Consider the following 139,992-nt stretch of genomic DNA (forward strand, 5'->3'; position numbering starts at 1 on the left):
ACTACCAGCCTTTACTCCCCTCTGGCACTGTCACAAGCCTGGATATGACAAACCAAGCTGCCAACACTACCAAAGAAAAGCAGAGCTGCAGAGCTGCTTGTTTTATCTAAAGCAGCTTTTTTTCAAAAAGGCCAATAAAATAGAGTTCTTGAAAGTCTATTCCAGACCAAAAACAAACTAACAAAAACTAGGCATAAAAAAGTTGAAAAAGCTATTCCTGAGGAGAATATTAAAGTAGAAAAAGATACTCTGCACTAACATACATGAAAAAGGCGATTTTCGGGCTGGAGATGTGGCTCAAGCGGTAGCGCGCTCGCCTGGCATGCGCGCAGGGTTCGATCCTCAGCTCCACATAAAAAGATGTTGTGTCCGCCGAGAACTAAAAAAAATAAATATCAAAAAATTTAAAAAAAGAAAAAAGGCGATTTTCTTGGAAAACAAAACTTGAGAAATTGACTTGTGATGAAATAGAAATACTGAGTAGCCCAAGACCCCTGGAACTACTTTCAGAGAGCCACTGAACCTCCACAGTGTTGACCACTGTTCCCGGACACTGCAGGGTGTGGACTGCAGGGAAGGCTGGGGACCTGCCACAAAGAGACAGAGATAGCTGCTGCCTCCCCCGCTCAAGCAGGGTATCCACATCACACAATTCAGCCTCACACAGACCTAGCTGCTATTCTTCTCCCCACCTCCTCACTGAGGAAACCTTCAAGAATAAGAAATTCAGATGGGCCCAGCTACTCAGGAGGCTGAGGCAGGAAGAAGGCTTCAGCCCAGGAGTCAGGGGACAGCTTGGGCAAAGTTAGCAAGACTTCATCCCTTAAAACAAAAGGATTTAGCCCAAGTCCTGTGCTACTAAATGGCAAAGAAACCTAGTTGCTTGGCCAAAACCTGAGTTTGAGGATGCTGCTCTTAGGACTATCTCTCTGGATGTCCTGATCCCAAAGCCTGCTCAACAGCAGCCTGAAGTCCAAGGGGACCTTGTAATTCATTATAAACCTCCAGTTTAAACAGTGCTAAGTCCAGGAGTGGCTTGGATCGAAAGTCATAGGAGGGCTTATTATTCCATTAGTATTAATGAAATCATTAATAGTTCATTAGTTGAATTAAAATCATTGGGGGATGAAAGAAAAACCCTTTATCTCAAAAGATTCAGGGAAGGCTTTTGAATAAATTCAATATTTCTTATGATTTAAAAACAAATAAAAAACTCCAAAGCAATCTAGAAAACAAATGGATACCTTGTCCCGTAATCCAGCAAGAGTGCAGGTGACATCGGTGACATCAGAGACGAAGAACACACCTTAGCAGTACTTCTCTTCCATCCTGTTTAAGGATCACCACAGAATGGGACAAAGTATTTGCAAGTCATGTATCTGATGAGGGTCTAGAATCCAGAGTTTATAAAGAGCTCTTATAATTCAATGATAAAATGACAAACACCTAATTAGAAGGTGGGCCAAGGCTCAGCACAGACACTTCTCCAGAGAACATATGCACATGCTAACAGCACATGAAGGGCGCTTGGTATTGTCTGTTATCAGAAAAATGCAAATCAAAATTACAAAATACCATGTCATGCCCATTACGATGGTTATATTTAAAGAGTCAATAACCCGTGTTGATGGGAATGTGGGGAATGGAACTCTCACACGACTGCTGCCAACGCAAAGCAGTGCAGTGGCCCTGGAAAGCAGCTTGGCAGTGCCTCAAAATTACACACAGGGTTACTCTGACCCAGCAATCCCACTCCTACCTGTGTACCAAGGAGAGTTGAAATCACATGTTTACATAGAAACTTTACACAAACGTTCGCAGTAGCACTGTTCATAATGGTCAAAAGAAGAAACCGCCCAAAGTCCAATGGAAAAACACAATGCAGTTATCAATAATGGAGTATCCTTCAGCTATGAAGAGGAAATTAGTCCTGTTACATGCTACAGGCGTGACCAACCTTGAAAATATCATGCTACGTGAAATAATCAGACACAGAAAGATAAACAATGCATGATTCCACTTACATGAGGTTCCTAGAACAGGCAAATTCATAGAGACAAGGTAGCACAAAGACGACCAGGGCCTGGGGCAGCAGGGTGCGGAGCTTCCGCCTGGGCTAACGAGATCTATGGCTGCACAACCTAGGGAGTGAGCAGACCAAGACCCACCAACAGGGCACTTGAGGGGCATGAGCTCTATGGTAATGTAGATTTACCCTGATTTTTAGAAGGAAAATAACATTTATTTGAAAAGGAAACTTTATATTAACATCATAAACAAAAAGCTATATTAACATAAATGTATAAACATTAACATGTGAACTATCAGCAGATGGCAACTCATTTGTGGACCAACAAGACAATCACCCTCTGGGCAACACGAAACAGGCCAAAGGGGCTCATATGCAGCCCCCTGGGCCCTAGCAGGACCCTCGTCCTCCATCTGCTGTCAGATCCCCCTCGTGGGTCAAGTGGGAATGAGACCATGATGCTTACGGCTCATTAGTAATTACGGCCAATTCCAATAAGACAAGAAGAGACGCAAGAAAAATGGAATAGTTCCCGTGGGTGACACAATCCCCAGAGAACAGTGCTAAGTCCATGTCAAGAGGCCAAGTACAACACCTGCATTATTTCATTAATCCCTATCCCACTCTGAGGTAGGTCATGACCACCCCTTCTTACATATGGGGAAACTGAGACCAGGCGATGTTCAGGTAGAAGTGGGGAAGGAGTGGTCTCATGGTGGGAGCCGATTGTCTTGAGAGCCTTTCAGTTTTAGCTAAGATGCTGTTTGTGCTCCACTACTGAGCTATGTCCCCACCCCAGAAACTTTAACACATGTAACCACAATACAAAAAATTCAGTTTAAGGAACAAACTTCATAAACCTGCATAACCCAAATAAAAATCTAAGACTCCAAAGGAACATTAAAAAAATCATCCTATTCTGAATGAACAGGCAACTTCTTCATTCTTAAATGGAAAATCTTAATATCAAAATATGTTTATAGGGGGTTGAGGTTGTGGCTCAGTGGTAGAGCGCTTGCCTAGCATGTGTAAGGCACTGGGTTCGATTCTTAGCACCACATATAAGCAAATAAATAAATAAAAGCCCATCAATAACTAAATCAAGTGAAGAAAATTAGTGAAACACTGGTCTGCTACAGGGAAAGGCAGCTGTAGTGGAACAGACTTGAAAGTTCAGAAACAGACTTAATTGTATTAATTTGCTAATGATTACCAAGCGGCATTTCAAATCAGCAGACAAAGTAGAATTATCAGTAAACAGTGCTGGGGAAATCAGTCATTTTGAAACAACCAAAGTAGGTTCCTACCTCATCCTGTGCTCCAAGCAACTTCCAGATGGATTAGGTTAGTGTCCAAGGGAACCAGAAGAAATATGGCAGAACACAACGTAGGAGACCATTCTCATGAAAACTGAAGAATGTGATTACAAAATTTAACAAATTAGCCAGATCCAACACACAAAATTAAAAGGCAAACCACAAACTCGAGAAACATTTTGTAGTATACAAGGCTAACAGGGTCCCCAACACAGTTCTCGCCCAGCAGTGAAAGCACAGGCCCACACACCAGGTACTCACCGCTTCTCAGAATCAAAAAGTGCAAATTAAAACACAGACATGCGCAGAAGGCCTGGGTTCCACCCCCAGCACCACAACAAAACAGAAAGACAAAATGCTAATGTTATTTCTGCCTTAAAACCAGAGAAGATAAACACAGGACAGGGTAGGCAGGGGGATATGGCTGAACCCCTCTGCGGGGCGCTTGGCAACCGAGTCGAAAACTTCCCAACTGTTCAGACCATCTGGACCTGGGACTGTGCTGCTAAGCAAGAGGCCATCTTCCCTATTTCATCCCTAAGTCAGAAGAAATCCTATCAGAAAAAAAAGGAATCCTATCAGAAATAGAACAGGCTCGACCTTGAAAGGAGGAGAAGCGCTGGCCACGCCAGCCACACGGGGCAGAGGTTCAGAAGGCAAACCCTCCCTGAATGTGACCTTGGGTACAATTTCTGGCTTTGCATAAACGTACAGGCATTTTTAGCAGGACAGCGTGAATAGGAGCATTTCAACTGCAAAGACCACTCAAGATATTGACAGTGTTAACAGCACTAGTAACCATTACCCAAAATAAACACATAAGTGGTCTGTGTGAATTATCAGTAAAGGGTCCCGGAGGCAGACAGACCAAGGCCAATATCACTCACCACAGCTTTCCACATAATAGGAAGGTAGACTAAAGCACTGCGAGTACAGGGAAAGATATACCTTATTCTTGCACAGAAGGAATATCATGAAGACATCATAGGGAAGGTTCAAGTAATCATGCAAGTCTAGCCAGGAATATTCGGGAAAGTGTAGTCAAGAGACAGGGCCACCCCCACCATGTATTAAAGCATAGAGTACAATATTTAAACTTATGTGGAACTGCACATGAATAGATCAATGGCCATCAGCTGTGTTAATCACTAAATGATATGGAGACTAAAGGCTAAGCACTTGGAGTCACTTATTGCCAAAATTAAGTCCAGATAGGTCTGATAAAAATAAAAGAAAAATCTTGTTCAGAAGCCATTAGATGTCTATAAATGAGCGTATACATATTTACAACTTTGGACAGCAAAATACCATAAAACTCAAATATCAGTGAGAATAGGAAAGTATTTGCAGCACAAATGATAAAGGGTTTAATTTCCTTAATATATAGAGAGCTCTTATAAACCAATAAGTATATAATCCAGTAGAAACACAAATAGGAATTACAATTAAATACCAATTTTTAGCACCACAAACCAAATTTGAGAGCAGAGAGTTGGTAAAGGGTGGGGAAGTATCAGCTGGAACCACCTCCCTAGCAGCATTCATCATATCTGGAAAGGCACACGGACCAGGCCCCAGAATTCCTCCTAGAGAAAACTTTGCCCCAATGATATACTTGCCCATGTATATGAAGGCGCAGGCAGGTAGGCAGATTTTGTAAAGCCTGAGAAACACTCAAAATGCTGGAAACAACCTAGTTGCACCCTAGAAGGGGTGGCCACAGTTCACACGGGTGTTGAAGGACCAAGAGAGAGCCGGTAGACACCAAATTCCAAGTCAGTTTGTGTGCTATGCCTGTCCCTCCACAGCTTTATGCGAACACAGAATTCTCTGGAAGCTTCAGCGATAGGTCACAACAGCTGCCTCTGTGGGGAAGGCGGCCAGACATTAGAAAAGGACATCCCTGTCACCTACAGGGCTTGAAGTTTTAACATGAGCAAGGATTACTTTGAACATCTTCTACACATAGAAGTGAAATAAACTGGAGGAAACCAGCCGAGTGTTTGCCTGTGGGGTCAACACAGGAGCAGAGGCGGAGGAAGGGCCTTGTTTTGACACACAGCTGTCACATCACAGAAGAGCCAGCTGCTAGAGGCTGAGGAGCCCGAGAAACTCCAGCACCTACTTCTGGAGAGGGTAAAGCCGCCAGGCCCAGGCTGCCCGAGAGTGCCCTGCTGTCCGGAGTCCAGTCCCGGTGACCTGTGAGGCGAGGAGGGCCAGAGCACCTGTGCCCTCTCAGAGGAGAGTGCCCTTAACTCAGAAAGCCGCTGCAGTTGCTGAGCAGAGGCAGGAGTGCCCCGGAAAAGACAAACCACACAATTTGATCCTGCTTTTGGAAAGGTCACAGCCGCTTTCTTAGAATGTCTGTTTTTTGTTTTTAACCTACTTTGAGGCAAGAGCTCCAGGCAGCAGACTCTGGACTTGGTCTTCAAGTTCCGACCCATCTCACAAAACTGAGGGTCCCAGACCCAGAAGGAGCTGGAGTGGGTGTGAATGCTGGGGCTGCCCGGCCCAGACCCCACGGCCTCCTGCACGCACTGTCCTGGGGAGGCCCAAGCCGGTGCACCCCAAGGAATTCAGAGTGCATCACGGAGCACTGCTTGCAATGGCCAGAAGGCCCTAGAAATAACCCTCCGCGCATCTGTGGGAAAGTGGAGAAAGTGTGAGTGTACCAATTAGTTTCCAAAGGTCACCTTTCATCCATGACAGATTAAAGAGGGCAACTGGCAGGGTCTTAAAAAAAACAAAAAGGTTTTGTATGCTGAGTGCCAAAGAGGATATGAAAAACAGATACTCTCGTATTCAGGTATGCAAATTTGTATATCTGTTCTGGAGAGGGACAGACCCAGACAGTGACCCAGAAATTCCATGTCTTATACCTGCCCTGAGAAATATTCAGGCATGATGCAAAGGGGTTGTGAAGGTGAGCACGCAGCACTGCTTCCAATACCAAAAGATGGCCAAACAGCTAAATAACTCATAGTATGACCAGGACAAGGAATGTTATGCCATAGCTCAAAAGAATGAGGACAATTCTTTTTGTGCTCGAATGACTCTATTATTAAGTGAAAAAAAGCAGGTCAACAGTGATATGCAGTATGCAGGACCAGCCCAACACTTTGATTGTAAAGGAACAGAAAGGTCTGGAAACCCAGCAAACAAATGGGAACTGCTAGAGGGGGCAGGGCACTGGGAGTGCCAACCTCACGAATCATGTCATGTTTTAATTCTGTAAAACAAGAAGGCATCGCGTATCATTCCTCTAATGACACTTAACAGAAAAGGAGTAACTATCACCATCAATAGGAGAACAGAGGAACTAACTGTAGAGTCACAAGATGGGCTCTGTCCAGCAAGGAAACCACACGAAACGTCATAACACCAAGTGGAACAAGCAAGTGGAAGATGAACTCAGGGTTCAGGATGCTGATTGCTCACTGGGGCTGTGAGGAGGACACACGAGGGCAGGAGGAAGCTGCTTTCTCTACCATCCTAGCTCTTGTGATGGCAGAAGGTTCAGAAATATTGCATTATTAGAAATAATCAAGGAAGCAAATAAGAGAGCCATATCATGTCATGAACCAGACACTCCGAATAACCCAGTAGTGTGTTCTCAGCTCCCACAAGGGAGACAACGTCCCTGTCTTAAAGAGGGATGCTTACTAGAGTTTAAAACATAACCAACAGTAATAGTCGCTGGGATTTGTTCTATTTTATTGGACATAACAACAAAAAATAGAGCCTAAAATTTCCAAATATGATTCAGACTCAGCCATAAGAGGCTCATACTGGTCAACCCGGAGCAGAAGGGCAGAGAGAGCTGGAGCTACTCAGTACAAGCTCGCTGTCGATTTTAGCATCATAAATAACTGACGAGATGGAGCGGAGGGCTCAAGGTGCTGTGTTTGTGCTCAGCTACTGAAACGGAAGTAATGAGAAGCAAATCTGGACTCGGTTACTACTACACTTATCAGACCGTTTTCAGGTTTTTGTATAATACATACTTTTAGGGCTGGGGTTGTACTCAGTGGTAGAGCGCCTGCCTGGCACAAGGGAGGCACTGGGTTGGATCCTCAGCACCACACAAAAAATAAAATAAAGGTATATTGCCCGTCTGCAACTAAAGAAACATTTTAAAAAAGTATACTTATGCATCAACAAAAAGGAAAAATGGAGAGTAAGTCTGACAATCATGACTGGCAATGCTTATCTTCCTAACTGTAAGAATTCACCACCTTTATGAAAATCTCACGGTAAGTAGTCAACAAATGGAGACAGTGTATCAAGTGGTAAAAAACTCAAGACTAGCCAGGAATTACAGAAATACAGATGAAGACAATTAAAATACTTTTTAAAGTAGCATCAAATACATTGTAATGTTGAATTTCGCAATGATTTCTTGGATGTGACACCAAAAGTACAGGCCACAAAAGTAAAACTCAAGTAAGGTAAATCTGATCACTTCAAAACTAAAAAGTTCTGTGTGGGGTGTGGCTCAGCAGCAGAGTGATGTGTTTAGATGAGGAGGTCCTGGGTTTTGTCCCCAGCACCACAAAACAAACAAACTGAAAACAGCTGTGCATCAGAGGGCTCATGAAAAGGCAATATTATGGAATGAAAGAAAATATCTGCAGATCACACAGCTGATAAGGGGTTAATACCTGGAATACACAGAGAACTCTGGCAAGTCATCAATTATAATATCTCAAATTTTTTAAATGGACAGGGCTTGAATAGACATTTCTTCAAATAAGATAAACAAATGGCCAATTAGCAAATGAATTGAAGCTCACATTACTAACCATTAGGGAAATGCAAATCAAAAGCACAATAAAGTACGACCTCACACGCATTTACTGAAATAACCGAAAGCAGGATCTTGAAGAAAAAATTGCACCCCATGTCCACAGCAGCCTTATTCTCAATAGCCAAAGAAAGACACAGCCAGCCAAGTGAACAAACAGAACAGGAGATGCGCACAGACATCACCCAGCTTCTTAAATAGGACGTTCTCACACAGGTTGCAACCTGGACGAATCCTGAGCCCACTGTGCCAAGTGAGATAAACCAACCACAAAAGACAAACACCGAGTTCCTGCAGGAGGAATCTACAGTGGTCAAGCTCAGAAAGAATGGCTGTTGCCAGTACTGTGGGGAAGAGGGAGTGGCGAGTTTCGTGTTGCTTTCTGAGTACAGAATTTCCGTTTTTTGCAGGATGAGAAAGTTCTGGACATTGTAATTGCCCAACTCTATTACACTTAATATATCAACTGTACACTTAAAAATCGTTAAGGCAATATATTTTATGTTATGTGCATTTTACAGCAAAAAATTTTTAAGGTAGCAATCAATACATAAAATTCAAAAAACCTGATGTTGGCAACTATGTAAGGAAACAGACATGCTCACAAGAGAAAGGGTGACGAGTGTTGTAAAGCCACATCACCAAGGACCAGGCTGCACCACTCTGGAGAAGACGACACATGTATAACAAATTTGTGGAAATGCCAATGGCAGCCCAGTTTAAATCAGTCAAAACACTGTTTACCAGCCTGGGAGACTGGTAAATATCATACAGGATAAGAACAGGAGAAAAGAATTCATTTGCTCTTTTATGATGCTGAGGTCATGGAATTCTTTGACAAGCTGACAGGGCTCTCTGCTATTCCATTATCCCTCTGATCCCAGAGAGAAGGAAGCTCTGAGGGCCAGCCACCACATAAAAGATTCCACAAAAGCTCTACTTAGAGGTTTAAATGTAAAAATGAAACCACTCAATTGTCACAGGAAAATCAGATTAATATTTATATACTCACGGTAGAACAGATCTAAGCATAACAAGTGCAGAAATCACAGTGATTTGATTAACCTCAGAAAATTTTTTTATATCTGAAATAAAAGTCAATCTAGTAACCAGAATTTTTTTGGTACCAAACAAAAGATCATTGATATCCTTAATATGTAAACAGTATTTACAAAACAACTAACAGGAAAACAAGTGTTTGAAGAATGGTCACTCTTCAAGTGGTCACTCACACACTGCCAAAGGCCAGTCAACATGTGAGAAAGGTTCAGTTTCACTAACAGGCAGAACAACACTCATGTCCAAAGGTAACATAATCTGGATCCACCCAAGCAGCAAAGGTTTTTAGTACCATAAATGCACTCTGTGGAGGAGTTGGTTTCCTGCTGTGAGAACACTGATTTAGAAAATGCCTCCCTGGAGGGCAACTCAGCAACATGAATCTAAAGTTTTAAGTAGTAACAGTCATTCCCTTCTAGATATGTATTCATCTTGGATAAGTAACAACAGATGTGATAAAGTTTGATTTACATGGAACATCATCAAAACTTTTATTTCCTGAGTGGAATAAAACAAAACCCCGGGACATAATCTGTAAGGTCATCTAAATGAGATTGTTTAAGTTAATACAGCCTTGCAAGAACCAGAACATTGTCAACAATGAAAATGATGCTTCACGACTCCAGGTCCACTACATATAAAGGAAAGAGTCAAACAGAATTCAAATATAATCCCATTTTTTAATAAAACAGATATCTGATGCATAAAGACAAAATAAAAAGATAAACAAAAACCCAGATGCAAATACACCAGTAACACCTGTTAACTGAAGATTTTCAATTTGTTTTTTGCCAACTTTATGGTAAACCCTTTTGATGTGAGAATAGTGAGCAGTCAGGAACGGAGAAGGTACAGGCCAAGGTCAGAGGCCCCAGTAGGCAGGGCGGAGGAGGACACCCTTTGCTTCCCCTTGCCATTCTGTACCCGGTATGTACTGTATTTAAAACACTCCACAGATGTCTGTGCACCTGTTTTAGCGTCTCCTCCTTCGACACAACCCCACACCACAGTGAGCACCAGGCAGGCCAGAGGCTAGCCTTCCTCCTCACCTGGCATCAGAGGTCCTTGCAGTCCCTCAGGATCAGTAAGACCAACAGAGGGTGGCCAACAGGGTGGTGTTGGGGGCAGTGACTGTCTCACCCCTTTTTGTAACAGGCCACATCTCGGGGGGCTCCAGCCTGGGGGCCCAGGACTCAGTCCATACCTGCCCTCAGGCTACTTTCATTTATAAAAGAACTTCAACTTTGCTATTTGTAGACACCACTGTTGCTCACAGCAGCGGCCCCCACTGGCAGTGCCAAGAGACCAGATGGAAGGCCTTCTAGTGGCACATGGCCTTTCTCTCCTGGGGGGGGTCTCAGTAGTGCTCAAGGGAGGGGTCACCAAGAGACCCTCAGGAACTAGGTAGACAGTGGCTGACCTGTAGCTCTCAACTCCCTGTGATCTGGTCCCAGTCCATCGGTCCTCTCCCTCCCAAGCAAGCACGCCCAGCTTTCCTCTCCCTCCCTTGGACACTTCCCTCAGGGAAGGCCAGTGGTGTTCCATTCCAACTATTCTAAGCTGGTACACAGGACAGCGCGTAAAAATACAAGTGTCAGGATGAGTCACTGCTGCCACTTCCCCACCCAGGATGCAGATCAGTTTACATGACACACACTCAAGATTCCTCCCCACCCATCAGAAAGCCGTGCTGGCTCAATAGTGCACTTACATAAGCCCAAACTTTTTAGTCATGTACCAAAAGAGAACATGAGAATTATGTGCATCAACAGATACATGAGAGCCTCCCAAAGAATGCAAACTAAATAACACTTATTACACGTCCATTTTATTCTTTTTACAATGTTTTCCCCAAACAAAATAGATGCCATTTGAAAATATGACCAGAGAATGTTCTAGATTATAGTACTTTAGTACTATAAAGTACGTACTCTCCCACCTACACACTCATCTTCCTGTGGTTCAGGATCACATTTGCACAAACATTACCAGCTCTCAACAGTGCACAACCCTCCTCCTGAGGCACCAGTTTGTACTCAGGACGTACCAGTTCCCTTTCAATGAAGATTACATTTGGAGCTAACCAGTGAACATGAATCTAGGCCTCAGTCTACAATCTGAGGACAGGGACACATCCACCTTCAGAGGTGACAGGACAATCGGGCAACATAACAGCAATAAAACCATTCTAAGGAGTTTGGAACTCAAACCTTTATTTGTGCTGTAAAGGGGAAGAAAAATGGTTAGAAACCACACACAGAACAGAATAGCATGTGCCTTACAAACAAGTACTTTAACCACCTGTTTTTACAGCTTTCATTACACAACAGCATACCCAGAAATATTTCCCCATAAGCATGACTAATACACTTTAAGTTCCAATGACAGTAATTGTATCACACCCAAGTCACCAGCTAAGAATTGAATTACCACACCAATGTATTTTTAAGCATAAAAAAAAAAAGGAACCCAGAACACAGGAAAAGTCCTAAGGATAAAAGGTATTGGGTATTTAAAGTGTTCAAATTTAGAGGAAAAACAGGATAAAGCCCATTGGAGTAACTCTATCAATTCAACAAAATCAGCTCAGAAGCAAATCCAAGTTTCACAGGAGCTCTTCCTGTTAAGCTGACCCCTTCTGCCCAGTTTGCTTTTATTTCCTAAACTGGTTTTGATTGACATCCCCCCCCCCCAGTCCTGGATCATTTAAACTAAAAATACAATAGATAATTCACTAATAATTCTGATTGCTTCACTGTAACCACAAAAGGTTTTCCTTGTTACAATTGACTGATTTCAAGAGTAAGTAAGCAAAACTTTTGCTATTATGGTTTTGACCAAACACAGAAAAACCTATAAGGCACTTCTTACGAAATTCCCTTAAAAATCATTTAATCTCCACCCTCTCCAAAAGCATTTCCATTTGTCTCACTACAGTAACAATTCGAGGGCTGGGGATGTGGCTCAGCGGTAGCACGCTCGCCTGGCATGCGTGCGGCCCGGGTTCGATCCTCAGCACCACATACCAACAAAGATGTTGTGTCCGCCGAGAACTAAAAAATAAATATTAAAAATTCTCTCTCCTCTCTCACTCTCTCTTTAAAAAAAAAAAAAAAAAAGTAACAATTCGAGACCATGAGGCATTTGGGTGACTTCTTCTGGAACCATTGCTGCAGCCCCACCCAGGAGAGCACATTCAATCCCCACCCTCTCCAAAAGCATTTCCATTTTGTTCAGAATTTTGAATCACTGAGATCTCCATGACAAATTATGAATTACAAACCCAGAAAAGTCCATATTAATCTCATCGTAAGTGTACACTTAAAATGTTTAAAAACTCATAGTTTTGACACCAAGTTCCATGTCATTTTTCAAGTAACTAAATATTGTTTTCAGTTATACCTTCTCAGTCTTTCCCACTTTAGAGCAAAGCAAAACAATTTTGCTTTTTTTCTTGAACTTTCCTTGAAGTTCTAAGCACTTTTATAAAAATTTCCAAGCAGCTTTCACTGCTTATATGCAACCATTTAACCAATAATTTACCATTAACTAGTGTTTTCTCCACTCACAAATTCTATGAAATTTCTCAGATCTCTGCCCATACTTTTCTCTCCAGAGACTTCCTCTCAACCCACATCCCACACCCTCATGCTCCCAGCACTGCATCCCCACCAGCCCTTGCCCCCCTGTCCCACCCCCAGAGGGAATGATAAGAATACTCTGAGATGTTAAAAAAAAGGGGGGGGAATCAAATAACTGGGCTGGGGTTGTAGCTCAATGGCTGAGCATTTGCCTAAAATGCCCAAGACCCTGTTCAATCTGCAGCACCAGAAAACAAAACACCCACGACCCACCCACTACTAGTGGGCCCAACATTCCCTTCTTATAAGCTTCTATGCCATTAGAATGCCCAGACAAGACCCCCTACCAACACACAGCTCCTGGGCATGACCGGCTTGTCCCCCTCCCACTTTAGCTCAACACATGAGCCCCCACAGTTTGACAATCTACCTAGCTAACAAATTCCCTCTGCCTAAAGCATTTAAAATTGAACAGCTCCTGCCCCCCAACAATCAAAAGCTTTATCATCACACTAAGAATTCCTCCGGCCAATGTGCAGACAGGAAGGCAGGTAAGCAGGTGGGTAGGTGAGAGGTCCCTGGGCTCCATCTCCAAGTGCCATCTAAAAGGCATTCAGGCTGGTTGTTGGATCAACTTTAAAATGTTCTATAACTTAAGAATCTTCTGGAAGCAAAGTTCACAGCACAGAACTAGAAGGACCAGAGGCTCAATTTAGAAGATGCAGCATCTGAAAACCACCCCCAGGACAAGAGGGGTGCCTGCTGGCATTCCTGTGCCTGGAGGATGGTGCTGCTGGAACATTCAAAGATGATGGCCCCTCAAGCCGATGCATCTGCTTTGGACTTGTGAACTGCCCCCACAAGCTCATCTGAAAACCTTAACGGTTGGCCTCCTGAATACAGGGCTCCTGAGCAAGGCCTGGACACAGGCACTGGAGAACTGCTCCTCCTCCTAAGCCTCTGGAATTCAATCTGCAGGCATCAACTTAAGCGGGCTGTCTCCTTCAGGGTCTCCCCTCCTGCACTGCTACGACTCACACTGGCTGGGGCTCCATTTGTCCTGGTGCCATCTGCTCGCCATGATGAACACTACAGTAACAAACCAGGTCCATGAGGCATTGGGTGACTTCTGCTGGAACCACTGCTGCAGCCCCACCCAGGGGAGCACATTCAATCCCCACCCTCTCCAAAAGCAACACCAACCCACCCCCCAGAGGCTCCGCCGGGAAGGCCTTTTCTTCTGCACCATTACCAACAATACCGAGTCCAAGAACACTCCTGCGACTTCACCAGGCTTACCAGACGACCAGAGGCAAGGTTTTAAGTGAAGGGATAACCTCAAGAGAGTTAGAGGGAGGAGGAGGGGTAGAGTGAGCTCACAGAAGAGTTTAGCATCGAACCTAGGGAAATCCAGAGGGGAGGGTACTGCCACCTGGAAAATAAAGGGTTGGTCAATATTGTCCCCAGACACAAGCAGCCTGCCTCAGCAGCCCCCAGTCACAGTTGGCAATGGCACATTGGATCGTGATCACTCCACAGGCCACCCTTCACCTCCTGGGCTCCACCAGGTGAGCCCTGTTTACATACCACCCTGGCCCAGAGCTGTCAGGCCCGCGAAGCCAAGTCCAGTTTCCTTAAGACCAGGCCTCATCCCCAGGCAGGTTCACAACCCTTTGTCTGGAAAAAAACGGGGGCTGCTGGTATCGACAAGTTTCAAGTCGGCCCTCCCCGCCCAGCTGCGGGCCTGCGACCCTGCCTGCCAACGACCGACCACTGCCTAGGCCGGTCTCCACCTCTTCCCGCCTCAGCCTGCCTTCCTCCTCCACGTTAACCAGGCCACTGGGGCCAGCTAGGCCCACGGAAGGACCTCGGCCTCCTGGAAGTCAAATCCCCCCTCCAGCAGCCGTAGCAGAAGGGACAGCGAGGCCCGGGAGCTGCTGCGGCCCCTCGGGGTGCTGTGGGCCTTCGCGCTGCAGAGCCCCCCACATCTAAGCTCCTTTTCAGCCCTCCTTCCCCACGCACCCGCACCCCCTCTAGCTCCGCCATCTCCTGCCTGTGTCCCCTGAGGCCCTGAACTGGTCACTTCCGCCCCACCACTACACCCAGGCGCCAGCCCTGCCTGTCGCTAACTCCTGCGGGATGGGCCACAACTTTTGCTTTTATAGTCCCGGGTCGCGTCACGGGACACTACTCAACGGGACGATTCCTCCACTGACACCGGAAAAAAAGTCCCTCCCCACCCCGCCCGAGAAGCCAACCAGGGGCGGTTCACTTTGGTCTCCCTTTGGTGGCCACTCCCTAATTATCCCTCCTTCTCTAGTAACAGGCCTTCTTGGGACAGAGCCCAACGTCACATTTGGGAGGCAGTGGCCGCGGGGAGAAGTCCCTTCCTCAGGTGGGGCGTGGGGGAGGGGCGTGCAGGGGCCGCGCTTCGGAGCCCACCGAGGGAGTTGCGGGGTCGCCTCGGGTCACCCCGCCCAGCAGAGGCCCGAAAGAAGGGCCGGCAGAGCGTCTGGAAAATTCCAGGGGCGGCGGAGGGATCTCTGCGGCGGCGCAGCACTGTCCCGGCGGCAGCGCGTGACTCCCGGGCGGCGCCGCCGCGTGCTCGGCCGGTGACGTCAGCGCCCCGAGCTCGCGGTGGGGGCGGGGACGCCCCGGAGGACGCGACCCCCTCGAGGGAAACGCGGTGTCCTGCACAGCAGACGGTACCCGCTGCGCGCGTGGCCGAGACGCCCCGCTTTGTTGCTTAAATGGCAGGGGCGAGTGGGTGCAGCCGTGTCCCTGGTCCTGGCCCTGCGGGTCACCAGGGACCCGGGGAGTTGAAGCATTTCCTAACAGCAGTTAATTAGGCCGCTGGATAGAATATTTAGCGAGATAAGTGAGTGACGTATTAATGGCAAAAGTTTATGCAGAAAACAATAAGGGCAGTTGTAGGGCCCGAGACCAGGTGGGTGTAGGTTTAAAACTCACTTTGCTTTTGGGGTGAAGAGTGGGGGCAGAAAAGTGATTCAAACAAACAAACCAAAAACCTCAGCACTGGTCCGGGACAGCTTGTGGCTTGTGATGGGCCCCAAGGAGTGGGTCTAGTGGCTTCTGGAGGCACCGGGCTGGCTGCCTACCAGGCATGGATGCCAGCCTGCCAAAAGCAACCTGGTCAAAAGGCTGGCAGGGCTAAGGATTTTGTGAGGGTTATGAGAAGAATAATTGGCCTTCCAGTACCTTAGGGGGCCGGGGTGAGGAGGAGGCCGAGAAGACCCCCATGGGGCACCTATTGGTTCAAGGCCCGCCCCTGAAGTAGGTGGTAGAAAGAGTCTCCTCGGGCAGAATTACTGCCAGGAAGTCTCCTCCCAGGCCAACCGCCCACACCCCAAACAAACCACCCTGTGACAACAGGCTCCCTTGACAACGAAGGGAGGAATCCAGATAGAAATTTTCCCCTGCCTCTGCAAAATGGCATTTGCAGGCAGGGCGGGGCTCGGCCGCACCCCTCCCCTGCTTCTGGGAAAACTGGTGACTCATTCTCTTGTGACTGTCAACTCAGAAGGCTGAGTATGTGGCAAGCCCAGGCTTGTTGGCTGGTGGCTTGTCCATGGAGAGTCCCCAGGCTCTGCTTGCCTTTCTCCAGGTTATGCCCATCAATCTTGCCCTGGCATCCTTTCCAGGGGTGGGTGACTTGGCCTGAAAGAACAGTGGAGAAGGGACTGTTCCTGTCAGAATGTTCTAGAAAGCTGAGAGGTGTGTGTGAAACCAAGAAAGTGACATCACCCTGCTGCTTCCCAGTACCAGGCTGTGGCATCAGCTCTTACCTGCTAGCATCTGAGAGATGCATAGTCACTACTGTTGGCTGCTTCCAGGGCCCAAGTTGATGTCTTGTTTTTCTCTATTTCTCTTCTCAAAACTCTCCCTGGTTCATACACATTGTTCCCAAATCCCAGACACTAGCTTTCTTAGACTTTTCCAAAGAGTAGGAGGAGGGGTAACTGGCAATGCTCAATGCACAGGGTTCTATAAAGCCCAGGCCCCTCCATGCAGTATCAGGCTCCTTTGTGCCCTCTCCTCTGGAGCTGCCCCAGCCACCCTCTTCCAAGGACAAAGTGACACAGTTTCAGAGTTGGTGTTTGGAAACTGTCCAAGCCAACTAGTTCTACGCAGCTCATTTTCCTCAGAAAAGGAATGTGTCTGAGGAGAGGTGAGTGGAAGCTTCAAAACCACACAGAGGTGCCCTGTCCTGCCTTGGGGTCACTGGGCTGTGCCCACAGTATGGTGGGCCTGTGTTCTTCTTTATTCCTCTACTATGAGGCTAAAAATACCTCCACCCTGATGCAGGAGGGAGGAGGGGTAGCCAGTGAGTCAGCAGATCTCTGTAGATCAAAACAAGCTGTTTCAGAAAACTGCCATAAACAGAACCTCAGGCCCCTGGGTGGGGCTGAGTGGTGAGGGCCCGCTCTGCCTGGGGGGGTGGTGGCCACAGTTTATCCACCCAGGCAGCTGGTTTAGGGGCTCTGGGTTGGAGGGGAAAGGATAGGGGTGGGGGACTTTGCAACATCCACATTCCAGGGTCAGAGTCCCCTCTCCAAGACCTTGGCCACAGAGGGTAAAGATCAGAGGCCTCCCTCGTGTGACAACCTACCACTCTTGTTCTGAAGACAGCTCAGCCTTGTTTCTGAACATATCCACACCAACCCAGGGAGAGACCCTGGTATTTTCCACAAGAACCCCTGGAAAAGACAAGAGGGTTCAGAAAGGATGGTGGTTCAGAAAGGATGGTGCTTCCGATTTACTCCAAGGGTAGGACCATGACAGTGTTGCTGCTGCTACTTGAGAATGTGCCAGAACTTCAGCCTCCATCCTCCAAGGATCCAGTTTGGGAGCTGTGGCCTTCTGGGTCACCTTGGGCTCCTCATGGTGCCAGAGCCCCTCACCCTTTCCTGCTGAGCCCCGAGATACCTTGACTCAGTCTGCATCAGGAAACTGCACAGTCACCTTGTGCTGGCCAGGAGCCTTCCTGTCACTGCCTTGCCTCACCCTGCCTTGAAATAGCCCCAGTGGAAAACAACCCCACACCCCAGGCCTTTTCTGGGCTGCCCCCGCCTCTCAGGTGATCAAGGGCAGGCTCTGGATCCTCACAGCTGGCTTACCCCATTTCATTATTCTGGGTCACAGGCCTGGGCCCTGAGGTTACCTCTCAACTCTGACCAACACCCCTCCTCCAGAACTTGATCTCCTGAGGGGAGGGGTTTGCGTGGGATGTGTTGACATCTCTGTGTCCACAGGGTCCTGCCCTGTAGCAGGTCTTTACAGTTGACATTCTGTAAAGGTCACTCTGACCACTGCAAGGCTCCAGATAAATATTTGTAGAGTGACTGAAGGCAGGAGGCTGTTTCCAGGTCACCTGTGCTCCATAAATGCAAAGGCACAGAAGAGGGAACAGGGCAGCAGGGGAACTGAGAACACATGGGTGGCCAGGGGGACTCAGGGCAGCCTCTCTTCACTGGTGGCAGAAGGTATTGAGGGAGGGGGCATCAGATAGAAGCTCTTGTCCTTGTTTGCAAAGCAGACTGGATGCACTGGCCTGTCTGCCGCCTCCCCCCCCCCACCACCACCAGGTACTGGGGATTGAACCAGTCCCACTGCACTCTGCCACTGAGCTAATCTCCAACCTTTTTAATTTTGAGACAAGGCCTCATTGAATTGCCCAAGATGGCCTCAAGCTTGCAATCCTCCTGCCTTGGCCTTCAGAGTCGCTGGAATTACAGGTGTCACCCCCGAGTTGGCATTTGACTGTCTTACCTGTGGGCACCTGGTTCCCGAGACCCTTTCTTGGCCACTGAGGGGGCAGATCTGAAGGGGGCTTCTTTCGACTTTATGGAGAAGCAACTTTTTTTGTTTTTTTTTTTGGTCCTGGGGATTGAACCCAGGAGTGCTGTAGTTCATTCCCCAGCACCATTTCAAAATTGCATTTTAAGGCAGGATCTCACTAAATTGCCCAGGCTGGCCTTGAACTTATGATCCTCCTCCTCCACTTCCTGAGAAGCTGAGATTATAGGCCAGTACCACCGAGCCCAGCAAGTCCCAACTTTTCTATACCACCCACATTGCACTGTGTCCTCCCTTTCCAGCCTCCTCCCCAAACCACCCACCAGGAATCCCGGGAGGGGGCCCCAGGACATCCTGCCAGCTCTCACCTCTAGTTTTGCAAAGCCCCCAAGAAAACCTCTCCCTTTTCCATGACCCCTGGCAGTCCTCGCTTCCACATAGGTGACTCTTGATAGGAACCTTTAGGCCAGGACCTAACTGCCCTAACAGTGACTCCACTGGAGCAGTAGACTGTCCTTGAACCTTTCTGCAGGATCCTTTCTGCCCCCCCATTGGTCTAACTGGGCACAGCCTGTGAGCAAGTCTTTCCTTGGGGACAGAGTTCTGGGGGTAAAGTGGGAACACTGTGGGGCTGCTGACCTTGACATTGTGTGGGAGGCCTGTGCTCACTGGCTTAGAGTATCAGCAGTTACTGCCAACCCCACCAAATAATTAAGGTTGCATGGCAGGGGACACAGAAGTGTAGAAAAGAGCCGGGACTATTATGTCCCTGTTGTAAGTTATATTTATGTGAAATTGTTTAAAATGCAGGCTGGGAGTGTAGCTCAGTGGTAGAACGCTAGCCTAGCCTTCTCAAGGCCACCAAAGAGAGAGAAAGAAATAGGTGGAAGTTTAAAATAGCTTAGTATGTGTGGGGGACGGAGGGTTTCTAAGAGGACAGCTGTGAGGGAGGACAGGGACTGTTGGGGAGGCCCCTGGGGTGGCAGCTCCTGTGGGCACTGGGAGGAAAAGGAGGGAGATGACTGGCGCCAGGGTGTGCCCACCCCACCTCCCCGGTTTCCCCAAATGGCCCTGACTTTAAATATTTTGACTAGGGGCTGGGGATGTGGCTCAAGCGGTAGCGCGCTCGCCTGGCATGTGTGCAGCGCGGGTTCGATTCTCAGCACCACATACAAACAAAGATGTTGTGTCCGCCGAAAACTAAAAAATAAATATTAAAAAATAATAATAATAAATAAATATTTTGACTAAGTTGCCATTTCACGGAAAACAAACAAAAAAATTCCAGAGTGGAATTTATTTCTAGAACATGGCTCCTGATCTTTGGAAAACTCATGTCCCCTCCTGGTGGACAACCAAGGAAGCCTCTTATCTGGGTTCTTGGAGGGCCAGGACCCCTGCCCCCATCATGGACCCAATGGCAGGAGAAGGGTTCTGGGAGGTCAGAAGTCAGGGACCTGCTGTGGTTAGGGGATTGGTGGGCAGCGCTTTCAGAATCTGTACCAGGTAGGACCCTGACCGAGCAGGGCGGTGCCAGGCTTGTGCCCTCTGCAGACAAGCAGAAGGAAAGGGCGGGCTCAGCCGCCCCCTGCTGGTTGCAGTCAGAGCAGCACAAGCAGCACAAGACCAGGGGTGTGCTTGACCCCACAATGTCAGCCGCTTGAGTTAAAGAGGAACAGGGTCTCTGCGCAGGCCTATAAGCCTAGTTGCTTAGGAAGTTGAGGCAGGAGGATGGCAAGTTCAAAGCCAGTTTCAGCAATTTAGCGAGGCCCTAAGCAACTTAGGGAGAACTTGTCTCAAAAAATAAAAGGGGATGTGGCTCAGTGGTTAAGCACTCTGGGATTCAATCCCTGGTTAAAAAAAAACAAAACAAAAAAACCAAACAACTTAAAACTTGCTGCTTAAGATTACTAAAGTTCTAGGGCTGGGGATGTAGCTCAGTTGGTAAAGTGCTGCCTCACATGCACAAGGTCCTGGGTTCAATACCGAGCCCCACACACACCAACAAAAAAAAAAAAAAAGAGAGAGAGACTAAAGGTCTGGGACCCAGGCGCACCCTGCACGACCTTCTGGGTTAAATTGGGTAAACTGGGGGCTGGGGCTCAGTGGTAAAGTGCACAAGGCACTGGGTTCGATCCTCTCAGCACCACATAAATGTAAAATAAAGATATTGTGTCCACCTAAAACTGAAGAATAAATATTTTTAAAATAAATAAATAAATACATTGGGTAAACTGGCAGCCTTCGCTGAGATACGGGCTGTACTGGAGCAGGGAAGTGCCGGTTGGCTCAGAAGCTTCCCTGCCAAGGAGAAGGACAAGCAGTGAGTCTGTCCTGGGGTCTGCCCCTCCCCTGAGTCAGGCGGTCAGTGTCAGGCTCCAAGGTCACAGCCCAGGCTTTCCTAAAGCCCTCTCGGTTTGTGCCTTTACCTCCACCTTGCTGAGCCTAGAGGGCTCCTCCAGAAAGACTTCTTTCATCCCCAACCCTCTCCTTGTCCATTACCGTTCCTGGTTGTCTTGTGTTGGGTGTGGCCAGCTTCTCTGTCATGTGCTGCCTGTGTGTGTAGATGCAAGTGGGAACACAGGGGAAACGCAGCCAGCAGGGCTTGGGCTTGGGGGCACACTCCTGTAACTCAGGACAGGAGGCTGAGGCAGGAGGATTGCAAGCCCCAGGCCGGCCTGGGCGACTTAGTGAGGCTATCTCAAAATAAAAACTAACAAGGGCTGAAGATGTAGCTTGGTGGTAGTGCTCCTGAGTTCAATCCCCTCCTCGCAACCCCCCGAAATGCCTTATGATCTCAAAAGCAGAGACTACACAAGCCCAGGAAGGGGACCAGGAACTGAAGAGGTCCATGTCCACATCTTTTTGGGGTGGGGGTGCTGGGGATGGGACCCAGAGCCTCACGCGTGCTAGGCAAGTGTTCTAGCACCAACCCACACAGGTCACCTCTACCTAGCATCTTGCTTATGGGATCTGACCTCTGGAAGTGTGACTTAATTTCTGTCCTGTTGAGCCACCCAGTGAGTGGGACTTTATGAGGGCAGCCCTAGGAAACTCGGGAAGCCGGGAATGGAATGGCATTTTGGGGAGGGGAACCATCATTCCTCCTGAGCACTTCCCGTCGCCCTGCACACAGGGCAATGGGGAAGCAGCTGGACAATGCTCCCATCTTAGAGGTGAGAAAAGGAGTCCCAGGAAGGTGATGTGACTCACCCAAGGCCACACAGCAGTGAGGCTGTGAGACAATGAACAGGGTCTTGGCCCTGCAAGCATGGAGGGCGGACAGGGGTCCAGCCTGACAGGTTCAGGTTTTGGGGAGGGTAAGGAGCTGTGGGCTGGGGTGCTCTAGGAAGCCAAGACAGGGGGGGAAGAGGAGGACACCTGGACATTCAAGAGAGAGGAGCCTACTTGAGCAAAGGTCCCCAGGCAGGAGAAGGCAAGTCTGTTCTAGAAACAAATGGATTCAGTGTATTTACCAGGCAGAGGCCAAGCCAGGACTTGTGGGGCCTCACACATACCTTTTTTTTTTTTCACCCCAGCACTGGGGATCAAACCCAGGAATCCAGGATGCTTTACTACTGAACTATATCTCCAGTCCTTTTTGAGATAGAGTCTAAGTTACTGAGGCTGGCCTCCAACCTGTGGTCCTCCTGCCTCAGCCTCCAGAGTAGCTAGGATTATAGGTATGTGCCACTACAGCAGGTATCAGCTGACTTCAACAGGAGGATTATCTTGGATTATTTAAATTGATCCTATGTCATCACAGGGTCCTTACAGGCTGAAGAGGGACCAGAACAGTTGGAGGAAGACATGTGAGGGTGGATGTTTAACATGTGTGACGTGAGGACTCAGCTGTCATTAGCCTTGAGGGCTAATGAGAAAGGGGCCAGCACCCAAGAAATACAGTGGCCTCAGCAGCTGGCCAAGACTGTTTTCTGGAGCCTCGGGAGTCAGTCCAGTCCCTCGTGACCAAGCTGAATTTCTCACCTGCAGAACTGCGCGATCCTGGATGCTCTGGTGTAAGCCATTAGGACTGTGGTGACTGTTCACAGAAGTGACAGGAAACTGACACTGGGGGTGGGACACAGCAGGTCTGGGGTCATACACCATGTTACTGTTACCGCTGTTGACCGGTGACGAGTTCTTGCTCCCCGATGTTGAAGAATAACACCAAAGAAGCACGCCGAGGCAAGGTCAGAGTAGAAATTAGAAATTTATTAAAGGACAGAAGAAAAGACTTCTCCCGGAGGAAGAAGGGGACCCAAAAGGTGGAATCCAGTTAGCGGGCAATGTGTTCCCCTTTTTATAGGTTTGGTGATGTAATGTAGGTGGGAAGGGTTTGGGACAAAGAAGTAATCTGGTCATTTCCGAGTCAAGTTTGCTGTTCATTAACATTTCTTTGGGATGAGCTATCTCCAAATCTGTTGGGGGCTGTATCCTGGGCTTCATTAACATTTCTTTGGGATGGGCTGTCTTTGAATCTGTTGGGGGATGTTCATTAACATTTCTTCCAGGTGGACTTTGGCCTAGGGCCTTTTCGGAACTTTATTAACACTCCATGAGTTGTCCTGTTTTCCCTGAGTCATTCCCAGCATGGCCTCCATTTTAGATTTCACTCGATATTAGACCCGATTTACCTAACTACACTGACTACCTAACTTTAAATCTGGCTTCATTACCTCTGGCCTGGGCTGCTCCTATGGCCCTCTTCTTCCTCCCAGCTTCCCACAGAACAGAAATGTGAAAGAGTTGACTGCTGCTGCCCACCCACCCATGCCAGCACTAAAGTGCCCGACAACCCTTCGAGGTGGGCACTATTATTATTTCCAACTGAAAATTCAAGAAACAGACCCAACTCAGAGCCTCATGCAGTACCTGTGGTCAAGGCATCCTGTGTCTGGATCAGGCAGAGGCCACACAGTGCACAAGGCACCATTCACTGTCAGGGATGTCCAGGAGACAGCCCCGGTCTCAGAACCACACTGCTGTGGGAGCACGTGCCCCTCCATCTCTAGGACCCCTCCCTGTTGGAGAAGCCTGTGTCAAAGCCTGGGTCACTGCTGGGCAGACCCCTCAAGGCCCACTGTGCTCCAGGGTGGGTGTGACACTGTCCCTGCCCTCCAAACTGGGTGCTGCTAACAGGATCTGAGGGGAACAAATGGCCTCTGGCTAGGCCCAGGGTACAAGGAGCCCAAGGCAGGGTATGGGACTCTGCAGAGCCCACCTGAATCACCCTTCCCTGGGGGCGCCAGTGGACCACCAGGGCTGGTGGGGCGGCCCTGAGGGCTTGACACATACTTAGTAAAAACCAAACGGGCAGCGGGCAATCAAGTCCCAGGCTGCAATAACACACCCTCAGTATTTCATAAACCACTCCAAAGTTTGCCAGAAATGGGTTTATTAATAAGTCACATGATACAAAAGAATGAGGACATTAGGAGGACATTTAGTAGAATACTGCTTTGTCCCAAAGGGCAAGCAGAGAAGGTTAAGGCACAATGGATGCTTAGGAAGTGAGAAAGGCTGAAGGGAAACATGCAGTGTTTGTACCCGGATGCACACCGGCCACGCCCCTCGGCCATCAGATAAGAATACAGTGCAGTGACAGTCAGTAGGCCCCAAGTGACCAGAGGGCTGGAGCTGAGGGACAGCTGGCAGCTCCAAGAGGTCACATGACTCCAGGAGGGGCAGCAGGACACAGCAGCTCATGCTGTCCCGCAGCAGGGACACCCCAACAGGCTGAAGAAGCCTCCTGGGCCTCCTCTTTCCACTTATTCACTATGACAATAATGTCCCTGCTGCGGGAGGCAGAACCGCCTTGAAACATCTGGGCCTCACAAGCTACCAAGGGAGGTGAGCGGATCTCATTTTTGTAGCACGAGAGGTGTGCACTTCCCCGCTGTCCCCTGGGAAGGGACTGCAGAGCAAGCCCTGTGCCACCCAGGCCTGCTCTCCTGGCACTGAGAGCCACAGACCACAGACAAGCCCAAGGGCCAGGAAAGCCCTCCCTCTAGAGCCTGGCTCCTCCCAGATAATTCCCATCACAAAGCCACTGCTGCCAGGACAAAACTGGGACAGCAGGCAGCACCTGTATCCAAGTCCCCTTCAGCCCAGCACTGCTGAAGGCACACTCGGCTCTGAGGAGCAGAGGGCGCCTCCTGGTGCCGGCAAGGTTCACAGGCTGCACCAAAGCAGGGGAGGGGGACCCCACCTGCTGCAGACGCCTGGCCCCGGGGTGGGGCAACGGCCTGGGCCTAGGAGAGTGACAGAGGGCTTTCAGGAGATGTCCCCAGTGTGGAGTGTGGGTCTGGTGGGCTTGCTGGACAAGCCAGCCACTTCCCAGCAGTGACATTAAAGACTTAGTATCCTGTGTGCCCACAGGGTCACCTGAGTGCAGGGGGCACCCTGCCAGTCCCATTCAGCCAGGCAGGGGTGCCAGGGGGACCTCACCTTCTTCGTCATGGTCCAGTCCCAGGAGGCCCTCCCACTTCCTCGGAGTGCCAGCCCACCCTGTGGTGTGGGTGGAATGCCGCGGAAGGAGTGCCAGACATGGTCACCCAAGTCCAGGGGAAAACCTGCAGGTCCAGCCCTGATCCTCGGCCCTCAAAGCTGCCAGCAGTACTTTCAGAGCGGAGGACACCATCCACCTTGAGATGGGCATGAAGGTGTGCCTGGGGTATGAGGGGGCAGCTGGGGCCCCATCAGGTGGTCCTGAGACAGCAGCTGAGCCCAGAGTCCAGGCAAGGGAGGGCAGGTTGTCATAGGGACCTGAGGAGGCCGCTGGCCAGCGCTGCAGTCCAGTATGATCCCAGGCACAGAAACCACCTCTCCACGGTCTGGCACATCAGGCCCTGAATGGCCAAGGCGGCTTCCGCCACACGCTCAGCTCTGGAGACGATGCGGCCTGGCCCTGGCCTGGGAGGATGGCTGCCCTCAGCCCTGCTCCGGGCTGTCGGTGGGCTGCACCACGGTGTAGCTGCCCTGGCTTGTGGAGAGCTGCCGGCTGAAGAAGGACGTGGTGCGCCTCGGCTTCACCCGCTTGATGCCCTTGCCTACGGGGAAGCCAGAGGCACGTGCTGAGGCCCCAGGAAGCCGTGTCTGTCTCCAGTGCACAGCTCTCTTGGGGCCTGTCTGGACTGAGCACCCACTTTAGACCCATCCACCCTCCAGCTCTACCACAGGTAACAGGATGCGGGGGGACACGTGGCTCCAAATCCCAGGCAGTGGCCCTGTGCTTTATCATGGGCCAGCAGAGCTGTCCGAGGAACCTGCCCTAAACCTTTTCAACTGACCAAAGAAGCCAAATTCCTGCCACGGACACAAGTGACTAAAGGCAAACCCAGGAAACAAAGAATTCTCTCAAGTTACTGACGTCAAGCTAGGCGATCAAGGTCGACGGCTAGCCGCATGCAGACAGTGGGCACCTTTGACAGCGATACAGACAGCACTGGCCTCTGTGGTCTTCCTCCCCCAGAACTCAGGAGCCCAGGTGACAGACCAACCCCAGCACGGGCTTTCTACCAAAGACTCAACTGGTATGACACAGTCGGGGTCACCAAATAAGGAAAGTCTGAGAAACTGTCACAGCCAAGAGAAGCCTAAGGAGACAACTAATTGTGATGTCTCTTGGCTAGGACCCTGAGACAGAAGGCCATTAGGCAAAAACCAAGGAAATCAGAACGAAGTGTGAGCTTCCGTTAACAATAACATCAAAATCTAGTTGTTATACATCCCCTATTCGTGTAAGATGTTCACTGTGTTGTCTTTGCAGGGCTGGAGTCAGAGCCCAGGGTCCACTGATCTCAAGACGTTAAAAAAAAAAAAAGCAACAGAACAAAAATGGGCAAAAGAAATGAACAGTCATTCATGAAGGAAATATACATGTGTACAGGTGCATGAAAATGCTCCGATTTCACTGGTACTCGGACACCGAGAGTTCTCTCCAAGGCAGACATGGCCAGTGTGGGTGAAGGTGGAGAGGGCTGCTGTCTCTGATGGGAGGGCACGGATGGGCACAGCCCCTCTGGAAGGTGGCAGGTATCCAAAGTCTTACCCTGCACACCCTCGGACCTAGGAGGTCCACTCCCAGGAATTTACTCTTAGGAGACAGTTCAGAATCCAAGGAAGAAATCAGTTATAGGTAAGTTGTCTATGATAACCAGCTGGAAATAAGACCAAAATAACATGCTTGTTGGTTAAAAAAAAAAAAAAATTTTCTGGTGCTAAGGATTAAACCTAGGGGCACTCTGCCACTGAGCTATGTCCCCAGCCCTTTCAATTTTATTTTGGGACAGGGTCTCCCTAAGTTGCTGAAGCTGGCCTCCTGCCTCCTAAAATGCTGGGATTAAGGTGTGCACCACTTTGCCTGGCTTCACATTAAAAAATTTAAATGCACTGGGCATGGTGATGCACACCTGAAATCCCAGCAACTCAGGAGGCTGAGGCAGGATGATCCTAGTTCAAAGCCACCTCAGCAATTTAGCACAGCCCTAAGCAACTTAGAACTTTTCTCAAAAAATAAGAAAAGTCCCTAGCACACGCGAGACCCAGGTTCGATCCTCAGCACCACATAAAAATAAAGGCATTGTGTTGTGTCCATCTACAAAAAGATTCTCTCTAAAAATAAATAAATAAATAAATAAAATAAAACAAGGGCTGGGACTAGTCATGGTGGTGCCCACCTGTAATCCCAGTGGCTGGGGAGGCTGAGTCAGGAGGATCCTGAGTTCAAAGCCAGCCTTAGCAATGGTGGTATGCTAAGCAACTCAGTGAGACCCTATCTCTAAAAGAAAAATACAAAATAGGGCTGGGGATGTGGCTCAGTGGTCGAGTGCCCGAGTTCAATCCCAGTAACCAAAAAAAAAAAAAAAAGAAAGAAAGAAATTTAAATGCTACCAAGATGTACAAAGAACCTAGGCGTGGCAGTGCACGCAGGCTAACCCATGGCTCCAGAGCTTTCCACCCACGGAGTCCCTGGGGCATGCGTGAGTGTGCGTGCGCAGATGTGATGGGTGGCTCACCGTCCTCCACGTAGTCAATGGTGGAGAGATGCTGGATCCGGCTGCACACCACGCTGCCCTGCCTCCGCAGCTTGGGGCGCTGAGTGGGAGGTGGTGAGGGCCCCGCGGCCGAGCGGGGACCAGATGTGCTTTCCTGGGGAGCAGCGGGCTCTGAGGCCAGGTTCAGCTCGATGCAGTACTCAATGAGGCCACTCATCAGCTCGGCCTGGGAGAGGAGCAGGGCCAGCGTGAGGCCTGTGGCCCAGCCTTGCCATGGCCATGGCCATGGCTAAGTGACATCAGATATATAGACCCAAGGCCCTGCCCTCTTGGAGGGTGGGGGCAGTGGCGAGGAGGTGGGAGGACTTAGGAACCACACCATTCCCAAGGCAGGAAGGAGGGCTGCAGTGGGGGCTCTGGGGACCAGGGGGCAGGAGAGGTGTCCCACATGAAGACTCCAGAGGTGAGGCCGGGTACACTGGGCATGGTGACACACATCTGTAATCCCAGTGACTCAGGAGGCTGAGGCAGGGTCCCCTGGTCTGGGAGGTGATGTGGAAAAGAAAGAACATTCCAGTCAGAAGGTGCAGCCTGGGAAGGCTGCCTGTGTGGGCTGGAGCAGGAGGAGAAGCCCGGCTGGGCTTCCAGAAACTCAGCAGCTCCAGAGAGGATGAGGAAGGGAGGGGGCACTCGGCTACAGAAAGCCACTGTGTGCTGGCTGGGAGCACCTGCAGGCCTGGGGAAGTGGGGTGTTGTCACTGGTGGGGGTGGCTCCCTCTGAGCACATTCTTCAAGTGACATCTTCTAATATATTTAAAAACAGAATGCACACTGACATAAAAGGTGAGGACGCCAGATGTCTGCGGCCATAGCTGGGCACAATACAGAGACCTCGGTTTCTCAGGGTGTCACAGACAGAAGGCTGTCCAAGGATGGTACCCCTTTGAGCATCTACTGTGAGCCAGGTGTTGCTGCAGGGACTGGGAAATGGCCGGGGGAGTCAAGCTCTTGTGCTTCCGAGGAGAGGCCCCCAGGACCAAGAACTGATTGTGGAGATGGGCTGGGTACCTGCTGGTAGCCCCTGTACTGGTCCAGCCCAACTCTCCCCAGTGTGGCCTGAGGCCTCAGCAACAGCACAGCGTGCCCTGGGAGGAGTGGGAGAGTGGGCAGTTCCCTGGCCCGAGAGGAAGAGCAGCAGCTGAGGCCTAGTTTCCACACTGCCCTCTGGGCATGTCCACAGGTGGCAGCTGGGGGGGACAGTCCTACATGAACTGCAAACACAATGAGGAGCACCCTAAGCTCCTTGGAACAAGAGCTGAGGCAGAGCTTAATGCTTGGGGGGTCACAATGCAACCCCCATTCACAACACCCCTTCACAGAACTGCACTCTCCAGGCCCTGGGGATGACCGGCATGCCAGGCTCCTCAGTCCCAGGAAGGGGCTAGGAGGAGCCTACAGCTAAGGCCGCTCTCACATTGGGCAAAACCAGGCCTTCCCACAGACCAGGGCAGGCTGGGATGTCCGCTCAGTCTGTGAACACCAGGCAGGATAAACGACAGACAAATCAGAAGGTGACGACTCTGTCCCCATTCACAAACAATATAATGGCCTGCAGGAAAACTACCAGACTAGGTGAGTGAGCTGAACAAGGCTGCAGAATACATGGCTGCCATCCATGTGCCGCAGCGAATGAAATCAAAAAGGCAAGACACAGAGCAGAGGGCAAAAAATGGAAAAGAAAAGGGCATAAAGCTAACAAAATGCTAATGAAAGAAACCAAAGACAATTAAATGGAGGAGACACAGAAATAAGTGGGGGCTGGGGGTGTGGCTCAGTGGTACAGCACTTGCCTAGCACACATGAGGCCCAGGGTTCCATCCTCAGAACCCCCCCCACCCCAAAGTAGAAATGAGTGGACTGAAGCCAGTCAGTTATCTCCAAAGTTGTCAATGCAATCTTAATCAAAATCCAGGTGGTGCCCAGCTACTTGAGAGGCTGGGGCAGGAGGATCCCAAGTTCAAGGCAACTTATTAAGATCCTGTTTAAAAATAAGAATTAAAAGAACTAGAGATGTAGCTCATTGGTAGATTCTTGGGATCAATTCCCAGTATCAAAAAACAAAAACAAATCCCGGGTAGTGTATTCTTGGGGTGGGTGGGGGGGGGACAGGAGAAGGGTAGAAATCAGCGTGCCGATTCTAAAATTCATATGGAGGGCTGGGGCCATGGCTCAGTGGTAGAGCGCTTGCCTAGCATGTGAGAGACCCTGGGTACAATCCTCAACAACACATAACACAAAAATAAAACAAAATAAAGACATTCTGTCTATTTACAACAAATTTGTGTGTGTGTGTATGTGTGTGTGTGTGTGTGTGTGTGTGTGTGTGTGTGTGTGTGTGGTGCTGGGGATTGAACCAAGCACCTTGTGCATGTGAGGCAAGCACTCTACCAACTGAGCTATATCCCAACCCCCAATTTAAAAATAAATAAATAGGCTGGGGTTGTGGCTCAGCGGTAGAGCACTCACCTAGCACATGCGAGGCACTGGGTTTGATCCTCAGCACCACATATAAGTAAATAAATAAAGATCAATCAACAACTAAAAAAATAAAATAAATAAAATAAAATTCATATTGAAATTGCAAAGGAACTAAAATAGCCAAAATAAATTTGTTTTCATACTGGGGATTAAACACAGGAGTGCTTGACAGCTGAACTACATCCTTAGTCCTTTTAATTTATTTTTTTGAGACAGGGTCTTGCTGAGTTGTGATCCTCCTGCCTCAGCGTTCCAAGTTGGTGATTACAGGTGTACACCACCATGGCTGGTCCCAAAACAACTTTGAAAAAGCAAAAATAAACAAATCAAAGTTCTAAAATTTCAAGACTTAACTGTAGGTTGAGCATGATTTTGTGAAAATCTGAAATCCATTAACTTGTTTTCTTGTACCTGGGAACACGGGGGTGCCTAACCACTGAGCCACATCCCCAGCTCTTTTTTTATTTTCAGATAGGGTCTCACTAGGTAATTTAGGGCCTTGTTAAATTGCTAATACTGGCTTTGAACTTGTAATCCTCTTGTCTCAGCCTCCCAAACTGCAGAGATTACAGGCATGTGGCACTGAACCCACTCTAGGAGGTCCTAAAATTAATCATGTTTATCACACAACCCAGAAATCTCACTCCCAGGTTTTTACACAAAAGGAGACCTATGCCCACATAAAAACCTATAAAGTTTGGAGCAGCTTTACCAATAAAAGCAAAAAACTGGGAACCCAAATCTCCCCAGTGGGTGAGAGGGTGAACTGCTGTACGTTGGACAATGGAAACCCACTTGAGAATAAGGGGAATGAACGGGGGCTGGGCAGTGTTAGGGCACTTGCCTGCCCAGCATGGGTTCCATCCCAGCACCAGCCCCTCCCCCAAAGAGAACCAAGCGTATGGAAGAGCCTCAGAATCATGCTCCTCAGTGCAGAGAACCAGCCTCGGAAGGCTGCATCCGTTACACTGAAGGGTGGAGCATAACTGGTTGACCCATCCACCCCGTTGGGACACTGGTTGTTTCCCACCTCTTGGTAAGACCTACGATGCGAGGACATGTGCCTTTAAAGATGGGAGTCCCTGAACTATGTGTCTATGTGCTGAGAGAGGAGAGGAGGAGCAAGAACCACCCTTCAAGGGCTCCGACAACCAGGGTGGGAGGAGGCGCAGGGGAATGGAGGTTGGGGCCAAAGGTTCGCTGGGTACATGGACAGGCCACATACAGAAGCTCACTGAAGGCTGAACCTTAATGTCTGCATTCCTTATCTGAGACCTGGAGTAGCCACAGCGCTGACCTCATGGGGCCTTGAGCACAGGAGGAGATGGTGCAGCTGCTCATGCGGAACTGCAAAAGCCTCAAGGAACAGCTGCTCCAAGGGCAGCTGCCATTGCCACCACCTCGGGCTGGAGAGCTGCAGGGCAGACCTCCCCTGCCAGCCCCGGCCCAGCAGGGTGACACCACCACATGCTCCCCACTTACCTGCTTGGAGTAGATCCTGAGCAGCTTGTTGACAGGCACACCCTCACTGTCCCCATCGAACTCCAGCCACAACACAGGCTCCTCCTCCTCCGGGGAGGTGTGGTCCCAGGACAGCTCCTGGAAGCTGAGGCCCAGCAGGACGTGCTGGGGGGGGGGGCGAGGCTTGCTTACCTGGCAGTGGCCACCCCACCCTGTCCCACTCAGCCTCAGCCGGGAGGGGACTCCTGCTGGGGTGTTTGTCTCTCTGGGTTGTCTAAATTCCTCCATGTGTTTCTCTAAGGAGAGGAGCCGGCTTCCATCATGCTCCTCCTGGGGAGGGTACTTGTGCCCAAGTGCAGGGAAGCCGTCACTGCACAGGGAGAGCTGCTGGCACAGACGCCTACACTGGCAGACAAAGGCAAGCCCTCCACGACCAGGGAACAGCAGGCCTTGGGCCTCCCCTGGGCTCCCAGCCGTAGGGTCTTTTAGGGTCTTTCTGGAACGCCAGCAGCTGGACTCCACCACTGGCCAAGCAGAGCAGCCAGGCACCCTGACTTCCTAAGCTCAAAGGGAAGATCCCCGCTGCAGCTTCCTCCCCGCTCTGGCCACGTGCAGTGCAGCCCAGTACCTGAGGCAGAAAAGCTGACCCAGAGCAGACCTGAGGAAGCAGGGACACAGCGGGAGGCACAGTCCACTGTCATAGGCCCAGGGGAACTAGGAATGCCTGGTCAAGACCCTCACTCCCTTCTGACCCACAGAGGTGGCCTAAGGTCCCACCCCAGGGGACTGGAGGCTGTACCTTCTCCCTGCTGTCGATGACATGCACGCCTTCCAGACTGATGGCCACAGTTACGGACTTGCGTCCGCCCCGGTGTAAGAAGCCCTGGGCTGGCTTGTCAATCTCGCCATGGAAGAAGGCACAGCTGGGGAGGAGACGGGGGTCAGCCGCTCCTTCCAGCACTTGGCACACTGGGGAGGACCGCTCTATGCTCTAAGATGGCTTAATCTGTTTGGGTTAAACAGAGGCCTGCCCTGGAGGAGGAAGAACTGAGCAGGGTGAGGGGAGGTTTCATGGGGGTGGTGGCATATAAGCCAGCAGTGCAGGACATAAGGGACTGGGTGGCACAGGGCAGAAGAGACAGGAGAGAGCACGAACCCAGGAAGGGGGACAAAGCAAGCTGCGCCCAGGAATGGCTGGAGCCTGGGACTTGGCCGGGGGGTCAAGGCTAAGGTCATTAGAAGTAGCCACAGAGCCCTGCTGCCCACTGTCCAGGACAAAGATGCTTGAGCAGCAAGGACCTGCTGGGACAAAAGAGAAGGTGAAGGCTGCCCCGGGAACAACTTTCTAGGCTTAAGACTGAGAAGCAGGTGGGGGTTGTGGCTCAGCCGCAGAGCGCTAGCCTAGCATGTGGGAGGCCATGGGTTCGATGCTCAGCACCACATATAAATAATAATAAAAAAAGGATACTGTATCCAACTAAAAAATAAATATTAAAAAAAAAAGACTTGAGAAGGGGTGTTAGAAAAATAGCCTAACATTTGTGAGGCCCTGGGTTCGATCCCAAGCACCACCCAAAACAAAACAAAAAACTAGACAAAGAAAGAAACAAAAAGGCTGAGAAGGGAGCTGGGCATAGTGGTACACGTCTGTAGTCCCAGCAACTCAGGAGGCTGAGGCAGGAGGACAGGTTTGAGGCCAGCCTCAGTAACTTAGCAAAACCCTAAGCAACTTAGCGAGACCCTGTCTCAAAATACAAAATAAAAAGTGCTAGGGATGTGATTCAGTCATAAAGAGCCTCAGGGTTCAATCCCCAGTACCTAAAAAGTAAAGTGTAGCTCAGTAGTAGAGCCAGTAGAGTGCTTGCCTAGCTAGCATGCACAAGGCCCTGGGTTCCATCCCCAACACACAGTGAGAGGGAAAAAAAAAAAACTGTGGAAGCCAGTGGCACTGGTTGCCAAGCCCTCCTCCTTCTCCCACCTGTCCCACCTGAGCTAGGCTGATGTCCATCACCAGCCTCAACAACGAGAGCGAGCCCAACAGTGCACGCGCACAGGACCCGAAGCTGCAGCCCTGCAGCATGCGGCGCTTGGTCTCTAGGGACCCTCCCGACCTGACTATATCTGTCTCAGGTCTCTGTCATTACCACTGGGCCTGTGCCAAGCCTGTGGGACACTGCCACACCCTCCCCTACTCGCCTGGCTGCCATGCCTGCCTACAGGTGACCCCCTCTCCCCACCACCGCCTCGCACATGAGCTTCACTAGGCAGGGATCACAGGGCCTCTGGCTCATGAGGTCCCTTCAGTGCAGAGTGCCCAGCGTGCAGTAGGTGCGCGGCAGCTATTTGTGATACGTTGACCGGGTGAGCCAGAGAGCTGAGTGCGGGTGCTCGGCCAGGCCAGTGACTAAGTGACCATGGCAGGTGGGAGGAGAGCCATCCAGGTGTCCTGGCCTGGGACAGGAGCGGGGAGCACAGGTACCCGGCTTAGGCCCAGCGCTCATGCCAAGACCGCGCTTCACAGGAAGGACAGAGCAGCTGGAGCTCTGGGGGCTCATGGGCAGCTGCCTGGACAAGCCTGCCGGGCTGTGAGCAGGGGTGCCAGGGCCGAGGCTGCTCACCCGTAGAAGGGCAGCTCGTGGCACTTGAGGAGGTAGGCACGGTAGTGGGAGCCCAGGGCGGCTTCCTGCCCGCTGTTGCTGCTGCCGACTGCTTCCTTCACCTGGCGGTAGGCGTTCAGCAAGCCCTGCTCACCCGTCCCAGACTTGGCGCTGCGGCCCCGGAAGGCAGCAAAGAAGCCGTGGCCCCGTTTGCAGAGATGGGCAGGGAGGAAGGAGTCCAGCTTCTCTCTGTGGAGGAAGGAAGTGGGTGCTGGTGGCCCTACCAGAGGTGCCAAGGACTTTAGGGTGTGGGTGCCACACCCAGGGGAAAGGAAGGGCTTGGTTGGTGCCTGGCTGGGGACCCACAGGGCATATGTGCTCACCAGGGCTCTCCCCTGCCCTAGACATGGACCGCTAGAGGGAACCCCGCTGTTCCATTTCAGCCAGGGCCTGCTGAGCCTGGCTCAATGGCCAACCCATCCTGGCCAGGAGGGACCCCTGTCAAGTGCAGGTGGGGTGCTCTCCCTTGTAAGAAAAACAGGGTGACCAGAGGAAGTGACCTCCAAGCCAGGCACTGGGTAAGAGGCCCAGGTAGGCACAGCCATGGCGGGGGGCAGATCTGCCCCTCCACAGGGAAGGTTCTGGAGTTGGACCTGCCTCTGCCATGACCAGCTGCACAACTGGCAAGAGGTATCTTCCCTGCTTTGTGCTGCTTCATCTGCAGAATGAGGACGGTACTGCCACCAAGGGCACCAGTGATAGTTACCGCCACCCTAAACACGTAAGACTCCAGGCCCAGGCCCAGGATTGGAGTGGGAGCCCCCCGAGGACAGCCCAGGTCTCATCCACTCTGATCCTGCTCTTTCCTACTGCTCTAGGAGCCAGCCCACATAGCCACGAGCAGAAGCCCTGGACACATGCCTGTCCCTTGAGTCCTGTCCCAGTCTGTGGCATCATCCACGCTGTGAAGAGCCTCCACACGGCAGGCCCTGCCTGCCTCCCCCTCAGTACCAGCTCCCCACCCAGGAGACCCAAGGAAACACCACCAAGCTGGCAGAGGGGACAGATTCAGGGTCCACCAGGCCCATTCTCACCCCAGGAGAGGAGATACACTAGTGAGAGCACCGTGGTGTGCTAGGCTCTGTGGAGGGTGTCCCAGTGGGTCCTGCGAGGGGCTCGCTGACACGCAGGGTCAGGTGAGTACAGGAAATTGGGAGGCACCGAGGTGTGCAGGAAGGGACAAAGGAAGGCTGGGACCCAAGAAGAGAGCCAGAGCAGGCCCTAGGGTTTCAGAGCAATGTCTGTGTCACAAGGAAGGACGACTGGCATTTCTGAACTGGGAGCTTTTCTAACCAAAAACTTGTGCAAGAGGCCTGATGCTTTCTTCTGCCAGATAAAGATGCCAAAACACCAGCCTAGAATCAGGTTCATGAACAATAGGGCGCCCCATCACACACGCACACAAAGCAGGAAAGGATCTTGACATAAATGCAGTTACTTCCGCGTCTTAGGCCACCCAAGGATTCTGGGGGCCATGGATTGGCTGTTCCAATAAACTAAGGTCAGGGGCTGGGGATGTGGCTCAAGTGGTAGCGCGCTCGCCTGTCATGCATGTGGCCCGGGTTCAATCCTCAGCACCACATACAAAGATGTTGTGTCCGCCGAAAACTAAAAAATAAATATTAAAAAAAATTCTCTCTCTTTCAAATAAAATAAAATAAGGTCAGAACTCTTGGTCTACGAGGCTCCAGGGCTCCATCTTCCCTATATACAAAAACGGACACAAATCCCAACGAACACAGAAGGCTGGGGCGCTGGCATGGGCCCAGGCTGAGGTCAGTGCTAAAAGATCTCACTGTGCTGCCATCTTCACCAGAGCAGAGGGGTCTTGTTGAGGTTTCTGGAGCCCCAAATACCCCAGGCCATGAGGGCAGGGGCAGATGCTCCAGCAGAAGGGCAGAGGGAAGGAACCTATGTTGGCTCAGGAGGCCCAGGCCCAGCAGGCATGAGGAGGGGACCCCAGAGGGCTGCTATGGACATTTTGTCACCTGTCCCCTTACACCCTTCATTCAGGAAGGGCTCCCACTTGCCATGAGAAAGCCTTTCTTGCTCTCAGCTCACGTGGTTTGTTGGGTTTGTGGTGGGACCCACGGAAGGACCTGGGCTGCTCACGTCACGATGCTTCCTTTGGGTGGACCTGGGACCAATTCACTAGTCACCAGAATGAGTCCAAGGGCTCTGGTCACACAAGGGAAGAGCAAGTTACCACTGGGCCCACGGCATGAGTGTGCCTGAGCTGGCAGGGGCAGGAGGACGAAAGCTAGGCAAGGAGAGTGAGAACGGGGCCGAGGCTCCTTGACCATACTTGAATGGGACCTGAGCAAGGGCTCAGGTGTGCCAACAGTTTGAGCTGGGTTTGTTGTCACAAGAGGAACAGATGTGCCTACTGCAAGGGCCTGGGCCCCACAGCCACCAGCCTTGGACCAGCTCAGCTGACAGCCCTCCAGTTCAACTCAGACTGGGGTGGTCCTTGCTGGGCCCCAGTCATCAGCCCAGCACAGGGTCCCTGTCCTGCACACCTCTCCTGCCTCATCCACTGTAACAGGGTAGTATCTCTAAACCTCAGCGGCACCCTCCGTGGAGGGGAGAGCGTGGCCTGGTGTGCTGCCAGGGCAGACTCAGTCCTTGCCCCCGCCCCCACCCCAAGGCCTGCATATCACATGGCAGAGGCAGCCCCGAGAAGGTTGGGAAGCACACAGCTGGCTGGATGAGTGTCAGGGGAAGGGGGTTCCATTCCCTGGGTTTGGAATTAAGCTGGACTGTTACTGGCCACTGAAGAATCAGTATTGGTTAGTTCCTGGCTGTGACTTCAATGAACAAGGCCAGTTCCCTCCTGACTTCAGCCAGAGGCCAGCCTCCGCCCTCACACTTTCCTAGGGCCTCTTGGGCTATGGAGTCTTCTTAGATAGCACTTCACCCTGGTTTCCTCTGCCCAGATGAGGGAAAGGGGGTTCAGAGAGGTGGAGCGACTCACCCAAGGCCACACAGTGAGCATGTGTGATAGGACTGAGGCCTCCAAACTCCAGGACTGTGCCCCACCTTGCAGGACCGATGACCACTCATAAGTGGGGGCAAATTCCCCTACCAGGTGCCCCTGCCTTGGGTCACCTGCCCTCACCTCAGGGTGCAGGCAGCAGGCTGGCCAGGCTGGTAGGGCCCAAGCTGCACACGGCACACCAGGGCGCCAAGCACCTCGCAGTCCTCCACATCACACGGATATCGAGCGGTTAGCACGTTGCCCTTGGCCTCCTCATACAGCAGCCGCAGGACCTCCGCATCGTGGATCTGTGGGCCAGTGTGGCAGAGGACTGCTCAGCCAGCTGGGGCAAGGCATGAAGGGAGAAGGGGAGCTGGCACGGCCTGGTCTGGGTACTCTGCCAGGGCTCACGCCTCACCTGGAGCTCCCGCCGCTTTGGGAAGAACACGTTCCTTCGGAATTGCAGGGAAGGCTCATCTGGGGAGGGAAGCAGTGTCACTGGCCAGCCACCCTGCTCCGCCCAGCACTGCCCTTCCCTGTGGCTGGCTCAGGCCCAGCTCCCAAACTCACCCACCTTGACTACGAAACCCTCATGCCAAGGGCCCTGAGAGAGCTACACAGTTCACCGCCTCGCCCGATAAGCGTCCCAGCTGCCCTTATTCAGCCTCCCCTAGGCACCTGATCTCCCATCAGGAGTGGCTGCCCAAACCTGGGGGAGATGCAGGGCCTGCCCTCAGCTAGGGCAACTCCACCTGCCCAAAGCAGCACTGACCCATGGCCACATCGTCGTCTGGGGCGTCAGTGAAGCGCAGTAGCAGCTCGGGCCACTGGCGGCCCACCTTGTAGGGCTGGTGCTTGGGCTTCAGCTGCACCTCTGCAAGATGAGAGGAGAGGCATCCATGCAGTCTCAGGAGCAGGCTGATGGTGCCCACCCACCCCGTCATAACTGCCCACTCACGGCAACAACAAGAACAGTCACATCTATCAGTAATTGAGTAGGTACAGAGTGTCCAGAACCAATTCAAGTGGTTCTTATGCATTTACCCTAATAACTCTATTGTCCATTTCATCCTCAGAGAAAACAGGGCTCAGAGAGGTTAAGCAACTTGTCCAGAGTCACAAAGAGTACTGGGCTTCAGAGACAGCCGACCCCTGCTCACTCCAGCCCCAGGCAGGCTGAGGTGGATGGAAGGGGCTGCAGAGAGACCCAGAACTACCAGGAAGCAGACTCTGAGGCTGGAGATGAGGGCCCAAAGTTCGGAGAAGCTGCCTTCCCCTGCCCTTGGCAGGGCCTGGGCCTCCCCACTGCCAGGCTCCACCTTTGCCTCCATGGCACACAAGGCGATGCCGCCCAGCTCCCGCCTGGCTCTCACCTCGCTACTTCCCTCGCCCCCTCCACTCTGCTCCTGCTACACAGGCCTTAAATCACTTGAACACTCCTAGCCTGATTGTCTTGGGGACAATCTGTACTTGCTGCTCTTCTTGCCTTGGATTCCTGTCTCCCAGATCTGTACATGACTGGACAACTCAGATCTTAGTTCAAGGTCATCTGCCCTGGACTCCTAACTCAGACAGCATCTCCTCAAAACCTTCTATCTGTGCCCTCATCTGCCTGCCTTTCCAGCACTTTCCACCACCTGACAAGCTCTCACTGCCTCAGCCTGCTTTAGACTGAGTGACACGTGGATAGGAGTAGATCCTGTGCACACAGGGCCCAACATGGACTGGCACAATGACTGAACACTCACTCACAGCGCCTCAACCTCTGTGCTATCAGCCCAAGATTCAGCCCCTCTGACCAGGGAACAAGCATCTTCAGCTCACAGACCAGAGTGCCACCTGGGGTGCTGCCCTTTGAGAGGTGTGAGGGGTTCCAAGTGCACTCAGAGGTGAACTGAAGTGTCTGCTGAGGATGCAGGAGGGGGAGTAGCAAAACACCTGTCACTCACCTGCCCTCTATCATCTGCCCCACATGGCCTTCTTCTCCCCCTCCCCCTCCCCGCAGCCTAGTGCCAAGAGTCCTCATTTCCATTCTTTGGACCTTTTGAAACTTCCACCTGGACCCAGATCTCTCCTTTTTTCTTTTTTTCAGGTACTAGGGATTAAACCCAAGGGTACTCTACCACTGAGCTACATCCCCAGGTTTTTGCTTTCTTAAAATTTTTAAAAAATATTTCTTAGTTGTAGATGGACACAATTTATTTGTCTTTATGCAGTGCTGAGGATAGAACCCAGTGGCTCACACATGCCTCACACATTGCCTAGCGCATGCTAGGCAAGCGCTCTACCACTGACCCACAACCCTAGCCCAACTTTCCTAAAATTTTGAGTCTTGCTAAGTCGCCCAGGCTGGCCTCAAACTGGCAATCCTCTTGCCTTAGACTCCCCAGTAGCTGGGATTACAGGTCATGCCACCACACCCAGCTCCAACCCTGATCCTGATCTCAAACAGGTGCCACAGCCTCTAAATTGGCCTCCGTCTCCAGGTTCTTCCATCTAACCCTCCATCCAGCTTCTCTAGTCCTTTCTTACCCCATCATTTCGGATCCAGATTCCCAGAGGCTCCACAGTCCTCATTTCCTGCTTAGATCCTTAGTTCCCATATGTCACCCCCCCCACACACTCCAAGCAAGAGAATGCGCCATTTGCCTCAACAGCTGCGTTTTTCTCCCCTCCTGGAAGTGCTCCCTTGTCACCTTCCTGCCTGATCAGTCCCTCCTCCTGCTCTATCTGGAGACTCACAGGATGTCAGGGCTACGAGGGCATCAAGATCATTTTCAGAGGGATGGGGACTGCCAAAGCCAAAAGGAGTTAGTCAGGAGTAGAGTTCTGTTCTTCAAACTTCTCTTCTCTACACTTTCAACTTGAAAGTGCCAACTTCGAGTTCACTGTGGGTAGGGACTCCATCAGTCTGGTTCCCTGCTGTACCCCCAGCATGCAGAACACTCCCCAGGCCAGAGTGCTTTGTGCCCTCTTATGGAATAAACAAAGTAACCCACTAGCTGGGGTCCACTGGTCACACTGCGGGGAAGGGGAGACCTGGGGACAGGGACATCCTCCTGTCTTCACTACAGGTCCTGGAAGCTCAAAGGATCCCATTATCAGAAAAGGACTATGCTAACCCCATGGTTTCAGACTTCCAGATGGGCTTCTTGCCTGGAGGCTGTCACCTAAATAAGACTGACAGTCCCTGGAGCCCTGCCCTCATGCAACAACAGTGGCATCTAGGAGGCCAAATTCTACCAAAATGAGCAAGGGGGCTCCTGCAGACGGTACCCCATCCCTGCCTTGCAGGAACTCTAGCCCTGGGGTCTCTGCTACTGTTTCACCAGTGTGCTGTGGGGGAGCTCAGAGGTTCTGGGGCCTGAGGCAAAGCTGAAGTGTTGCATTCACCCTCCAAAACCAGCCTGGGAACAAGGTGGGTGTTGACTCCGCAGTGGCCTCAGCCATCCTCCCCCTGGATGGGCCAGGCCACACAGGCAGCCCATTCAGTTCTTGCCACTGGGGAAAGGAATGTGATGAGGGAGGGGTGAAGGAAGTGGAGAGGGGAGCAATCTGCCTGGCAGCAGCACTGGGAGCCCCCCAAGGCAGGCCCGGGATACCCACTCAGGCTCACCACCCCCAGCTTTCCAAAGATACAGCCAAGGGGCCCCGGTCCTGACCAGAAGCTCTGAGGGTGAAGGGGGGTAGCTGGGCTGGGTGTGGAATGGCCAGACACGGGTCAGCAGGAAGAGGGTAGGCGGCAGCCCTAGAGCAGCAGCTGCGCAGGAAGCTGGCGGGGGCGGGGGGTGGGGGTGGGAGTGCTGGGAGCTCCCTTTCTTCTACTTAACTCACTGGGATGCTCCCTCTGGGGGACAGGCACAAACCCCAGTGGCCTCAGGAGAGGCGGTAGCCTGGGGCTGGACTCAGGCTATCCTGCTCACCCTCTCAGTGGGACTAGTCACCTCCCTACCCTGTTCCTCTACAACAAAGGGAATGTTCAAGCTCAGGAAACATGCCTGGTCCTGGCACCAATTTACTTTCCCAGATGATGACATGGGGCATTCTGTCCTGTGGCCTTCTTCCTGTCCAAGGTAGCAGGTCCAGGGACCCTATTCACCCAGGGACTCCTGGGTAAGGGTCTGGAGGGCCAATGCCCCCACTTCCACCCCACCCTGGGGTCCGAATATGAAAGGGCAGGATGTGCATAGCCATTGGGTCAGAAACCAGGCAGGGCTGAGACCCCTGTCCAGAGAAATCATGTACTTCCTCTTCCTGTCCTTTCCACCCTCGACAAAGGCCACACCATCACTGCAGCTGCTTCCTGGGTTACACCTCACTTTCCTCCCTAACCCCAAGGAACAGTCCAGGGACCAGCACCTCCCTTCTGTTTTGGGAGACCTCAAATTCCTCACTGCAGAACAGGTCTAGGCCACAGGATGTGAAACTGTGCTCTCAGAGTGAGGCCTAGCTGTGGCACAAAAGGTGTGCTCAGTGAACAGGAAGCCCTTCCCTCCCTCCCCCAGAGTCCTGGTTCAGGCCTTTCCTCTGCCACCAGCCAAATAAAAGTGGGGATAAAGGAGTCAGGAGTCTCCCGAGGGCTCTGGATCCTCAAAGGAGTAGCTAGCTCCAGGACACACTCCTGATGTGTAGTAAGTAGCCACAGGTTCCCAAAGCAGCACTAGTCAGTGCCCTTCCAACCCTCCTGCCCAGGGCTGCTCACCATCAAGCCTTACCCAGCAGCGGGGAGACAAGCCAGAGTGCAAAGGCATCTAGGGCAATGTCTGGGAGCTGCAGGACTTCGCGGACTGCCCGGTGCAGCTCGTGGGCACTGAGTGAGGGCAGGTTCTCCACAGCCAGGGGCACCACTGTGTCATCGGCCAGGTACACCAGTACATCAGCAGCTGTGATAGAAGCCAGGCAGGATCAGCTAAGGCCCACAGCCTGGCTGACCAGGCACCCTTCACAATCCTACACCCCTTGGGGGTGACCCCGGCTACACTCCTGAAACAGAGCCTCAACAATCTTTCCAAAAGACCCTGTTAGGAGTGCTGCCTATCAGGACTTCCATGAGACCCTCAAACCACCCAGAAACCCAGCACTGAGGCCTTGATACCAGCCTTACCTCACCTTAACTTAGAGCTGGCCATGATAAACCCCTGCCTCCAGCTCTCTGGCAACCCCAAGCACTGCTGCATTTCTGCCCTGAAGAACATTCCACAGGTGAGGAACTATGCACATAAGCTGAACCCATCCTGAGGTCACAGCAGTTAGCCTATGAGGCTGGGAATGAGGAGGGATGGTGACCCACAGTTTCCCTTAGCCTGGACTAAAGAGAGAATGAGTCTTGCCTAGGAAGGGAATGAGGATTCCTAAGGCCACCCCAAGACAAAGAAAGTTCTATGTCTCTGCTTCCTCAGGACTCTTCAAGCCTCAGGGCCTTTCAAGAAAGCCTTAAGCAGGCTAGGGAGCCAGGTGCGGTGGTGGTGCACACCTGTAATCCCAGGGACTCAGGAGATTAAGGCAAGAGGATCTCAAGTCTAAAGCTAGCCTTACCCACTTAGTGAGACCCTGTCTCAAAAACTAAAAAGGGCTGAGGATGTGGCTCAGCGGTAGAGTGCCTCTGGGTTCAGCCTTCGGTGCTGCAAAAGGGGAGGAAAAAAAAAAAAAAAGCAGTCTAGGAAAGGACAACCCAAAGAGCTGAGCATTCCCTTGTTACAAGCTATGGAATTTCCATCGGGAGCATAAAGCCAAAGAGAGACCCTTGGCAGGGTAGCAAGATTCAAATTCCCATCCCTAGAACCACAGGCAGCAAAGAACACTGAGCTTGGAGGCCCACACCCCAGGGTTCCAGTGCTTGTCAGCTCTCTAGGGCTAACTGGCTGACTTTGGCTAGTCAGTTTGAGTGTTGGCTGACCTATCTGCAAAAGCAGAGATAATATCCCTCCCTCAAAGACTAGCTGTGAACCAAATGAAGAAAGCCAGTGAAAGGGAAGGGCATACTTCAGAGTCAACTGTGAAGGTACTTTTTGGATCCCCAGTCTCTTCTGTCTCTACAGCTACTTTGAGAGATCAAAAAAAATCATCTCCTGGCACCTCCAACTTACAGGGAGGGAAAAAATTCAGCTCCAACTCACAGGGAAGGAAAACAGAGGCAATGAAGAGAAGCTCAAGATCATGATCACCTGGAGGTTTCCAAAAGCCTGTGCTTTAACCTCTCTAGGGCCTAATTTTCTCCCTATAAAAGGAAGATAATGACCCCTGCCTTTGGAAGGCTGTTTGTGAGAAAGAAAAGGAACAAAGAAAGTGAAGGTGTCACTTTTCATTCATGTGTTCCCACTCGAATTTCACAACCAGGTAAGACTTGCCTGTTCTATAAATGAGGAGAGCAGGAATTCAAGGACAGTACCAACTGGATCACTAAGCTAGTCACAAAGCCCAGGTGCTCTGCCTCTGGCTTGTTTAAGTTTGCCACATCTCATAAACACCTGATATCTTAAAACATAAGATTAGTAAAAAAACAAGGCAGAGCCACGTCTCCTGGAGGGTGCAGAGAGAGGAGCAGAGCAAGGACCCACCTCGGGCTCCCACTGAAGACAGGCTGCTCCGGTGGGACCTCTCAGCTGGGCCAGGCTGACCAGCATTGCCTTCTGGCCCGTCCATCTGCAAAGGGAAAGAGAAGCAGCAGTTACTGGGGGGCCAGAGGTGGGGAATGAGGGTCTCCTTTAGCTCTTCACGAGTAAGAGAAGGGGTCTTAGCCTGGGTCTACAAGGCTGAACAACCTGCCTGGCAGAGACCAACTGTGCAGGCTGGAGGTGGACCGTGCCCTTCGGCTGACTGGAGATCGGGACTGGTGAAAGGGGTCAAGGCAGTGACAGGGGCGGAGGGTCGAAATTCGCTAGCCAGAATGTCCAGGCAGAGCACCGCGAGCCCCAAGCCGGGGCGGGGGCCCAGCCAGGGAGTGGCTGCGCTCTCACCTCGCAGGGTCGCAGAGCCCGCAGCCTCAGGCCAGGATTCAGCACTGACTCTGGCTCCCAGGTCCGGCTCCCAGGTCCGGCTCCAGGGCCCCCTAAGCCTACCACCGTTCGGTATCCGGGCTGCTGCAGGCGTTCCCGCTCTTGGGGCTGCGACTCGGAAGCGGCGGTAGGAGGAAGCGCCGCAGTCAGACTCCGCCTCCCCGGCCGCGGGAGCCAATCGAAGCCTGAGGCCGCCGCGCACGCTCTCTGCCGGCGCCAGAGGGACCACGCCCCACGGGCCGCGCATGCCCAGATTCCCCAGGGGTCCCGCCACGCCCCTGGGTGGGTCACGCCCCTGGCCTGGCCGCGACTTGAACCGGCAGGGTCACCAACCCGAGTGACACAGGTCCAGTTTCTCTACCGGCAGTCTCAGACCATTGATCTGCTGTAAGGTGTGGTAAAGATTCAAGAAAGGGAGGGGGCGCGAGTGTAGGCATTCACTCCATTCGCCTGTGACTTTGGGGTCGCATTCCCTTCTCAGAGATGAAGATGTTGGGTGGACTGGTCAGCCAGCTGAGCGCTGGGCAGAGGTGTCGCAGGCAGCGGCCTATACCGCAGAGCCCTCTGGCCGTAAAGGGTGGTGGTCATGAGACAGTCAAGTCCCTTCCCTTCTGGGCCTCTGTTTGCTCATCTGTAAAATGACTTCGGACTCCATTCTCATTCTCAATTTATTTGTGTATGTCAAAAACTGAGGTCAGGCACAGTTTTTCCAGAGCACAGTCACATGAGCCTTGGCTATCTGAGACACACAGCCTCTGAGACCTTTAGATATTCCCAGACACTGGAGCTCTGAAGAGGCAGGTGTGAAACCACCTATCTGCCAACTCACATCTCCAACATTTCCTGGCAACATGGGTATGTGTGTATGAGATGCAGAACACAGGGAGAAAAACAAGTCCATGGGCATTTGCCCAAGTCAGAGGAACTTGTTCTGAGACAACAATGGGCTTGGGGATCAGCCAAAAGGGACTGTGGGTGTTCTGAGTGAGCTACGTCAATACATAGACCAAACACATTTATGTCTTTCCATTATGTCAAAATTTATTAAATAGTAATACATTCATAAGCTACACCACTTTCATTGGTTACAATTCACAGAGTATTTGCAGTCACCTGATAGTCATAATCTGGGCAATCACCAGTTCTTTTATTCCTATCTTAATAACTAGTATTATACTAGTAATATAAAGAATAATTATAGTCAGGTATAGTGACACATGCCTGTAATCCCAGCTACTTGGAAGTCTGAGGCAGGAGGATCACAAGATCAAGGACAGGCTGGGCAACTTAGCGAGGCTGTCAGCAATTTAGCAAGACCCTGTCTCAAAATAAAAGTAAAAAGGGCTAGGAATGTGGCTCAGTGGTAGAGCACCCCTGAGTTCAATCATCAATGCTGGAAAAAAATTGAAAAATAAATAAAACTATAGATGATGACAGTGTTGCCATAAGAGCTACAAAATACCATAAGTAGGAAGAGGAAGGTCTTCAGTTCCTGCTCAAATACTGTGTGCTGCACACTGTATTTCTTCATGTCCTCATGGATCCTAGGAGTGGAAATATGAGCATTAGCAGCTACTATTTATGTGCCACTTTTCTAAGTGTTTAAAACCTTGTCACGGGGCTGGGGATGTGGCTCAAGCGGTAGCGTGCTTGCCTGGCATGCATGGGTGCTGGGTTAGATCCTCAGCACCACATAAAAAATAAAATAAAGATGTTGTGTCCACTGAAAACTAAAAAATAAATATTAAAAAAATTCTCTCTTTAAAAAAAAAACCTTGTCGCATACTGAGAGGTGAGTATTATATCTCCATTTTATGAATGAGGAAACAGGACTGAAAAGATTAAACAAGGAGACTGACTTCTGGCAGTGCCTGTGGTGGCAGCAGTGGGGAGATTGGAACCTGGCTATAACCAAGCAGGGCCGCTGAAGAATCCAGAGGCTGAGTGATAGGCTGGCTGACAGGGTGAGGAAGGCAAGCAGCTACGTGAGACCATTAGGTTATAGGAAAGCCCTGGGTACGTCAGATAGTGGTGGTTCTTAAACCCCAGGGGGAGGGGCATGACCAGTGAGGAAGGTGTGAGGCATCAAGGATATTGTGGAGGTTGTGAGTTAGAAAGTGACAAGATGAGAGTCCTGCTCTGCTGTGAGGAGGATGAACCTGGTGGAATTTGCAGAAGACTGAGAAAGCAACAGCCAGGGTGGATTTCCCTCTGTGAGGCTCCCAGAAATGGAGAGAAGAAATGGCTCTCATGAATTGGGGTGGGATGGTGGAAATGAAAGAATGGGCCCATTCTGAAGACGGGGAAAGAGTCCGTGGCCCTTGAGGGCTCAGAGGCTTGGACATAGCAATCAGCTGGGCTGATGCCCTACTCTGGCAAGTGTTAAAGGACCCCAAAGCCCACAGAATGGGTGCCGAGGTCACTTGGGAGAACAGGTGGCAGAAGAAGGGCAGCCCCACCCACCCATCCTGAGAGGCCAGTCCTGGAGCCCAGACCGCTCCAGGAGAGGAAGTTGGAGATGAGGCCCCGCCTCCTGGGACTTGCCCACCCTCAGAGAAAGGAGAGAGAAAGGCCGGTTGGAGGGTCCTTGGGCATCCAGTAGGAAACCAAGGGGACCTGGAGTGGAGATTGGAGTATTTTGGGGGTCCTTTGGCAGTGGGAGAGAGATCTGGAGCCCCAGGTCTGGTCACTGATGCTTTTTCCGGACTTTTTCATTGGTTCATTCATTTACTGAGCTAGGATTTATTGAGTTCCTACTCTGTGCCAGGCGCTGTTCTAAGCCTTTGAGATATAATAGACAAAACAGCCGGAGAGCTAGTCTGCCCAGACATTCCAAGTCGGTGACAGGCGCAATTCGAGAAAGAAGAGGAAGAGTGGGAGGGCCGGGCACTAGCCCCTGGGTGGGCGGGCAGATCCACGTTACTGGAGATGATTCGGGGAGGCCTCCTTTGGGAGCCCCAGCCTGAAGGAAGTCAGGGAGAGGGTGTCCAGGAAGAGGGAACGGCCCGTGCAAAGACCTGGAGGCGGGGGCTTGTTTGAAAAAAGAGTAGGGAGGCCAGGGTGGCCAGGTGAGGTCAGAGGAGAATGGGTGGGCCCTGAGGGCTCAGAGAACCCAGAAAGGATTCGATCTCGATCTCTCTCTCTCTCTCTCTCTCTCTCTCTCTCTCTCTCTCTCTCAACTTATAAAGAAATTTATTTCTCCCAGTTTGGAGACTGGCAAGTCCCATATCTAGGCTTGGGCATCTGGCTACGACCTTCATGTTCCATCTTCTTGTGGAGGAGGCAAGAGGGTGAGGGAGGGCGAGAGACACAGCAAGGTTCTAGTTTTGACCCAGAGCAGCACGGTACCATTGCACAGACACACAGACCTTTACCTAGTCAGAACCGTCAGCTTTCCCTGAGGCACAGGAGGCTGAGGGAGGCCACATCCCTGACTGAGAGTAGACAGGCTTAAGGGCCTGGTGAGCCTCTTCTAGGGGCTGGTTCTTCTCTTTTCCTGGGTTCTTCCCAGCATGTCGGGTTTGGGTGGCTGCTGCAGGCCACTGTGAGCTGGGCCTGCCACCTAGTGGCTATACTCTGCCTCCACCAGGCCTCGCTGCCGGTCTGGGGTGGGCAAGGCCTGTGCTTCGGTGGGCATGAGTAGGAGTTTGGCATGGACAGGCGGGACGGGCCTTGTCTCTTGCTAACTGAGGCAGCCCTGGAGGGGCCTGGCTGGGCTAGAACCCAGTTGCCATCTCAGGCCACTCAATAAGGCGTCATTGACCAGAAAGGACGTTCCGCAGGCCTGTGGGCCCATCTTCCTGCCCCAGAAGATTCCCTGCTCTGCACACACCTCCTCCAGTCTCAGGGTCACTGAAGTTGGCTCACGCCCCACTCCTAGTTGCCTGAGGTCTGGGCACTGGGCCACTTCTCACCCTTCAGCCAGAGTTAAACATTAGTGGGAGGCTGTCTCCCCGTCTCTGGGGAGGGCAGGGGAATCACACTCACCAGTCTCCTGTGTGGAGCACCAGTTCCGGCCCGAGCCCAGACAATGCCTGTGGAGGAGTTCATGGCTGGCTGGATCTCTGGTGAGACATTTTTCTTCCTTCTATCACATCTAAGGGTAGGTCACTTCCTAGGGATGGTGGATGGGTCACTTCCCAGGGATGTGGGTGACATATGAAGAACCGAGGCTAAAGTTCTGATCCCCCTGGAGGCCCGAAAGCCAGCTGTCCCCAGAGCCTCCTGGGAGTCCCGGGGAAGGAGGAGAGGAGAAGAAGGTACAGGCCAGAGGTACAAGCCCTGCATCCCAAGGCTTCTCCGCCTGACACCCACTACAGCAGAGAGCCGAGGAACACCCTGTACCACAGGTCCCCCCAATGGGGCCAGGTCCATCTTGCAGGGCCCAAAAGGAAGTTCACCTTTGACCTTACCCTACTGTCCTGAGTTCCCCTTTGGGCCTCTGCCCTACCTGGCAATGGGTTGCACCCCTGGGCTCTGAGGCCTGACATGGCGGTTTGTGTACCCAGACTCAGATTCTAGATGACATTCCTCTTGAGAGAAAGGGAAGGACATTCTGAATCCACCTCCTGGGGAGGCAGCCTCAAGCTCCAGAGCAAGCCTGAGCTGTGGAGGATGAGGCTGGGAAGTGGGAGGTGGGGTCTCCTCCCCAGGTGCCAGCCAGATTCCTGGAGGGACCCTCCAGCTCTGCACTGCAGCCCGAGTAGTGAGTGCCAGGGAGGCAGGATCTCTGGAGCAAGGCCTCAACACTGTGAGATGGAGGAAGGTGCCGGGTGGAGATTCCTTCCAGACCCTGTGTTCTATAGTCAGTGTGAACAGCGTCTGCAGTGGGCCCTTCCCTTCTGCATGTGTCTCCTCAGGTGGGGCCTCAGTCCTTCAACCTAGTACCTTCCTGGCCCAGCACATAGCATGGCAGGGTCGGGCAGTGCCAGCTGGAGTCTCCTTGAAGTCTGGAGGGCAGGTGGACAGTCTGAGAAGGCCTAGCCTCCTTCCTCCTGCCTGAATCCCTCTTTCCTCTCACACAGACTTGCTTCCTGGGCCTGGCATGAGCCCTCACTCATAGCACCTTCTTGTCACCACAGGAGCTCTGGGCCTGGTCCTGGGACATCCCTTTGACACTGTGAAGGTGAGTCAGGAGAGGCACCAGAGGACTGGACTGTCTCACTTGAACAGAACATCATGTGGCCCAGATCAGGCCTGGCTGAGAGGGGCTCACCCTGCCTCGCCTACCCACTGGCTTCCTACTCCAAGGGGCAGAGGGCAGAGCTGGCTGCCTGGCATGGATGCAGCCCTGACTGGTTCACCTGCCCCACCTGCCCTGTCCTCCCTATGCAGGTGCGACTTCAGACCCAGACCAGCTACCGGGGCATCATGGACTGTACGGTCAAGATTTACCGCCATGAGTCGGTGGGTGAATCAGCTCTTTGGGGTGGGAGGCTCTGGGGAAGGTGGCACAGGTTTCCTTTTCCTCCCAGCAGGGCTCTGCCCTCCGAAACAAAAGACCACGTTTGGGCTCGTTGGGAGCACTGGGTAGTAGCTTAGCCCCTTCAGGATAGAGCCAGGCCTTCCCAACCTCACCACCCCACCTCCCTGGGATAGGGCTTAGTAGTGGGGAGTGGGGGAGGGAGGAGACCTTGCTGGTCTGGTAAGGGGAGAGGGTAGGCCCGCCGTGCCTACTTCAGTGCCACCCTGTTGCCCCGCAGCTCCTGGGCTTCTTCAAGGGAATGAGCTTCCCCATCGTCAGCATACCTGTGGTCAACTCTGTCCTGTTCGGGGTCTACAGCAACACCCTGCTGGCACTCACAGCCACCTCCCACCAGGATCGGCGGGCCCAGCCCCCCAGCTACACACATGTCTTCATAGCAGGCTGCGCCGGTGGTGTCCTGCAGGTGAGTGGGTGGCACGTGGGCATACACACAGGTGGTACTGTGCTGACCAGAGGGGTCTGTCTCCTCCCTAATCCTCTGGTGACTCAGAGCTACAGATGGGCAGGCCTTGCTGAAGGCCATGTGGTGCTGCTGCTCCTGGTAGCCTAACCAGGCTGCCCACCTGAGGGTGGAGAACAGATCGGGCAAAAGGCAGAAAGAGTTGGTTGGCAGTGCCAAGAGGAGGCCATAGAGGACAAGCTGGAGCCTGCTCTCGAGCTGACAGGACTTGTCCACCTCCAGAGGGGTCTGCCAACCCCAGCTCTGTGGGAAGACTACTCCCCATGGTGACCTTTGACCCTGAACAACAATTAGTCCCCACAGAGCTCAAAGCCCAGCCCTGCCTGGCTGAGGCCCTTGCCCTCAGCAACTGGTGGCCACTATCTGGGAGCCTCACCTGAGGCTCCAGGCCACAGATCTCACTGGGAGAGGCCCAGGATATTAATCATTAAGTCGCTGCAGTCATTTGGTTTTGTTCTCAGCACTGTAGTTCATGGGCTTTTGAGGGGTGGGGTGGAGGCAAGAGGGAATCTGAACAGAAAGAGGCAGAGGGACTGGTTCTGTCCCACACCCCAGCTGGTCACCTGCCTTGATGCCCTTGACACATTTCATGGAGCAGAGAGCAAGACCTGAGGACAAAGTCAAGCTGCATATTAAGTTAATTAATGATTAACGAGACCCCCAGAAGTCTTGAGGATTCTGTCCCTTCTTGTGTGGCAGCCATGACTACCTATCTCTAAGCCCCAAGCTCTATACTCTGCAAAAACAATACAGAGAACCGAGGCGCTCAGAAAGTGGCCTGACTTAGGTCCAGTCAGGCCCTGCTCCTCAGGTGTCTAGAAAGCAAAATAGAGGACAGTCAGGGCCATGGATAGAGACTGGGTCCAAGGGCTGACTGGAGCCTGGGATTCATGTCAAGCCTATGGCTTTGGCATAACAGGTCTTGAAGCAGAATTGTGTCTTAGTGAGCAGGTGGGAGGAAGAGGGAGACACCAACAGCCTCTGACGCGCACGGACGTTGTTCTCGACCTGGCAGAGGCTGACGGCTCACTGGGGAAGGAATACCTGGTGCTCCGTGGCCCCCACCACACAGCACTTTCCTCAGCCCTCAGGAGACCAGGCTCAGGAAACCACCCTGGCCAAGGGCTCAGCTCAGCCAACAGGCTCTGGAGGGCAGCATTAGGGCCTGTCTCACAAAGGGGGTCCCCAGCCCACAACCCTGCCTGCTGAGACAAAAGTAAAAGTATGGCTTGCTGTTTATCAAAACCTACCTCCAGGGCTGATCTCCAGCCCCCTCCACCACCAGCCAGGTCTAAAGCTGAGGAGTTGGGCTCAGGTGGCTCCTCCCAAGACACATATGAGCCTGAGCCTGGAACCACGGTGCACGCCTCCAATCCCATAGGCTCAGGAGCTGAGGCAGGAGGATCGCAAGTTCAAAGCCAACCTCAGCAAAAGCGAGGCACTAACTGCAACTCAGTGAGACCCTGTCTCTAAATAAAATACAAAATAGGGCTGGGGATGTGGCTCAGTGGTCGAGTGCCCTTGCGTTCAATCCCCGGTCACCAAAACAAAACAAAACAAAACAAAAAAAACCCCACACATGTCCCCAGCAACATGCCACCCTCAGCCTGGACCCAGCTCTCACCTGAACTTCAGCAGCTTATCTGAACAATGCGGTGTGTCCCTGACCCAACCCCACCCCTCCCCCTCCTTTCTGTATCCCCTCAGTGCCCACCCTCACCAGGGGCCCTGTCCCATTTCTACCCCAAATCTTTCTTGTCTACCTAAGACAATGACAAGAATTCTATGACCTGCTGAATCCCACCCATCACAGGGCTTGGTGAGAGGCAGGAAGGGCTGCCCAGTGGTGGCCTCAGGCCTCTGAGAGGTGACACAGAGGAAGGAGGAGTAGCTGTGAAGCTGGGCCCTGTAACTAGAACAATGACACTGAGGTGACCTCCTTCACCCTGGGGAGGGCCTGTTCTTTGGTGTTTCATGGTCACAGACTGAACCCTTTATTCAGCCCAGTTACTGCAAATGCCAGCACATCCCTGGGTCTTGGGAGGCCAGACACTCACTCCCACTCCTGGAAAAACAATCCGGGCTTGTCCTCTCGGGCCTGGTGCCTGCCAGGCAAGCTTGATGCTCTGCATGAGGAGGGGACCAAGCCTGATACCCAGGGAGGTAGCCTGTCCTGCTGCATCAGAATGCCCTGGCCCATGCCCAGCCGTGTGTGGGAGAGGGCCCAGTGTGGTCCCCACAGGCTGATGCAGCCCCTCTGCCCATCCTTCCTCCTGTTGTCTTAAGGGACAGTTACCAGCCCAAGCCCTGCTTGTTTCCTTCCCAACAGTCCTACTGCCTGGCCCCATTTGACCTCATCAAAGTCCGACTACAAAACCAGACGGAGTCAAGGGTGCAGCCAGGGAGCCCTCGACCCCGGTACCAGGGGCCTGTGCACTGCACAGCCACCATCTTTCGGGAAGAGGGTCCACGGGGACTGTTCCGAGGAGCCTGGGCCCTAATGCTGAGGGACACCCCTTCGTTGGGAATCTACTTTGTTACCTATGAAGGGCTCTGTCGCCAGTACACTCCAGATGGCCAGACCCCTAGTAAGTGAAGTGGAGAGAGGGTGGGGGGCTGGGGAGGGAGGGGGTGCTCTTTTTCCCATCTGACCCCACCCTGGGCTTCCTCTACCCCAGGCTCAGCCACAGTGCTGGTGGCCGGGGGCTTTGCAGGCATTGCCTCCTGGGTGGCAGCCACGCCCTTCGACGTGATCAAGTCCCGGATGCAGATGGATGGCCTGGGACGCAGAGCCTACCAGGGGTTTCTGGACTGCATGGTGAGCAGCTTCCGGCAGGAGGGACTAGGGGTCTTCTTCCGGGGGCTTACCATCAACAGTGCTCGTGCCTTTCCGGTCAACGCTGTCACCTTCCTCAGCTATGAGTATTTCCTGCACTCACGGGGATGAGCCTGGCGGGCACTGCCAGCAGCTCCCCCACAGGACCCTGAGGGCAAGACGGGAAGCCAAGCTGAGAGCACCTAGCTTGAACTCAAATGCAAGGGGCTTGGCCTCTCTGAGGCCCGGCACCTCCAACTACCCAGACCAGGCTGCAGGACACCTGAGCAGAAAGCCATGATCTTGGCTTCTACCCAGCACCACTCACCTGGACTCCTTTTCTTCCCTGAACCAGGAAGCACAATGGTGCTGGTGATAGCCCAGCCCCAGTTCTGCCAGGTCCCGTCTTTTTTTTTTTTGGTATGAGGTATTAAACCCAAGGGCATTTAATACCTCAGCCACATCCCAGCCCTTTTTATTTTTAATTTTGAGACAGGGTCTCAGTAGGTTGCTTACAGCTGTGGAGGCTGGCTTTGAACCTGTGATCCTCCTACCTTGGCCTCCTGAGTTGCTGGGATTTCAGGTGGGCACCACCGTGTCTGGCTGCCATGTCCCCTCTTCAGGAGCTCCCAGAAACTGGAGGTGGCTTCCACCCCACCCTCCCACTGGGGTCCAGTAACAGCACACTGGGTTCTTCTTCCCATCCACTCCTTTCAAAGCTCTCCTCCCATGACTGTAGCGTGGTGTGACCTTTTGTCCATCCCCATTACCTTGGGGAAAATTCCAAACCCCACCACTACCTGGCCGTCCCTCCCCACTAGGCTTTCCTCTCCCTTGGTCACTTCGTGGACATGAACAAGCTGTGTTCACTGTGGCCCAAGCCTGGGAGGCTCATCCCCGCTGGCCATCGGGGGCAGTGATTCCTCAGCTGACCCCACTGTCCTCCAAGACACAGCAGAGCACTGTCTCCAGGGTACTTCCTGCCCTGCCCACACTGACTCTGAGCTTCCAGGGCCCCCAGCCCACCTGCACTGCTCTGTGTTTGATTTGCTACTTGGCTTCTCCATTGGTATGTGAGCGCCTTGTGTCTCTCAGCACAACCCCGATGCTTGAACAGATGTATTCACTAAGTGCTCATTAAATGAAATGCTGATTGCACCCCTGACCTGTCTCCCGACTCCAGCCACCACACCTGCTCCCTTGGTCCTGCCACACACAGCTGTCTCCTGTGCCTCCCAACCTCTATTTGCATGCCCTGACCTCTCCAAGTCATCTCCAGGGAAGGGGTGCAGAGGTTGGGGTTCCACCTCATCCACACCCATCCCACATCTTCTCTTCCCATCTCACTTGCCAGGTGGGAATTAAGAATTGGCTAAGAGGATCCCTTTCGTTGACAATAAAGCTCAACAGAGCCTGTACCCACACTAATGTCCTAATCTGGTCTGCAATCAACCTGAGGCACCTTGTGGTGACTGAATTCCTGCCATTGGTTGGGTGCCCCCTGTAGACCCTATCCCATGTAACTGTCACAGTTTACAGAGGAGGTGGCCTTGGCTCAGAGATATTTTGCAACTTGTCCCAGTCACACAGCTCGAAGTCACAACTTGCCTGGATGCATCTGAGCCTCCAATCCCAGAGCCCATTTCCTTTGTACCTTGCTCCACCTAGCACTTTGGCTATCTCCATGAGTCACCCAAGTTCCAACTGACGTAGGCCACACCTGCCAGGACTGACCCTCTATGTGCTCATCAGAACCCTCCTCCATGCCTGTATGCTGGCGGCCATCTTGAAGGTTCTCCCATGCTCAGGGCGTGGCTGGGCAGGTGGCCCTGAGCAGGGCTGCATTTTCTAGCCTCCCTTGCAGTTAGGGTTTCTTTTCTTTCTTTCTTTCTTTCTTTCTTTCTTTCTTTCTTTCCTTCCTTCCTTCCTTCCTTCCTTCCTTCCTTCCTTCCTTCCTTCCTTCCTTCCTTCCTTCCTTCCTTCCTTCCTTCCTTCCTTTCTTTTTTTGGCAGGGGGTACCAGAGATTGAACTCAGGGGCACTTAACCCCTGAGCCACATCCCCCGTCCTATTTTCTGTGTTTTATTTAGAGACAGAGTCTCAGTGAGTTGCTTAGTGCCTCACTTTTTGCTGGGGCTGGCAATCCTCCTATCTCAGCCTCCCGAGCTGCTGGGATCATGCCTGGCAGGGTTAGTATTTTGTTAGAGAAACAAAGCGATGTGTGCAAATTTCCCCTCACTGGCTCCAAAGGAAAATCCTTTGGATTTTGGTAGAAGTGACTAGACTGACCCTAGAAGGTTGTTGCCAAAGATGCAGGAGGTACCCTGCTGGCCTAGAACCTGGGTGAGGCCCACAGCCTACCTCTCCACTTCACCCCAGCTAAGCCAGGGTAAGGGGCCATGAGTATATAGTCTAAGCTAATCCAAGTGTGTTGTGTGGGGGGCAGCTGAGCCAGGAAGAAGGTCCTGCCCACTTCACACCCGCCAATCCAGATCTCTGGGGACAGGGCCCAGGAATCTGTATTATAGAAAGCTTTCCTGGTGATTTTTACTCACATGAAAGTTTAAGAATCAGTGTTCCAGGTGTTCCTGAACAGAAATGTGCTGCCCTGTCAAGCTGAGAAAGTTGTATGGTAGGAGCCTTTGAACTAGTTTTTAGAAATCTCTGTTCCTCTTTTGGAAAACATAGTCACCTTGAGACCAGTTCTCAGATGACTTGAGACTAGCACAGCCCTTTCTGCTTTCTGCCTCAGTTTTCTCTCTGAGATTCCCTTCGGGTAAGGCAGTTTGGGGCTGGTACAGTGCCACTGCAGTACCAGGAGTTTCAGGCTGGACAGGGCAGTGGGGGCACAGCCGGCTGCTCTAGGGAAGTAAACTGTGCACACGTGGAAGAGGAGATGGCTTTTATAAACGGCAAGGAGGGGACAGAAGAACCTGAGTGACCCTTTGTAGTTTGCAATTTCTCACCAAATGACAGCTATCAAGAGTAAAATCAAGGAATCCTTATTTTTAAAAAATCCTTTTGGAGTAGTAATTGTGCCTGTACATCTGGCCTTCCATTTTTCTTTTCTGGTTCTACCCAGAGGCCTCTCTGGCAGGGCCTGGACTCATAATTTAGAACGAGAGGGGGACATGGCAGGGTGCAGGAGGGGCCACCGAGTTCCAGGTGCCGGTCCTTTCCACTCACGCACAGCAGGGCTGCTGTCGGGGCTGTGAGGTCCTCAGGGTGAAGCACGGAGCCATCTGTGGTAAATCTGCTCCTCTTGCATGGGGGAGCGCAGGGGGAGTCAGGCCCCGATAGAAAACTGAAAAACCAACAAAGATCAGGCAGGAAATGACTCAAGTTTTTTCATTCTCTTTTTCTCATGCTGGGGATGGAACCCAGGGCCTTCTCTGTGCCGGGCGAGCCAGCGACTACTGAGCTGCCCCCCAGGCCAGGGTGGCCGTTATGTTCAGGAACTCTTGAGAGAGCAATCTCTAGGAAATAGGACTCTGTCGGCAAAGTGGCTTTCAGGTTACCGAGGGGCGGGGAGGCTTGGCGTACAGAGCTGGCAACTCAGACCAATATGTTAAGTAGAGTCCCGTAGGACTTGTGTGGTCAGATGTCATACTTAGTTTTATAGCAGTGGCCGAGGAGCTCCAGGGGAGACTCAGGCATGGAGTGCCACAGTGACTACATATAAAGGGGAGAGGGATGGAGCTGGGGCTGTAGCTCAGTGGTAGAGCGCTTGCTTTGCACGTATGAGGCACTGGGTTCGATCCTCAGCACCGCATAAAAATAAATCAAGATAATGTGTCCATTTACAACTAAAAAAATATTTAAAAAAATAAAATAAAATAAAGGGGAGAGGGCACAGCCAGGGGTGACTGGCTTAAGTTTACCACACTCACTCAACAGCTAGGCCCAGAAGATTCAGTCTCTGGATGTGACTCCATTGATGTCCCCAGCCTGTCCCCAACCTGCACCAGGCCCATCCTGGTGCCTCTTGTATCCCAGAGGTGCTTCGCATTACACCCCTAGCCTGGCCCTTCTGCAGAGCTCAAGGTCACAGGTGTCCCAAAGCAGCTGTCATCAACACAGACCAGACCCATTTGTGTTTTTCCACAATGTCACTATTCATTGAATGACAGCACATTGACAAGCTACACCATTTCCACAAGGGGCAGTTCATTGAATCCTTGTGGGTCACCTGGTTCATAAGCCCGGCAATCACAAGTTCTCTTATTCCCATCTTAATTTCTAACATCTGTAACACTCAAGTCACCCACACCTCACACAGTGATGTGGGTGGGATACAGAAAGGCTAAGAGAGGGTCAAGGGAGCCACAGGGTTCAGAAGGCAGAGAGCAGGTACAAGGCAAAGAGTCCTTAGGTAGTCAGATAAGATTAGGAGCAGCCAAAAGCTGGTTCAGAGCAGTCGAAGCTTAGGAAGTTATTCTAGGCCAAGGTCTGGACAGACCAGGTGGCAGTTTCCAAGTCAGTTTGGAGTGGGCCACACATGGTCACAGGCAGAAGGAACCACACTCTGCTAAAGAGACCAAGGGCAGAGATTCAGAGGTTCATCACTGTGATTTTCCTGATGACCAGAAGATGGGGTGTCCAGTCTCGGGGTGCTTCTCCTTTTTTATGGGCCTCAGGTGAAGGGGTTCCTTCCTTTGGTGGTCTGGTGTGTTCAATAAGCTCGGGAGCCTGTTTTATTCCAATATGAGTTTGACACGCCCATGCATCCCTGTGCTTCTGATAACTCACTAGGTCATTCTATTAGCGCAATTAACTTATTTATTGCTTTATGCCTCTGGTTGTGCCAGGCAGATGGTGGTTGTCTACTTACACAAACAAGGTGTGGAGTCCTTCACCCTTGGCACTTAAGCTCACGACAAACAACTGCTTTACAAAGTGGAGTCGCTGAGGTTTAGGCACAGCCTGAAAACTGCTGTTCCATAAGTTGTGGAGTAACTCAGGGCAGGGCACAGCAGCTCTCTCCTCTCCTCTCACATCAGAATCCCTAACTCCTGCTGATTGTACTTTGAAGTTTTCTGGGGTCTACTCCCTCATTTCCAATCCTAATATCACAGCTCCAGTCCTGTCCTGAATCTGAACAAATAACTATTGAAATGGAATTCTGATCAAGTCACCCTGCTCTTCAGTAGCTTCCCTTTGCTCTAAGGAATCATGTCTACTCCTTTCCCCAGCCTGCAGAACCTACATACATTCACTTGCTCTTGTCTTGGGTCCTTAATACTGGGCTTCTTCCCACCACAGGACATTTGCACATGTTCTTCTCACTACTTACGGACCTTCCACTCATCTTTCAGCTCTAAGTTCCATATAGCTTCCTCTATCTAAGTCAGATTCCTTTGGCTTATGTCAGAGGTTCAGAATTACCTAGAAGTTTTGTTAAAGTACAGATTGGTGAGTCCTTCTCCTGAGTTTCTGATTCAGTAGATTTGTGGTGGGCCCCAAAATTTGTATTTCATGAAATTCCCAGATGCTGCTGATGCTGCAGGTGAGCCATGAAAGCACGTGCTTTCATGACCACCCCCCAGTCTGTAATTACACATTCTCCTCTGTGTGGCTCTTTGATTATATCTGTCTCTCCTTTAAACTGTGAGCTCCAGGGAGCAGAGACCTTGCTTCTTTTTGCTCTATCATCAAAACTAGCTGCCATGCAGGGTTATTCAATAATTTGCCATGGGGAGGTAGTGCATGTCTGTAATCCCAGCAACTCTGGAGGCTGAGGCAGGAGGATCCCAAATTGGAGGCCAGCCTGGCAACTTAGAGAGACCCAAAGCAACTGAGCAAGACCTGTCTCTAAATAAAAAATAAAAAGGGCTAGGGATGTTGCTCAGTGGTTAAGCACCACTGAGTTCACTCCCCAGTACCAAAAATAAATAAATAAATAGATTGATAAACAAATAAAATTGTTGAATGAATGAATGACAGAAGCTGGTTTTCCAGACTTCTTTTCTGGCAGGCTAGTGCTCTAGATTTTATGTAGAGCCTCATACTATTACCAGCAGGCTTGAGCAAAGGTCCTGGAGGTCCCAATAGACCAGGCTCGGCCACCCATCTCACCATGCCAGATGAAGAGCTGAACAGTGTTAAAGGGCAGGAAAGGTCTTTAGCCAGCATGGCCATGCCAGGAGGACCAGATATAGAGAGGTACAATGACCAGAGACCTCCCAGGGACTGACAAAAACTGAGTATTGGTGGCTCATGCCTTTAATTCCAGCTGTGTGGGAGGCTGAGGCAAGAGGATTGCAAATTTTTTTTTTTTTTTTTTTTTTTGTGCTGGGGATTGACCCCAGGGCCTTGTGCATGCAAGGAAAGCACTCGACCAACTGAGCTGTATCCCCAGCCCTCAGAGGATTGCAAGTTTGAGGACAACCTGGGCAACTCAGTGAGACCCTGTCTCAAAATAAATAAATAATATAAAAAAGGCTGGGATGTAGCTCAATGGTAAAATGCCTCTGGGTTCAATCAATAAACAACTAATAAATCTTTTGCTAAATTAGCAAGAGGTAAGAGAACTTCTCATAGGTCCCTTGAAAACCAAAAATAGTGTGTGGAAGCCAAGGTGTAGGAGCTGGGGCTGACCATGGGGAAAACACTGACTCCACGACCTTGGACAGTAGAGAACTACAAGGAACAGAAGACACTGAGCAGACATTGAGTTCATTGTCCAGTGGGAGGCGAGTCCAACTCTCATAAATTAGGCCAAGATCCTGAAAGGGGCCGCAACTTCAGTGAATGGTAGACAAAAAAACCTACACTTGTCAGCAAAGGGAAGCTCTCCTTTGTGGTGGAAAATTTTTTAATAAGATCTGGCTCCCCAGAGAGCTAAGAACCATATCTCTGCTCCCTTCAGCTCCAGGCAGTCTGTCGCTGAGAAATTAATTTATCATGTTAGTAGCGCCTCCTCGTGCCTAGAAGGAGTAACAGCACATTTTCTGAGGACTTTTTTTCTTTCTTTCTCTCTCTCTCTCTCACTCACTCACATTTCAAATCAGCAAAGTCAGGTGTTCCGGAGATTAAATTCAACCCCTTTTTAAAAAAATCACCGCTTGACAGCAAAAGGAAAACAAACCCCAAAAATCCTGGTTAAAATATGAGCAAATGATTGGCTGGGGCTGTAGCTCAGTGGTAGAGCGCTTGCCTAGCATGTGTGAGGCACTGGCTGCAATCCTCAGCACCGCAGAAAAATGAATAAAAATAAAGGTCCATCAACAACTTAAAATTTTTTGTTTAATATGGGCAAAGAAGCTCGGTGCAGTGGCATATGCTTGTAATCCCAGCCACTCTGGAGGCTGAGACAGGAGGGTCAGCCTTACAATTTAGTGAGACCCTAAGTAACTTAATGAGACCTTGTTTCAAAAAAAAAAAAAAAATGGTAAAGAACCTGAACCTGACTAGACATTTTGCCAAAGAGGACAAAGGAGTGGCCAACAGGTATACAGAAAGGTGTTCTGCATCATTATCATCAGAAAAATTAAAATGGAAACCTGATGAGGCCTGGGGGTGCAGAGCATGCACAAGAACCTATGCTCAATCCCCAGCACCTCAAAAATAAAAATAAGGGGCTGGGGCTAAGTGGTAAAGTGCTTGACTAGCATGTGTGAGGCACTGGGCTGGATTCTCAACACCACATATAAATAAGTAAATAAAATAAAGGTCCATCAACAACTAATAAAAATATTTTTTAATTGTTGGTTGTTCAAAACATTACATAGTTCTTGACATATCATATTTCACACTTTGATTCAAGTGGGTTATGAACTCCCATTTTTACCCCATATACAGATTGCAGAATCACATCAGTTACACTTCCATTGATTTACATATTGCCATACTAGTGTCTGTTGTATTCTGCTGTAGATGGGAGGGGGGATAGTAGAGGATAGGAAAGGCAGCAGAATAATAAAAATATTTTTTTAAAAATAAAAATAAACAAACCATAATGAGCTATCACCTTAGCATATCTATTATCAAAAAGACAAAAGAAGACTGGACTATGGCTCTGTGGTAGTGCACTTGCCTAGACTGAACAAGGCCCTTGCTTCAAATCCCCAGAACTGCAAAAAGAAAAAAGAAAAAGTTTTAAAGTTTGGCTAGAGTATGGAGATCAAAAGGGAAAGCTTATATCCTGTTGGTGGGGAAGGGACTTAGTTCAGCCATTATGAAAAATAGTATAAAGTTCCTTCAAAAACTTTAAATAGAGTTACCACATGACCCAGCAATCCCACTTCTGGGTATATGTCCAAAGGAATGAAAGCAGTATCTTGAAGAGATAATTATAATTATGCATATTAGTGGAATTTGTTGATGTACCCCACATTTACTGCAGTATTATTCACAATAACCAAGATATGGAAATACCTTCAATGCCATCGACCCAAGCAGGATCAAAAATTGCAATATTATTCAACTAGCAAAAGAGAAATCTGGCCATTTGCAACAATATGGATGAACCCAGAGGACCTTATGCTAAGTGAATGAGGCCAGACACACAGTATGATCTCACTCACATGAGGTCTCTAAAGAGTAGAACTCAGGCTGGGATTGTGGCTCAGAGGTAGAGCACTTGCCTAGCATGTGCAAGGCCCTGGGTTCAATCCTCAGCACCACATAAAAATAAATAAAATAAAGACATTGTGTCCAACTACAACTAAAAAAATAAATATTAAAAAAATTAAATAAATAAAGAGTAGAACTCACAGAATTAGAGAGTAGAATGGTGGTTACCAAGGGCTGGGGGCGGGGAAAACGAGGGATGCTGGTCAAAGTGTATAAACTTACAGTTACAAGACGGATAAGTTCTGGGGATCGAATGCTTGGCATGGACAGGGATGGACGTTAACTAATTTGATTGTGGAGGTGATACAATGTACCCATATATGTGATTATCATAGTGTACACCTTGAATATATTCAATTACTTTTTGTCAGTTAAATATATTTTTAAATTTCCACAATAATAAACTGAGCTATATCCCCAGTGGGCAGGGGGGAAACAACATGAAAGTATCGGTAGAAACCAAAGCAAAAGATGTAGTTCCTCAAGGATTTTGGATATTAGATATAACAGATATAGAATGTAAAAAGTAACTACTCATGAAATATTGACATATACAACAGAATTAAAAAAAAAAAAAAGAAAGAAGCCAGGTGAGCTTAATGTCTATAATCCCAGCAACTCAGGAGGCTGAGGCAGGAGGATGGCAAGTTTGAGGCCTGCCTCAGCAACTTAGTGAGACTGTCTCAAAATAAAAAATGAAAACGGCTGAGGATAAAACTCAGTGGGAAAGCACCCCAACTCCCAGTACAGAAAAAGAAAAAAAAATGTTTATAACTAAAAAAAAAATGGAGGTTGGGAGGAGGATAGCTCAGTGGTAGCATTCAACCAACCAAAGAACAATCCCCCCCATCAATGGGAAGAAACTACTCAGAGTGCAATGAAGAGATTATATGAAGTTGGAAACTAATCTTTTTTATTTTGAGCTCTCTGCATCCAGATCATCATCTTGTCAAGACTAATGATGATGATAATAATTGTGTCTAATGGAATGAATATATACTACATGTTTACTCATATAATTTACCAAGAATATCTAATACATAATATCTAATTATATATATATATATATATATATATATATATATATAATGCCTGGCAAGTAGTAAACCCTTTATAAATATCAATTTGTTGGACGGGCCTTGAGGCAGGGTGCTGGCCGTCTTGCTCTCTGACCTGCATTACAGGTGACTAGCAGTGTTGAGATCATCTTTGGAACAGGGACTGCCTCTTATTTGCCTTTGCTGTCCTGGAGCCTTCTGGTCACAGAGCACATTCATTCTGGGTTTGTAAATGACCTGAAGTCAAGCACTTCATTTCTTTGTCCCCTCCCCTGACTTTGCACATAGCAACCCCTTCTAAAGGGGGCAGGGCTGCCTGAGCTTGTTAAATATTAGATCTGGGGGCTGGGGATATGGCTCAAGTAGCAGTGCGCTCGCCTGGCATGTGTGAGGCACTGGGTTCAATCCTCAGCACCACATAAAAATAAAGACTTGTGTCCACTTAAAGCTAAAAAATAAATAAATAAAAAATTAGATCTGAGGTATAGCTCAGTGGTAGGGCCTGTGCTTATCTGCAGTTGGCCCTGGGGTCTGTCCCCAGTACCAGGAGAGAAAAAAGAAAGGTCTAAGATCAGTTGGGAAGAGCGAATATCACCTTTACTTGGGCGCTCCCTTTTAGTAGCTTCCTAACTTAATTGGTCTTCCTGTGTTGACCTCCCCAACTGCTCTTCATAAAGCAACTGGAATTCGATTTTTTCTTTTTTGCAGGGCTAGGATTGAACCCAGGGCCTCACGCATACTAGGTGAGTGCTCTACAACTGAGCCACACCCTCAGCCTGAGAATTAGATTTTTTTTCTTTTTGGTACCAGGGATTGAACCCCAGAGCACTTAACCACTGAGCCATATCCTCAGTCCCTTTTCTTTTTTTTGAGACACGGTCTCACTACGTTGCTTAGGCTGGCTTTGAACTTTGTGATCCTCCTGCATTGGCCTACTGAGTCACTGGGATTACAAGTGTGGACCACCGTGCCTGGAAAGAATTAGATTTTAAAAAAAATATACAACATGTGTGGGGCTGGGGATGTGGCTCAAGCGGTAGCGCGCTCGCCTGGCATGCGTGCGACCCGGGTTCGATCCTCAGCACCACATACCAACAAAGATGTTGTGTCTGCCGAGAACTAAAAAAAAAAAAATAAATATTAAAAATTCTCTCTCTCTCTCTCTCTCTCCTCTCTCACTCTCTCTTAAAAAAAAAAAAATACAACATGTGTTGTCCCTTTGTCTAAACTACCCCCCACCAAAGAAAAAGACTTCCTATCTCACTTAAATTTGAATGCTGCTCAGCCCCAAGCCCCTGCCCACCTTTCCACGCTTTCCCTTCCTTAGCCTCTCTTGCTTTCAGGAACTGATTTCCATGTCTTCAGTCTGCCAAGCTACTCCTAATCTATGATTTTGAGGGGGTGGTACTGGAGATTGAACCCATGGGGACTCTACTACTGAGCTATATCCTCATTTATTAATTTTTCAAGACAGGGTCTCAGTAAGTTGCCCAGGCTGCTCTTGATCATATGATTCCCCTGCCTTGGCCTCCAGAGTTGCTGAAATTACAGGTGTGCACTGCTGAACCCAGCCCAAACTCTGATGGATATTTGTTTGGTACTGGGGATTAAATCCAGAGTCTGGCACAGGCCAGGCAAGTACTTTACCAGAGTCCTTTTTAGTTTTTGAGACAGGATCTAGCTCAGTTGCCCAGACTAGCCTCTAACTTGTGATCCTCCTGCCTTAGCCTCCTGGGTAACTGGGTTTCCAGGTGTGCTCTACCTTGCCTGGCTAACCTCTGATGTTTGAACTGCTCTTCCCTTTGCAGAGAATACTCTTGCTTTGAAAGGCTGGGTGATGATACAGTATGATCTCACCTATGATGTGAGACCTAAAAAGGTAAACTCAGAGAAATAAAGAGCAGGAGCAGGGGAGGTCCCAACACATCAGGAATTGCACTCCCCCACTAGCCTCCCTGCCACTCTCTGACATCACTATTTGATTTTTGTTACTTAACGCCATCCAAAATGACTGTGTTCATACCTATTCTTTATCTCCTTTTTCAAGATGTGAGGGCCTACAGAGGAGGGATCCTCTAGCACTAGCTTTGGAGTCCTAGAGCAGGGCCCAACCCACCAGCCAAGAGTCCTGTAAATTCCGCTTACACTAGCAAACAAAGTCACAGACAGGAAAGTTATGATATATTATAACAAGGCTCAGAGGGAGGAAGAGAGGAACTGTGGATTTTTTATTTAAAGGGTTCAGGATGCAGCTCAGTGTCTGTCTAGCATGCATGGGGCCCTGGTTTCAATCTCTAGCACAGCAAAATAAACAGATTAAAACAAATAATAAAAATAAAAATAAGCAAAATCTCTGGGAAGAAGTTAGCGGTACAGCTGGAATATGACATCTGAGAAGAGAGGGCTAATCTGTCCGCTTTGTTGCTTTGGACAGATATTTAGAGGTCTGGGTTTCAACATTTTTTTTTTTTTAAAGAGAGAGTGAGAGAGGGAGAGAGAGAATTTTAATATTTATTTTTTAGTTATCGGCGGACACAACATCTTTGTTTTGTATGTGATGCTGAGGATCGAACCCGGGCCACACGCATGCCAGGCGAGCGCGCTACCGCTTGAGCCACATCCCCAGCCCCTGGATTTCAACATTTTAAGAATTATGTCAGAACTGGGATGATTTCAGAAAAGAACAATCTAAATGAACACAGGGTAGGGAAAACAGAATACAAGGAAAGGCTACATGATTTGGGATCTTAGGCCAGAAAATGGAAGGTTCACAGGCAGTTTCAAAATGGTTTAAAAGTGAATTCTTGCCTGTAATTCTAGCATCTCTAGAGGCTGAGGCAGGAGGATCACGAGTTCAAAACCAGCCTCAGCAACTTAGTGAGGCCCTAAACAACTCAGCAAGACCCTATCTCTAAATAAAAATATAAAAAAGGGCTGGGAATGTGGCTCAGGGGTTAAATGCCTTTGGGTTCAAAACTCAGTATCAACAACTAAAAAAGTGAGTCCTATCGTCAGAGTAGACAGGTGCCAGGCCTACTAGGATAAGAAGCTGAGCCGAAAGACAGAACTACAAAGCCTTTCTTCATTTGTTGAAGCCTGCAAGCAAGAGGCAGAAACAGCCTCTGGCTCTCTTGTTCCTTCGTGAAACAGCACTGGACGAGGGACAGATGAGGAGCAAAGGGACTATCTCACCATCAAGGAGCACCAGTTAGTGCTCCTGCCTCTTTAAGAACCTGTGGGCTGGGAGACAGGGAGAAGGGCTGGAGAGAAAGGTATGAGCCAGGTCACATCAATGTCCTTCAGTAAGGAAGTCCTGGTAGAGGCTGGGAAAGTGCTCTGCTAGGTTCCCACAGGAGGCCTCAGGAGGAGGTCCCTAGGTGGGATGCAGGGCTGACATGGGCTAGGATGGAGGCCTTGACTGTAACTCCCTTCAGAAAAATGCACCACATGGGCCTACCTAGTACTTAGCCAGAGTTGGGGGGCAGCTTCCCCCACCAGGCCTGCCTGGCAAATTCTTAAGGTCCAGGCCAAAAGGTCACTGGGAGGATTGGGCTGGAGCCAGAATCCTCCCCAGCTAGCCTGCCTGTATCCAAAGCCCCTGTCCTTTCCAGGGCCAACCACATCCTCTCATCCTGCTGCTGGGGATCTGCCTTGCCTCCACTATCTCCTACCTGCTTCCATGAGAGTCTCTCTGCCTCTCGATCCCACATCTTTGACCCACACTGCACTGTCTCCATTTTCATCCTAGAGTCCCAAGAATGACTCATTTCTTCCCTAAGACTCTTCGATGGTGCTCCAACAGTAAACTTGGTGGGCTATAAAGGTCCTTCCTACTCTTGGGGTCTCCTCTATACTACTGCCATGTTACAGGAACAGCACAGCTCAGGTCACTGCCTGCCATTAGAAGTACAATTCCACACTGCAGTCCCTGTGACCTGAGAAGCTGAGGCCTCATATCTCTTTTTTTTGGTACCAGGAATTGAGCCCAGGGGCACTTAACCATTGAGCAACATCCCTAGCCCTTTTTATTTTGAAATAGGGTTTCACTGAGTTGCTTAGGGCCTCGCTAAATTGTTGAGGCTGGCTATGAACTTGCCATCCTCCTACCTCAGCCTCCTGAGCCACCGAAATCACAGGTGTGCACTAACACGTTCAGAGAGACCCCAACTCTTAACAAAAATAAAAAGTAAAGTGACCCACACCTAATTCACTATATATAATGCTAGTTTCTCCCCTCCCCCTGTGAGTCTATCTCTTAATTCCCGCCTCAAGTGATGTAGAGACAGAGAACTGCCCTCCCTACTCACTGTGTCCTCCCTGCCCAGCATCTGAAAATAATAAATTTTTGAACTTATTTCCTCTTGTGGTGGTATATTGAATTTGTACCTTTCATCTCATGAACCAGGGTGGCTCCAGGCAGATTTTTCCCCAGGACACTGTGGAGACCACAAGATCTAGCTTGCAGCACCAGAGCTATAATCAGGCAGGCATGAATGAACACTGGTCAGACAAGAAGCCATAGAGCTTCTGCCAGTATAAACAATTTCCCATGTAAGTGACACCTGGTCATGGGTTGGAAACTAGGCATTAGGCAGTCTGCCAGGTGAAGTGTCCCATGAAGCCACACAGCAAACACCCACATCCAGCCCCTACATTTCCCTTTAGGACAGAGTTGCTAGCTGCTCTGCTACTAGAACCCCAGTTTACCTGGGGGCTCCCAGAACCCCCTGCCTTCCCATGCATTCCACATTCTGACGAGCTCCCTCACTCACAATCAGCCTCTGTGCCTGCTGTCCCTTGATCTGGCACATCCTTCCCACTCCTCTGTCCGCCCCTCCAGCTGCAGCTCAAGGCTCACCTCCACCAGGAAGGAGTCTCCACAGCACTTTGCACAAGCTTTTCTGACACAACTCTGCAATCTTGTCACACAGGAGGCCTTGCTGAAGAATGTTGTATAATGAATAAATGGATAAAAAAATCAATCAATATTTATTATTTTAAGTTCTGTCTCCTTTTTGCACCCCTGGCCTACCTCCCACCTCCACTCCAGACATATGCAATCAGATCAAAATGATCAGAGCTATAGAATGTCTGGGACAATCCCCCAGATCTGTCTGTCCTCAAGCCTCACTTCTTAGCAGGGTGGGCCATAAGGACTGTCCACACTTGGGAATCCTGGCTGCTGGACCTCCAGAAGGAGGAATCCAACTAGCCCCCCACCCACAGCTTCACTGGGGCAACTGTCAGCAGTTGGTTTTTAAAATTTGAATTGAGGGCTGGTGTTGTGGCTCGGTAGTAGGGTGCTTGCCTAGCGTGCATGAGGCACTGGGTTCAGTCCCTGGCACCACATACAAATTTAAAAAATAAATAAAATGAAGGTATTGTGTCCATCTACAATTAAAAAAATTTTAAAAAATTAAAATAAAATTTGAATTGAAAGATTTTACCCTCCTCTGATAAAATCACACCCTGGCCTTTTTTCTAGTTAAAAACTTTATTCCAGAAGCAGAACTGTTTTTAACATAGTGTTCAAGGAATACAGCCACTGTCTCTAAAGCCCAAGTCCTACCTTGCCAAGCCCCAGCTCCTCCAAATTCCTTCCCCAGGCTCTAGAACCTTCTCACAGAGTTTGGAAACTATATAGCCCAGACTCCCAACCTCCAGGTCCCACCTTTAGAGCCTCTTCTCAGGGCCTGGGCACTTTGGCTCTGAACTTAGACCTGAAGTCGCAAGTCCTCCTTTCCACACACTGTATTTCCACAGGAAAGGGCCGATCTGCCTTCTGGAGAGGCGTTTCCATGGGAAACAGAGCAGGAGGGCTCTGGTGGCAGCCGAGCACCCTCACAGGCAGCAGAGCCGTTCCACCTCTGCCTCGCAGTCATAGAATTTTTCAAAAAGCTCTGGGGAGGTGCCATTGCACTCAAACCACCTCCTTAAGGTACCCAGGGCCCGCAGGGCGTCAGCTTTGGTGGGCAAGGGCTCAAAGCTGTCCATCTTGCTCCCCTCCTCATTGTCAGTGCCCATCTCCTCTTTGCAAACTCCAGGCCCTGGCTCCTCACCTTCCAGGTCCACAAAGCGGGAAAACTCCTCCTGGCTCAGCCCACTGGGGACTGGTGGCATCTCAGAATCTTTGTCTGAGGATGGGGGTGTTTTGCCTGGGGCCAGCCCTTCCTGAATGAAGCTGCTTAAAATGAGTTGAGGAGGCACCTTGGCCCAGGCAGCAGCCACCATGTGCAGAGCATCCAGCACTGTGATGCCGGCCCCAGCCTCAGCCAGTGAGGTGCCATCCCTCTCGCTCTGGACAGCAGTCAGCTTGCCCAGCAGTCGGTGTCGGTAGTGGGCCTTAAAGGCCCAGACTACAGAGCCAGGCAGGGAAGGTGTGGTGCTGGAGGCAGACAGAGGCAAGAGCCTCACGTGGTGGAACCCAGGCAGGCCCTCCAGCTCCTCCATCACTTGGGCAGCCAGCAGCAAGGCTACCTGTCGGCCCTGTTGCCCCATGTCCTGGTCAAACTGTGCTAACCATTCTGACCAGGGGATGCCTGGGTCAGGGTAATAGGAGGCAGGCAGCGCTTCACTGCTGACCCCAAAGAAACATCTTGGAGCTGACCGCAGCCCGCCAACCAATACCCGTCGTTTCTCTGTGCCTCTGCTGTTGGCACATAGCAGTACCTGTACCTGATCACAAGCAACTGCTCTGCCGGGCACTGCCCGATACAGCAAGGGCACTTTGGCACAACCAAAAACATCCTCTGGGGAGAAGTCTTTAAGGGAAAGAGGCGGCTGGGCCTGAGATGTGAGCCCTGGGGGAGGTGGTTCAGGGGGGAATGGAGGGGCAAGGACATGGCGAGCCCCAAAGCCTACATTGTTTCGGCGTTTCCAGCGGACCAGCCAGCCAATGCTGGGCACGAAATCCTGCCCCATGATATCTGCCAGTTCCTTGGCTTTGTGGAGCAGCATGGGTCCTGTCACGTCCCAGGCCTTGGCCTGGGCAATGTGGTACCAGCAGAGCAGGGCCTCGTCAATCCCACTGTACTTGGACTCCCGTTTGCGCTTGCGCTCCCTGTTAGCTGTACCGCTGCACCAGTCTGCCAGCAGCTTCTCTTTATTCTTGCAGATGCGTGAGATCTGTGGCTGGGACACCTGGAAGCGCCGAGCTACCTCAGACTGGGACATCTTAGACTCATCCAGGAGTTCCAGCACCTGGATCTTCTCAGCCAGGGACAGGGCATGGAGTTTCTTCTTGCTACTCAATTCCATGGTTCCTCCAGGTCACCTGTGGAGACAGAAGATAAGATATGGTGGCTGCGACTGGAAGAATGGGAGAGGAGTGCAGAAAGGAAGAGAGGATACATGAGGATAAGGGAATGGGCTGGAGTATGGGAGGCCAGGGGAGACTGGACCAGCTGAAAGAGGAAAGGAAATGAACTGGCTGATTGAGGAGTGGGCTGGACACCACCCCAGGGAATGCCAGAACAGAGCTGGGAGGGGGCATCTCTGGTCAGAGGGAGAGGAGAGTCTGGGCTGGAGTTTGGCATCATTGGGGGAGAAGGATGAATAGAGTCCAGGGACAGCTGCTGAGACAACAAAGGAGTGAGGATTGGAGAGGGCCTGAGGCTGGGGCAGGTGTAGGGGACAATCAGGGCTGTGTGTGTGTGTGTGTGTGTGTGTGTGTGTGTGTACCATGGGAGGGAGATGAGGACAATGGCCTGGGCTGGACTCAGATGATGTTAGGGGACACGGTGGTGGGATGAATGGGCAGAGCTGAGACAGGTGTACAGACGACAAAGGGGGAAAAAGATGGATCTAGGGAACAAATTGGGGCAAGTCTAATTTGGGGCTGTGTGGGAGGGCAAGGAGAGGGGTAAGGCTGGGAGAGGGTCCAGCCTAGAAGGGAAGTGGGAGGGCAAAGGAGCGTGCAGGTGCACAGGCGACAAAGGGCGATAGGGGTGAAGAGGTTGCAGGCAGCGAGAGGGGCGGGGGTCCACCGCGGAGAGGGTGGTGGTCTGGGAGGGGTACCAGGGAGCGAGAACCTGCTCCCGAGATTCAGGCAGGCCGGAAGCCGGCTCTGCGCCCTGGCCGGCCTCTCCCCACCTCGACCCGCAGTCCGTCGGCCAGATCGACCCAGGCGCAGATCCAGGCGCGACCCTCCCGCCCGCCCACCGGGCCTCCCACTCCGCACCCACCTCAGGCGCTAGTCCCGTGGCTCGCGCCTCTGCCCCTACCCGGCTCCCCAGCCCCTGTCCGGGGAGCTAGTGCACAGCAGGTGAAGGACTGGCACCACGACCCCGAGGGCGGAGCGGGCTGAGGGGCTGCGCGGGCGGCGGGCGCGCGCACATCAAGGTTCCGCGCGCGCCGCCCGCGCAGGGCTCTCTCCCGGCTGGGAAGACCGCGGTGCGGCTCCTCGGCTCCCACCCGCCGTAGCCCCGCCCCTGACCGATCAGATTGGCCCCCAGCGGGGCCCCTTCCCGCCCCTAACCACGTCTCATTGGAGGCCGCAGAAGTGGCGGTTCATCGGGCCCTCTGAAGGCGGGGCTCCCAGAGTGAAGGCGCGGGGGGGGGGGGGGCGGAGCCAGCACCCGGAGGGATTCCCCTGGAGCTACCAGGGGCGGGACCAGCCCAGGAGCCAGGTGAGCCCTCCGGCAGTCGCGCGTCCCTAGACCTTCCTGGCCGTGACCTGAAACAGCCTGGGTTCCTTCCTCTACTAGACGGAGCGAATGGCCCTCACGGAGTTGTTTTGAGAGAATGATGAAAGGAGAAAATGGATGCTGGCTTTAAGCCACACAAAAGCTAGTTACCATGGACAGCGCGGGACTCACGTCTAACAATCCGGCTACCGAACATTATTTGCCTGGAACCAGTTCTGATTCAAGGCGTAAGAACTCGTTTTTATGTTTTAGTACCTCTTGACAAAATCCAAGTTCCTACACTTAAGATCTAATATTCCTTTCCTTGCTAACTTTCAGAACCGAACAAAATTGGGTATTTTAACTTGCAGCCCCAGCTTCCCTCTTCCCAGCCTGCCTAGCTTATAGGCTTCCGTACCACTGCATTCTACCAGTTGCTATCCACCGCTCAGTCCTGCAAACCCTTCTCACATTCCCTCATGCCAGCTTCAGTGTTCTCATTATCACCTTTCTTTTCCAGCCCTGGCTACTCAACCACCAAGGACAGTGGCCCCACTCCCTCCCTCTACTCCTGGCCTCTTTAGTCTAAGTACTCAAGGATGTACGTGCTCAGCTCCTCACATCCCAGTTCAGAACACCCTAATACTGTAACAGAACAGTCCAGAGTTCAGTCTTCCAAAAGGCGACTTTCAGGATGACCCAGAAGCAAAACCAAACCAAAGAAGACTTCAGAGGACCTATAAATAAATGAATCTTTGGGGCTGGGGGTGTGGCTCAAGCGGTAGCGCGCTCGCCTGGCATGCGTGCAACCCGGGTTCGATCCTCAGCACCACATACCAACCAAGATGTTGTGTCCGCCGAGAACTAAAAAATAAAAATTCTCTCTGTCTCTCTCCCCTCTCTCACTCTCTCTTTAAAAAAAAAAAAAAAAAAATAAATGAATCTTTCTCTAAAGTAAGTATTTAAGGGCTAAGGTGTAGCTCGGTGGTTAGTGTTTGCCTACCTACCATTTGCACGGGTCTGCATTTGATCCCCAGCACCACAAAAACAAAATTTAAAACTTCAACACACACTCAAGTGAGACGTAACAAGATCCTCTACACAGCATCAAAATGTTTACTTTGTTGCAAGGGATTAATTTTGTGCATATAAATGTATCCTGGGAAAGACTGCAGAGTTGCATTGTGGACAGTTCTTGCCCCAGGAATACTGTAGGGAAGCAACTTTATGACAGGGCTGAGACCAAGACTAAGGCCCCTCTGAAGGAGGTTGCCCTCATTATTTATGCAAATGCTTTCATGTGCCCCATGGTGATGTTACTCGTGTCCTATGTTACTGTCACTTAAATTTATATAATAATCAAACTTCTGGATCCATTTTAAGTATCTTTGAGATTTCAAGGTAAACTATTATAAACTTGTCACCACTTCTATCCAAGTCTAGCAGAATATTCTCAACCAACCAAAGCACAGAAATAAACAGGATGCTAGTTATTTCAACCCAAATTTTGTATTGACGAAAACAGCTTCATTGTTTTTTATAAGAAGTTGTTATAAACTTGAATTTACATAACAAAACAACTAATTTTTTATCGGCTTACATGTTCAAAAATTTGGATTTTGGGCAAAAAAAGCTATAAAACGATAAAAAAAAAAAACACTGTCTGAAGGAATAAAGTTTTAGATTACATGGCCTTCTTAACCAGGAGAGTTAGGAGATAAACCATCCAGCAGAGGGCTCTGTGTAAAAATGTTTATTTTTACTAATGTTTAGAATACAGGAACTAAAGAAAGGGGGAGGGGAGAAGAGACACAACTCCAAAGCGACAGTGAGTTAGTTAGGGCCTGCCCACAAGCAAAGGAAGGTCATTCCAGGGTGTCCTGGCATGGACCATCCCCCTTCTACTTAATGTCAGCGTCAGCGCCACTAAGCAGAAAACCAAGGAATCAGGGCATGAAGACCTTACCAGCTGCTAGCGAGCGTGCAAGGGAAGAAGGGGACATCTATGCATTCCTGTGACCCAGGAGTCAGGATACACAAGCAGGAGGCAGAAGCTCCCAATTCAGTAAAGGGCAGGAAGCTGAATGCCCAGGTCCAGGAAGAACAAAAAGGGGATTTTGGAGGTAGGCTTTTTTGTCGAGTTAAAAAACAGGCACATTATCCAACGTCTCCTTGTGGCCCCCAAACTGCTGGCCTGGCCCCCTGATGTGTCCCTTCTCCCCACAAAAGCAAAGGGAACAAAGAGGGAGGCAGAAGACAGGAGGTTCTGAGGGTGGGGAATGCTTGGGTCTCCAGAGACCACTGGTAAGTGAGCCAGGCAAGCACAGGAAGGACAGGTGAAGCTGCTACTCCCCTGGATGGGGTGGGGCAGGATAGGGCAAAGCCAGGAAGGTGACCAAGAGCATCCTGGCTCAGGCAAAAGACCCCTTGTAGCAGGGCCACCCTGGAGAGAGGAGGCAAAGCTAAGCAGCACAAAGGGCATGGAAGATTCCTGGTGCGTAGCTTCAGCTTGCTGACTCCCAGCTGCTCCCATCAAGCAGGCCCGGCCTGGCTCATCTCTGGGGAGGAAACTCTGGAGACCAGAGCAGAAGCTGGGCCAAGAGAAGTGAGCTGCTCTCCCACTCTTTCTCGGAGGATACGGTTTGAACCCTGTGATCACCAAGGCCTGGGCCCAAGGCAAGCAGAGTGAATGCACTTCATGGAGAGCAGAGAGAAGCTGGGCCCACGGGTACACCTTGGGGCAGCGTGCTGCTCCTTTCTCCCTGAGGGCCTGGGGCCAGAGGTGGTCAGAGCTGCCACCTCTGCTTGTTGTTGCCAAACACAGGTTGGCATGACCACCCCAAGGTTCTGGACTTGTGAAAGAGAGGAGGAAAGGAAAGGTATGAAAAAACAAGGTGGAGGAGAGAAACAGCCTTAGATATGTGGGGGAGCTGGGGGTGGCACATCAGGAGGAATTCTGGTTCTGGTAGATGGAAGCTTTCTCCTTCAATAGGTCCAGACACAGATGGCAGCTCCAACTTCCTGCAGAGAAGCATAATGAAGTCAAGGTGGGCCCCATAAAACCCGTATCTACTGTCTTTCCACCTTTTTTTTTTTAATTCTTTTTTTTAGTTGTAGATGGGACACAATATCTTTATTTATTTTTATGTGGTGCTGAGGATCAAACCCAGTGTCTTACACAAGCTACACAAGCGCTCTACCACTGAGCCAAAATCCCAGCCCTGTCCTTCCACTCTTTACACCTCATCTCTAGGTGGGATAAGAGTAATTCTGCAGCAGCAGTTTTATGATGACCCTCTTGGTCTTCAATACCATGAAAAACATTCTTCATGAAGATGAAAGTAACAATCAGCTATACGATCAAATACAGATGCCCAGGTCCTCTTGGCCCTGATAAATCAGATGCCCTGGGAATAGCAGGAGAGCCTTGGCAAAGACAAGTTTTCAAAGTGCCCCAGCTTGCCAAGCAAGGTGGCGCAGTCCTGTAATCCAAGCAGCTAGGGAGACGGAGGCAGGAGGATCGCAACTTCAAAGCAAAAAAAAAAAAAAAAAAGCAAGGCACTAAGCAACTCAGTGAGACCCTGTCTCTAAATAAAATACAATGGGGCTGGGGATGTGGCTTAGTGGTCAAGTGCCCCTGAGTTCAATCCCTGGCACCAAAATAAATAAATAAATAGACAGACAGAGTGCCCCAGCTTTAGTTGTATTATTATCAGAATAATCAGACATGGTTTTCAAGGCCCCAAAAGTAGAACAAAAGTCATGAAAAGAGACTTCAGAGTTGGGCACAACTGTACATGTCTGTAATCCCAGCAACTCAGGAGGCTGAGGCCCTCAGCAACTTAGCAAGACCCCGTCTCAACGTCTCAAAAATAAATAAATAAATAAATAGGGCTAGGGATGTAGCTCAGTTGGTAGAGTGCTTCCCTTGCATGCACAAGGCCCTGGTTTCAATTCCCAGTACCAAAAAATAAGTAAATAAATAAATAAATAAAAAGGCTTCAGATAAACCAGTTCTATTTCCACATTAGGATAGCTTTCAGGGCTGGGGTTATAGCTCAGCGCTAGAGCGCTTGCCTCGCACCTGCGAGACCCTGGGTTCGGTCCTCAGCACCACTTAAAAATATATGAATAAAATAAAGGTATTGTGTCCAACTACAACTAAAAGATAAATATTAAAAAAAAAAAAGGATAGTTTTCTGCCAGGTGTGGTGACACACACCTGTAATCCCAGCTACTTGGGAGGCTGAAGCAGGAGAATCACAATTTCAAAGAGCCCGCACAACTTAGCAAGACCCTGTCTCAAAATGGGTTCAATCCCCAATACTACACACACACACACACACACACACACACACACACACACACACACACACACGCAAATAAACCCCAAACAAAAAAAACCCCCAGCTTTCTGCGAAAAGGGGGTAAACTCTGATGATTCAAACATTAAGCCCAAGACTAAGTTCATATAAAAACAGGAGATTATTGTCTCTTGCAAGAAAAAAAAAAAAGAAAAAAACTGTCTCAGATCTTGTTATTAATATTTGCTATGGGGCTGGGGCCGTAGCTCAGTGGTAGAGCACTTGCCTTGCACGTGTGAGGCATGAGTTCAATCCTCAGCACCACATAAAAATAAATGATAAAGATATTGTGTCTATCTACAACTAAAAAAATTTAAAAATATATATTTGCTACGGCTGGATTATTCTTTCTTTTAAAGAGGGGGACAAAAAATTAGCCCTTAATGTTTTAAAATTATAAGCGTAACTGTACATGTGTGAATTTGGACATTATTCTGGGGGAGAGGATTCACAGATTTTATTAACTCTTCAAAGATATGTGACTTAAAAGTTAAAGAGGGGAATGTGGCTTAAGCGGTAGCGCTCGCCTAGCCTGCGCGGGGTGCTGGGTTTGATCCTCAGCACCACATAAAGATGTTGTGTCCACCGAAAACTAAAAAAAATAAATATTAAAAAAAAAATTTCTCTTTAAAAAAAAATTTAAAAGAGGAAGGTCCTTTCTAACCCCAAGGTCAATGAGCAGAGGTTGGCAAACTTCTCTATAAAGAGCAAAAATGTTAGTAATTTTAAGCTGTTTGAGCCACACAGTTTCACTCCCATCTTCCATTTCTTTTTGAAATTCCCTTTAAAAATCTAAAAACTAGGGGCTGGAGCTGTGTAGAAAAGTGTTTGCCTCACATGTGTGAGGCACTGGATTCATCAGCACCACATAAAAATAAATAAAGATATTGTGTGTCCATCTACAACTAAAAAAATATTTTTTAAAAAGTGTAAAAACTGGGCTGGGGCTATAGATCAGTGGTGAAGCGCTCCCCTAGCATGTGTGAGGCACTGGTTCGATACTCAGCACCACATAAAAATAAATAAAGATACTGTGTCCAACTAAAAAAAAAAAAAAAAAAAAAAAAAAAGTAAAAACTAGGGGCTGGGGGTATGTGTCCTTCAGAGTTGTCACTCAGTGGCCTGGACACTCCAGAGGACACTCAGCTGCAACTCTCCACTACCTGATGTCAATGGGAAAGTCCTTTTGGGGTTAATGCAAATTTCATCTGAAATATGTTATTTGATGGGTTAAAAAACAAAACAGGGGCTGGGATTGTGGCTCAGCAGTACAGCGCTCGCCTAACACAGGTGGGACCTGGGTTCGATCCTCAGAACCATATAAAAATAAAGGCATTGTGTTGTGTCCATCTATTCCTAAAACAAAACAAAACAAAACAAAACAAAAAACACTACTTCTTCCCAAGTCAATTTATAAACTAGGCATGGCTGCAGCTGAATGCTCCCCTGCACTACTAAAGGACTCTTAGTAGCCTCATTTTCTATAAAGTGACAGCAGTTTGACCTATAAGTTTGCTTTCAGCACACAGTGAACCACTTCTACTGCCTATATGCTGGCTCCCATCCTCTATGCACAGTGCAGCTACTGGGCAGTAGTGTTTTTCTCAGTAAGCTCCTGAATTTCTACATAGGTGGTGGTTTAGGCACAGAAATCCTGCTGGAGGGGGACTAGTGGAAAAGTAGCTGCTTCTTAGGGCCACTAGTTTCAGTGAGGAGCTTACATAAACTCTCAACATTATTAAACATTAAACTTGGAGCATTATTAAAATAAACTACTGGGGGGGGGGAAGCAAACACTCAAATCTGTGAAGTTCAGAGAGATGAAAGAAAAGCTTCACATTAGACAAGCTACCAACTCAGTTTCTGGACTAGCTGGAAGACCAAGCTCCCCTTCTGGGTGACTATTTTCTGCTCAGCTGTTTTCTCATGGGTTGCTGTTTGTAAATGTAACTGATGATAATGTTCAAACATTAAACCATTCAGGCTGAAATGCTAGGAAAACATCCTGAACTCAGTTACAGCAAAGTACCTTACTTCTTAACTTGGAAGAATAAATAACTAATAATATAAAGAAACAGAACTCAGTATTTACTGTACAGGTGATTTTTTTAAGTTACTAATAAAATGATTTTTCTGAATAAAAGATCTTACTGCCTACCTTCAGGAGGCTCAGACATAGATGGGGTGAGACAGTACATGTGGTAGCCACGGTCACAGTCATCACAGAAGAGCAGCTGGTCCTACAGAAGACAAGAAGGAAGAGGAAGGGGATTCAATGATTTATGTGCCTTAGTAAGGTGGGGAGGGGTGAGTCGAGGGAGAACAGAGGCAGGGACAGGAAGAGGGCTTCTGAGAACACTGCTGCTACTTCTGACAGGGAGAAGTGGCAGATAAGAAAGAATAGATGTGGGAATCTCTGGGTAGAAAACAACATTGTCTATCACCACCCAGGTCAACTCAGTCATCCCTCACCTGGATCCTATCAGAGTTTCTAACGGATCAAATAGCCTCCACCCTTCCCATAAAATCTATTCTCCACAAAGTACCTGATGTTATCTTTTTAAAACATAAAACAGAACACGTCATTTCCAATTAAAAGCCTTTAACATCATTATACTGTATTTGGATTAGAACATGAGGACCAGGACCCTGGGTACTCAGTAGTGGAGCACATGCTCAGCACGTATGAGGGGCTCTGGGTTCAACCTCCAGGACATCCCCACCACCCTCAAAAGAGCCCAAGGTTCTGAGGTCCCAAGGTCTGGTAGTGCCTACTTCTCTGATCTATCTTCTCCCACGCTCTCCCTTGCACAGGAAGGTTCCAGTCAGCCACATCAGGATTCTGAATATACCCAATCTGTCAGACTGAAGGCATCATATTGGCTGCTGCTTCCTTGAAAATGCTCTAACTCCTGCCGGGTACACTGATACACACGGGTAATCCTAGCAATTCAGGATTATCACAAGTTCGAGACCAGCCTCAGCAACTTAGTAAGACCTTGTCTCAAAGTCAAAAAGGGCTGGGAATGTAGCACAATGGTAAGGTGCCCCTGGGTTCAACCCTTAGTACCAAAAACACACACAAAAAAAAACAAAAAAAAAAAAAAAGAAAAAGAAAAAGAAAGAAAATGATCTACCTCCAAACCTTCTTGGACTGGCTCCTTGGTATCATCCAAATTTCAACACCAACCTCACCCCCTCAGAAAAGTCATCTCTGACTATAAATCTAAATCAGTATCCAGTTACTCGCCACCACATCACTGGTTTCGTTTTCTTCAAGGCACATCTTAAAAAGCTCTCATTTCCTTGCTTATTGCTGTTCCCACAAGAACACAAATTCCATGAAAGCAGGGATCTTGTCTGTCTTGTTTAGTATCCTTGGAGCCTAGAACAGTGTCTGACCTAAAGCTGGAGCTCAAGAAACTTGAATTTGCTGACAAATCCAAGTTCCATGGGGTTGCTGGGGAGGGGCTGTGGGAGGGATCTTGCTCCTTTGAAACGAAAGCTCGCTTTGTAGGGAACTGTGGGGAGAGCAGCAGAGGCCTGGGAAGAGCCACCCTGGGGCAGGTGGGACACGCACGTCATTCTCGGAGGTGCCGCAGAGGTTGCAGCACTTGCACTCGATGCACTGCCAGCGGTAGGTCTTCACAGCAGCCATCATCACAGGAGTGAACTGGAGGCAAGATGGATGCCCTGTAGGGGGAGGTGAGTGAAACAGGTGGCCGGAAATGTGGGGAGAAGCGAGATGAGCTGCTTGACTAAGATAGTGCTAGAAGTCAGCAGGCCAGGAGCCCCACAGGGAATGGGTGCTGTGGCAGCCCTCTCCTTGGTGGTAGAGGTACCTGAGCGGCCACAGTCAGAACAGGACACCAGCTCCTCAGGTTGTCCTGTCTTCTTATTGATCTTTGAGTCCCCTAGGCAGAAGTCACAGTAGTTGTTGGGCAAGGCCAATCCATCGGGACCTTTCTTGGCTAGATAGAGAGAGAAAGAGATAGACAGAATTATTTTTTTTCTGCGTATTGGGGATTGAACTCAGGGGCACTCGACAACCAAGCCACATCCCCAGCCCTATTTTGTATTTTATTTAGAGGCAGGGTCTCACTGAGTCGCTTAGTGCCTTGCTTTTGCTGAGCCTGGCTTTGAACTCACAATCCTCCCACCTCAGCCTCCTGAGCTGCTGGGATTACAGGCGTGCACCACCACGTGGGGCTGAGAGAATTCTGATGATGCTTATGAGGGTTCCTGAGCTGCTCAGCATCCCCGCAAGGAAGAGCAATCATAAGCAGTCTTCCCCTTCCCGCTTGCCCACCTCCTCTGACACCTCAGCTTACATTTCTGCTCCTCAGATCGCTGGGAAACAGGGGTGGGTGGTTGGGAGTCTTCCTTGTCTTCACCCTCCTCCTCAGCCAGGTGAGAGTGGGCATAGTGGTAACTGAGGCCAGGTCGATTCTTGTAACGTTTTCCACAAACTAAGTGAGAAGAAGATTGTAGGGAAAGGTATTAGGATACAAGAGTGCCACATCCCTACCCGTGAAACATATGGCAACCACCCCTGAGCCAGCAGCTCTGTTCTGGGACAAACCTTGACAGTAACCCCCACCCCCACCTTTAGTCAGGAATAGCAGTCCCTGAAGCTCTGCAACTTCTGGCACTCTTCTCCCTCACTAAAAACCAACCGCATGGTCACTATTACTCTTCCATGTTGGCTTTTTTGCAGGGGCTCAGCCCTTGTTGCATCACTACTTGTCCTGGGAATAGTAACAGTCTGGGAAGCTTCAAGTTAGGAAAGGGAAGAAAAGTATCTATGGTCTTGCTTTATAACAAGAAGGGAAAAGGCAAGGAAGAGACTTCAAACTCTCACTCCTCAGTAAATGTGGGAGGTTCACGCTACCCCACATGTACCATCGAGTCCACATCTGTTGAATGGACAAAGGACTAGGAGTGGGTATTTTGGGGACAACCTACCAACTAAACCGGCTGAGGTAGCTGGTCCCCAAACACACTGAAACAAACTCCCAATCAGTGCCCTGTCTGTCCATCCCTTCCAACAAGGAAAGCAGATCCCCACAAGGCAACTTATAATCTTGAGTAGTGACACCAGAAGGTTTAGGGGCCAGCCGGAAGGAATGAAGAGGATGGGAGTAGGAGGTGCAGGAATGGTGGGAACATTAGCTGACCACCAAGCACCTGTTGGGAAAGGGGGAACAGACGGATCTCTCTGTAATGGGTTCTTTAAATGCTTTTGAAGCTACTCCATGCATTAGGCCCATGGGCCCCAGGAATAAGTCTGTGGGTCACAAGCAGTGGTAAAGGCAGTTTCCAGGATTCTGAGAAGTGGAGCACAACTGCAGTTCCACGGTTTCTGCCCCCATGCCACTCCAGACATTTCAAAACTAGCATCACAGGAGATGAGAAAGGCAGGAGAAACAAGGGAGGAGGGAAAAAGGGATAGGAAAACCAAAAGTCTGAAAAGTTGAGAGAGCTACCTCTCTGGGGCGCTTTCGAGGTATGCTTTTGTTTGAAACTATCTGAAAGACAGAAAGAAAAGTCATGAGGAGGAGGCCTTGACACACTTGAGACGGGGCGGCAGCGGCAGCAGGAAAGCGGAGCAAGCGAGAGAGAACCCCAGCAGCGATGGTGCTCCAGGGTGGAGGCATGAAGTGGGGCAAGCCAAAGCAAAAGGAAAGAGAACAGACACTGAAGACCTCAGGGCCAGCCCCCTGCACCCTGGCCTGATGGGCCAGCAGATCTGGATGCCTCCCACTGAGAGGCTAATCCTGTCTGCTGGAGTCCTCCCCACTCCCCCATCCCAGGGGACAGCAGAAATCTCTCCCAGAGCATGCAGGTCCCACCCATCATCAGAGGCCCAGGCCTCCCTGGGGTTTTGGGGGGAACCAGTCAGCAGGCAGGATGAAAGCCCAGGCTTGTTTTACCACTCAAGGCAAGAACATAACCCTCCCCCTCTGACATCCAGAGCAGGAGCTGGGTCCAGGGACTACCCACCCACTCATGAGGCACTCACTGTCACAGGCATAGGGCTTGTCCCGGTCCTCCAGGATGGAAGCATCTAGCTTCTTCCGGGCACTGCCCACACCCTTACCCTGCCAAGAAAAGAAAAATGATGGCCTTACTAAATAAAACCTGGACCTCCTGGGGCCACACTGTCCCAAGCTGCAGGCCCTACACTGGCCTTTCACCTTGGACTTCCCCTTGCCCCGACGCTTGGGAGTATCTTCTTCATAGTCCTCATCATCAAGGTCATCCAGGAAGTCATCTGGTTCTAGGATCCGCTGAGAGCACAGGAAAATTAGAATGAGCAGAAACAGCACACATTTTAAAGCTCCCTCACCAAAGGACTGGCCACTCATGGCCTTACCCAAGACCTCCCCTGTGACCTGGCCCCACTCATACCAGCCTTGTTCCTCTCCCTACAATTACACTCCTGGTCCCTTTAATGCTTTCCTTCCTCTGTGCCACTTCATGTGGTTCTCTTACCCAGAATGTCTTTCCCCACCATCTCTGGCCAAATTAAATGTCATGCTCCACAAAGCTTCCCTGCCATGCCTGTCTCTGATTGGCTACCATGGGAGAACACTGTTGGTAGTTCCTTTCTGGCACTCACAACCTAGTTTAAATGAGAACTTTGTTGCTTACTTGTGTGACTTTGTGGGAAAATTTAAAACACATTTGCCTCAGCATCCCTATCCACAAAATGGGGATTACAAGACCTACCTCATAAAGCTGTACAGGGTTAAAGGGAAAGGACGTGGAGAAGCACTCAGCATGGTACCTGACATTGTCTTTAGGTCTTCTTATTTCTAAACTTAGGGTTAACTTCCCAGTTGGCAGAGACCAGGTCTGCTTCACCTATCTAACCCCAGATGCCAAAAAACTTTGTGACAGAAACTTTTGTGCAAAAGAGGATGAATGAGTGCAAATCCATACTTAAACGGAAAGGAATAGGAACGACAAGATGGCAACAGAGAATCCATTCGGTATAAGAATAGAACTGAAGGGGCTGCCTCAGCTTCTGCTTTGTTTTTATAGTGCTGGGGATTGAATCCAGGGCCTCATGTTTGCTGGACAAGCACTCTACCACTGATCTACTTTAGTTCTGCTAACTAGATGCCTCCTTCCTCCCATGAAGAGGAGGCTGGACTTCATAAAAGCTCTCCTAGAAATAGGGTTAATCTCATACCTTCCGTGCTCGACTGTTGGTCACAGGGAACTCGCCCAGGCTGTCATCATCAACTCGGGGATCTGGAGCGCCTCGCTTCTCCAGAGGGTCAGTGCGCAATAGTGCCTCTAAACTGCTGCCATCCTGAGAGATGAGTCCCTCCTTCTTCAAGGTCTGGTCTGTGTCTGAAACATGGTCAGGATGACATAAAGTTCAGAAGGGTACATAGTGCCAGGATCAACAAAAGGACACCTATGGTCTTCTATTCTCTGGCTGCCCAGGAATCAAGATACCCTAGTTCATTTGGCTTGCAACTTAGATGTTTACCTGTCTCTATTACTAAACTGAATTCTCTGAAGGAAGAAATCATACTCAAGTTCATTTTAACCTCTGCAAATCCTAGCACAGGGCCTGGTAGTGACAGCTGATTAGCAGGCCTCTTGCCATACAGCAAGCCATGCCCCTGTTTAGGCAAGGTGTCCCTTACCTGGTTTAATAGATGGGAAGGAAAGCCGGGGATCCTCAGGTGGGTGGGCTCGCCGCTTTTTCCGCCAGCGCCGGGCAGGGTAGGAGTACAGCTGTCCAGAGGCCAATCCTATAGAAGGAAGACAAAAATTATGCCCTAACCCAGTCCTAGAAAACACTAAATACTTTCCAGTTGAGTAGGCTCCCTTGACTTTTACAGCAAGGAAGAAATACTGATAGCAGGAGTGCAAGGTTGGCAGAATATTAAGGGGGAAAAAAATAGATGTAAGCCAGGTGTGGTGGTCCATGCCTGTAATCCTAGCAGCCTGAAGCAGAAAGATCATAAGTTAGAGGCCAGCCTCAGCTTAGCAAGGCCCTAAGCAATTCGGCAAGACACTGTCTCAAAAAAAAAAAAAAAAAAAAAGGGCTAGGGATGTGGCTCAGGGGTTAAGTACCCTTGGGTTCAATCCCCAGTATTTAAAAAAAAAAAAAAAAAATGAGTTTAGAGGCCTTGGCTAATATATCATTCTCCAAAACCCAAATAATGACCTTGGCAGGGCAGAAAACAAAGGCGCTGGTATAAACCCATCTGCTTCATCCTGCCTGGTTTCTAATGATGGGAAGACCATGTTCATACACAGGTAGGGAGCAGTGTGGGAACTCTCAACTACCCCATCACTTAAGAGAAGGGAAATTCTTCCTCCTTGCATTCCTGAGTTCCCTTCCCGAGTCTGTACTCTCACCTGGACCCCGGTGTCGCTTTTCCATCCAGATGTAACAGTTGCTCTGGGCTACTCCAGTCTGTGAGTCCAAGAATGGTAGGCGCACGCTGCGCTCAGCACAGAGGCGGGCGTTGTAATTGTGGCACTGCTCCATGGCATCTTTGTAGTACTGCTCTCCAAGGCTGCAGGAAAGACAAAAAGCAAGGGCATGGGGTGCTAAGCCATCCTCTCTCCTGCAAATGCCTTTCTAAAAGGCTCAGGAGAATGGGAGACTACCTCTTCAGTTCTATTTGTCTCCATCTCTGCTTCTTGGGAACCAAGCCCCTTCACTAAGTCATCATGAGGAAAGGTACTTTACAAAATAATCAGACTTAAATCTTAACCAACAAGAAGTGGAAATGGGGTTAGTGGATGTTGCTCAGTGGTGGAATACTAGCCCAGCATGTGCAAAGCCTTGGGTTCAAGCCCCAGCACTGAAGAAAAAAGAAAGGAGGAGAAATAAAATGTTCTTATGCTTCTCAATACATCCAGCCCTGTGCTAGCTAAGATGCTAGTTCTCTTAACCCTCATGACTTTAGCAATAGATGCTAGCCCATCTTACAAATGGGGAAGTGAATTTACCAAGGCCCAGTGGACTTATCAAAATGCTCCCCATGAAATACTATTTAGCCATATAAAAGAAGCTCTTCATGTACTGATATTAAACAATTTTGAAGATAACTAGGAAGAAAAAGCAAGTTACAGTGTTGAGGTGTCACAAGATGCTACCTTTAGTGTAACCAAGTAGATAAGAACTTGCAGGCCTCCAGGCCCTCAACACCTGAAGTTCCTGGAAGCTTTTACTGAGCACACTACTGACAAGTACACTAAGACATAACATGAGAGCTGAAGCAAGGGGAAATCCATAAGTGCCTTAAAAAGCTGGAAAATTGTACACTGCCAGGAATTATGTGGTTCTAAGAAGTACGTACAATGAATCAATCTTGTTCTTGTCCTTCAGGGCTTAACAACTACTTTGGTATTGAGAGAGTAAATTAACTGCAACAATTCATTTTTATATTTAATCAATCTTCTAGGGCCTCCCACACAGTAGGCACATGCTCTACCACTGAGCTACACCCCCCGGTCCAATATTCAATCAATCTTTGTTGAAGGCAGAGTTGATTTCTTTCCCATTGTGTCTTCATTACCCATGAAGATGTCTGGGACACATCAGGCTGAACTTGGGAGTAAAAAGACCTGGCTTGGCTACAAGTCATGAATGTGCACACTTCATCAACTTATGTGGATCTCTGTTGCTCTTCTGTGGATTGGGGAGATTGGACTAGATGAGCTCTAACATTATAAGGATTCTGAGGGAGAGAACCAGGCTTAAGAAGCTGGAAAGAGTAAGGCTCCGTGGCTTTTGTCTGTAACTTAAGCTACATCTACAAATCCTGCTCTGATATCTGAGGGGGTTGTCATTGTGTGGCTGCAATAGAGCATTGCACAGTTTAGCCCGTTCCCAGCAAGTGAAAAAAACACCCCACACAGTCAGTAACACCAAGCACAGCCTGGCTTGATTCGAAGTGCTGTAATGACTGTAATTTGAGGTAGACATGAATCTTGTGTTGGAGAGCAAAGTGGAGAAGGAAACAGGCTCACATTTGCTCGCCTTTAGGAGGCAGCCACGTCCTCATCACACAGGGAAATTGGATAAACAAGGCTGAGTGCAGCAGCTTCTTTGTTTCTGCTGATGGGAATTGATACTGACACTGGAAGTCAAATGGAAGGAAAGGCCAGGCGGGATGAAGACTGCAAAATCGAAGCAAGGAGGCTGGAAGTGGTTTGGGGGAATGGATGAGAGCTCTTCTGTCAGAGCTCTTATTAAGTAAGGGGGGATAAGCAATCATTTAGGTTAGAGGGCTGGGAATGAAATACTTAAATGTGTTGGGGGAGGGTCTGATAAGAGAATGAGAGAGCTCTTATGAACTCAGAGCTGCTATAAGAAGAAATTTCAGGCTAACACTATTTTCTAGATCTTCTTACCTAACTTGAAAAGTTCCCAAACTAGTCAGCCATCGGTTATTTTACATTAGTATCTCACTCTAGTAAGACTCCTTAAAGACTTTCAATTCTGACATCTCATTTGGGAAGGACAGAAAATTCGCAAATACAAAAATTTTTCTCTCAGGACAAGATGAAAGTCAGAAAAGATGAGCTAGCAAGCCCTGACCTCAACACATAACCCTCAACTTTCAGAAAACTAGTCACATTATAATCAAGAGAAGTTTCAGAAAAGCATCTCTCTCCATGGCAAGAATGGTACAAGAGAAATAAAAGCCCCCTTCTTAAAGCAGAAGTTCTGTGGGAGAAGGTATTAGTTGTGGCCCACAGTCCTCTGCAGCTACAACTGAAGAGAAAGCTGCTTTCTCATTATTCATACTCAGGAGTCAGTGGCTGGTGACCCCCACAATCTCTACAGCTCTTTAAGAGAAATGAAAAGCCACACTCTATTTAAATGGGCAACCAGTAACTTTAACACTCCATGAAAAGGTTGGCAACCCATTTTATTGAAGAAAGTCTTTCAACATGAGGAGCTTCATTACATGTAACTCTCAAAACCTAGAAGCTTTGATCCTTTTCTGGCAATCATGAAATCTGTGTGAAATCCTCCCCTACCATGGGATGGGGAAAGTTAACAAAGAGAAAGGCAGGGAAACAAAGAACATCTGAATAAGGATGGATAACTATAAAAAATGGTAGATCCACAGCATCATTTCTAAATTGAGGAAAACGTCAGCCTGAAGAGAGCTGGGGAAACTGAAGTGAGCAGATCAAAAAGATAATAGTGCTGGGAGGAGGGGTGGTTGAAAGAGCAGGATAGAGCAAAAAGCAAGTTTAAAAAAAAAAAAAACCCACAAGAGGAAAAGGCACTTAGCTTAATGGAAGTGGGAAAGCATTCTAGAAGAAAAAGGCTCCAGGCAGTGGGGAAGAAGCAACTTAACCTTAAAAAAAAAAAGGCTCTTGGGAGAGTGGGGTTTAGTTTACGACAAAGACAGATAAGAAGCTGTGAGTCCCTGAGTTTGGATTCCAAACCTCGCCTTATCATCCATTCAAACCAAAAGCCCTGACTGGACATCTAGACAACTCTAGGATTTTCCTACCCTTGCATCATTTGCCCAGCGGGCATTAATGAACCAATCCATCTGAAAATGCATTTGGGTTCTTCTCCAGGAAGAGAGCAGCTGGGAATACCTCAAAGTCCCCAAACACCTTTAATTTACAGGAAGCAGCTAAAAAACCAGTCTCCGTGTTCCCAACAACCAGTAACTAACTCTGCTCGAAACTGACCAGCACGACGCTGTCTAGGGTGCGGGGAATGCCCACCCCAGGCCCCGTGGGCTATTATTAAGTCGCCCCGGACGGCTTCGGTCCCGTTGCCGGCTCTGGACGGCGCAAAGGCCCACTCCCCCCAGTCCCTTCCCTTCGGTACGTGCTCCTCGGCCAATTCCTCCCAAGAATGATTTCTAATCCTGGGTGCCCGCTCCCCGACCCCCAAGCGTCACGCAAGCAGCGGTCTCCAACCCCGCAGGGGAGGCCGGGCGGACGGCTCCGGGCGCCGCGGGCCGCGGTGGGGAGGGGGCCGCCGGGCTCCTCCGACCCGGGCGTAGGGGAGACGGGCCGGGGCCGGGAGTCACCAGCAGCCAGGCGCCACCTCGGAAGCCGCGACTCCTGGGCAGCGCCCGCCACCCAGCCCCGCAGGAGGCCGTCGGTCCGGGCCCCGAGTGCCCCCCTCAGGGCCTCCACAAGTTTCCAAAGAAGCGCAACGTCTTCTCCGGAGTCTCCTGTGGCAAGCCCCACTGGGAGTCGCAGCGTGGCGTTCCCGGGCATGTCCCCCTCTCCATCTTGTCTCCCGTACCGCCCTCCCGGGGACCCTTACAAGACCTCCCGGCCCAGAAGAGAAAGAAACGGCCACTCACAGCTTGACTACATTCTCCACCACAGCCGCCATCTTCCCTGTTCCTCTCCCTCAGGCCGGGAGGCCCCGGAGCCCGCTGCGCGCAAGCGCCAGGACCGCAAGAGGCACGGTTTCCCCGTCCTTCTGCGCAGGCGCAAGCCGTGGGTGAGCGCGCACGAGAGCGAGCACTGGAGGACCAGCTTCGTTTCTATCCGCCGGCGCTGGGAGGGAAAAGTCGGGTAGAGAATGGGGTGCGCGGTGCGCAGGCGCAACTGGAGGCCGCCGCGCACCAGGCAACTACAGCTAGTGCCTCGCCTCTCCTAGTTGGGGAAGCCGGAGAAAGGAGGGAGGGTCTGACCTAGGGCAAAAATGAGAAAGCAAGGGTTAGTGAAAGTTGGGAGGCCCGGAGATGGGCTGTTTGGAACGCAAGCGTCTTCCTCGCTGACCTTTAGCCAGGTTGTTGATCTCACTCCCAGGGGAGGGACTGGTGAGTAGCTAAAGTCCACCTGTGCTCCCAAGCGTGTACCTATTTTATTTTATTTATTTATTTAGTGGTACTGGAGATTGAAGCCAGGACCTCGCACATGCTAGGCAAGTGCTCTACCGCTGAGCCACAGTCCCAGTCCTTTTTACTTGGTGACAGGGTCTCACTAAGTTGCCCAGGCTGTCCTTGAATTTAGGATTCTCCTGCCTCAGCCTCCTGAGAAGCTGGATTTGGGGTGTGTGCCACCGCCTGGCAAAGATAAACTTCTTGGGTTGGGGATCAAACCCGGGGGCCCCGCACCTGCTAGGCAAGCACATGTGCCCATTTTAGACAGAGGAACGTGAACACCCAGATCTAGGCATTTTTGGTCTGACCTTTGCGAGCTGACAAAAGATGCCTTACTTTCCCGCCACTAAGCTGCTTCACCCAACTTCACTGATACCTACCTCCTCTCCCTTGCCTCCTACTCCTATCTAAGCTCATTCCATTCCCTGAGGTTTTGAAGAATTTGCCTGATGCAACTAACTATGTCTGTCTCTTCTGTACCTTTCATTTTTCCTTCACTATTGATTCATGAAAATCTGAGTGCAAACATGACTAATATCCCCTTTAAGAAAATCAAAAACCCTTTTTTATGTCCAATTCAGCTTTTGATTGTCACCTCATTTCTCTTCACCCTTTCAAAGCAGATTTTCTGCTTATATTCCCCTCTCTGTTGCCTTGTTTTCAATCTCTCTTTCACCCAATTTAATAGGGATTTTGTTCTCACCTGTCTCTCTAAAAAAGCGCTTACAAAGTTATCACAATCTCCGTTTCAACAGGTTTGGAGATCAATTCACTGTCCTCATGGGTCTGTCAATCCACATGACATGGATGAGCATTATTACCTGTCCTACTGCGCTGGCAGTTCCTTCAGCCTCTCTCCCCTGTTCAACCTGCCAGGATCCCCAGGACTTGGTCCTTGGTCCTTTCCATTTCCCAAATGTTCCATATTCTACCAATCCCAAGATGCACACATACCCCATCCACATTGTTGTATTTCCGAATCAGGATGCATCTTACTATCATTGTACTTTAAAATCATTTTTGGAAGGTCAGAGTTCTGAGTTTTTTTTTTTTTTTCCCCGGGGGTAGGTACCGGGATTGAACTCAAGGGACATTTGGCCACTGAGCCACCCCTATTTTGTATTTTGTTTAGAGAGAGGGTCTTACTGAGTTGCTTAGCACCTCATTTTTGCTCATTTTGCTGATCCTCCTGCCTCAGCCTCCTGAACTGCTGGGATTACACGCATGTGCCACCGTGCTCAGTGAATTCTGAGGTATTTGTCAATGCTGACTCTGTACCAGCATCAAAACTTTCAGAATGGGTGTCAGGAGTTGGGAAGAATAATCCAGAGATGACATTGGTGCACTTTTTACCCCAGGGAACCAAATGATTATGCAGATGAGGGATATCAGAGGTGACTCCAAAGCAGGAATCAAAAGTATACTAGCCCATGGGCTTGGGTTGTAGCTAGGTGGTAGAGTGCTTGCCTAGCCTATGTGAAGCACAGGGTTTATTTCTCAGAACCATATATAAATAAATAAAGATCAAAGTGGTACAACCTTTAAAAAAAAAGTATACTAGCCCTAAAGCTCAACATAAACATACTTGGCAAGTCTATTCTTGATGCATACACCAGAAAACTATGTGAGAGAATGTTCACAGCGACATTATTTGTAATAACTCCAAACTGGAAACTCTGCTGCCAATCAATGGTAGAATAGATTAAATAGCATTTGGCTCAGTGGTAGAGTGTGTGCTTAGCATGGACAAGGTCTTGGGTTCCATCCAAAACACCAAAGACAAAAACAGCAATGTATGTATAGTGTATATTACTTTATAACTACATGAATAAATCTCAAGAACAATATTGAACAAAAGAAGCAAAGTATCCTTCAAAGAGGACATAATGTATGATTATGTAAAGTTACTCAAACAGACACACTAATATATGGGGGTAGAAGTCAGGAGAGGGGGCATCAGTTGGCTACTGAGTTATGTTCTTTTTCTTCATCTGTTTCAGGGTTACACATGTTTGTTCTTTTTTTTTCTTTTTTTTAATTTTTTTTAAGAGAGAGTGAGAGTGTGTGTGTGTGAGAGAGAGAGAGAGAGGATTTTTTAATGTTTATTTTTTAGTTTTCAGCGGACACAACATCTTTGTTTGTATGTGGTGCTGAGGATTTAACCCGGGCCTCACGCATGCCAGGCGAGCGCGCTACCGCTTGAGCCACATCCCCAGCCCATGTTTGTTCTTTCTTAAAAATTAATTGAGCTACACAAGGTTTGTGTACTTCTCTGTGTGCATATTTCAATAAAAAGTTTGAAACAGCTGATGAACCCAGCATCAATAGCTTTCAGTTCTTTTAGGGTTATGTTGTAGGTGTATGTGAGTGTGTGATACTGGGGATTTAATATGGGGTGCTTATTCACATCCATAGTCCTATCTATCTATCTATCTATCTATCGAGCCTCACTAAGTTGTTTAGATCTTGCTAAGTGCCTGAGTCTTGCTTTGAACTTGGGATCCTCTTGACTCAAGGCTCCAGAGTCTCTAGGATTGTAGGTGTGCACCACTATGCCCTGCTAACAAAAAAACTTTTTGTTTGTTTCTCACTAATTTTCCCAGGCTGGCCTTCAATTAGGATACTCTTGCCTTAGTCTCCGGAGTAGCTGGATTTACAGTGTGCACCACCATACCCAGCTTCTTTTAAGAAATGCTACATCGCCCAGTAATAGTTACTCTTCATGCTCTGAACAAGAATCCACGGTATTTCTCTTACAGCAAGAAGTGAACATAGGAGTGCTGTCTCTTGTAATCTCAACTATGACTCTTTTACAAAATGTTTATTTCCTGTTCCTGCAACTGTGGACTCTGGCTGACTTAGTCTTTAGGATTTGAGGGAGGAATGTTTCCACCAGGGAGCACAATAACGATTTCTCTAAATCATGAGCTGAGTTTGTCAATGGCCCATTTTGTGTTCCACATGCCACTGGGGAAGAACATAAAAGAGAGTCCAGGGCTGGCTGGGGTGATTGATTCTGATTGTCAAGGGGAAAGAGGATTGCTGTGATCCAGGAGGCAGGGAGAAATAAAAATGAAACAAAGTGAATCCCCTGAGATACAGTGGAGCATTCCTGGGCCAACATTGAGGAGGCTAAAACCTAGGGAGTAAGCCCAGTATTCAAAACAATTTTAGTCCCGGGGCATTTACTAATCTGAAAGATAGAACTTTGAAATTTAGCTTTCTTTTGTCTGTCTTTAGGGGGAGGAACAAAAATCAAAACCCAGAACTTGCCCAAGATGAGAAGTCAGAAGCTCTTCCACTGCACTTTAAGAGGGAACCCCAACTTCTATGGACTTCCATTATCTGGGTGGTTCAGGAAAGGTCAAGCCTTGAACTTGGATTAATGTGAACTTTTTCTTATAATGCTCCCACTTACCTGGCAAAAGCAAGCAGGAAGACATTACTTCCTTCCTGAAGGAATGTGTTAACATCCTAAATAAATATTATCCTTTCTAAAAATATATTTTGAGATACAATGGCCAACCCATATTAAAAAGCAAGTAATGATCAAGCTGGGGCTGTAGCTCAGTTGTAGAGCACTTACCTAGCATGCATGAGGCACTGGGTTTAATCCTTAGCACCACATAAAGTAAAATAAAGACATTGTGTCCACTTATAACAAAAAAAAAAAAGCAAGTAATGATCAATCACACAAACAAGAAACCTTGTACAAGGACCAATACAAACAATAGAAAATATAAATTAATCCACAAAAAATTAACATATAGGAATTATCTAGCACCAACCATAAAATAACACTGCCTACTTAAAGAAATTAAAATCAAACACAGAAATATATGTAGGGAACAAGTATGTATTAAAAAGTGCCATGACATTTTTTGAAAGAACCACATAGAACTTTTAGAACCAGAAAATACAGTAACCAAAATAAAGAGCACAATGAATGAATGGGTTAAAGGCAGATTAGACACAACTGAAGAGAGAATGAATGAAATAGAAGAGAGAAAGAAATTACATTCAATATAGCATGAAAAGACAAAATAACAGAAAATACAGAATTAGAGACAAAGAGGAAACAATGAGAGCTCTAATAAATGTTAACTGGAGTCCTAGAAGGTAAAATAGAGAAAGGACAGAGGCAATATTTAAAGAAAATGACTACTAATTTTCCAAAATGATGAAAGACACCAGTCCACAAATAGAAAAAGCCCAATAAAGCACAAGCAAACTAAAGAGTTAATGGAAGGTCAGTCAATGGTTATTAATTATGGTTTGATAGGAGAAATGTGTTCTGGTATTCTATTGCATTACAGATAATAATGTACTGTAGGGTTCAAATAAAGCTAGAAGAAAGGATTTTGAATGTTTTACCATAAATAAATAATAAATGTTTGAGTAAATATATATGTTTACCTTAATTTGAACCTACACAATGTATACATGTATTGAAACCTCAGTGGTACCCCTTAAATATGTGCAATTTTATGTGCCATGAAAAATAAATAAAACAGGACTTAATGGAAATAAGTGCTAGTACATTTAATATAAAATAACACAACATCTGCAACATACTTTCAAAAGGCCAGGAAAAAGTTTTTATGTGGTGATAGAGAAAGCAAAGAGGCAAAATGATAATAATTGGCAAATCTAGATGAAAGTCACATAAAAGGTCTCTGTGCTGTTCTTTCCATTTCTGTAAGTTCAAAATCTTTTGAAAAAAGTTTTGGAATAAAGTTAACTCTAAACAGGGAGAGTCATCAAGGGCTCAGATTTTTTTTAATACATATATTTTTTAGTTATAGGTGGATACAATATCTTTATTTTATTTTTATGTGGTGCTGAGAGCTGAACTCAGTGCCTCACGAGGGCTAGGCGAGCGCTCTACCTCTTAGCCACAACTCCAGCCCCCATTTTTTTTTTTTAATGAAGTTCTGAGTCATGCCAACTGCTAACAGCCAAAGCACAGGCTGAAAGCAAAGGGAACAAAATCTGGATTATGAAGGAGCAGTATTAAAACCAGTTATAGTTTTGTTGTAGTAAAAGTTTGTAGCTACTGTCAGGTGTGATGGTGCACGCCTGTAATCCCAGTGAATTGGGAGGCTGAGGCAGGAGGATCTCAAGTTCAAAGCTAGCCTCAGCAACTTAAGGAGATCCTGAGCAACTTAGTAAGACCCTGTCTCAAAACAAAACATAAAAAGAGCTGGGGATGTGGCTCAGTAGTGAAGCACCTCTGGGTTCAATCCCTGGCACAAAAAAAAAAAAAAAAAAGTATGAAGAGGGGTATGTGTGTGTGTAGATTATATGCAAATACTATGCCATTTTACCTAAGAGACTTGAGCATCAAAGGATTTTGCTCTTCAGGGGTCCTGGAAATAACTGTACAATGAGGTCCAGTTAATATATTTTTCATTGTTGCAGTTGTTTTAAAAATAAATACTAGAATAAGAACATGCATCAAGGCTGAGCATCTAAAACAGTAGGATGTAGGGACATTGGTCTCTCTTTTTTTTTTTTTTTGTCTGCCCAACAACTTCTTCCCTTCTTGGGGAAGTCCTCTTGAGCATGGTATTTGTGGGACATGGTGCCCAGACAAGCTGAAGAGGGCAAGTCTTTCTTCTCTCTATCCTCAGCTACCTGTAAGGAAGTATCAAGTAAATCTGATAATTCAGGTCATTACTCCAACATGGCAGCCCTGAGTGGTTTTCCTGTGCTGGTGCCTGATGCAAGATGAGCACTTCTGGGGACACAGGAAAACAATGTCCTCTCCTTCCATGGATCCTCTGGTCTCAGTTCAGGTCCAGGGTGAGGCTGGCTGGGTGAGGCACTCAAGAAGATGTCCCCAGGCAGAAGAGGACAGGCCCCTCAAGCACCAAGAGGGCTGCAGGTGAGAAGGTGCTGGTCCTGTGGCTCCCCCCCACCCTTGGCCTTCACAGACTTTACCAAGGCCTGCAGCTATAGCCCTGTGGGGCAGAGGTTTGCAGTCAAGAACAGGCTATGAGTCCCACTGACCAGGGGTCAAATCCCACTCCAGAGAGTGAATCCCTAACCTCTGAATGAGAGCAAAACTTTCAAATGAAAAATAAAATGCTTGGGGGGGAATGTATAATGGTGCAGGTGCCATGGCAAACGGCAGGGGGTTCCCCCAGAAAATTGAAAATAGAATTACCCTGTGATTTAATGATTCCACTTCTGGCAGTATTCCTGAAAGAGCTAAAAGCAGGGTCTTGAACAGATATCTGAATTCCCACATTCATGGCCACATTATTCACAGTAACTAAAAAGTGGAAGTAATCCAGAGCCCCCAAAGCAAACAATAACAATCCCAATCTTTCTATATAAAATGTATTAAAGAAAACATCAAATAAATTTCTGGGATTTTTTTTTTTAAAAAAAGTGGAAGTAATCCAAGTGTCCATCTATGGACAAATGAACAAACTGTGGCATGTATGTACAACAGAATATTAATCAGCCTTAAGAAGGAGAGAAGTTCGGAAATAAGCTACTACATGGATGAATCTCGAGGATTTATGATAAATGAAATAAGCTAGTCACAAAAAGACAGTGTATGATTCTCTTATATGAGGTATCTACAATAGTCAGATTCACAGAGAACAAGAGTAGAATGGGGTGTCTATGGGATCAGGGAAGGGAACCTGGGGAGTTAGTGTTTGGGGGGATGGAGTTTCAGTCTGGGAAAACAGAAACAGTTCTGGAGATGATTGGTGGTGATGGTTGCAGAGTAATGTAAATGTACTCAGTGCCACTGAAATGACCACTTGAAATGGTAGATTTTGGGGGGCTGGGGATGTAGCTCAGTGAGAGAGCACTTGCCTATAGTATGCACAAGGCCCTAGGGTCCATCTTTAGCACCTCAAAAAAAATTTACATTACACATATTTTACCACAATTTTAAAAAAATGCAGCCAGCAAATAGACATTATTATTGCTGTGGGTATAACTGTGACTGCGTGACCAATGTAATTTTGCAACCTGTACTCTCAGAAAAACGAGAACTTATATCCCATCTGATTCAAATGTATGATTTGTCAAGGTCATTGTACTGTCATGTGTAACTAATTAAAGCAAATTAAAAAGAATGCAGCCAGCCATGGTGGCACTCTCCGGTAATCCCAGCAATTTGGGATGTTGAGGCAGGAGGATCACAAATTTGAGGCCAGCCTAAGCAACTTATCAAGACCCTATTTCAAAATTTAAAAAAAAAATAAAAAGGATGGGGATGTGACTCAGCGGTAGAGTTTCCTTGGGTTCAATTCTCATTGCCGAAAGAAACCAGGAAAAGTGAGAGGGGGTGGGGAGAGAGAGAGAGAGAGAGAGAGAGAGAGAGAGAGAGAGAGAGTTGTGCAAACAATTTCTGGTCTCCTGGTCAAATTCTGTTGCTTCCTGGAGGCAAGAAAGGGTGGGAGCTAAGTCAGGGTCTGGGCTCAAGGGCGGAAAGAATAAATAAGAATGGAGAAGGAAAGAATGGGGCCACTGTGGCCTGCCCTTGCCTCCAGCTGCCCGCATGTCTGTACCAGGTACCCAGCGTACCTTAGCACATCTCCCTCTGCTTGGTCCCCACACCCCCATCCCCTCCCCGTGTGGCTGCCCGCATCCTCTATTCAGCCAGTCGGAGTGATGACCTTTTTAAAATCTAGATCTGACCACATGTCTCTCCTGCTTCAAATCTTTCAGCAGCTCTGATGCCTCAGCTTCAGACTGGCAAGCAGCGAAAATGTTCCCAGCAGATGCCAGCCCGTTATCCAGCTTCGCAGTAGCTCCTCTATCATTCATTTTGGTGCCTTAATGACTTTTGCTTATGCCTGAGCACAAACGCCTTAGCTAAGGTTTAGCTCGCAGTCACACCAGATTGTCCTGCTGGGCCCTGACACCACCTGCCCCAGCTGGGGAGCACTCCTGCCCCTTTGGCGCGCCTGATAGTGTTGTTTGCTTTCTAGCATTTACCAAGCTAGAGATTGTCTCTTATTGGTTTACACGTTTATATCCTCCCCCCACTAGCATGCAAGCTCCAGGAGAGTAGGGATCACAACTGCCTTGGATTCCCAGCACCTGCCGCCCTGCCAGCTAGACTATGGATGTTTCATAAACAGCTGCCGATGGAGTCCTCTGGTCAGCATGGTCGGATCTCTCCCAGGCCCGTCCCTCTTTCCCACGTTTTTCCTCATTCATCTGAAGCTGGAGAAGCTGTTGGTCCCTTGCACACACTTGTGACTATTCCTTTCCTCTTGGGTCTCCCCTGGCTGACCCCAGCTGCCCAGGCAGGGATTGGACCCAAGCACCTGAATCGAGGTCTGAATATCCACAATAGACACTTGACTTGCTCCTGCTTTGTTCTCACTCTGGCTGGGCTCTGAGTCAGGTGTGATCCTCCTGAGAGTAAGGCCTGCCATCTGGCATGGGGCCTTCCCCACGTGAGCACACCTTCTGCAGGAAACCCGGGGCAGGGGTACAGGATGCTCAGCCACAGGAAGCAGCACTTTTTATTGCAACCAGAATCCCCGGGGTCATGTGAGGAAGGGATGGGACAGGACACAAGGCTGGACACATCTGGTCACTGATACCAGGCTACCAGTCCAGGACACAAAGCCAAAGGTGTGGAACAGCCCACCAAGTGCCCAAGTCCTCCAGCTGCCTCTTCCCTGCCCTCAGGCAGGGCATCCAGTGGGGCAGGGGGGGAAAGAAAGTGGAAAGGGGGCTCTTTCAGCAGAGCTTTCACCCAAGAGAGAGCAGTTGGCAGTGGTGCCCAAGAAGCTCAGGGCATCTGGGCTGACTTCTGCTTGTGTCCTGGGTGGGTTGTTCCGGGAAACCAACAAGGCATACCGTGCCTGTGGGGAGAGGACAGGAGGAAGGGGGACAAAGGCTCACAAGGAGAATCACCCCCCAGCGACCACAGGTAGGCCAGGGATCCTTGACTTTGGGCCAGGGCCTCATGTCCACACCCGGCCTCCTGGCCTCACCCCAGCCTGGATGCCTGGTCAGCCGAGGTCCTATGTGGGGATCTGCACGCCGTCCAGGTCCTGATCCATGATCTGGAGAACATCGTCCAGGATGGAGGGCCCTAGGTCCACGTGCAGGGACAGCAGGGAGCTGCCGTGGGATAGGAAGGGCTCCTCGGTCCCTGACTCTGGGGACAGCCCGTTGTGGGGCGAGCCAGCCTCTGGAGTCCTCCAGATGTCCACATTTCCTGCCTCCTGTGGGGAAGGCTGCACCTCCAGGTGCAGGCGAGGGGGCTTGGGTGGGGCCTGGGCTGTGGGCAGGGTGAGGGCCTGGGGCCCGCCGATGACAGGTAGGGAGATGGCATTCTTGAGCAGAGGCGATGGCTCGATGGGAAGCAATGGCCCCACGGGGAGCTCCCGGCCACACATGGTGGCAGTGCGCGTGAACTGGAAGGGAAGGGCGAAGCCGCCATCCTCCTCCGACCCCTCAACTGCAGTTCCCGGCAGAAGGTGGAACTTGCCCTGCAGGAAGGAGATGTCCCCAAACATGTCCCCGCCACCTCCACTGCCGATATGAATGGTATGACGGAAGTCCCCTAGTGGCGGGCTGATCATGTCCGAGGACAGCAGGTCCCGCAGCTTCTCCTTCTTGCCCTTGCGACTGCCACGCTTCAGATAGATGGGGACCTTTGTGGACATAGTGACCTCACCCAGGCCTGGTTGCCCAGCCCGCGGCTTATGCTGACTCCTCTCAACACCCTCAACCCCAAACTCAGAGCACAACGTTCAGGTGCTGGATACGTGCCAAAGGGCTGAAGACCAGGGTGTGGGATGTAACCAAAACGGACCGAAGGAAATTGCAAAAATGAAGATTAAAGACCAGGGAAGGCAGAGGTTGAGATAAAAGTCACTTTCTCCCAAAGGGTTGGAAATTCTTTTTTGAGAACTGGAGGCAGAAAGATGGAGAATCTGTTGCTAGCAGTGTACTTTGGTCTTGTTCCTGAGATTCTCCACTGGGTCCAGGGCTGAGGAGCTGAAACACAAAGGGGGCATATAAGTCAGGGACAAGAGGACAAAAGTAACCATTTCATTTCTGGTCCCCCTGCCTCAGTCCAACTTGGCTCCTCTCCTTGGGGGAGCCCTCTGAAAGAAGCAGGTCTTCATAAATCCACTGCATCTTAAAGAGTAGACCCTGGGAGTCTAAGGCAGGAGGATTGCAATTTTGAGGCTAGCCTCAGCAACTTAGTAAGAACTTGCCTCAAAATCTAAAATTCAAAATAAAAAGAACTAGGGATATAACTTAGTGGTAAAGTGCCCCTGGATTTGATCCCCAGTAAACCTCCCCCCCCAAAAAATGGGACAGAACACCAGCACCAAGCCCCTCCCTTTATATGCCTAAAACTGAGGCTTGGAACTTGAGTGATAGGCACAAGTCTTGTACAAAGTCCTACTCTGATCCCAGGCTCTGCCTATCACCCCCACCTGAATACTCTCTCCCTTTCCTGATCCACTGCACCTCATGACACATTATCCCTCATGACATGTAGGTACCAAGTTGCGTGGTGGTCTCACACATGGTCTCAATACCCAACTCAACTGAGGACAGAGAGCTTGAAAACTGTCTGTTCTGCTTAGGCGTGACCTGGGGCAGGATGTACAGTCGGACTGGACCCGCAGGACACCTCCTGCGGGTCCAGTCACATCCCACCTGGAGGGGAGTTAGGAGTTCTTATGCGCAGGGGCCCCTGAATCTAATACAGTGTATGGCCCTCCCTCCCTGCCCACACCTGAAGGGCAGGTAGGGTGGACAGTTTAGATATTTCTAGTGGGAACTCTTACCTGACATTCTTTTGGGCTTTCTGCAAACACATCTCAATCAACACCACCACCCTACTATCACCCCCCACCTTTGAAAATTAGGGTATTGGGGTGAGGATATAGCTCAGTGGTGGAGTCCTTCGCTGGTATGTGTGAAGCTCTGGATTCAATCCCTAGCACCATAAAAAAACAAAAACAAACGAACAAACAAAAACCTATTTGGGGAGGATTCCTTCAAGGCATTGGAGAGAGAGAAGAAAATGTAAAAACATGGTATAGGTGGTGCCATTTATTAAAAGCACGAGTCCTTCTCCATATAGGCATGTATAAGAACATACATATATGGGTCTGTATAGGATTCTGTCCTCTATAAAGACAGATAAGAATCTGGAAGAATTTAGATTGTCCCATGGACTACACTGACAGGTAGGGGCAGAGAGGATGTGTGGAGTCACGGATGAGGAAGGAAAGATGTCCTCAGTAAAGGTGATCTGTAACACTTGGTCCGGTTATTACAACGTGGTGTACCTGTATGGTACACGTTAATGCCAAAGAGTGTTTGGCCAAATGTTGATGGTGGTTGCCTCAAGGTGTACAATCTCAGGTTAACTTCTCTGTCTTATTCAGACTTTTCTAAACTCAACTTGTTTGTGTGTGTGTGTGTTGCTGGGGATTAAATCGAGGGCCTTGCTGAACATACTAAGTAAGTGTGCTACCACTGACTGAGCTACACCTCAGCCATCAACTTTTTAAATTTTTTTTTGGCGGGGGGGACTGGAGATTGAACCCAAGAGCACTTAGCCACTTAGCCCTTTTAATTTTAATTTTTTAAATTTTGAGACAGGGTCTGTTTAAATTTCCCAGGCTGGCTTTGAACTTGCAATCCTCCTGCCCCAGACTTCCAAGTCATGGGAATGATAAGCCTGGGCCTGGCCATCAGGCCTGGTCATCAAGTTCTTACTAATAAGCATATTGGGGCTGGGGCTGGGGCTCAGTGGAAGCGCACTGTATGAGGTACTGTGTTCGATTCTCAGCACTGCATAAGAATAAATAAAATAAAAGTCTGTCAACAACTAAAAAATTTTTTTAAATAATGAGCATATATTATTTATGTAGTCAGGAAAAAAATATATATATATATCTTGTAGTTGGACACAATACCTTTATTTTTGTTTACTTATTTTTATATGCTGCTGAGAATCGAACCCATGGCCTCGTACATGCTAGGCGAGCACTCCACCACTGAGCCACAACCCCAGCCCCTAAAGCTATTTTTAATGTGGGAAAAAATAAATACACTATGAAAGAGTGTCATACTGGTTTAACAAAAAAAGGAAATGGAGCAAGTATGTCCTCTGCTTCCTGGGGGTGATGCATGGAGGGCCTGGTTGGCACAGTACAGACATGCAGGAGCCCAGATGTGCAATCAGCATAAAGAGGCAAAGAAAAAAATTTGTTCAAGGTCATCCAGCAGATAAGGTCAGGGCCAGGATTCAAGCCAGATGAGCCTGCCCTCTCCCACTGCTCCCCACCCCATAGGTCAGCCAGGGGTAAGCAAAGGAGGCATCTGCCAGTTCCCCTGCCTCATCCTTCATCCTGGGCAGGAGGAAGCAGGAAGGAGAAAGGAAGATGTAAGAACGGGACCCAGTCCTTCCCCCCAATGTGGGCCTTGGATCAGGAAACCCCACCCCAAGACCGGACACCCCAGGTCAGTCAGGCTGAACCATGGACTCTGGACATCTTGCTCCTCCCAGAGCACCTGCAGCTGCACAGGAAACAAAGGAATGACTCTCCAGTGGTAGCATTCCAGCTAAACTTGGAAGGAGCTGCCGGGAGGGGAGGCGGTGGGCCTCCCAGGGTCTTGGAAACCCATTTATCCTCTGTCTACCACACCAAGCCCAGGGACATGCTGACAAATATCCAATCCACCCCCTTGTCAGGAGAGAGTCCTGGGAGAGCTTTTCCTTCCTTTCCACTGTTGGAGAGTGGGGCTCACCTATGGGATTTGCCCAGAGCCTGGGCCAGGTCCTCCCTCCATCCCTAAATCACACTAGAGCACCAAGCCAGCTTGAATGTTTCCACAGCAAAGTGGGCGTCCCTGACAGCTGTCTCACTCAGAGCCAGATGTACCCACCCAATTCCAGATGTGGAGAGACCAGAGGCTAAGGGGAAGGGTGGGGCCCGCATCAACCACCCAGGGGAGAGCTGGAAATTACAACCAGCAAGCCTCAAGTATTTAGATTTGGCAACCATGAAGCTTCCCATACTAATGTTCCCAGTCACATCACAGTGAGTGTCCTTATTGCCCTGTACAGAAGTGGCAGCTGAATCTCAGCGATGTTAAGAAACTTTCCAAGGCCAACCAAATAGCAAGAGCTGGCACTGATCCATGTGGCTCAAATGGGGTGGGCTGCTACAAGTGGGATGTATCTGGGGAGTGGGAGGGAAATCACCAGGTCCCTTCCATCTAGTCATGCCCTTTAGCTCCCCACTCCCCCCAACTTGCAAGTGTGCAGAGATGAGAATGAGATTTCCTTAGGACAAGGCTGTCCCTGGGAGGCTGGTGGAATGGCGCCAGGCCGCAGTAGGAGGAGCAGATGAGAGCCATCCCAGCTCTCTGGACTTGCCTTGGACCTCCCTCAGAGAAAATGACTTCCTGGAGATCGGGTCTCTCCGGTCCCGAGGAATATCAGACCACTCCCCACTAGGGATATTCAAGAAGGAGGCCCCTGGCCTTCAAACTAGAAGACTGGCTTTAAATCCAGTTCCATCGGGAGTGGGTGATCTTGGGCAAGATACCCCTCCTCTCTGGGTCTCACCCTCCTCATTCAGAAAATGAGCTGACGGCTGCTGGAGGCCTCACTGCTGTCCCGCAAGTGAGGGCGCAGGGGTCACTGTCAGTCCTGTCAAATGGATATTCAGAAACTATCTGCAATGCCTTCCTCAAGCACTGTGGGTCTCGGGGACACTGCCTTGAACAAGATCAAGAACAAACTGCTCCTGGCCAACCCGGAGTTGGCCAGCGGCAAGCGCTGGTTAGCCCTCTCCCAGTGTCTGGGTGAGGAACGCGCCCGGCTCTGCAGCCACTAGGTGGCGCGCGCGCTCCCGCTATCGTCCAGCGTCCTGGAGGAGTCCCAGGGCGCAACCGGGTCTCCAGCGCGCCTCCGGCTCCAGGCAGGAGTCCCCGAGGAGCTGCGCGTTCGAGTATCAGATGAGGATTGTCTGTGGGATCGTTTTCTCTTGGGAGTTACTGGTCGCACATACAGACAATGAATGGGGGAAAGGGGCGATGGGGGACCCTGTCCCCGTCTCCAAGCTCTGGGAGGGGCCTCCCTGGTGCTTCCCGGCCTGGGCGATGTCCGAGTGTCCGCTCGGCGTCGGGCCAGAGCTCCGGCGAACAAGCCCCCGCCCCTCCCGCGGGCCGGGTTCCTCTGCCTGGGCTCGAATTCCGGCGCCGACCCCTCCCCGTCCCCAGTCGGAGCGCAGCTCAGCCCAGCCGGGATCCGTTTCAGGACACTGCAGCCGCGGCTAAAGATAGGAGAACATCTCACCATCGGCTAAAAATACGGCCCGAGCCCCGGCGGGTGCACTGGGTGGCAGGAGGACGCTTCTGGGTGCCCGGGGCTAGGACCGAGGTTCGGGCAGATTGGAAGGAGGACTGGAGATGTTCAGGTGGAAGTGCGGCGCCCCACGGGCCGTGCGGGTCACGGGTGGGGCTGCGGGGATCGAGGCGCAGGAGGAAAAGCCCACCGAGCCCGAGAACCTGAGCGGTGGTCACGAAGCGGGACCGGGGCGCGAGCGGGGACCCGGAGCCTCTGGGATGGGCCTCTCAGGGGAGCCCGTGGAGCCGCGGGAGAGCTGCAGAAACCCTGGCCCGAACTCACCATCAGGAGCGCTGTCAGCCGACCCGCGGGAGGCGAAAGCTCGGAGCTGGACCGCCAGGCTGTGGGACCCGACCCGGGCGGTGAACTTACTGTGCGGACAGTGGCCCTAAAGCCCCGCCCCCGTCCTGCAGATCCAATGACGGTGCCGCCCCAGTAGGACCACGCCCACAGCCCCGCCCCTCCCGGGCACCGCCCAGGGCTCCCCTAGTGCAGAGGCGCTGGGTTGGGGTACAGAGGCCTCGCGCTCCCAAGGGCGCGGTCCTGCGTCCGTTGTTGCTGGCCAGCGCTGTCCGATACCGGGGGTGGACTCCCTGGACTCAAGACTGTGCCCTCTGGAGCCAAACCCTTGGTTCTAGAAGGCCCGGGGAAGTGGCTGCTAGAAGACCCAATTCTTCATATTCACTGGGCATCACTGGACCTACTAAGAGCTGTGTCTGGGGAGGCCCTACTACGCGAATGAATGGGGCATTGGAAGTGTCCACGTTAAAATCTTACAAACTCATGAGCGTTTTGAAGAACTTATAAGCTCTCCTAGAAGAGCCAGAGGAGAGACAGAAAGAGAGACAGAGAGAAACCGCAGTGTGTGGTCTGGGCACACCTGTATTTGCTGACCAGCTAGGTGACTTCTAGAGAGGAGGTGGGGCTCTGACTCACTTCATGGACTCATACAGTTATTGCCGGGCAGGACTTCACAGGGTCTGGAGATAACTGAGGGAAACTCTGTCCTTGTTCCATTCAGTGATTCAACAGATATATGTTGAGCATCTGCTATGGAGTAAGCTCTGGGAATTCAGCACCCCCTGGGTTGGAGCCTACAGCACAGTAAAAGGAAAGTCAAGAAATCCAAGGTCCCAAGCACAAAGTGATATCCTTCCAGGTGGGTCAGTGCTAAGATTCAGGCAGATGAAGAGGGGGATAGTGATGTGGTGAGGAGATCTTCATTGTCCGTGGAGTGTCAGCCCAGAAGGTACAGTGGGTCCAGGAGGGTTGGCTCCATGCTGTGAATGTGGGAAGGGCCCTTAGTGAGGCGGGTGAGGAGGAAGGATGTTAGTGGTAGGGGGTCTTGGTAGGCAGAAGAATGCTCCCCCTGAGGTGTCCATTTTCTATATCTTTGGAATTTGTGAATGTTTTATTACATCGAAAGAGGAAATTACAGTTGCTAAATCAGTTGGCTTTATGCTATTAATATTTGAGATAGGGTCTCACTCTGTTATCCAGGTTGGTCTTGAACCTCTGGGCTCAAGTGATCTCCCTACTTCAGCCTCCAGGGTAGCTAGGACGACAGGCCTGTGTCACCATGGCCAGCTCAGTTGACTTTAAGATAGGTCATCCTGAATTATCTGGGTGGGCCCAGTGTAATAACGGGGACCCTTAAAAATAGAAGAGGAGACAGAAGGGGAGAGTCAAAGGAAGAGACATTGTTCTAGAAAAAGGGCCAGAGGATGCCTTGCAGCTGTCTTTGAAGATAGAGGAAGAGGCCAGAAGCCAAGGAATTTGTGTAAGGAAATAGATTCCCTCCGAGAACCCCCAGAAGGAACATGGCCCTGCTGACACTGATCTTAACCCAGTGCAACCTGCGTTGAACTTCTGACCCACAGAATGTAAGATAATGAATTCATGCTGTTTTAAGCTTCCACGTTTGTGTTAATTTGTTCCAGCAGAAGTGGAAAACGAATACAGGAAGTTTCAGGTTTTAATCTCCTGCTCAGCTCCTCCCTCAGCTCCCCAGGGAGGATGGGTGAGGGGCGTTCTGCCAGGACTAGCCTGGTGGCTTGGAGGAAACAGGCTGAAAAGTTCAGGAAGAGGGAAGGATGACCCAAGGTCCAGTTGTGGCATAGGTGGGTGCTGTGGTTTGAACGTGTCCCCCCCCACCACCACAAAAGCGTGTTTTGGAAACTTAAAGCATTGTTGGGAGGTGTTTGTGTCATGTGGATTTCACCCCTTTGAGTGGATCAGTGCTCATTATAAAAGGGCTTGGGGCTGCAAGTTCAATCTGTCTCCCTCTCCCTTTCTTGTATTTCTTCTTTCCATCATGGGATGGCATAGTTTGAAGGCCCTCACTGTGCTTCTGGACATTCCAGACTCCGGAACCATGAGCCAAATAAATCTCTATTTATTTATAAGCTACCTGGCCTGTGGCATTGTGTTACAGCAGCAGAGTATGGACTAAGAGGCTGTGTGTGTTAAAGACCGTGCCTTTCCCCGTTTTTGCCACCTGGGTGTTGCCAGGCACTTCTCCCCTCAGGCCCACCAATGCCCTTACTGATTGCCTTTTGTCCCTGAATCCTGCCTGGTGAGTGATCAGAGCTTAATGATCATCCCCTTGTAAAAGAGAAACTGAGGTTTGGCAGGAGACTGAGACAGGAGAATCACAAGTTCAAGCCCACCTCAGCAACTTAGCGAGGCCCTAAGCAACTCAGTGAGGTCCTATCTCTACATAAAATGTAAAAGGGTCTGGGGATGTGGCTTAGTGATTAAGCGCCTGTGAGTTCAATCCCCACCACTAAAAATATTTCAAAAAGAGAAACTCTTTTGGGATTACTACAATGAGTTGCTTGGCCAGAAAGGGGCAGAACCTGAGGTTACTGAACCCCTTCCCTCGGGCTTCTCAGAATCCTTGTCTCTGCCCTCCCAGTGGATCCTGGGAGGGGAGGGTGGCTCAGTACACTGAGCTCTGGCCTTTGAGCCACCAACCAGGTTCTGAGCTAGCTCTGCTGATGACTTGCTCTGAGGTCTCCAGTAAAGAACTTTCGCTTTCTGAGTGTCCTTGCTTGTGAAACAGGGGAAGAGCATCAGGCCACATGTGTCCCACACAGGGGATCACATGTGCTTTATTAATGGGAATACACAGGCCCATGGGCAGCGAAGTTTTGTGAAATGTTACAATAGCTTTGGCGGGCAGCTGTCCTTGCCGACTGACCAGGCAACTCTAATGATAAAGCCACCTGAACCTGTAGGGGTCCAGCTGAGCCAAAGCCCCCACCCCTGCACGGTGCCCCCAGAAGTCCTCCATCGGGGCTGGGGGGGTGGGGATGGTCAGGAGCTGCATTCAGAGCAGGTGTTGACACAGACAATTCCAGGGAAGGAGGATTGGAGAAGGCTCCAGCTCTTGGTCAGAGCCACCAATAATCAGGAACCAACCTAGAGCTCTTTGCAAAGGTTTTGAGGAGGGTGGGTTTGGGGGTCCTGGGGCAGAAGTCCATAGCCACAGAGCCCCTGAGCCTGGCTCAAGCCCCTGCTCTCCTCCTCCAGCCTGGCTACCATGCCAGGGCTCCAAGCCAGGACTGGAGCTGCCCTCTGCACACCCCTGTGGGACAAGCTTCTTCTCCGGTGCTGGTACCCCTTGCTGCTTGGACTACTCCTGCCAACACCCGACCCTGGATTCTGCCCTTTGCAAGAAGAGAGCAGGACACTTCCTTTTCCTATTCACAGATGAGGCTGTCCCTTGGCTGGGGACCCCAGAGTCCCTGAGGAGGTTCTGCTGAATGGATGAGATCTTTGTGTATACACCCAGCATCGCTGCAGGGACCTGCAATTAAGCATTTCTAAAATGGGACTCCAGTTACTAAAACCGGCTTTTCCACACAGCTTCTCAGGTATGTGTAGGGATGTGTGTGTGTGTGTGTGTGTGTGTGTGTGTGTGTGTCCTGCATTTCTGACCCAGAAGACACAGAGGCAAATGCCAACCCAAACCTGGACCCTGTGCCTGGGTCTGAGGACTCAGTTGGGCCGGGATTGTCCTGCCGGAGGAGCTTCTGGACTCTCTGGTGGCCAAGAGGGCACTTGGGAGGGGCAAGGCAGCCCATGGTAGAGAGACACTGGAATGGCAAATGCAACTTCCTTTTCCTTTGCCTGGAGCCTCCCATACCCTGGGATAGTCCCGGCAGCCCCATAGCCCCTCCCCCACTATCCCCCCCCCCCCCCCCCCCCCCCCCGCACAGAGGGGACTGATTCAACCCTTCCTTCCTGGCTGCTTCTTCCTGGAACTCGCTAAGGGCCCTTGGGCCAGAATCAGACGTCCCCTCCCCCAAGGGTGGCCAGCATGAAGAGACCAGAGCGGAAGTCCTCTCTCCTCGGGCTCCATCACCTGGGGACCCAGCACCCTGAGGGAGACTTGGCAGCAGAGAGTCTCAAGGGAAGGGTGGAGTCCTCTTGGACGTGTATCTAGGGGAGGTGCTGAGGAGAACCGAAGCCTCCGGAGATGCCTAGCCCCTTGAGCAGGCCCCCAGGTCAGCCAAGAGCTGGAAGGAGCTCCACCTACCTACGGGTGTCGCCAACATCCCAGCTGAGTGCAGCCTGCAGGACCCCAGTCCTGAGCCCCCAGCTCTGCACTGGGGTTTGCCTTGATTGTTTCTCATTTCCTCCCCCCACAGGACGCCTGCCAATCGCAGCTCTTCCCTCCTGCTCTTCACCCCCTTCAGGGAACTGGACCCAGCAGAGGCTGGGACTGGAGATGACCGGGCACTCCGCCTTAGCCCAGCCCGCTCCCTGGGCCTTGGGCCCCTCTTTGGGAGTTGCGTGGTGGCAGGGCCTTGCCGGGGGAACTTTTCTTTATGCCTGAAGTTTGGCTTCTGGCCCAGTGACATGGGGGTTTCCAGAATGGTGACAGCCCTGTCCTAGCAGGGACAGGCCCAGGCACTTCCTCCCAGCGCCTCTGGGAACATCAGCCCCACAGCGGCTGTCACTGGGCGTAGGGAACAGTTGTGGAGTCAGCAGAGGCCGTCTTCAGTGCTTCCCACGCCTTCAGGGACACCATGTCATGAATCTCAAAACCCATCTTCTCCTTGCCTAGGGCTGAGCTGGGGAAGAAGACACAGGTGGCCCAGCTGGGCCCAGCCCTCAGAGAACAGCTAACCCCTCAGGAAACAAATAACCAACTCCAAGACAGCAGGAGGTGTGCCGCGGCCAGGGCCTGTGGTAGAGGCAGCTCTGAATCACCCTGGCTCAGGTGGAGAACCCAAGAGGACAGCCATGAGAAGGATTTGTCCTGCCAAGGGACAGAAGCAGAAGGGACAGTCAGAAGGCCTCGAGGAGAAGGTGACAAGTGAGCAGGGTGTCGACAGGTGAAAGGGAGTTTGCTGGGCCGAGAAAGGGAAGGACACTGGAGCTGCCATCTGTGTCCACTGCAGGCGGAGCAGGAGGAGTCCTGGTGAAGGCAAAGGCACTGGGTGATCAGGAGGCGAGAGGTCCAGCAGGCCTGTCCTGGGGGTCAGTCCAGGGGGAGAGGGTGAGCACTGTCTTCCCTGCCCGGCATCTGTCCCTTTATTCTGGCGTCGTCCAAAATACAGTCTTGCAGAGTCTCCAGCAATACGGTGCCTACCCCGAGCTCTAAAAGTGAGTTTGAAGCTTGTGCTTGGCCACGCTGGGCCATTCCTAGGCTCAGGGATGGGCGTGTAACACCAATGGGCATCAGCCTGGGGACTTGCTGGGAGTCAGGATTACGAATGCCAAGATGCCAGCCCCCAAAGGCTGCTGGTCATTTTTACCACCCTGAGGGGAGAGCCTGCTGGAGAACAAACAGAGCCAAGCAGAGCCAGAGACTGAATCTCAGTGATGTGGCTCGTAAGCTCCTGGATCCGGTCATGCCCGAAACAGTTTCCATTGCATAAACCAACAAATTCCAGTTCTGCTTAACATAGTTGGGGTTGGTTTCTGTTACTGGCCACTGAGAGGTAAAATCCTACTACAGAATGACTGAAGGGAGGTGATAGCTCCTGAGAGTTTCTGACTGCCTCGGGAAGCATATCGAGGGCCTGTGGCCTGATACGACTAGCAGTTTTTTCATTTGAATTATATTTTGGATAAGGACATGATTTCGTGTGGTTCAAAATTCAGAAAATTCAAGAGGCAAAATCTTACCTCTGTCACCCACTTCCCCTTCCGGAGACAATGGATGTGACCAGTTTCTTGTACCCCTGCTAGAGTTGTTCTTTTTAAGTTCAACCAAAGCCTCGCCCATCTTTTTGTCACAAATAGCCAATATGTAGACAAGTCCAGCCCCAAGTCCTGTAGGCCCTCATGGGAGCCAGAGGAGGGCTGAACCCCCTGTTGGGGGCCTCCACTATCCATACTGATCTTCACTTTGCTTTTCTTTTTTCTCAGTTAATATTATATTTTGGTTTGAATATGCTTTGTTTCCTCAGCAAACTCAGTTGAAGTTTAATCCCCATTGTGAGCCAGTGTGGTGGTGCACGACAATCCCATCAGCTCAGGAGGCCCAAGCAGGAGGATCGAGAGTTCAAAACCAGCCTCAGCATAAGTCTTTGTGAGGTGATTAGGATTAAAGTCATGGGGTGGGCCCTTCCCCATGATTGGATTCTGGTGGCTGGTGATCCAGGCTCAGGGGTGCTACTCCCAGCTATTTGGGAGGCTGAGGCATGAGGATTCCCAAGTTCGAGGCTAGCCTGGGCAACTTTGCAAGACTGTTTCTCAACATAAAAATATAAAGAGGGGTTGGGGATGTGGCTCAGGGTAGAGATCCCCTGGTTCAATCCCCAGTGCCACCTCCCCCACTGCACACACTCTCTGTCTCTTGTCATTTCATACCCCATGCAGCATGGAGACTCTGGCAGCAAAAGGCCATCACCAAGATGTGGCCCTTCCACCTTGGACATCCGGTCCTGTGAGCCAAATTAAACCTCTCTTCTGAGGACATGGAGGTGGACACCTGTAATCCCAGCTCGATGTGGCTCACTGGTAAAGCACCTCCAAGATCAATTCCTGGTACAAAAACAAACCCTCTTTTCTTTATTGCCTCCCAGTCTACGGTATTGTATGAAGAGCAACAGAAACGGAACTAGTGCCTCTGCACCAGGATGAGTGTGTTCTCCAGATCACATTTTTACAGCTATATGGTTTTCCAGCTCAGGAGTAGACTGTGAGTCACGGAGGCATGTCTGGGGGGCGGGGGGCGGGCAGCAAGTCATGCTGTCAGTGCTGTTCCTCATGTGCCTGAGAGACTTCTAGCAAGATGTAAGGGAGGCCCTGTCCCGCTGTGCAGGCCTGTAATCCCAGCAGCTCAGGAGGCTGAGGCCGGAGGATCACAAGTTCAAAGCCAGCCTTAGCAATTGAGCAAAGCCCTAAGCAACTTAGTGAGACCCTGTTTCAAGACAAAATATAAAAAGGGCTGGGAATGTGGCTTGGTGGTTAAGTGCCCCTGGGCTCAATCCCTGGTATCAAAAAAAAAAAAAAAAAAAAAGGGTGAACGCGACAAATCCTTCCCGAGCTCCCCACCCCTAAGCCTGAGCCTCTGCACCCCTTCCCAGAGGCCTCTTCTGCTGCCAGAAGTGTCCTAGGGAGCTGACCACTCAAAGGGCCCTTGGAGTCCTTGAGTGGACAGGGCCTTGTGAAGAGCCTTCCAGGAATCGGGAGCAACCCTCGGTCTCCCCACGTTCCCTGCTCTGTGCTGGGAGAGCAGGTGAGCAGGGCTCAGCGCTGACGGAGGGGCAGGGGCTGCCCCTGCCCGCTGGCCTCTCCCTCCCTACTCCTCCCAGTGAGGCTGCTGACTCAGCCTCCGAGGCTTGGTTCTCTTTCTCAGCATGAAATGCTTCAGACCCCAGGAGGATGTGGCAATGATAAGAGCAGGCAGAGGAGAACCTGCAGACCATGGACAGGCGCCCGGGTTGCCAGGGAGCAGGGTCAGCAGGGTCAGAGGGCAGCAGCTGTCCCTGAGACCTTTAAGAGGCCCCAGGTCTAGGCAGCTGCAGGCCCTCAGCTGTCAGGAGGGCTCTGGGGGGGTGGGGAGTAGCCTGAAGCCCAGGAGGAAGAGGAAGAGGAGGAGGAAGAGGAGGAGGAGGAGGAAGAAGAGGAGAAGGAGGGGGAAGGGGTCTGGGCGAGGGGATCTAGAGCTGGTTGTTGGTCCACCCTGGACTGAGGGTGGCCCAGCCTAGGCCCCTGGGCATTTCCAGGGCACACCTAGAGGGAGCAGCCATAGCCCTGGCTACTCAGGAACAGAGAACACAGAGTGACGGGGGTGGGGGTGGGTGACAGAGAGGCCCAAATTCCTGAATCGCAGTCAGCTGAGCCCACCATGGATGGATGTCCAGGAGCATCCTCTTGTCTGCCCACTAGAATCTTGTCACCCTTCTCCTCTCCCAAGCCAGTTCCGCCCTTTGCCCTGTTGTTAAGGAAAAGTGTCGTCCAAGGTCCCCTCCACAGCAGTGTCTGGCCCATCGCCCCTGCACCAGCTCCCAACTCCTCCTTCTGCAGCTCTGGATCTCTGGGAGCCCGCGGTCCCCTCTCCGTGCCTGCGTCTCTCCAGGGCGGCTCCAGCGGCCCTCTTGGGTGCTGCCCTTCATCCATCCTCCCAACACACCGGGCGCCTCCCGCAGCCCGTCCGCCTCACCTCCCTCCTGCATGTGCTCCTGGTGCTGGGGCCGGTACCTGGGACCCCTCTAAGTCCGTCCTTGTTGGGTGGCCATGTTCACCGCCTGGCAGGGTGGGAAGACAGAGGGTTTGGAGTTTGAATCCAGCCCGTGGCTTCCGGAGGCAGTGACTCCGAGCCTCTGGCAGGTTGGGTGGGAGGGCTATGGGGATGTCACGTGTCAGGACGTGGTTGCTGCCCTCCTTCTGATCTGAGCTGCTTTTTATCTGTCTGTTCCTTGACAGTCCCCGCAGTCCTCCTCCCCTAGTTCAGGCCCTCATCCTATTGGTTGCAAGTGACAGAAAATTCAAACTAGGTTAATGGGGAAAAAAAAGAGAGAGAGAGAGAGAGAGAGAGAGAAGAAGCAAAAAGAAAGGGTGAGGGGCATCTGTGGTTCACGGTTGGGATGGAGACAAGCTTCCGTGCAGTTCAAACACCAGAAGCCGGTGCTGCCCCCGCTGTTCACTCCTGGCACCCGGATGTCCTGTGTTTCTCCTCGTGGTGGTGAAAGGGCTGTAGCAACTCTGCCCTTGCAGCCGTGTCTTCCCCATCAGCCCTAGAAGAAGGCTTACCTTTGGAACACCTTAGTTCCCACCCATCCCTGACCGGTCACTGAAGCCAGGAGATGCAATGCAGTGTTAGGTTCAGGCAAAGGAAGAGCGTGGAGGAAAGGTGGTCACCCTGCAGGGAATCTGGGTGCTGTTACCGTAGGAATGGAGAGTGGCTGCTGATAGTTCATAAAATGGTCTCTAGGCTCCCCCAGCTCCGTCGCGGGGGAGCACTGCCAGTCTTCTGGTGCAGGTTGTATATTACCCACCTCAGTCCTCAGAAGCCTCAGGAGACCCCTGGGATGGCAGAATCCAGTCCAAACTCCTTTGCCATGCATTATAGACACTATTGTTCAGCTAAAAAAAAAAAAAAATGTTTCAGGCCCTTTGCTTCTCTTCTGTCTCTTCTTTTTCCCCCTCCTTCATTCACTCCTGTCCCTCTTCCTATCCTCTATAAATCTACTTCAAGAATGGACCTTGAAAAAATGCTAAGAAATCAGACAGAAAGGACCCTGTTTGAGTGATTCCATTTAGATTAAATGCCTGGTGTAGGTGAATCGATAAAGAAAGTAGATCAGTAGTTGCCAGGGCCTGGGGCAAGGGGAGTGAGGAGTGACTGCTATTGGGTATGGGTTTCTTCTTGGAGTGGCAAACATTCCTGAAGAATGTAGTAGAGATATTTGCACAACGTTGTGGATAAAGTGAACAATCACGGAAGTGTACGGTTCTTGTTGTACCTCAATAAAATACCTTTAACCCTCAAACCTCCCTCCCCCCAGTCAGTCAAGTTTTGTGCCAAGTTTGAGGCTCCCGGTTGGGAAGGAGCCACATGTGCCCAGGCAGGACTGGCTGTCAGGTGGCTCCGTTGTGAACCAGGCCAAGGGTCAGGCAGAGGAAACAAAGAAGTAAGGAATCAGCCCAAGTAGCCACCCAGCGCCAGAGGCAGCTGAGCAGGGCTGGTGACCCTTAGGTCAAGGGAAAGACAACAGCAGGCTGAGTGGCGCACAAGGCTGGGCAGGATGGAGAGGTCCGAGGACCGCGTCCACCGGCCCGCCCACCCAGAGTGCCCCTTGGGTGAATTCTCCAGCCTTGTTCCTGGCACCCAGTTCCCACCCACAGGAGCTGAGGGGGGGCTTTAGTTCCTTGCCAGAGCCGGGGCCTGACTCCTGAGGGCCACCCAGGCTCCCTGTGGGAGCGGGGAGGAGACCCCGGGTGGAATGCCAGACTTTGCTCTTCAGAGCTCTCTACCTTGTCCTGGGATCGTGTGCCAAGGGCCTGGGGCATGAGCAGACACGGGGAGCTGCCACCAAGGAGGGGTGGAGGCGCAGGGGACCCAGTCAGCCTCCACCCTCCACCACCGATGCCTCCCTCCCAGAGCCTCTGTTCCAAGATCGTGTGCCCCACTGCAGGATGGCATGAGCCCTGGGGATGACAGATGCTGCAAGAAACTGGGCACAGCTGGGGTCTAGGGACAGTCAGCTGGCAGACGCCTGGCACTGACTTCCTGATGAGAGCAAAAAGGAACTGTCTGGTGGCAGAGAGGCGGGAGAGACGCATCTGCGGGGCCTGCCTGCTTCTGGGCCACGTCCTGCCTTCTTTCTGTTGAACCTTACTTGCCTGCTCGGCCCTCCAGGATCGTTTCCAACAGTCACACGACCTGTCTCCAGGCAACGCTCCCAGCTCTCATTCATGCCTGCGACAGGGAGTTCCAGCTTTCTCTCTCCGTGGCCTCTGGCCCCTCCCTGCCCTGGCCTCCCTCTCTGCCCGCGCCCCAATCCTACCCAGCCTCTGACTCCCCCTGAGTCTGGAAGGAGTTGGGGTGCGAGATGTTACCATTCCCCAGAGGCTTCTTCAGAATCAACAGGACAATTGCCAAGTGCTGTGGCCTCTGGTGATAAGGGCCGACCCTCCTTTATCGTGGCCGAGGCCCCTGGTTAATCTTCCCAGGCCTGGTTTCCCAGGGCGGGGAGGGGCGGTTCCGCTGGTATTTGGCTTGGTAGAAACACAAAGGCTCTTGAACGGGGGTAACTGAGTCAGGCTGTGGGGGGAGGCGCCTCGCCTCCTCCAAGGCCTCAGGGTGCTTCCTGTGCGGGGAGCTGGGGGGAGACTCAGCTCCCCAATTTGGGGCCTATCTCTAAAACCAAGGTGGCTAAAACACTAGTGAAACGAAGCAGCTGAAAGGGAGCCGTACTGCCCAGGCCCAGCCCATCTGCCGCCAGATTCCCATCACCTTCAGAGGAGGCGGGAGGCAAGGCTGGCCACTGTTAAGTCACCGATTACCTCTGAGTCTGGGGACGGGCAGCTGCTGCTCCCTCACACACCCGCCAGGGGTTTTCCGACTTGGCCCTGGCAGGCGGAGCAGGACAGCTTCCTGCTCAGGTGGACTTCACCCATGGCAGGCAGCCTTTCCCCAGAGTAAGGACGTGTGGGCAGGGGACGTGTGGGGACCAGGAAGGCCTGCCCTGGCCCGAGGGCTCTGGGTTACAGGCAAGCCCCATGCCCCTTTGGGACTGGGTAGAGTGGCTACCACAAGGGACTTGGGCTTTTGGCTCAGGGAAGCCGCCTCCTACAGCTGGAGAGGTCAGGCTGGGACCTCAGCACATACGAGAGGCCATGTGGGGAGGGCTGGGCCCGCCGCCAGTGCTGGCTCCACAGCCCAGCTCCAGGGCCAAGCCCAGCGCCCCTTCTCAGCTCTGCAGCCAAGGGGGCCTGGGGAGGATGAGGGTGGGGCCAGAGTCCCAAGGAGCTGGCAGAAACCCAGTGTGACCGGCACTCTGCCTTCCCCGGACACGGGTCAAATAGGCCACATTCTTTGGCTACTACCAGGAAAAAGAAAGTGGAAGAAAGATTAAACACAGAAGTTACATTCAGAATTTATTTTTATTTCTCCAAAAGTTGTTTGTGGGTTTGATTCACGTAGAAAAATCCCAAAGCCTTCCCGCCCTTCCAGAGCACTGTTTCCCGCTGGCTCCCCTCGGACACTGGTGTCCATTCGGGGTGAGAGCTTCCTTCCAGGGAAGCCTGACCCAGAGCCAGGGCCCCACCACACCCGGGTCCTCAGAGCCCGCTGCTCCCCTGGGTGCTGCACAAGGAGGGTGGAGAGGCCCGAAGACTCAGATCCTGACCACCTGGGCAGCAATACAAGGGCTCTGCCTCGTCTCTCCGGCCACCAGCAGCCTCCTGAGGTACAGGCGGCCAAAGGTGCCGCCCACCTGCCCTTTGGTGAGGCGCCCGGGATTCACGCAGACGCAGCCGAGGATGTCCTGGGGAAGGAAGGGAGAAGGACGGGCTTTAGAGGCCCTCAGCTGGGGACTGATGTGGCAGAGTAGCCGGACGCTCAGACCCCAAAGAAGGTTTTGTAAAATGGAAACGGAGGCCATCACATGGTCACTCTGAACTGCTCCTGCGTCTCTGGTGCCCCGGAGGAAGACAGTCGGGCTCATACTCGGAGACAAACCGATCAGCTGTTTCTTGTTTTCCTGATGAGAAACAACTTGCCTCCAGAGGCTGGACTAGCTCTGGTCTGGAAAACGGGGACTGGCCTGGGGGTTCCCTGTGACAGACTCAGCCCAGCAGGCAGGGCTCACGGTATAGGGACCACAGTGGCTCCTGAGCTGCTTCCAAGTGTCCTCAGTGGATCCCGAGGGAAGTCATCAGAGCACGGAAGGGCAAGGCAGGGCCCGTGTGCCGCGCTCCAGGCCACCCTGACACGCCTGGTGGGAGCCACTCTGCCAGGCCTTCCCACTCACCGGTGGCTCCTGCTCCATTCCAGCTACACTTCACCCACGGATTTGTCATCTTGTCCCACCGTCTCCCCCAAAGCCACGAGGCCCAGGGCTAGGTCAGAGGCCACCATGCCCTTCAGCAGACCTACAGAGGGTGAGTGCTGGGTGGCCCGGGAGGGAAGGGCAGAGACAGCTCTGGAGGTCCGGGAAAGCCAGCGCAGACCTACCTTCACAAAGTACCTCAGCTCCGAGGGGACTATGAGGACGTCTGGGGTGACTGGAAGCTGTGCGTAGGCATAGAAGTTCTCATAGTCGATGGCCATGTCCTCCTGGGGAGGGTACAGTGGGTAGTAGCTGCAGAGATGAGAGAGAGGGTCAGCAGCAGCGGGGACCAGGGACTCTGCCCCAGGCCCCTGCGCCGACTTCCGCGCACTTGTCTTCACCGACCGGCTCTTTCTTTTGTTTGGGGAGACAGAATGCAGGCTTTTGGTGACAGGGTGACGTCCCCTGGTAGTGAGTGGCCTGGTGGAGGCTCTGACAGTCAGAGCTGTCACTGCTCCATGACCCCAAAGTACTCTCTTTGCAGCCAGCTGGCGGCAGCGAGCGCTCACCTCCTCTGGGTCAGGATGTGCTTGAGAATGCGGCTGAGTCGGTCTGAGGTTCCAGAGGAGCTGGGGGCAAGCACAGAAGAGGAGCGACCCAGCTAAGTGGCCAAGACGCAGCAGCAGGACACCTCTGGGGAAGCCTAGCCCTGCCAGGAGCAGAGCACACTGTCCCCACAGGAGGGAGGCAGCACCAGGGGTGAGGGAGAGCAGGGACCCTGGTGATCAAGGCCAACACATGGCCTGGCCAAGAGGACCCAAGGTCTGCACCCACTGGCAGCCACCAGGAGCACCCACCCACCTTCCTAAACCACCTCACTCCGCCGTCTCCTCCCTGTCGAGGAGGGCGGGAGAGCCAACCGCCAAACCAAAAGGTCAGACTTGGCTGCATCTACCCCTCACCCTGTTCCACCGGGAGAAGACCCTGGAGGGCAAACCCACGGCCCGCCCTCCACAAAGCGGATACCCTCGCCCACCCAGGTCGCAAGCCAGGAGGTGGAGGGAGGGAGGAGCGGGGAAGACCCAGCTAAATGCTGGAGTAGACGGGGCCCCCAGGACTCTCACAGGCTGTTAGATGAGTGAGGGCAACAAATGTGTCCACTGCTCTCGGCTACAGGGACATGGCACATGGCCAAAGGGCTTGGCATGAAGTGCGGTCCTCAGGAAGTGCTGGTCAGGACTGCCCAGCACCGCGCGGCTGGCAGGCTGCAGGGAGCCAGCTGCCACACTTGCCGGCCTGGAGTGGACCTCTTACCTGCTGATCTCCTCGGCCCCCATGTGGAACAGCAGATCCGTGGACGTCAGGCCAAAGATCACCCCGTTTACAGAGAGGCTGCAGGGCTCCGACACAAACTGCACTCGCTAAATCAGAAGGTGGGACATACACGTGGCACAGGGCAGCAGGAAACACCTGCCCACGACGGAGACACCGGAGGGGGCCCACCCACGTGCAGCAGACTCACAACCGTCTTTGCCTGTCACAGAATGTCTAAGAGCCAGGTTGCGTGGGGACCCCAAACAGGCTTCTCCTCCCCCAAGAGCTGCCCCTGTGCCTCGCTGTCATAGGGGGGGCTGGCACCTTTTTGTCCTCCCGGGACAGATCGGAGTAGCTAAAAGGCGGCTGTGGGTACACAGGCTCGTGGTGCACGTCTCTCAAGGACGGGACGAAGACCAGGTGGGAGCCGGAGCTGCTTTGTCAAAACACATGAAAAGAGAGACAGTGAGAGCTGCTGGGTCCAGGCAGTGGGCCACGTGGCCCAGGAGTGAGGGCTGGACACCGCAGACCCTCGGCTGGGTGGACGTGGAAGGCGCTCTGCCCCAGAGAGGCTGCCGCCCTGGACACGCGAGGGAAGTGCCACTTGCCCTCATGTACACACATCCATTTTGACCAGCTTCTGTGACCCAGGACACACCGTCCCTTCCTCTGTGTGGCATCCCACTGGGGGGGCAGAGGAAAACTATTATTTGGTAGAAGAAGGAAAAGAGATTGAGATCTAGAAAATCTAGACCGACGAGGATTTGGCCAAAGAATCCCGGGCTCAGAGCAGGCACTGGGCCTGTAGTTCAACCCCTGATCCCTGGACACACACAACAGAGGCACTGAACTGTCCCCCAGACGCCTGGCCAGGTTCTGCCACAGAAGCTGGGGACTCCTGACCAGGGAGAAACCAGGCACGCTGGGCAGACCGGAGGCTGCCTTAGTACTTTCAAGATCAAGCTGAAACCCCTTGAGTAGCCACAGGCTGGGCCCTGACAGGACGGTGAAGACGTGCAGGACACGTGCTGGCTTCTCTGTGCCAGCGCCCAGGTTTCGACCTCGGAGCCGACGGGCTCGCAGGAGTGGAAGACATACTTAACAGCAACAGCAGAAGCAGAGACGGCAGCAGATGTCTGCTCTAACAGAGGCAGAAGGAGAATCTCTAGGGCCATAACACGAGGGAAAGCTGCTAACTCTCTGGGCCAACTGTTTATTTTCCCCGGCTGCACAAGAGAGGAAAGGGGGAAAAGCCGGTTTCCTTGGCTCCTCAGCTTGGTTGGCAGAGGGGCCTTTTGTAAACCAAACAGGCGTAAAGCATTACTTTGGGGCATGTTTAAAACCTGCCAACAGCTCTTGCTTCCAGCTCCTTTTCTTGCTGACAATGCTGTGGCCCTGCAGGCATAGGCACAGGGATTTTCACGTGTGATCTCCGTGTTGACTGCTGTCACCCTATCACTTGTCCATCATGCCTGCTCCCAAGAGTGAACCCAGACTGTGTGCGGCAAAAGAAACCAGGATGTTGAGACCAAGGGCACTCTGCGTATTAGTTACAATCCCTTTGGCACTGAAGGCTCATTATGTTATTCAAGTCCACCTCTGGGTGCTGGAATCTGGCGAACAGGCCAGCGGGGAGGGGACTGGGGACATCTTGGCTCTAGATTCCAAGGACTCATAATCTGTGATGCATGCAAAGAATGAGGCACAGCTGGCTGCTGTCAGAGGCTGGAGTTGCTGTCTCAGGGTTGAATTTGGAAGTGAGCTAGTTGAGGAGGAAACAGCTTCCTGGCTTTGGGGGAGGGATCAGGAAGAAAATTCCAACTGTCTCAGTATCGCACAACCTCACACATCACATGGAGGGGGGTCTCACAGCCGCTCCCTCACATGTACAGCACAGGAGCTGGTCCTTCCTCGCTGGCTCTGTCCTCTACTGACAAATGAGCGCAGTGCTTGGCATTCCTGACCTCTAGGAAAGAAAGAAGTCCTCAGCCAAGGACCACTTATATACTGTTTCTGGAAGGGTGGGGCAGCTCCCGCCCCGTGGCCCACACTGGCTGTAGATGAAAGTGCCTGGTAGTGCTGGGCGCCCGCCTCAGGGTGACAATGCCTGGCCTGTTCCTTGTTTGTATCATTGCTGTCAATACCACATGGGGTGAGGAACCCAAATCAGAACCCAGCCTCAAACTGCAAGTACCAGCCACGCTGGGCCCTGCTGCAGCCCCTATGGATTCCCATGGCTGACAACAGGGACATGTGGCCCCCATCCTGCTGCTGCTTTTTATTTTTGGTATGGGGTGGGGGAGGGTGTCTCCTAAGCTCTAAGCACTCTCCAGATCTGGTGAACCTGGCTGGCATCACGACAGATCTGAGGAAGTGGGAAGGCACCTGTGTCACTGTCACTGAGGGAGGGAGTGGGGAGGACTTTCAGATGACAGGCCCAGCCTGTCTTCTAGCTCCAGGGTGAATTACTGGGGTGCTCACTCTCAGGTCTGCTGCCCCCTGCACTGGCCCACACCGCTGGTAGGAGAAGGTAGTGTTACGACTAATCACTTTGGGGATCTGTTTTCATGCCCAAAGGTGAAAGATTATGCACCTTGTTTTGAAAACTGCCTTTGTTATAGGCTCGTTTTTAAAAGCTCAGCACAGCAATATTTGTTTTTTTATGAGCTCAGTTACGGGCAGGCAGATCCCAGGAGAAGCTCTGTTACTACACCAACTTCTTCAGCCCCTGGCACCTGGGAAAAGGGACAGGAGTGGAGAATCAGCTTCCTGCATCACTTCCTGCTTCTAGCATTAGACTCTTCCTGGGACCGACTCTCCTTTCAAATTAGAACCGCACAGCTCTTCCATCACTGCTGTGACTTCTGCAGTCCCTTTTTGAGCTACGGCAAGGGGTCAAGATCCCCATCCTCGGCAGGTCTCACTGAACATGGGAAGCACCAACTCAGGGAAGGAACTGGCTCACCCCAAAACGGTTGCCCAAGGAGAAGCCTGGGCCTCATGGGCTCTGCTGCCAGTCATAAGGACCTCTCAAAGCCATCCCAGAACATCCCCATGGACACCAGGTTTGCATACAGAATGAGAAATAGATAGAGAGGAGAAAGAGCAAGGGAAGAGTGAGGGCTGGCGCAGCTTTTCCTTTCAAGTTGGTTTATCTCGGCGCTTCACAAAGCTGCCGCATCACTTGGCGCCTGTACACTTGAAGTTCAAGGGTTCTATCTCATCTTATAGTTCAAAAGGACGAAGACGATGGGAACTACCATTAAGGTTTAAATAGTTCCGGTTTCTTAGTGGGAAGCCCTAGAAGAGGAAGCTTTGGGTTCTGTCCAGCATCTGGAGTGCTGACCTTCTCGTCCCTTCGATGATGGTTCGCAGACACTGCCTAAAGACATCTTCAAATGGGCTTGTCAGCAGACAGTTCTGCAAGGGAAAGGATGGGGATTTAGAGGTGGTCTCTGGTGTCATTCACGTGTCATACTTGCTAGGTGACCCTTTGCACTTCACCCCCCACCCGGCCAGTTTCCAGATGGCCTTATATCCTAGTGAAATGAGTACCTCAAATTCAAGATATTTATTAATGCCTGGCTACAATATTTTTTGATTAGCCACAGGTTTAATTTAGGTTTGTTAAAGATGTGGAAAGTGGAAATAAAAGCAAGGCCTGGATCGAAGGGAAGTGCCCGGTTCCGCTCCTCACCATCCAGAGGCACTTACCTCCACCTGTTCGTGCTTAGCATCCAGGAAAGGACCAAACTGCCCCGAAAGGGAGAAACAAAGACACGAAAAGAACAAGTCAGGACTGCACAAGTCTGCAAACACCTACAGGTGACTTCTTGCCATTCTTTGCCCAGGGCCCCCTGTCCTGCCAAGGCTGCCTGGAGAACCTGGGGACATTCGGCAGGGGGGGCAGGGGGCGCCCTGCCAACTCCACAGGCAGAGACACCTGAGGCCTGTGGAGAGAGGCTCCCAGGGCCCACAACCTGTACTGCTGCCCCTCCCCAGGGCACTGGGCTATTTTCTTTCTATATCTAGCAAGGACAACTGACCACCATGCTAACAGCAGGACTTTAGACATAAAAAGATTTGGTTCAAAAGCTGGAAAAAGGAAACAGAGGCAAGAATATTGTAAAATTAATGAAGGGAGAAAAAAAAATGCTGGGCATTTAGATTTAGCGAAGGCCTCTAGATCACATTCACCTCTCCAGAGATGCAGATGGAGAACTAAAAAGGGTTTAAAAACAACAAGAACTGACATGTTTCTGAAAGACTTGGAACAGCAGCAAGACCCCTTTCTGAGACTCACTCTGCTGTTCTCCCCCAGCCGCCTCCCTGCACAGAGCCATCCTGGGGGCTCCTACCAGGACGCAGACATCTGGCCGGTCGCGGTTGATGACGGTGATCAGGTCCAGCAGTGGCTCGTAGGTGATGCTGTCAGACGTGGTGTAGGGCCCACAGGCAACCATGACCATGGTCTGCTCAAAATCTAAGACAGAAAGGACTGTCAGGTCTTGAGTAGAGGACGGGCACTGGGGTGGTGGGAGCAGGAAGGGCCTCTGGAGGAAAATGCCCTGGGAGTCCCCACACTGCGTTTCCATATGTGTGTGGCCTGGGGACCCAAGAGGAGGAAGACCTCGTCCTTCCTCCAAGGGCACCCCACCAGGTGGAGGACACAGGCAGGTCTGCAAACAACCACAGCCACAGCAGTGCTTCCCAGCAGTGCACCCAAGGGACATGAAGACACGGCCATCAGGAAAGCCCTCACCCTCACTGAGACTCAATCGTGCTCAGCATTGGGACCATGCGGGTCCAGTGGGGCTGGAGAGTCCAGAGGCAGGTGGGCTGAAGGCCTGGAAGGGGAGCTGCAGGTGCTGTTTCCTGTCAGACTTTCTAACAGCAGATGCTCTTTGCTTTTGGAGAGTTGGCCCTCTCACCACAGGGCAGGCAAGTGGGGCTGGAAGTCAGGTACTCTGTCCTCAGCTAGCCTAGGGGCAGGCACATGACCCAGCTCAGGCCATTCACACCTTCCTGCTGGGGTCTGGAGTCTGGAGAGGGCCTGTCCCAGGACAGGAGGAAGGTGGGAGCCCTACTCCAGTCTAGGTGTTTGGATGACAGAGCCGGGGGGTTCCTTTTACCTGGACACAAGAGCTGCTGGGCCTGTGTCCTGGTCCCAAGCCTGGGTCTCCAGCCCCTGTCCAGTCTGTAAGCTGCCTGGATTTCCCTGAACAAATTCTGATATTGATCTGGGTCAGTTTTTGTAGCTTACAATGACAACAAAATCCTAAGAACTTTGACTTTTTAAAAAAATTTTTGGTAGTCCTAGGGATTGAACCTGGGACCTAGCACAGTCTAGGCAAGTGCTCCACCACTGACCACCCAGAGCCCAGACTCTGGCTTCCTAACATGCAGTTGTTACTTCCGAGCACTGCTGCAACAATTTACCTCAAACTTAGTGGCTTAAAACAAATCTTTCATCTTACATTTCTGGAGATTTAAAAGTTCTAAAATCAAGGTGCTGGCAGGGCAGGTGGGTTAGGGGAGAACCCATTTTCCTTGTCTTTTCTAGCTTTCAGAGGCCACCTGGGTTCCCTGGTGAATGGCTCTGCCTTCCGTCTTGGAAGCCGGCAGCCTCACATTTCTGACTCTGATCATCCTGCCATCCTCCTTCATAAGGACCAGTGTGATGACAGGCAGCCCCCTGGGTATCCAGCACAATCTCCCCATCTCAGGGTCTTTAACTTAATAACAGTTCCTTTTGCCATAAAAGGCAACATCTTCACAGGTTCCAGGGACAGGAGGGGCATCATTCAGTCCACCACCACCACAGCAGCCCCACAAACAAAGACAAAGCATTCTATTCAGTGGGAAAGCAGTTTGTGTGGTGGTGGGCAGGGGACAAAGTCGGGTTGGTTCTGTGTGCCCACCAGAGACGTAAAGGTACCAGAGGACACAGTGAGTGCTAAGAGGGCGAGGTCCACGTCTCATTTGTATCTCTACAACTGTCTGGTTAATTCCTCATCCAAAAGCTCCTGGCCCATGGCTCGGGCTCCTGGTACCTAAGCCATGTTGATTCATCCCTTGAAGTTGATCTGATACCACCATGCCACCCTTTACACACATATTTTCCTCACAAACACATACTTTCTGATAAACCGTACAATGTCATAAATTACTAAATTTTGTTCCTGATTCTAGGTCATCTCCAAGAATGACTTCACACGCTGCTGACTGGCACAGGGTAGTGACAATACGCTAGTCTGCGATCCACTGCTAATCTTTTTTGGGGGGGTGGGTGTGTACTGGGGACTGAATCCAGTAGTGCTCTACCACTGAGCCCTTTTGCCACATTCCCGTTTTTAAATTTTTTAAAATCTAAGCCAGGGTCTTGCTGAGTTGCCCAGGCTGGCCTTGAACTTGTGTTCCTCCTGAATAGCTGGGCCTGAGTCTACTCCTTTTTTTTTTAAATCTAGTGGAATATTTTGTATTATTTTCATACTAAGTTGTTTTTTTTTAGTTCGTCTCAATTCTGATATTACACATTTATTGGAAATACCTGACAGCTATTTAGATTTTATGAGATTTACAGTTGAAAAAAATAAATTGAGCTGGGCATGGTGGCGCACGCCTGTAATTCCAGCGGCTGGGGAGGCTGAGACAGGAGGATCATGAGTTAAAAGCCAGCCTCAGCAACAGTGCGTGCTAAGCAACTGAGGGAGACCCTATCTCTAATAAAAATACAAAATTGGGCTGGGAATGTGGCTCAGTGTTTGAGTGCCCCCTGAGTTCAATAAACAAACAAATAAATAAATTCGTGTGTCCAAGTTATCCCCAAGCTAATTAAACATTTTCCAATATCTGAACTAAGTATCTTTTAAAATTAAGAATCCAGTTCCTCAGTAGTAGCTTTAGCTATATCTCAGGTGCTCAGCTGACACCTGTGGACAGCACAGGGCCAACACATCTTGGCTCCCACCGTCACAAGAATAACTTCTTTTTTTTTTTTTTTTAGAGAGAGAGAATTTTAATATTTATTATTTTTTAAGTTCTCGGCGGACACAACATCTTTGTTTGTATGTGGTGCTGAGGATCGAACCCGGGCCGCTCGCATGCCAGGCGAGCGCGCTACTGCTTGAGCCACATCCCCAGCCCACAAGAATAACTTCTTATTCCAGCTCCTGGTGGGACATAAGTCAGGCGGTAAGATGAAGTCATCCCACGGGAGAGCCTGGTGCTGCTTTTCATCTCTAATGGTGTTCCACTTTGCTTAGAAAAATGCCTAGAGATGTTTTGTCTATTTTTTACTGGTAAATTATATTTGTGTGCAATGGTGGGATTTGTTGGTATCTATTTGTACATGCACACAATATAAGTATAATCTGGTCAATATCACTCCCCGAGTTCCCCTTTCCGTCCCCTCCTCCCTCCCCGTTCCCTTTCCTCTACTCCACTGATCTCTCTCTGATTTTCATGAGGTCCTCCCTTTCTCTTCCTCTTTCCTCTTAGTTTCCACATGAGCAACACATAACCCTTGACTTCCTGGATTTGGCTTATTTTGCTTAATATAATGTTCTCAAGTTTGCCTAAAAATATTTTGAGGCAAAGTTTGCCTAAGTTTCTTTTGCATTTCCTTATCTAGATTAGTTCCAAATTAACAAGAGGCTTTCTTAGATTTTTTAAAAAAAATATTTATTATTTAGTTTTCGGCAGACACAACATCTTTGTTTGTATGTGGTGCTGAGGATCGAACCCGGGCCGCATGCATGCCAGGAGAGCGCGCTACCGCTTGAGCCACATCCCCAGCCCCTAGATTTTTTTTTTTAACATAATATTTTAATTTTGGAATACCTTTAGAAGATAGAGATGGCGCAGGACTCCTGCCTGCCTCTCACCCAGCGCACCCTAACATTTCCGCCTTAGGTAACTATGGCATAAGGAACCTTGGTGTGTTAATTACAGTTAACTCTTGGCTTTATCCTGAGCTCCCTAGTTTTCTCACCAGTGCTCTTTTCTCTTCTAGGATCCGATCCAGGATGCCAATAAGTTATTTTAAAAAAATGCACATCTTTTTCCTTTTCAAAGTAACTTCCAAATGCCTGTCAGTGTGGTCTTTAAAGGATGTGCTTCCTGTAGTAAGAAGTGATAACACTACCAGGTCATGAGGCTTGGACCTGGGGCTCTTGGGCAAAGGGCCCAGCGTCCACAGATGGGCTATGTCCTCGCTGCGCAGCTACATCACCCCTAAAAGCCCTCGGAGCTTCCTGGGCCCGTGCAATGCCCTCCCAAAGCCTGTCTGCCACCCTCACTGTTGGAAAACCGGGTTTTGAACCCAAACTTACCTCCGTCCTCTTCAGTGGGCTGATAAAATGGAAGCGGCACACCCTTAAAACAGGAGAAAAGTTCAGCTGAGGTCTCGCTCCACCCTCACTTTGGTAAGGAAGGTGAGTGGGCTGTCTGTGAGTGTGTCGTGGGAGAACAGAGGGCGGTGTGAGGGGAGGGCGAACCTCTCTCTGTTGCTCCTCGGAGCTAAGAGCCCAGGGGCAAGAGGACCTGTCATTTTTCTAAATGGCTCTGAGTGCACAGCAGCCCAGGCAATGGGAGGTCACTGATAAAACTCTCACAAAAAGCCTGGCAGCCAGTGGCAGCAAAGCAGGTGCCTGGAACATCAGTCTACTTCCGGGCAAGGATGGGAGAGAGGGGTCCTGTGCTTTCCCTGCATCCTATGAGAGTCTCTGGAGGGCTGTCACCTGGAGCAGTGACAGGTGAACTGCAGCCTGGAGCCAAATCTGGGGGCTTCCCATTTTTATAAATAAAAGTTTTATTAGAACTCAGCCACATTCATTTGTGGGTTGTCTGGGGTTGTTTCTTAATGGCAGAGCTGAGTGACTGACAGGAGCCTATGGCCCGCCCAGCCTGAAATATTTGCTATCTGGTCCTTTACAGAATGGCTTGCTGACCTGTGGCCTAGAGGTGGGTCCACTCTATAGAAAGAACTGACTGTTAAGCAGGCTGTTAAGAAGGACCCTTTCCTAGGACTCAGGACTGCATGTCCTGTGCCTGGAGCCGACAGAGAGGGAGGAGGGGCGCACCCTGTACCTCGTAGAGTTTGGTGGCAATAAGTTTTCTGCCAGTGGTGTTAATTCCTTCCATAATCACAACCTGAAAGAGAAACAACACAGGACTGCTAAACAGGGAGACAAATAGGAGGTTTGAATAGATTACTTTAAAAAGTATTTTGCAACTGTAAACTTAGCAGATTCTTTTTCTTTTTTTGGTATTGAGGATTGAACCAAGGAGTGCTCTACATTGAGCCACAACCCCGGCCCTTTTAATTTTTATTTTGAGGCAGGGTCTTGCTGAGTTGCTAAGGCTAGTCTTGAACTTGTAATCCTCCGGCCCCAGCCTCCCAAATTGCTGGGATTACAGGGGTGCACCACCATGCCTGGCTCTTGAAAACAAATCAAGGGGGCTTTAGAGTAATAATAATTATGCTCCACATAAATGACCTAATTCTCACAACCATCCCATGAGTAAGAATTATCATTCCCACTTTACAGATGAAGACACCGTGGGCTCAGAAAGGTAAGTGCCCTACCCACAGTCACACACCTTGAGTTCTCCCATCAGGGAGAACCGAATCCTTACAATGGTGCCTCAGGCCCAGCAGCCACATCTCACAGCATCGGAGATGGAAATCCAGAAGCAGCTGCCCAAGATGCAGCACTCATATGTGCAAGTGGCCTCTTGCACCCTAGGCAGGCCCTCCTATCTCACCTGTCCAGGAAACAGAGAGTACTCTTTGAGCTCAGTCAAGTCCACTGGAATCTGAGCACCTGAGGAGTGCTCCCGGTCTCCCTCCAGAATCACTGACTTGCTGTTCAGTTTCCCGTTGCTGTCACAGCCTATCTGGCCCAGCAGGGTGACAGGCTCCTAGGGAAAAAATAGAATAATGTAAGTATGACAGTCTTTGGGACAGCAGCGCCACATCCAAAGGCAACAGGGCAAAGGCAAAACAAACCCCACCAACACTCGCTTTTCTGGCTGAGTATCCCCTTGACTCTGAATTGACCACATCACCACCAGAGGTGGGGCACCTAGTCCACCCACCCACCCACCCACCATGTGAGCCCCTCCAAGAGGCTGCCTGAATCTCCAGTGAAGGGGCGCTTGTCCACACCCATCATAACCTTGGCATCCATGAGTAGTGGGCTTCGTAATAGCTCCCACCTATGGAGCCTGGTTCCCAGGCTGTGTTCTCAGGGCTGACGTGTATTAACTCATTTAATTCCCACAACATGGGCTAGATACGACCATGTCCATTTTAAGATGAGGAAAACAAGAGCAGAGAGTTAGATAACTCAGTCAAGGTCAAACCCAGGTGAAGCCTAGGTTTTAAGCGCAGGACTCTGGCTCCAGAGCCACATCCCTAGTCACACACCATGCTGCTTCTGAATAGGAAGTTCTTCGTTAGATTGAACAAAATCTTTCCCCCAATGGCTTCCTCTGTCATGTTCCCACTCTTAAGAACAAACAGAGGAAGTCTAATCTTTCCTCCATGATTGTGCATCCCTGCCCCTACCCATACTTCCTCCTGATTCCTCCAAAACTCCTGAGTAGGACAGTTTTGCATCTTTTTCCTAACGGATCATTCTTCCCTGGATGCAAACACATGACAAAGACACTGTAGACTCTTGCATGCTAGGTATGGTGGCACAGGTACTTCTTGGGAGACTGAGGCAGGAGGATTACAAGTTTGAGCCCAGCCTTACTTAGCAACTTAGTGAGATTATACCCCAAAAAAGGGTTGTGGGGGGCTGAGGGTGTGGTTCAGCGATAGAGCGCTCGCCTAGCACATGCAAGGTGCTGGGTTTGATCCTCAGCACCACATAAAAATAAAAATAAAGGTATTGTGTCCAGCTACAATGAAAACAGTTTTTTGTTTTTTTTTTAAAAAGGCTGTGGGTGCCAGACGTGTGGGTGTGGTGGTGCACGCCTGAAATCCCAGCAGCATAGGGGGATGAGGCAGGAGGATCATGAGTTCAAAGCCAGCTTCAGCAAAGGTGAGGCACTGAGCAACTCAGTGAGATCCTGTCTCTCAATAAAATACAAAATAGGCCTGAGGATGGGGCTCAGTGGTTGAGTGCCCCTGAGTTCAATCCATGGTACCCAAAATTAAAAAAAAAAAATGGGCTGGGGTTGTAGCTCAGTTGTACAATGCCCGAATGAAATCCCCAGCATTGCACTCACACAAAAAGAATCTTGCAGGAGGTCTCTCCTTAGATGAAGAGAGAAAGCACCAGCACATATGCCAGATTTTAACCCTGATGCAAAGATACCACCGGCTGTCACTGGACCAAAACAGGGGAGTCACTGCAATGACAGAGGCAGAACCAGGGGAGTCACCATTGAGGTAATGAGACTCTGGAGATCCCATTCTTGCTACAACCTTATCCTGGACTCCTGAATGCTTCTACCTGTGGGAACTCTCCTGGGCTTTCTGCCTCACCTCCAAGAGGAACAAAGCCTTCAGCCTTTGCTTAGGGCAAGACCCCGATCCAAGTGGGAATACTCATAAGGCTTCTTCGGAAGGATCCATTCTGCCTAATTTAACCAAGACAGAAGTCTCTCTGCCACCATGAGACTAATCAGCGAGAACTCTCAGAACAACTTACTTGGGCTGGGACCAGAAGAGGAGTAAAGGCCTCGATCCTGTAGTGTTCCTTGAGTTCACTGCCAAGCTCTTCTATCTTACAGGTCAGAACTGTAACCCCAGAGGTCAAAACTCGTTATGCTTAAGACATTTCACTTGCCAAGAAAAGAAAACACGGCACATTGTGAAATATTAGTCGGTCATTTTAAAGAGGCAGGGAGGTGCCTGGACATCCAAAGCCCCAGCCCATTGGTTGCTGAATATAGGGGTCACATGGCACAGTCCCAGGGAGTTAGTGTGAATCACCACCCTGACTCGAACCTCTCCTTTCCTCAGGTTCTACTGAAGTTTTGGGCAAGTCGAGGCAATCTGGAGAGGGCTCCCAAGGAAGAAGCCATAAATGTCCTTAACTTTAAACGGAATTTCTTTCGTAGCTCCTGTTTTCAATACTGGATGTGGGTATGTTTCTTCCTTGGCAAAGTGATGGACTTGGGAGAGTTACTGACAGTACCGCCAGCGCCCCTCCTCTAACAGGCACCCTGAGGACTCTGCCAGCTTGGGTATTCAAAGGCTGCCTTGGAGCTTATTTTGCAGCCTAGCCCAGCCTTTGTTACTTCTCTAAACCCCTCCTGGGGGTTTTACACCCACCAGAATTTCAAAGGGAAACACCGATCACCTTCTCGAATGTCTGGGAGCTTCTGGAACATGGATTTGTAGCTCCCAGTCAGTGGCTCTGGATACCCCAGGACCTTCAGGCTGATGCTTCCAGCTCCTCCTCTCCCAGACCACGACACGCCCTGTGTAGAGCCAAAGGTGGTGACCACTTCTCCTCGGTTATTTCTTGAGTTGTATTTCTTGGAGGGAGTAGCACTAAGGGGAACAAAACAGACAGGGTTCACAGCTAACAGGAGGGAGGAATAAACAGGGTTACATTTGGGAAATGGGCACTAGAGAAAAACCAAGATGGCCTTTAATCAGCGTAATGGGATTGGACATACTGGGACCTTTCAGGAATCTCAGGAATGAGAGGCTGAGGAATACCAGATCGAGGAGGAATACCAAACGTGTTTAGAGAAGTTTAAAGACAGAAACATCATTTTAAAAGGTTGTCGTTCTGGTATTAACTAAACAAAGACACAACTCAAACCCTGAATCGAATGAGAAGCAAGTTTCAGGTATCATTTTCCTTTCTTCTTATGAATTGTCAGCATTTATCAGGACATTCTGAGCCTGGAACTGTGCATAAGCTAAAAGTTGTTGAGAATATATAAAAATTCACAATACAGTCCAAGGTAGGGGGGGAAAAACAAAAACAATAAAATGAAGTTAGCAAAATTACCAATTTCCCTGGTGTCTAAGGAGGTGCAGACGTCATGAATTAACAGTCACCGGTGAGCAAACATTCCCATGCTCCAAGGCCAACTGCTAAGCTCTCATATTTCTACTCCCTGGCTGGGGAATCACACCAGAACACACAGACACTGCTGATCTGCTCTAATCCTTCAGTTGTGAACATCACGTACCTCCAGATGGGTCTACTTAAAACAGACTTCATTTACTGCACCAAAACTCTGCAGGAACTAGTCTTACATGGGGCACTACTGCCTCTGGGGCCACCTTTCCTTCTCTCCAGATGGACGCTATAGAAAATGAGCTCAACTAATTATCTCCATCTCCAGTGCTGCCTCTACCTGAATAATTTACAAGTTACTTTCATAAATTACAAAGCCAGCTTCTGATGTCAGCTTTATTAGCGTGTATTAAAAACTGAAGAGGCAGCACATCCCTGACTTGTCCGAGTTCCTCCCTGAGACTCCACGGCCCTTTCATGCAACCAGGTGCGCGGGTTTCAAAGGACTGCAGTTGGGAGAACTAAGTAAGGGGCTGGGGCATCCGCGAGAACCATTGCCACACACTGGGTTTCAAAGATGTTCTTAGTTAAGCTTGTTTTCAAAAGCAGTCTGAGGCGGGCGTGGTAGTGTATGCCTGTAATCCCAGCAGCTTGGGAGTTCAAAGTCAGCCTCAGCAATTTAGAAAGGCACTTAGCAAATCAGTGAGCGCTTGTCTCTAAATAAAATATTTAAAAAGGCCAAGGATGTGGCTCACTGGTTAAGCACCCCTAGGTTCAATCCTCAGTAAAAAGAATAAAAAATAAATAGCAGTCTAAGATCTCTCCCAAGCTCTACTGGACCACGGTGAAATCAAATTGTCCTTCAAAGTTCGTGACCATTTATCCTGAAAGCCTGCAGAGCTTCTGTCTCTGTCTTTCCAAGGTATTCTGGATGGTCTAAAAGTATCCACTCCTGGTGGTTGGGATTTCCCTAAATGGTTAACGTCACCGCTCGAAAGTGTCCTCTAAAGTACCTGTAAACACTTCTATTCAGCAAAGCACGTACCTATAGGATTCCCTAACATAAGACATATCATTTACGGATTTCAAAAAGTCACATATGATCTCTGTGGGTTTAGGTGCAGTGGTGGCAGCTGGGAAAAAATATCAATTAAGTCCGTGTAGAGTCTCGGTGACAAGGAAACTCTCAGAAACTAGTTGTAACCTGAGTGAGGAACAACAAACAGGTTATGCAACATTATGAACAAAGATGTGTGTTATGCTTTTTAGAAAATAAACACTTTAGATTACAAAAAGAAGAAACAAACTGACAGAAGCAGGCAAAAGCCTGTTTGTTTCTACTGGCAAGACTCTGGGCTTCTGAGCAGACAGATCGCCTCCAATCAGGCCTCAGTTCCTGACCTAGGAAACCAGCCCTGGAGAAGTGGGCGGAAAGTGGGTCTCCTCGGCTACTGTAAGACACGGGAATTTTCCACCAGGGAAGAGAGCCGGGCGGCCGAGCCAGAGTTGCACACCCACCCACGGCGAATAAGCTACTCTGCAGTCAGCCTCTGCCAGGCAGCCAGAGAAAGGGGAGGAGGGCTTCCTTCCAGGCACCTGAATTAGTAGGATCCATACCTTGGAGAGAAACTCGATGGAGAGAGGAGCTGATGTGGGCTACGAGTAGACACGCTCCTTTTTGTTAGGGGGGTTTCTGGCATGGTGATAGCTCGCTTCTGAGGACCCTGGAAACAAACAAGATCCTAGTCACCTGGACCTAAGTTGCTGATTCTGTGTAGAGCTCCTGAGGAAGAAAAGGGCCAACAGTGCCCTAATGAAGGACCCAGGATAGGACACAAACGATTGGTCCCTCAAGGTCCCATCTTCCAAGTATAATTCCAGAAAGAAATCTTCAACATTGGCCCCATTTTGAAGGAAATTACAGAAAACACAAGCAATGTTTTCTTTTTAAATAACTAAAAAAAAAAAAAAAACAAAAAAAAAACAAAAAAAACAAAAACTTTTTTTTTCCTTTTCTTTTTTGGTACTGGCAATCTAATCCAAGGGTGCTCTACCACTGAGTTATATCCCCAACCCCTTTCAAAATTTTATTGAGACAGGGTCTAATTTGCCCAGTCTGGCCTCTAAGTAGTGATTCTCCTGCCTCAGCCTCCTGAGTTGCTGGGATTCCAGGCATGCACCATCCCACCCACCATAAATATTTTCCAGAAAGGATCACCAGAAGGGCAATCTGTCCTGTCAAATCTTTGGTGTGTTCGATTTCTGTCCCTGCCTCTTTGCTTTAGAACAGATCTGAGTTTGGCAATGCATTTTTTTTTAAAAATTGAGATTCATTTTATTTCATTTGTAGATGGACACAATACCTTTATTTTATTTATTTATTTTTATGTGGTGCTGAAGATTGAACCCAATGCCTCACATGTGCCAGGCAAACTACCACGGAGCCACAACCCCAGCCTGGCAATGCAGTTTTGATGTGCCTGCACACATTTTCCTGAGAAGGGGTGGAACCATGTTACACTCACTCTGGCCAAATCTACCACACATTTTCCAAATTAAAGACGGGACTGACTCCAGCAGATAACGTGGCTGAGCTCATACTTGGAGAATAGTTAACAAACACCTCATCCATGGTCACTTCTGGGTTTGGTGCTTTTTTTTTTTCTTTTGGCTCATCAACAAGAATCCGAAGATAAGCTCAGAATGGAGGATAAAATCCAGCTAGAGACCCAGTGCTCCCTAGACTAGAATAGCTTGAGTTCAACAGGAAAGACAAATCTTTGCCCAGCCCACAACCAGGAGGCTGCCTCATCTGCAGCTTTTCCTGCCCAAGAGCTCCTCCTGCTGGTGTATTTAAGTCATGCCACCCAGCTGCGGTTCCATGGTGGCTGCAGGAGACAGAAGCCAAGAACAGATTCCAAATCATTAAGTAGCTGCATGGTAACCAGATCAACAAACCCCCCACGCTACTTTCCTCATACAAGAACAATGTCTGAATATGCCTTGATACTTAATACTTTTCCAGTTTTAGATATATGAAAATTAGGACTGGAGATGTAGCTCAGAGGTAGAGTGCTTGCCTAGAATGTGCAAGGCCCTCGATTCACTCCCCAGTACTGGAGGGAATATAAACACACACACACACACAGACACACACACAGAGACACAGAATTATAATCTTAGTCTAAATGTAAACTTTAGGTACCGACACTGATTTTTTAAAAACAATTTATTTGTTTATTTTTGGTGGTGCTGGGGATTGAACCCAGGGCCTCGTGTATGCAAGGCAAGCACTCTTCCAACTGAGCTATGTCCCCAGCCCCTACAATGTTTTTTTAATTAATGTTTTTTTTTTTTTTTTTTTTTAGTTGTAGACACAATACCTTTATTTTATTTATTTATCTTTTTTAAAAAAATATGGTGCTGAGGATCAGACCCAGGGCCTCACATGTGCTAGGCAAGCGCTCTACCACTGAGCCACAACCCCAGCCCCTCATTACAATCTTTATCCTTTTGAGTAGCTGTGTTATTTGAATTGCTGTATGAAAATTTACACAACTAACCATCTTTTGCTGAATGATGGGTTGTTTCTAATTTCTGGTGATTATAAATAATGCTGAGAGGCATATCTTCATGCATACAGATTTTTCCATATTTGGATTATTTCCTCAGGAGATATACCTTTGGTGCTGGGGATGGAACCCAGGGCCTTGCACATGCCAGGCAAGTGCTAACCACCGAGCCCTACGCACCCCCCGCAGCCTACCTCGGAAGATTTTTTTGCAAGAAAGAAATACTGAGACGGGGTAAAAAAGATTTTATGGAGGCTGGAACTGTAGCTCATTTTATGGAGGCTGGAACTGTAGCTCATTTTATGGAGGCTGGAACTGTATGTAGCTCATTGGTAGAGCGTGTGTGAGGCACTGGGTTCCATCCTCAGCACCACATAAAAATAAAGATACTGTGTCCATCTACAACTAAAACTAATAATAATAAAAGATTTTATGGTTTTGACACATTTTCTCAAACTACTTCCCCTAAAGATTTTTCTACAATTCATCAACCATCATGGGCCAGGCATTAAGGAAAAGCAGATGAACCAGTGTCCATCACTCAGAACCTTCCACTCTGATGGAGGCACATCACTTTGGGGGTACTAAGCCCCGTGGAGATACACAAAGCAAGAAAATAAGCCATGGCGGGAATGAGGTGGGGTCTGCCATTTGAGGCAGGTTTAAGCTGGACACGTTTTTTATTCTTGTCATGTCTGAAGACCAGAAAGGAGAGCGGTGTGGAGGGAGCAGAGTGAGAGACCAAAGAGAGGGCAGGGCAGGACAGGGCAGGGTGGGGCAGCTTGTCACTGGGTCACAGCCTGGGTCAGGCTGTAAATGTCAGCATGGAGGACAGGAAGCACAGGGAGTGGTGAGCATGAGAACCCTGGCCAGGCTTTCTTCTGAAAGGAACACTGGCTGCTGCAGGGAGAATCGGTTAGAGGAGGCCAAGGAAGAAAGAGCCAGGGGACTGGAGAGGAGGCTGTCCAGTTGCTTAGGAGACAGAGAGGCTGTGGGTCCTTTGTCTCCTGACAGAGGTGGTGGGAGGTGGCCAGATCCTGGAAGGAAGGCAGATGGGACTGGAAGCTAGTTGGATGGGGTGTGAGAAAAAGAGGATTTGAGGTCTGCAGGATTCTTGGCCTGAGCAAAGGAAGAATGGAGGTGTCCTTCACTGGGATATGGACTCTGAAAATCATCTCTGGGGGGAGTTGGGAGTTGAGTTATACACAGTCTCTCCAATCTTAACAAACTCGAAGGGAAATATTTCCTGTAGGTTGGGGAGTGGGCTTGGGACTCAAATCCATAGCCTTGTACATGCTAGGCAAGCACTCTACCAAGAGCCACACCCAGCCTCACAGTTTCCCATAATATTTTATGCATCTGGTTTGTGTACGAAAATTTACAGGGCATGTTTCTGGTTTCTCTGTTCTTCAATCAGGTTACCAAAACAACTTAGCTTCTTAGGACGTGATTTGCTTTGAAAAATTTAGGCTTATTCCATGTTCATGGATTCCCACAAATTCAGTTAGTATAAAGGGTAATTATGGGCTGGGGATGTGGCTCAAGTGGTAGCGCACTCGCCTGGAATGCGTGCGGCCCGGGTTCGATCCTCAGCACCACATACCAACAAAGATGTTGTGTCCGCCGAGAACTAAAAAATAAATATTAAAAATTCTCTCTCTCTCTCTGTCTCTCTCTCTCCTCTCTCTCTCTTTAAAAAAAAAAAAAAAAAAAAAAAGGGTAATTACAGGGGCTGGGGATGTGGCTCAAGCGGTAGCGTGCTCGCCTGGCATGTGTGCGGCCCAGGTTCGATCCTCAGCACCACATACAAACAAAAGATGTTGTGTCCGCTGAAATCTAAAAAATAAATAAATATTAAAATTTAAAAAAAAAAGGGTAATTATAGCTGGGTGTGGTGGTGCACACCTGTAATCCCAGTGGTCCCTAGACTGAGGTGGCAGGATCCTAAGTACAAAGCCAGCCTTGGCAACTTAGCAAGACCCTGTCTCCAAAATAAAAACTAAATAAAGGGCTGGGGATGTAGCTCAGTGGCAGAGTGCGCTGGGTTCAATCCCTGGTAATGGCTATTGCTGAATACACTGCCAAGGGGGGCCTTGTTCTTTACTTACTCATTTTATCTTCAAGCCATCCGAGGTGGGGGATGCCTCTCAAGGGTAGCACCCATCAGAGCCTTTTTCTTTTTTGAAACAGTGTCTCTCTTTGTTGTCCAGGCTGGTCTGAACTCCTGAGCTCAAGTGATCCTCCCGCCTCAGCCTCCCAAGGGCTGAGACAACAGGCACACTCCATTGTGCCTGCCTCAAGCCAGTTTCATTGATTGCCCATTACCTAGTGTCTAGGACAGTGCTTGGCATACAGTAGCTGCTCAATAACTGAACAAGTAAATCCTGATTTTATAGGTAAGGAAACTGTAGCTCAGTGACAAAACAACACACTAAGTTGTTCACTAACTGACTCAGACTCTGAAGGCAATACTTTATCATTACTCTACTGAGCCTCTCACACTGGGGTCCAACACCACAGAATGGATTATTCAATTACAGTATCTCCGCTTGGTGTAAGATTCTGCAACCATTAAAAAAGGGGCAACTGGGGCTGGGATTGTGGCTCAGCAGTAGAGTGCTTCTCTAGCACGTGTGAGGCCCTGGGCTTGATCCTCAGCACCACATAAAAAATAAAATAAAGATATTGGGCCCAACTACAACTAAAAGATAAATATTAAAAAAGGGGGGCAATTATAAAGAAATTGTATTTACAGAAATACTTGTAATATGCTTGCTGAAAAAAGCTGGATAACTGTATGTTCACAATTATTATTATGTAAAAATATTTATGTATCTAGTTGGAAAGGAAGATGCAAAGTAGAAATATAGTAGGAACTATAGGGGAGTGATTGCTTTTCCCCCTCAGATCTATATAGGTTGTGATAACATTAAGAACTGCTACTTATAGAATGCAATTTGTACACAACATATATTCACCTTAGAGGGTGTGGTGTAAGAATTCAAAAGGGTCTCCTCTTCTTCTTCCACTTCGATTCTAAAAACATTGGTTAAGGAAAACAATAATGAACTTCCACTTAAGGCAAGGGCTGATTAAGTAGAAATCTAAATATTAGGTAACTTTTATTATTTGTTTCTAAGTTCCACCTACTACCACAGGCAAATTGTAAAGTACAATATGTGACTCGATGGGAAACTTTTGGCAGGAAAGGATACAGCTCTTGTATAGAAATGATGTCTCTAGCGCCCGCATGCCCACTGTCCTTGGAGCTACTGTGCCAGGTCTTAGATAATCTTTTGCTCAGAATCTGAGGAAAGAAGACAGTGCACCATTAACCTGTAGTCTCACAATGGGGGAAGCATTTCCCACAGCCTTGAGATGATAATAGGCATTCGAATATAATCAAAGATAACAATTCTAATAACACCATCTTCTGAGTAATTTTAGGGGTTCTACATCCATTCTCATTTAATTCTGACAGTAACCACAAAAATACAGATTATTAGAATCCTTGATGGAAGAGAAATCTAAGGCTCAGAGATACTAGGTAGCCTGCCCAAGCTCACAGTAGGCCTGGAATCCAGGCCTGATTCCAAAGCCCTCACTCTCCTGCCTACGTTGCACACACCCCTACGGAGCAGGTGCAGGAGGACATCGTCAGTTTGCCCACATTTTGTTCTTACCTCATGTTCAAAAGTGCTCAGGACCTCAGGGGTGAGGTGAGCTTTCTTGGTGCTGGTGCAGAAGGCTATGAGCTCGCCCACCATCCCCTCCTCGTTCTGTCCATACAGAACACACAGCTCTGCCACTATGAGGGGGAAAAGGGGACAGGTAAGAATTTGGTTCATTCTTCATTTTCATCTTGCAAAGTGAAAATAATCCTCTATTTATTTGGTTGATATTTATTCAGCATCTACTAGTGCAGCCCCATGCTAGGCACTGGGAACACAGCAGTGAACAGGACAGAGAAGAACCTTGTTCTCATAAAGTTTATCAAACAAATAAATAAAATAGGCCATATGTTAGACGGTTAAATGTGCTATGTAGAAAAATAAAGCTGGGAAGGGATCAGGAAGTTGGGGAAGGGGTTGGCAAATTCAAATACGGTGATTAGGGAAGGTCTCTGTGAGAAGGTGACATTTGAATAAAGACTTGGAGGAAGTGAAAGAGCATGTCAGGCAGTTTAGGGGAAGAGATTTCAGTAGAGGAAGCCACAAGTGCAAAGATCTTGAGGGAGAAGCAGGATCAGTAAGGTCACATGGCTAGGGAGCAAGGAGAGGGAAGAGGAGTTGAAAGGGCACAGGGATCCAAATTGCTGGTCCTGTAATTACCCTGTAATCAGAGTGCTCTGAGCAAGTAGGAAATCACTGGAGTGTTTTGAACAGAACAGTGACATGATCTGACTTCCATTTAACAGGATCTCTGGATGCTGTGTTAAGCATGGACTGAAGAGAAAAAGGACAGGATCTGGGGGGACAATTAAAAAATCCGGGAGGCTGGGGTTATGGCTCAGTGGTAGAGCGCTTGCTTAGCATGTGTGAGGCACTGGGTATGATCCCCAGCACCACATAAAAATAAACAAATAAAAGAAAAGTATTGTGTCCATCTACAACTAAAAATATATATATATTAAAAAAAAAATCCTGGGGGGGGGCTGGGGATGTGGCTCAAGCGGTAGCGTGCTCGCCTGGTATGCGTGTGGCCTGGGTTTGATCCTCAGCACAACATACAAACAAAGATGTTGTGTCCACTGAAAACTAAAAAATAAATAAATATTAAAAAAATTCTCTCTCTCTCTTTAAAAAAAAGAAAAGAAAAAGAAAAAAGAAATTCCGGGGGCTGGGGATGCAGCTCAGTAGAACACTTGCCTAGCATGACTCTTGGTAAAGTACAGCCTCAAAAAAACAGGAGAATAAGTCAGGCATCACTCTCCTGTGTTCATACGTATACACAATTGGTGAAACTCCACATCACGCGCAATACAAGAACGGGATCCTAATTGGAATGTTATACTCCATGTACATACAAGTCAAAATGCACTCTACTGTCTAAGAAGGATAAAAGAAAAAAGCTGAGGAAAAAGTACACCCTGAAGATAAAGCCAGTGGGATCTGCTGACCAGATGTGAGGTGTAAGAAACAAAGAAAGAAGCCAAGGAGGACGTTCATTTTTTAGCCTGGGCAAGCAGAAAGAGGGAGTGATTATGACCTGCAATGGGGGAGAGAGTAGAACTGCTCCTGGGAGAGGGAGGAGGTACCAGGAGCTTAGTTTTAGCCATGGAGTTGGAGATGCCAATTAGACATCCAACAGGACACGTCAAGTAGGCAGGACAGACCACCTGCAGTCAGGTGAGAGGTGCAGCTGAGACATGAATTTGAGAATCAGCAGCAATTAAATAAGATATAAATCCATGGGACCAGGTGAGACCACGACAGTTAACACATCTAGAAAGCAGCGGTCCCAGATCTGAGCCCTGGATGCTCCAACGCTAAAATGAGGATGAATCTGCAAAGCCTGGAAGTGGTGACCAGCAAGGCTGAAGAAAAACCAGGAGCAAGGACAGAGAAGCTGAGAGAAAAATGCATACTAAGGAAGAGGAAATGAGCCAGGTGCCACGGGGCACACCTGTAATCCCAGGTATCTAGGAGGCTGAAGCAGGAGGGGATCTAGAGTTTGAGGCCAGCCTGGGCAACATGGTGTGACTCCACTGCTAAATAAATAAATTATTAAATAGGAGATGATGAACAGTGTCAAATCTGCTGGTAATTTAGATGAGGACTGAGAATTCATCCCTGGCTTTGGTAGGCTGAAGGTCAATAAGAACTTTGGTAACAGCAGTTTCAGTGAAATGGTGAGAAGGAGGGAGCGCTTACTGACAGGAAGAAAAATGTGAAGAGCAAGTACACACAGCCCCTTTGAGGTTTGCTGTAGAAGAAAACTCCAGTTGAAAGAGGAGTCAACAGGATACTTTACAGACAGAGGTAAGAACAACATTTCTATGTTATTTAGGAAAAAAAAATCTTGGAGAGAGAAAAACAGAAATATGTGCCGGGCACAGCAGTACACACCTGTTATCTCAGTGACTTGAGAGGCTTAGGCAGGAGGCTAGCCTCAGCAACTTAGCAAGAACCTGTCTCAAATTAAAAAACAAAACAAAACAAAAAGAAAAAGGACTGGGATGTAGCTCAGTGGTAAAGCATCCTGGGTTCAATCCACAGTACTCTCCCCCAATAAATCCCCCCAAATATGTAAGAGTGGAGAATTACTGGAGTGATGTCCTTAAGGAAATAAGAAGAAATGGAATTTAGG

General features: G+C 50.0%; 6 protein-coding genes and 1 long non-coding RNA gene across 15 annotated transcripts in view; 1 reads left to right on the plus strand and 6 right to left on the minus strand.

Annotated features, from left to right (window-relative positions):
• Positions 1-364: 364 nt before the first annotated feature.
• LOC144254608 (uncharacterized) lies at positions 365-14,928 on the minus strand. Of its 6 annotated transcripts, none has more exons than XR_013343525.1 (4): positions 13,997-14,805; positions 12,343-13,878; positions 1,245-12,159; positions 365-379 (listed from the first exon to the last, which is right to left on the minus strand). It is a non-coding gene; the product is annotated as an uncharacterized LOC144254608 (long non-coding RNA). The 6 variants fall into 6 exon arrangements; XR_013343527.1 differs by lacking the exon at positions 365-379 and having other exon boundaries at positions 1,896-1,910; positions 2,025-12,159; XR_013343526.1 differs by lacking the exon at positions 365-379 and having other exon boundaries at positions 2,127-2,141; positions 3,337-12,159.
• A 9,044-nt stretch (positions 14,929-23,972) lies between these two features.
• Frmd8 (FERM domain containing 8) lies at positions 23,973-44,368 on the minus strand. 2 transcript variants are annotated; one of them, XM_026396644.2, is made up of 11 exons: positions 44,195-44,368; positions 43,796-43,880; positions 41,954-42,121; positions 38,011-38,112; positions 37,657-37,715; positions 37,380-37,546; positions 34,223-34,450; positions 32,404-32,527; positions 31,626-31,769; positions 27,627-27,831; positions 23,973-25,658 (listed from the first exon to the last, which is right to left on the minus strand). In XM_026396644.2, exons 2-11 carry the CDS (start codon positions 43,878-43,880, stop codon positions 25,540-25,542), a joined length of 1,401 nt encoding a protein of 466 aa, XP_026252429.2. In that variant the 5' UTR covers positions 44,195-44,368; the 3' UTR covers positions 23,973-25,539. The 2 variants fall into 2 exon arrangements, with proteins under 2 accessions (XP_026252429.2, XP_026252430.2); XM_026396645.2 differs by lacking the exon at positions 41,954-42,121.
• A 2,946-nt stretch (positions 44,369-47,314) lies between these two features.
• Slc25a45 (solute carrier family 25 member 45) lies at positions 47,315-54,124 on the plus strand. Its single transcript, XM_026396575.2, has 6 exons — positions 47,315-48,300; positions 49,315-49,358; positions 49,568-49,639; positions 49,936-50,121; positions 52,508-52,766; positions 52,857-54,124. Exons 1-6 carry the CDS (start codon positions 48,264-48,266, stop codon positions 53,123-53,125), a joined length of 867 nt encoding a protein of 288 aa, XP_026252360.1. The 5' UTR covers positions 47,315-48,263; the 3' UTR covers positions 53,126-54,124.
• Positions 54,125-68,465: 14,341 nt separating this feature from the next.
• On the minus strand, positions 68,466-69,881 carry Tigd3 (tigger transposable element derived 3). Its single transcript, XM_026396574.2, has one exon. It carries the CDS (start codon positions 69,879-69,881, stop codon positions 68,466-68,468), a length of 1,416 nt encoding a protein of 471 aa, XP_026252359.1.
• Positions 69,882-72,986: 3,105 nt separating this feature from the next.
• Dpf2 (double PHD fingers 2) lies at positions 72,987-88,020 on the minus strand. Of its 2 annotated transcripts, XM_026396521.2 has the most exons (12): positions 87,939-88,020; positions 83,998-84,158; positions 83,277-83,384; positions 82,811-82,974; positions 81,810-81,902; positions 81,635-81,713; positions 81,099-81,140; positions 79,944-80,081; positions 79,455-79,583; positions 79,193-79,305; positions 77,771-77,852; positions 72,987-74,269 (listed from the first exon to the last, which is right to left on the minus strand). In XM_026396521.2, exons 1-12 carry the CDS (start codon positions 87,968-87,970, stop codon positions 74,193-74,195), a joined length of 1,218 nt encoding a protein of 405 aa, XP_026252306.1. In that variant the 5' UTR covers positions 87,971-88,020; the 3' UTR covers positions 72,987-74,192. The 2 variants fall into 2 exon arrangements, with proteins under 2 accessions (XP_026252306.1, XP_026252307.1); XM_026396522.2 differs by lacking the exon at positions 81,099-81,140.
• Positions 88,021-96,949: 8,929 nt separating this feature from the next.
• Positions 96,950-103,437, minus strand: Cdc42ep2 (CDC42 effector protein 2). Its single transcript, XM_026396457.2, has 2 exons — positions 103,126-103,437; positions 96,950-98,456 (listed from the first exon to the last, which is right to left on the minus strand). The coding sequence occupies exon 2, from the start codon at positions 98,120-98,122 to the stop codon at positions 97,475-97,477; it is 648 nt and encodes a 215-aa protein (XP_026252242.1). The 5' UTR covers positions 98,123-98,456; positions 103,126-103,437; the 3' UTR covers positions 96,950-97,474.
• Positions 103,438-114,925: 11,488 nt separating this feature from the next.
• Pola2 (DNA polymerase alpha 2, accessory subunit) overlaps positions 114,926-139,992 on the minus strand; it is a 27,144-nt gene continuing 2,077 nt past the window's right edge. Inside the window, exons 2-18 of one of the 2 annotated variants that reach the window (XM_026396507.2) lie at positions 137,367-137,491; positions 136,899-136,990; positions 136,662-136,719; positions 131,729-131,835; positions 129,437-129,630; positions 128,783-128,871; positions 126,885-127,040; positions 126,207-126,269; positions 125,450-125,492; positions 121,475-121,599; positions 120,831-120,869; positions 120,463-120,536; positions 117,441-117,549; positions 117,117-117,223; positions 116,372-116,431; positions 115,988-116,114; positions 114,926-115,298 (exon numbers count right to left, since the gene is read on the minus strand). In XM_026396507.2, coding sequence (XP_026252292.2) covers positions 115,149-115,298; positions 115,988-116,114; positions 116,372-116,431; positions 117,117-117,223; positions 117,441-117,549; positions 120,463-120,536; positions 120,831-120,869; positions 121,475-121,599; positions 125,450-125,492; positions 126,207-126,269; positions 126,885-127,040; positions 128,783-128,871; positions 129,437-129,630; positions 131,729-131,835; positions 136,662-136,719; positions 136,899-136,990; positions 137,367-137,491 — 1,718 coding nt within the window. In that variant the 3' untranslated portion in view covers positions 114,926-115,148. Of the gene's footprint in view, positions 115,299-115,767; positions 116,115-116,371; positions 116,432-117,116; positions 117,224-117,440; positions 117,550-120,462; positions 120,537-120,830; positions 120,870-121,474; positions 121,600-125,449; positions 125,493-126,206; positions 126,270-126,884; positions 127,041-128,782; positions 128,872-129,436; positions 129,631-131,728; positions 131,836-136,661; positions 136,720-136,898; positions 136,991-137,366; positions 137,492-139,992 lie in introns of those variants that run through there. The other variant, XM_077797441.1, reaches the window with a different exon arrangement.

Source organism: Urocitellus parryii, chromosome 4, assembly GCF_045843805.1.
Source record: "Urocitellus parryii isolate mUroPar1 chromosome 4, mUroPar1.hap1, whole genome shotgun sequence".
In the NCBI taxonomy this organism is placed as follows: Eukaryota; Metazoa; Chordata; class Mammalia; order Rodentia; family Sciuridae; genus Urocitellus; species Urocitellus parryii.

Coding starts and splice junctions, on each gene's coding strand:
- Frmd8 (XM_026396644.2), bottom strand. CDS start 43,880: ATGGACGGGCCAGAAGGCAATGCTGGTCAGCCTGGCCCAGCTGAGAGG. Junction 42,122..43,795: donor GTCTTCAGTGGGAGCCCGAG/GTGGGTCCTTGC, acceptor CTTCTATCACAG/CTGCTGATGTACTGGTGTAC. Junction 32,528..34,222: donor CACGAGCTGCCCTTCTACGG/GTGAGCAGCCTC, acceptor TCTCCTCCCCAG/CTGTGCCTTCTTCCATGGCG.
- Dpf2 (XM_026396521.2), bottom strand. CDS start 87,970: ATGGCGGCTGTGGTGGAGAATGTAGTCAAGCT. Junction 84,159..87,938: donor GTGGAGAATGTAGTCAAGCT/GTGAGTGGCCGT, acceptor TCTTTCCTGCAG/CCTTGGAGAGCAGTACTACA. Junction 82,975..83,276: donor CTTCCCATCTATTAAACCAG/GTAAGGGACACC, acceptor ACCATGTTTCAG/ACACAGACCAGACCTTGAAG.
- Cdc42ep2 (XM_026396457.2), bottom strand. CDS start 98,122: ATGTCCACAAAGGTCCCCATCTATCTGAAGCGTGGCAGTCGCAAGGGC.
- Tigd3 (XM_026396574.2), bottom strand. CDS start 69,881: ATGGAATTGAGTAGCAAGAAGAAACTCCATGCCCTGTCCCTGGCTGAG.
- Slc25a45 (XM_026396575.2), top strand. CDS start 48,264: ATGCCTGTGGAGGAGTTCATGGCTGGCTGGATCTCTG. Junction 48,301..49,314: donor CATGGCTGGCTGGATCTCTG/GTGAGACATTTT, acceptor TTGTCACCACAG/GAGCTCTGGGCCTGGTCCTG. Junction 52,767..52,856: donor TCCAGATGGCCAGACCCCTA/GTAAGTGAAGTG, acceptor CCTCTACCCCAG/GCTCAGCCACAGTGCTGGTG.